General features: G+C 44.2%; 1 protein-coding gene across 2 annotated transcripts; it reads right to left on the reverse strand.

The window, feature by feature from the left end:
• Positions 1-52,902: 52,902 nt before the first annotated feature.
• On the reverse strand, positions 52,903-114,722 carry TRAPPC8 (trafficking protein particle complex subunit 8). 2 transcript variants are annotated; one of them, XM_073679205.1, is made up of 30 exons: positions 114,333-114,722; positions 112,362-112,556; positions 96,297-96,380; positions 90,841-90,930; positions 90,069-90,243; positions 87,807-87,960; positions 87,412-87,502; positions 84,310-84,554; positions 83,940-84,055; positions 82,631-82,781; positions 81,479-81,579; positions 80,535-80,640; positions 79,710-79,841; positions 77,288-77,512; positions 75,689-75,797; positions 74,788-74,982; positions 72,645-72,805; positions 71,439-71,513; positions 71,144-71,270; positions 70,240-70,397; positions 67,153-67,595; positions 66,832-66,979; positions 63,460-63,556; positions 61,633-61,704; positions 60,892-60,950; positions 60,536-60,709; positions 59,202-59,303; positions 56,959-57,104; positions 55,327-55,416; positions 52,903-53,751 (listed from the first exon to the last, which is right to left on the reverse strand). In XM_073679205.1, the coding sequence occupies exons 1-30, from the start codon at positions 114,487-114,489 to the stop codon at positions 53,517-53,519; spliced, it is 4,413 nt and encodes a 1,470-aa protein (XP_073535306.1). In that variant the 5' UTR covers positions 114,490-114,722; the 3' UTR covers positions 52,903-53,516. The 2 variants fall into 2 exon arrangements, with proteins under 2 accessions (XP_073535306.1, XP_073535307.1); XM_073679206.1 differs by lacking the exon at positions 96,297-96,380 and having other exon boundaries at positions 114,333-114,721.
• Positions 114,723-144,179: the final 29,457 nt, after the last annotated feature.

Raw genomic sequence — 144,179 nt, forward strand, 5'->3', positions numbered from 1 at the left:
TCCCTCTGCCCGGTTTCTCCCTGGTGCACTGGCGTCGTATGCCGTCGTGCCACCTTGGTCGGATCGGCCAGATACTTAGTCACGCCCCTCCAGGCACTCTCCAGTCCATGGTCCAGTGGAACCACAACACCCGCACACGCCAGTCAGTCCGGGCGTGTGCATAACAGCATGCTCAGGCCATGGTTCCCGTTGAGCCCCACGGCCTTCGCTCTCTGAGAAGTTTTCCAGCGAATACATGCATTAAAATAAATAAATAAATTTTTTTTTTTTTCCTTTAGCTGAGTTCCAGGCGAATTACGCACCCGTCCAGATGGATCTATCTGCTCTCGTTCCTGCGGATCCGCTACGTTATTATGGGGATCCAAGACAAAGTCGTGCATTTGTGGAGCAATGCATGCTACACTTCAAGTTCTACCCTCTATGTTTTCCCACCGATCGGGTTAAGGTGGCATTCATTATGTCTTACCTGGCGGGTGATGCCTTGGAATGGATCAACCCCCTATATGAAACACAGGATCCGATCCTCCTGGACCTAATGGCCTTCCTGGTGGCCTTTCTAATGGTCTTCGATGATCCTAACCCGGAGGCTCCTGCTGAAGCTTCACTTCCCAATATCCCGGAGCAGCCCCAATGGGTAATGTGTGTGGGTAGCGCAATAGTCCTCCAGCCCAATGAGACTACTGCCCACCCAGAATCCTCACAGGGTGACTACGCTTTCCGGAATACTACTCCCAACCTCAAGAGGCAGTCCAGACGTGCTAGACGTAGAGGCAAGCCGTCACGCCAGGGTCTGTCCTCCCTGAGACCTCCTGACCCCAACCTTGAAGTCCCTACTGAAGCTTCATCTCCCTGTATCCCGGAGAAGCCCCAACGGGTAATGTGCGTGGGTAGTGCACCAGTTCTCCTGCCCGAAGAGACTTCTGCCCATCCAGACTCCACACAGGAGAACTTCCTGCACCCGGCATCAGATGCTTCACCCACTTTAACCGGTGTGCATGTCCAAGGATGCTCCAAAGCTGTGGTTACCTCAGAGTCTGTGCACCTCTACTACCTGGCGGAGGACCCCCTGTTGCCTCCTGAATCCTCCGGGATACCACTCGATGACAAATGGAGAGAGACTTCTCTACACCCAGTACTCGATACTTTGTCCGCTTCGTCCTGTGAGCCTGACAATGGGTACCCCAAAGTGGTAGTTACCCCCGAGTCTCTACACCCCTCCGACCAGGCGGAGGACCTCCAGTTGTCTCCTGGACCCTTCGGGGTGCTACCTGGTAGCGAAAGGACAGAGACTCTCCTATACTCTGTACCTGATACCTCGCTCGCTTCGTCCAGTGAGTCCAACCTAGTGTACTCCGAAGCAGAGGTTACTCCTGAGTCTCTACACCCCTCCGACCAGGCGGAGGACCTCCAGTTGTCTACAGAACCCTTCGGGGTGCTACCTGGTAGCGAAAGGACAGAGACTCTCCTATACTCTGTACCTGATACCTCGCTCGCTTCGTCCACTGAGTCCAACTTAGTGTACTCCGAAGCAGTGGTTACTCCCGAGTCTCTACACCCCTCTGACCAGGCGGAGGACCTCCAGTTGTCTCCAGAACCCTTTGGGGTGCCACCTGGTGGTGAATGGACAGAGACTTTCCTATATCCTGGATCTGATACCTCGCTTGCTTCGTCCAGTGAGTCCGACCTAGTGTACTCTGAAGCAGAGGTTACCCGTGAGTCTCTACACCCCTCTGACCAGGCGGAGGACCACCAGTTGTCTCCAGAACCCTTCGGGGTGCCACCTGGTGGTGAATGGACAGAGACTTTCCTATACTCGGTACCCGATACCTCGCCTGCTTCATCCAGTGAGTCCGACCTAGTGTACTCTGAAGCAGATGTTTTCTCTGAGCCTCGGCACTCTTCTGACCCGGCGGAGGACCTCCAGTTGTTTCCTGAATCCTCCGGGGTACCACCAGATAACAAAGAGACAGTGACTTTTCCTCATTATGTACCTGATAACCCGTCTATTTATTCCTGTGAGCTTGACAAGATGTACCTCGAAGCAGAGATTACCCCCAAGTCTCTGTCCCCCTCCAACCCGGTGGAGGACTTCCAGTTGTCTCCTGTACCCTCTGGGGTGCCACCTGAAAATATGTGGAGAGAGACTTCCTTGTGTGCTGTTCCTGGTACTCCACCCGTTTCGTCTGTTGCTAAGGGTGGCTGGATGGGAGGTAGCATCCTAGCTACCTAGAGGAGACCAGTTTTTCCGGTGGACAGTGGAAGTGATCTCCTTGAAGTGAAGAATTGGCCCTCGAATTCCCTGCGGAAGATTCTGGCAGGCCTGAAGAAGAGGGGGCGTAAGGGGGGGGGTACTGTAACATACCTGGCGGCGTCCTTGCATAGTGGTCCATCTCCCACTGTGCAAGAGCGCGCACTTGATCTCCTGTCCAGAATGTCTCTCTGGCTTCCCTCCATGCTGTCTGTCTGTTTTGGCTGCATAGGGCGACGCCCGCTGAACTTCCTGTTTCTTGTACCTGCTGCGGACACGCCCCTGTTGCACCTTCAGCCTATTGCTGTCCATCTTTGGGTATTTATACCACCTTCTTCCTCAAGATGGCGCCTGAGCATAGTGTTTCATTCAGTGTGTGCTTGCACTCTGAAGGTGCCAGGTCCCGTTCTGTGTTCTCTTGTCTGCCTATCCTGGAGGCTGTATTTCCAGGCCTGTCTGAACACGCTCCTAGCCTGTTCCTCCTGCCTTCTAGGGGCCGATTACCTAGACCCGTTCCTGTATCTTGTCTGACCTGTCTGAACACGCTCCTAGCCTGTTCCTCCCGCCTTCTAGGGGCCGATTACCTAGACCCGCTCCTGTATCTTGTCTGTCCTGTCTGAACACGCTCCTTGCCTGTTCGTCCTGCCTCTCTGGGGGCCGTATTCCCAGACCCGCTCCTGTATTCCGCTGCAGTGTCGGTCTCCTCCGTACACTCAGTTCCAGTCTGAACTCTCTCCTATCCTTTACCTGAATTGCCTCTATGTCCGTTCCCTTCCTTTTTCTGCAGAGTCTGAACTCGTACCTAACTCCTGCTTGTTGTCTCTGTACTCCCGTTTGTGAGTTTGTGGTCCACTCGCTACTTCTCTGCAAGTACCCTGTGGGTGTCTGGCTCTGCCTTTCCCTTCCTGTCTGTTCCGTGTGAACAGAGCCCTGTCCCCCCTACTCAGCCTAGCCTGCTCTGACTCCTTTGCTCACCGCTCCGGTGGTTCTAGCCTGCTCTGACTCCTTTGCTCACCGCTCCGGCGGTTCTAGTCTGCTCTGACTCCTTTGCTTACCGCTTCGGCGGTTCTAGCCTGCTCTGACTCCTTGCTCACTGCTCCGCAGCCTTGCTCCGCTCTGTCCCTTTTGCTCACTGCTCCGGCAGTCCTGTCCTGCCCTGCTTCTGCCCGCTGCTCCGGCAGTCCTGTCCTGCCCTGCTTCTGCCCGCTGCTCCGGCAGTCCTGTCCTGCCCTGCTTCTGCCCGCTGCTCCGGCTGTCCTGTCCTGCCCTGCTTCTGCCCGCTGCTCCGGCAGTCCTGTCCTGCCCTGCTTCTGCCCGCTGCTCCGGCAGTCCTGTCCTGCCCTGCTTCTGCCCGCTGCTCCGGCAGTCCTGTCCTGCCCTGCTTCTGCCCGCTGCTCCGGCAGTCCTGTCCTGCCCTGCTTCTGCCCGCTGCTCCGGCAGTCCTGTCCTGTCCTGCTTCTGCCCGCTGCTCCGGCAGTCCTGTCCTGTCCTGCTTCTGCCCGCTGCTCCGGCAGTCCTGTCCTGCCCTGCTTCTGCCCGCTGCTCCGGCAGTCCTGTCCTGCCCTGCTTCTGCCCGCTGCTCCGGCAGTCCTGTCCTGCCCTGCTTCTGCCCGCTGCTCCGGCAGTCCTGTCCTGCCCTGCTTGTGCTCGCTGCTCCTGCAGCCCCGTCCTGCTCTGTTCTTGCCCACCGCTTCGGGCGTTCCCTCTCTGCTGTGGTTGTCTACCGCATCTGCGGTTCTGTGACCCAGTCTGTACTGGGTCTTAACCTTTCTGTGCTCCAGCCCGTCCTTTCGGCCAGTACCTCCCTGCCTGCATACTCGCCTGTATCCACCCATCTGCATACCTGCCGTGTTTGCTTATATCCACCAGTCTGTGCCAGCCTAACCTGCCTGTTCCAGTAATCCCAGTGTGGGTCAACCCCCGTGTCCGGAGTTTGACCTGGAGTAGCACCTGGTCCCTCTGCCCGGTTTCTCCCTGGTGCACTGGCGTCGTATGCCGTCGTGCCACCTTGGTCGGATCGGCCAGATACTTAGTCACGCCCCTCCAGGCACTCTCCAGTCCATGGTCCAGTGGAACCACAACACCCGCACACGCCAGTCAGTCCGGGCGTGTGCATAACAATTATTTTCTTCTTTACTGACAAGACACTCAGAATCACTCCTGCATTAAGTAGCTTCAGTATGCGGGTGTGGTGGTGACCTAACCAGTTTCAGCGTGTGGACCCAAGACACCTTCCTTCTGCCCTTGTTATTTTGCTCATTATGATTCCTATACATACGCATTGGATTGATACTTGTGAAGGAAGAAACTCCTTGTGAGTGACAGACTTGGATCCTCTGTGTCATCAGATTTTTGCATAGGCGGAAGGTCATGGTAACAAGTGTGGATTCAGTCATGGGAGTGAAGATATCTAACCATGACAAGAACAGAAGTGGGACATAATGGCTCCATCACTTAAAGGGAATCTGTCAGTAGGATCAGCCCTCCTAAGCCATCTATATGGATATGTACAGTGCTGCTCACCCTAATTGGCACCCCTTAATTTTTTCATAGACTGTACAATATCTTCAGAAATAAATGGAAATGTACCAAAGTTATATCCTAGGATTTTTTAATTAGTGGTCCAAAGTAATACAACAATAAAACATTGTTTTTCAACTTCCATGTTGCAATTTCAAAGAAGAAACAGAATAAACAGCATGTTTGGCAATAAAGGCACCCCTAATTAATACTTGGTTGCACACCCTTTGGCATTGATGAGAGCCTCCAAACATTTCTTGTAGCCATCTATAAGCTTCTTGCACTTCTCAGCTGCAATTTTCTCCCACTCTTCCTTTGCAGTTTGCTTAAACTCTTGAATGTCTGCAAAGTCCTTTTTCCCAATGGCAGATTTCAGCTCACCCCAAAGATTTTCCATGGGATTGAAGTCAGTACTCATTGCTGGCCATTTTAAAACAGTCCATCTTTTCTTTTTCAACCGTTCTTGTATACTTTTGGATGTGTGATTTGGGTCATTGTCTTGCTGGAGAACCCATGATCTTCGACTCAAACCAAGTTTTTTTACACCGGGTAGGACACTTCGCTCTAAAATCTCTTGATAATTCTCTGATTTCATGATTCCTATGATACGGTCAAGGCATCCAGTACCAGACGCAGAAAAGCAATTCCACAGCATTATGGATCCTCCACCATGCTTAACTGTTGGTAAGGTGTTCTTTTCCTTATAAGCTTCATTGCGCCATCTGTTGCTTTGCTTTGCATCACCAAAAAGCTCTATTTTTGTTTCATCTGTCCACACAACATTTTCCCAGGAGGATTGTGGTTTGTCAAGGTACTCTTTGGCAAAGATCAGTCATTCCTTTTTATGTCTTTTCTTCAGCAATGGTTTCTTCCTTGACCTTCGCCCATAAAACTCTGCTCGGTTTAGTGTGCAGTGTACGCTACTTCTTGAAACCATGACCCTAGACTGTTCCAGGTTGGCCTTCAGGTCTTTGGATGTTTGACGTGGTGTTTTTTTTCACCATTCACATCAACCTTTGAAGACATTATAATAATAATCTTTATTTATATAGCGCCAACATATTCCACAGCGCTTTACAATTCAGAGGTTCATGTACAACAGTCATAAGTAACATAGCTAAAGAATAATACAATCATTAAAGCAAAAACAATGACGACCCTGCTCGTAAGAGCTTACAATCTACAATGAGGCGGGGGTGACACAAAGTACAGGGGCTTATTTACAATGATGGTCCAGCCATCTTGAGGGGATGAGGGATAGATAAAGGCTGCATGAGCTCATCACCAGACAGTATTTGTAGCGCTTTTGGGTGCGGTGGAGTTTGGTGGAGACTTGTTTGGAGAAATAATGAATGGGCTATAAAAATATAAAAGGACTTCGATTAGGGAACGTGACAAGCCACCCTAAAAAGTGTGTTTTTAGGGAGCACCTTAAACTGTAAGTTATGGTTCGTCCTAATTTACTTTTGGTAGAGCATTCCAAAGAATAGGTGCAGCTTGAGAGAAGTCTTGATGCCGGGAGTGGGAGGTACTGATTAGTGCGGATGTTAGTCAAGTCGCTTGCGGAGCGTAGAGAACGGGTAAGCCGATAAACAGAAATGAGGGCGGAGATGTAGGGGGATGCCGCACTGTGGAGAGCTTTCTGGGTGAGCACAAGCAATTTAAATTGGATCCTATAATGTATGGGGAGCCAATGCAATGACTGGCACAGAGCGGAAGCGTCCAAGTAACGATTAGACAGATAGATGACCCAGGCTGCTGCATTAAGGATGGACTGGAGAGGGGAAAGGCGAGTGAGGGGGAGGCCAATTAATAGAGATTACAGTAGTCAAGGCGGAAGTGGATCAGGGCAACAGTGAGGGTTATTGTTGTTTCCAAGGTGAGAAAGGGGCGGATTCTAGAGATGTTCTTCAGGTGCAAGCCACAAGAGTGGGAAAGAGATTGTATATGGAAGGTGAAGGAAAAATTTGTGTCAAACACAACGCCCAGATAGCGCACCTGCTGGCTCGGCGTTATTGTGGTGCCACACACGGAGAGGTAGATGTCAGATTTAGGGAGGTGAGTAGATGGCGGGAGCTGAAGAAGTTCAGTTTTGGAAAGGTCGAGTTTCAGATAGAGAGCGAACATGATGTTGGAAACTGCGGCCAGACAGTCACTGGTGTTCTGTAGTACAGTGGGGGTAAGGTCAGGGGATGAGGTGTATAGTTGTGTGTCATTAGCATAAAGATGGTACTGAAAGCCAAATTTGCTGATGGTTTCCCCAATTGGGGCCATGTAGAGAGAGAAGAGAAGAAGGCCAAGGACTGAACCCTGAGGAACCCCAATAATGAGAGGAAGGGGGGAAGAAGTGGAGCCAGCGAACGATACACTGAAAGAGCGGTCAGATAGGTAGGAGGAGAACCAGGAGAGAGCAGTGTCCTTTATGCCAATTCAGTGGAGCATAGAGAGTAGGAGATAGTGTTCAACAGTGTCGAAAGCTGCAGAGAGGTCAAGAAGAATGAGCAGAGAGTAGTCACCATTACGTTTTGCTGTCAGAAGGTCATTGGTTACTTTGATGAGTGCAGTTTCTGTAGAATGTAGGGGGTGGAAGCTGGACTGTGATGAGTCCTGCGCCGTAAGTCCAGCAGTCATGCCACAAGATGCCGGACTGCGGGCCAGGAGTGCCAGGGCGACGGGCGCATGCGCACAACAAGATCACAGGAGGGTAAATATAACAAACCAGAGAGACCTAAGATAACGTTCTAAATCAATGAACCACCGTTAAAACCACCGACATATACATAACAGTAAAGCAGTTATTATAAAGCCAATCACATGTCCAACAGTGCACTGTAATAGGATTGTGGGTGATACAGTTAGAGTCTCCATACAGATACGTCATGAGGGTGCCACAATCTTCAATAAGGCCAAATCCCACACAGATGGAGTGACATATTCGAACGGGATTGATGATGCATCAAACGATATGGAAACAAATTTTCACATAGGTCTACTCTGAGGTGGTTCAAATCTAAGCACATAGGAAAACATAGAAAGAACAAGTATGATTAACCCCTTTACCCCCGAGGGTGGTTTGCACGTTAATGACCAGGCCAATTTTTACAACTCTGACCACTGTCACTTTATGAGGTAATTACTCTGAAACGCTTCAACGGATCGTGCTGATTCTGAGATTGTTTTTTCGTGACTTATTGTACTTCATGATAGTGGTAAAATTTCTTCGATATCACTTGCACTTATTTGTGAAAAAATTGGAAATTTGGTGAAAATTTTGAAAATTTCACAATTTTCAAAATTTGAATTTTTATTCCGTTAAATCAGAGAGATATGTTACACAAAATAGTTAATAAATAACATTTCCCACATGTCTACTTTACATCAGCACAATTTTGGAACCAAAATTTTTTTTTATTAGTGAGCTATAAGGGTTAAAAGTTGATCAGCGATTTCTCATTTTTCCAACAAAATTTACAAAACCATTTTTTTAGGGACCACATCATATTTGAAGTCACTTTGAGGGGTCTTTATGACAGAAAATACCCAAAAGTGACACCATTCTAAAAACTGCACCCCTCAAGGTGCTCAAAACCACATTCAAGAAGTTTATTAACCCTTCACGTGTTTCACAGGAATTTTTGGAATGGGGAAGAAAAAATGAACATTTAACTTTTTTCACAAAAATGTTACTTTAGACCCCAATTTTTTTATTTTTGCAGGGGTAACAGGAAAAAATGGACCCCAAAATTTGTTGTGCAGATACCCCATACGTGGGGAAAAAACACTGTTTGGGCGCACAGCAGAGCTCAGAAGGGAAGGAGCGCCATTTGACTTTTTGAATGTAAAATTTGCTTGAATAATTAGAGGATGTGCCCATGATGTGCCTAAACAGTGGAAAACCCCCACAAGTGACACCATTTTGGAAACTAGACCCCTGAGGGAACTTATCTAGATGTGTGGTGAGAACTCTTAACCCCCAGGTGCTTCACAGAAGTTTAGAACATGAAGCCGTGAAAATAAAAAAATCTAACTTTTTCCACAAAAATGATCTTTTTGCCCCAATTTTTTTAGTTTCACAAGGGTAAGAGGAGAAAATGGAACCTAAAAACTGTTGTGTAATTTCTCGTGAGTACGCAAATATCCCATATGTGGGGAAAATACACTGTTTGGGCGCACGTCAAGGTTCAGAAGGGAAGGAGCACTGTGTGACTTTTTGAACGTAAAATTGCCTGGAATTAAGAGCGGACGCCATGTCGCATTTCAGGAGCGCCTGATGTGCCAAAATAGTGGAAACCCCCCACAAGTGACCCCATTTTGGAAACTAGACCCCTCAAGAATTTTATCAAGGGGTATAGTGTACATTTTGAACCCAAAGGTAAGACAGAATTTGATAACATTAAGTCATCATATTGAATAAGTTGTTATTAGCCTTGAGCGCAAGTGCTCGCTACTTGAGTTTGCATCGGGAACTCGGGTATGCACCAAGTATCGCGGGTGCTCGAATGACATGCTCGAGTCCCCGCCCCGCATGTTTCACGGTTGTTAGACACCCCAAAAAAAACATGCGGGGATCGCTCGTGCATGGCAGGCGATCCCAGCAACGTTTTTTTTGGCTGCGAAGCATATGGGGCAGAGACTCAAGCATGTCACTCGAGCACCCGCGATACTCAGTGCATACCCGATGCAAACTCAAGTAGCGAGCACTTGCGCTCAACACTGGTCGCCATATTGTCATCATTTTTTTTTCTTTACTTTTGAAAAAAACCCAACCCTAGCCCCAACCCTAATACAACCCCAACCCTAACCCTAGCCCAACCCTAACCCTAGCACAACCGTAACCCCAGAGTTTATTTTTTTACACCATTCCTCGTGTGGTATAAGTGATTAGACTACTTTATTCTTCAGGTCTGTGTGATTACAACGATACCAGATTCATATCGGGTTTTTATGACTGACAGCTGTCACAAGCGAAAAGACGTTTTTTTTGCAAAGACTAGTGTTTGCATCACCATATTTTGAGAGCTATAATTTTTCCATATTTTGGCCGACAGTCATGTAACGGTACCATTTTCGGGCACGTGACATTTTTTGATCGCTTTCTATTCTGATTTTTGGGAGGCAGAATAAACAAAAACCAACAATTCAGGAATTGTTTTTTGCAGGTTTTTTTATGCCGTTCCGCGTGTGGTAAAATTGATAATGCAGCGTTATTCTTCGGGTCAGTGCATTTACAGTGGTACTGCATTTATATAGTTTTTTTTATGTTTTGCCGCTTTTACACAATAAAAACGATTTTCTAGAAAAAATAATTTTTTTGTATCCCTTTATTCTGAGAGCTATAACTTTTTTTTTTTTCGGACAATGGAGCTGTGTGGTGGCTTGTTTTTTGCGGGACAAGATGACGTTTTTAGCGGTACTATTTTTATTTACATTCGTCTTTTTGATCGCGTGTTATTCCATTTTTTGTTTGGCGTTATGATGATAAAGCATTGTTTTTTTCATAATAAATAAATATTATGGGTTCAATATATTTTTATTTTTGGGGATTATTTTTTTCTTTTTCTTAAATATTTTTACAATTTTTTTTTTTTTTTTTTTCACTTTTCTACTTTTTTTTTTTTACTTTTACTCATTGTCCCACTATGGGACTTTCACTTTTTGCAGCCTGATCGGCTGCATGGCATAGAGAGCAGCAGCTCCCTTTGTCATTCAGCCTGTCAGCACTGCACACAGGGGAGACATTACTTTGGTCGCGCACTGCGCATGACCAAACTAACGTCCTGCCTCCTGGTGACCCGGATGTTGTCATGGCAACATCCGGAAGCCGCCGCAGACATCGCTGGACGCCGGCAGGAGAGGTGAGTATACCGATCACCTTCCCTCCTTGCCACCGCAATGCTGCGATCGAATTTGATCGCAGCATTGCAGGGGTTAATGTGCCGGGAGCGGTGCTGGACCGCTCCCAGCACATTGTCACAGCTGACACCTGGTGCTATCAGCTGACACCCGGCGGCGATCGCCCCGCACCGCTTGTGTGCAGGCGCGATCGCGGCGCGCATAATAATACGTAGCTGATCCATAAGTCCCAGGGCACAGCTACGACTATTACTGACATGGTCGGAAAGGGGTTAATACAAACAACGCAAAGGAAAAATAAAACCACAAATATACTGCACCAGGAAAGAACTGGCCATAGCTCAAAATAACAAAATTAAAAAATTATAATATTTAAAAAAAAAAAAAGGGATTTTATTGGTTAGCAATAAAATAGGAGAAAGAGACGCATTGATAACAACCATAAAGATCAAAGAAAAGAGGCGAAACTTAGGGATTCATTTAGTCCCTTGGGAGCCATCATCCACCTGGCCTCCCTCTGAGCTAATCTCTGTCTAATATTACCGCCCCTGGCACAAAGATGAACAACCTCGATGCCCCTCACTGACCAAGATCTAGCATCGCATTTTTGAAACTGCCAAAAATGCCGGGGGAGCGTCTTAAGCTCAGAGGGATCTGTCGCTTGTCTAGCTGCGGCAATGTCCCTAACATGCTCCCGGACCTTGACTCTGAGTTCCCTTGAAGTGAGTCCAATGTAGATGAGGGAACACTCAAATGTAGCATAGTATATCACATTGGAAGTGCTGCAGGAGATCCACTGACAGATTTTAAATTGGCAGTCCCCTGTCACAGAGTCAAAGGTACGGGAGCGCAGGGCATTGGCGCAAGCCAGACAGCGACCACATGGAAAGCATCCTACAGTTGGTTGAGAGGAAGAGAGAAATGTGTTATTAGCCAGCACGTAATGGCTCTGAGCAATAAAATCTCTTAGGTTCCTAGCTCTCCTAGGTGTCATCGATGAATGTTCACCCAGGGATTGAGTGGCGCATAGAGAGTAGGAGGTAGTGTTCAACAGTGTCGAAAGCTGCAGAGAGGTCAAGAAGAATGAGCAGAGAGTAGTCACCATTACATTTTGCTGTCAGAAGGTCATTGGTTACTTTGAGTGCAGTTTCTGTAGAATGTAGAGGATGGAAGCTGGACTGTGATGAGTCTAGAAGAGAGTGAATGGAGAGGTAACAGGTAAGGCGGGAGTAGACCAGGCGCTCCAAGAGTTTAGAGATGAAGGGGAAATTGCAGACTGGTTTGTAGTTGTTTGTGCAGGAAGGGTCAAGAGAGGGCTTTTTTAATAATGGAGTAATGATGGAGTGTTTGAAGGAGGAGGGGAAGATACCAAAAGAGAGCGAGAGGTTGAAGATTTTAGTGAGGTGAGTAGTGACGACTGAAGAGAGAGACTGGAGTAGATGTGAGGGAATGGGGTCAGTGGTACATGTAGTGGGATGAGAAGAAGAGAGGAGCCTGGAGACTTCTTCTGTGACTTGGTCAAATGTGGAGAGTGATCCAGAGGAGATGTGGGGAGGGATGGTAGTCACGACACTTGGTGGCTGGGTGCTGATTTCCTGATGGTTGTTCTCTATTTTCTCTGTGAAGTAGGATGCCAAGTCCTCAGCACAAATGTCCATGATAGGGGTCTGCGCTTTAGGACTGAGGAGGGAGTGAAAGGTGTCGGAGTTTTTTGGGGGTTGTTGGATAGTGAGGAGATCAGGGTGGTGAAGTATGTCTGTTTGGCAAGGTGAAGGGCAGAGTTATAGGTTGTTAACATAAATTTATAGTGGATAAAATTTTCTAGTGTGCGAGTTTTCCTCCATAGGCGTTCGGCACTTCTAGAGCATCGCTGGAGAAATTAGGTTTGCGGTGTGAGCCAGGGCTGTTTTACAATGTGTTTAGAGGTTCTGAGAGTGAGGGGCACTACTTGGTCCAGGGTGCTTCTGAGAGTGTTATTGTAGAGATTTACAGCCAGAACAGGAAAAAGAGGAGATTGGGGACAGTGATGAGTGTAGGGAGTCTGTAAGTGTATGAGGGCTAATGGCTTGTAGATTTCTGAATGTGTGATAGGTAGGAGTGTGCTGGGATGGGCGAGGATTTGTGAGCATGAAGGAGAGAATGTTATGATCAGAGAGGGGAAGAGGGGAGTTATCTAGGTAGGGGATTGAACAAAGCCGGAAGAAGTCAAGATCAAGGATGTTTCCGTCTTTGTGTGTCTCAGAGGTTGAAAGCTGTGAGAGGCCAAGAGAAGTGGCTAAAGATAGAAGCTGGGATGCGGATGGGGAGGTGGGGCTGTTTATGGGGATGTTGAATTCTCCCAGGTTAAGGGTTGGTAAATCTGAGGACATGAAGTGCGGCAGCCAGGCAGAAAATGGTCAAGCAACTGGGTGGGTGAGCCTGGGGGATGGTATATGACCGCTACTTTGAGGGAGAGGGGATGTAAGAGCCTGATGGTGTGGACCTCAAAAGAAGGGAATGAGAGTGATGAAACTGGGGGGATGACCTGGAAGGTGTATTGTGGAGACAGGAGTAAGCCGACTCCACCACCAAGTCTGTTCGCAGGTCTCGGGGAATGGGAAAAATGCAAGCCGCCATGAGAAATAGCGGCAGGGGAGACCGTGTCAGAATCATGAATCCAGGTTTTAGCTAGGGCCAGCAGATTGAGAGAGTTGGTCAGAAAGTAGTTGTTCAGGAAAGGAAGCTTGACCGTGGATTCCACAGTGCACAATTGAAGGAGGGAGATGAAGGAGTATAACTGATGTTAGTAAGGTTAGCAGGGTTTCGATGTAAGTTGGTGGAGGGTGGACCGGGGTTACGAGAGATATCCACTGAAATGAGTAGTAGCAGTAAAAAGCCATGTATCTAATCACAGTGTGACACTGAGTCACAAATGTGACGCTGAGTCACTACTTATGGACAAGCCATGAGACAACGTAGTCAAGAGGTTCGGGGTCAGATACCAAGAGAGCACATCATAAACAGAGAGGTAAGACAAATGCATAGTCAGTTCATATTCTGAGGTCAGAATTCCAGGAAGGTTGTGGATCAAGACAAAGGGGCTAGGCAAATGAATGGTCAAAGGCAAGGTCCACGGTTGAGCACCAAAAGATCAGAAACAGAGCACTGGAAAACAAAGAACACACATACCACCGAGCTAAGGCTACAACTGGCAATGATCAGTTACTGACAGACAGCTAAAGAGCCAGGTAATCACCCAGAACGGGAGATACCTGGAAGAAACCCAGCACGCACCTGACCTGATTGGCGGTTGGACTGTCACACAATACTGATAGCTCAACATGCCCCTGCCTCACATTGGACGGCTGAGCTGTCACTCACAATACTGACAGCTCAGCACGACCCTGATCCTATAGGGTGGCTGAGCTGTCACTCACTGCATCCAAGACACAATGTGGCTTGGAATCATGACCTCCAGTTTGCATGGTACCCCAAAGAGCCATGCAACTTATTCCAGCTTGCATGATACCTCACAGAGCCATGTATCTAATCCCATCATATGTGATACACAACACTGATCCCTGTATCTTACCCCAGGGTATGATAAAGTCTACGTATCTAATCGTTGCATGTGATACACTCTACATATCTAACCCCAGCATATGATTTGGCAATCAGCACCAACTAAAAGAATCTGCACTGCCAGCCGTCCTCAGTGACCGTTTCCACATGTTAATATCACTTTGCAGTCCCCAACAAAATATGCTCCACAGTGTGATCCTAAGCTTCACCCTCCCTTATCTTTTTGCAAACACCCAGAAGGGGAGGAGGGGAGTGACATCACAGACATGTGTGCAGACCCCTACCCATTTTACTGCATTGTAGTAATGAAATGTAATGTGTAATGTGAGCAAGCAGTACACAAGGTTTTCATGACAAATTTCAGCAGCTGCTCCCCCTAGTGTTTAAAAGTAGAAACTATCAAAACTTTTTCAATTATTTTTCACATTTTCTACCATTAAAAAAATGTTATTTTTTTTAAAAAAAATTAAAGCATTAATGCGTTACATTTTTGCAATTTTTTTTAATTTTTTTTTTTATGGCATCTTCCCTTTAACATAAAAGTCTATCAGTACTCCCAAATGGCAAAGGCCATGCATCTCATCAGTGAATTAGTGGACTCCTAGAGAGTATGTAAGGGTCTCACGGGTCAATGTGTTTTGCTACGACCCTTAACACCAGTGAAAAAGGTCCCTGAGTTTGAGGAGGAGCTGGTTGTTGTGAGTGTTAAGAGACTATCTATATTCAGGCTACATCTTGGTCGATGGTAGGAGGAACATTTAAACATTCGCTACACTTAATACTTGGTGGCAAAACCCTTGTTGGCAAGCACAGCAGTCAGACGTTTTTTGGAGTTGATGATGAGGGTTGCGCACATGTCAGGAGGAATTTTGGTCCACTCCTCTTTGCAGATCATCTCTAAATCATTCAGATTTTGAGGCTGTCACTTGGCAACTCGGAGCTTCAACTCCCTCCATAAGTTCTGTATGGGATTAAGGTCTGGAGACTGGCTAGGCCACTCCATTACCTTAATGTGCTTCTTTTTCAGCCACTCCTTTGTTGCCTTGGCTGTATGTTTTGGGTCATTGTCTTGCTGAAAACCCAGCCACGACCCATTTTTAATGTCCTGGCGGAGGGAAGGAGGTTGCCACTCAGGATTTTACGGTACATGGCTCCATCCATTCTCCCATTGATGCAGTGAAGTAGTCGTGTGCCCTTAGCAGAGAAACACCCCCAAAACATAATGTTTCCACCTCCATGCTCGACAGTGGGGACGGTGTTCTTTGGATCATAGGCAGCATTTCTCTTCCTCCAAACACGGCGAGTTGAGTTAATGCCAAAGAGCTCAATTTTTGTCTCATCTGACCACAGCACCTTCTCCCAATAACTCACAGAATCATCCAGGTGTTCATTGGCAAACTTCAGACAGGCCTGAACATGTGCCTTCTTGAGCAGGGGGACCTTGCAGGCACTGCAGGATTTTAAATCTTTAAGGCATAATGTGTTGCCAATGGTTTTCTTGGTGACTGTGGTCCCAGCTGCCTTGAGATCATTAATAGTGTTGAGCGAGTATGTTCTGTTCCGAGTATGCTCGGGCCGAGCTCCGAGTATTTATAGCTGCTCGGTGATCTGGTTGAATCGCTCCCGTGTGCATGATTTGCGACTGTTTGACAGTTTTATTACATGTGAGGAATGTGTAAGAAATAGACATTCCTCACATGTATCAAAGCTGTCAAACAGTTGCAAATCATACACACGGGAGCGATTCAACCATATCACCGAGCAGCTATAAATACTCGGAGCTCGGCCCTAGCATACTCGCCAAAAGGGTTAATAGAACATACTCGCTCAACACTAATCATTAACAATTTCCCCCCGTGTCGTTTTAAGCTGATCTCTCACCTTCCTCATGATCAAGGATACCCCACGAGGTGAGATTTGGTGCACCAGATCGATGTCGATTGACAGTCATTTTGTATTTTTTCCATTTTCTTACTATTGCACCAACAGCTGTCTCCTTCTCACCCAGTGTCTTACTTATGGTTTTGTAGCCCATTCCAGCTTTGTGCAGGTCTATGATCTTGTCCCTGACATCCTTAGAAAGCTCTTTGGTCTTGCCCATGTTGTAGAGGTTAGAGTCTGACTGATTAATTGAGTCTGTGGACAGGAGTCTTTTATACAGGTGACGATGTAAGACAGCTCTCTTTAATGCAGGTAACGAGTTGATTAGGAGCGTCTAACTGGTCTGTAGGAGCCAGAACTCATAATGGTTTGTAGGGGATCAAATACTTATTTCTCACTGCAAAATGCAAATAAATTTATCCAATTCATACAATGTGATTTTCTTGATTTTTTTTTTTGGGATATTCTATCTCTGAATGTTAAAATTAACCTACCCTCATGTCTTTGTCAGTGGGCAAACTTACAAAAACAGCAAGGGATCAAATTATTATTTCCATCACTGTATGTAACAATTATTATTTCATACAAAAAAAAATTAAAACAAAAACAACACATAATAACAACACCTATCCATAAACAAACTCCCCTAACCACAATTTGCAGATCCTCATAATAATTAATCTGCAGTTTCACAAACTTCAAGCTTCAAATAGACCCGAACAGTACAGCAGGGTTAAACTGTCTCAATTATGTCAAAGTCTTCATCAGTCTTTCTACTCTAACTTTCACTTTCCACCACTGCAGTAGTCCATCGGTCCCTTCCAGGTCAGAAGAGTATTTCTTCACTAATCTTCCAGGTAGGGCTAACTCGGTGCCCTGGAGCCTACTCCTCACTAGCTGCGTTGGGTCCTCTCTTCCCACACTTCTATCTAGCTTCTGGCTGTACTTATTGCAAATGGCAGACACTTTCTTTAACCCCTTAACGACCGCCGATACACATTAAAACAGCGGTCATTAGGGGGCCTTATTCCCTCATCTACATTATAAAATGGCAAATGGGAATAAGGGACTATCGCCTCCCGGAGGCTGCAATTCCCACTAGTGTTAGCTGTACATGACAGCTGACACCCTGTGGTATCAGCCTCGGCCAGTTTTGAAGCCGATCGGGGCCTATTAACCCCTTAAATATCGCTGTCAATTGCGACAGCAGTATTTAATTTGTTGCAAGGGGGTCACAAGACCCCCTTTGTAATCATCGGACCCCTGCAATGAGAACTGAGGGTGCCAATGGTTACCATGGTACCCTGAGGTCATGTAATGACCTCATGGTACAGTGGCCTGTGAGCTCCAGCTATAAGCTGGGTCTCACAGGCTGTGTCTGTGAGACACTGACAGTCTCATGCACTGTAGTACACGAGTAATACAGTGTATGAGTCCAGTGATCAAGATAAAAATTATGCAATGCAAAAAAAAGAAGCATGGACCGCACCTCCAAAAATCATACATTTGATCTAATGCCTCTTGGCAAAAATATATATAACTGAACATGAGGTTCTTAGTTTAACATTCTGATCAGACTGTATGAAGCCCACTGCCACGTCACAGCAAACCTCGTAGTGGGTCCTAATATTTCCTACCTGAACTGGAGCGGAGCCATGCGCCAACCACCGCCACAGCGACAATGCACCAGCAGAGCGGGCGGCCTGGTGCCTCACAGCACCCATGCTGCAAGACCGATTCCCCATGACTCCAGGCCGCGCCGCCCCACAAGCACAAAACCACAGCAACAATGGCCGACACACTGCACCAACCCACATGAAAGGAGCATTGTGGCTCACCTTCCTCAAGCTCTCAAGTGAGAGCAAAAATAGGCTAGACCCTCTTTGCAGACTTCTGCTAATTAAAATCGCCTGTGCCAAATGGGAGGAGTGCTGGTCCAAGAAAGGGGAAAGAATATGTAATGCAAAAAAAAGAAGCATGGACCGCACCTCCACAAAATAGTAACTGCAGCCGTAAATTAATTCATTGAGAGGTGCAATTTCTACCCTTTTTGGGGTCTTTATGATGTTCTGGCACCTTCGGGGCTCTGCAAATGTTGCCTGTAAAATATTTTACCAAAATCTGTGCTCCAAAAGCCAAATAGCGCTCCTTCCTTCTCAGCCCTGACGTGTGGCCAAACAGTACTTTCTGACGACATATGGGGCATTACCCATGCTCAGGAGAAGTTGTGTAATAAATTATGGGGTCCAGTTTCACTTATTAACCCTTTTGTACATGACAAATTTGCACCAAATAAAAAAAAAATACATTTGTACCACTAAAATGTCATATTTCCATGTCTCAATGTTATAAAATTCTGTGAGGCACCTATGGGTTAAAATATTCACTACACACCAAGATAAATTCCTTAGGCAGTGAAGTTTTCAATATGGGGTCACTTGGGGGAATGTCTGCTGTTCTGGTACCTCGGGGGCCGAGCTAATGGAGTCCACAATCTATTCAAACGAATTCTGCGTTTTAAAAGCCAAGTAGCACTCCTTTCCATCCGATCCCTGCCATGTGCTCAAACAGTAGTGTACAACCACATATAGAGTACTGCTACATTCGGGAGAAATTGCATAACAAATTGCGGGATCAATCTCTCCCATTACTCCTAGTGTAAATCATAAATTTGGTGCTAAAACAGTGTTTTAGTGGAAAAAAGTTAATTTTTTGTTCTCAAAATGTTCTAAAGTTTCGTGAATCACCTGTAGGTTAAAAATGCTCAGTACATGCCTAGATGAATTCCTTCAGTAGTCTAGTTTCCAAAATGGGGTCACTTGTGGGGGGGTTCCTGCTGTTTTTGCATGTCAGGTGCTCTCCAAATGCAACATGGCATTCACAATCTATTCCAGACAAATAGCGCTCTTTCCTTTCCTTGCCCTGCCATGTGCACAAACAGAAGTTTTTGACCACATATTCGGTATCGTGTTCGGGAAAAAATTGCATAACAAATTATGCTGTCTGTTATCACCTATTTTCTATTGTGAAAATTACAAATTTGGGGTTAAAACAACATTTTCGTGATTTTTTTTTTTTTTAAATATGACGAAATAATGTTATCAAATTCTGTGTAGTACCTGTGGGTTCAAAATGCTCACTATACCCCTGGATAAAATCCTTGAGGGGTGTAGTTCCCAAAAAGGGGTCACTTGTGGGTGGGGGGTTCCACTGTTTAGTCACATCACGGGCTCTCCAAACGCAACATGATGCTCGCATATCATGATATCAAAGTCTGCGTTTCAAAACATTACTCCCTCCTTTCCTAGCCCTGCCATATGCCCAAACAGTAGTTTTTCCCCACTTATTTGGCATCGGTGTACTCAGAAGAAATTGCACAGCCAATTTTGAGGTCCATTTTCTCCTGGCACCCTTGTAAAAAAAAAAAAAATTGGAGCTAAAAGTACATTTCTGTGGGGAAAAATGTGATTTTTTTTTTTTATTTTCATGGCTCTATGTTATAAACTTCTGTGAAGCCCCTGGGGTTTCAATGTGCTCACTACACATCTAGATACAATCCTGAGGGGTATAGTTTCAAATATGGGGTCACTTGGGCGTTTCTACTGTTTAGGCACATCAAAGGCTCTCCAAATGTGAAATGGCATCCGCTCTTGATTCCAGACATTTTTGCATTTAAAAAGTCAAATGGTGCTTCTTTCTTTCTAAGCCCTGCTGTGCACCCAAACAATAGTTTTCCCCCACATATGGGGTATCGTTGTACTCAGGAGTAATTGCACAATAAATTTTGGGGTCCATTTTCTTCTGTTACCCTTGTGAAAATAAAAAATTTGGGGCTAAATTGAAATTTTTGTGAAAAAGAGTAAAATGTTAATTTTTTTCATTCCACATTGCTTTTGTTCCTGTGAAGCACTTGAAGGGTTAATTAACTCTTTGAATGTGTACTTGAGTACTTTGAGGGGAGCAATTTTTAGAATGGTGTCACTTTTGGGTATTTTCTGTCATATAAGCCCCCAAAGTCACTTGAAATGTGATGTAATCCCTAAAAAAATCGTTTTGTAAATTTTGTTGGAAAAATTAGAAATTGCTGATCAACTTTTAACCCTTCTAACTTCATAACAAAAAAAAGTTTAAAAAATGATGCAGATGTAAAGTATACATGTGATAATTGTTATTTATTAACTATTTTGTGTAACAGAACTCCCTGGTTTATGGGCATAAGAATTAAAAGTTTGAAAATAGGGAAATTTTCAAAATTGTCATCAAATTTCCAATATTTTCACAAACGCAAGTCATATCGAACAGATTTGACCACTAAGATGACGTACGATATGTCATGAAAAAACAATCACTGGGATCCGTTGAAGCGTTCCAGAGTTATTACCTCATAAAGTGACACTTGTCAGATTTAAAAAATTTGGCCTAGTCCTTAAGGTCAAAATTGTCTCGGTCACTGAGGGGTTAATGTGGTAGTTGATGGCAGTTATGTTGCTTTGGTCTAAAATGGGCAATCTTTATATCTTCCTGCAAGTTTACACTTTTCAACATGTGGCCTATAGTTTCACCAGCAATACTCCTTCTCCTCCTAGTAGCAGGAACTACCTTCCGTTTTTGTACCTTATTAACTCTTTCCATCCTCTAAGTGGGCAGCAATTTAACCTATTACTACCCAGCTCCCTACTGCTACACACCTAATGGGGAATAGTATGCAAATACATTAAATATGAAACAATTATTGGCACAAAAGTCTTCAGAGGGGATGTTGGACGACTTCTTCACCTTTTACATGTACAAAGTTGAAAAGTCGAAATCTAACCATACACTTCAGATGTTCGCCAAATGCATGCTTGGGTGTAAACTATTTCTTCTGACTCTTTCCATATACATTCACGCTCAGCATCAATTTTATATGACGTAAGAAACCACCAGACACCTCTGGTAGAAGCTTATCTCCAGTAAGACAAAATGATTGGACATGTTAAAATCTAACATCTGTCATTGGGAATCAGGGAATCCTTATAGACTTTAGATGGATGGCCGGTATCATTATAATTGGCAGAGTGATATGACATTCATCTTAAGTAAATAAAGAGCCACACTTGGGCTCTGATTACATTAGATTTAGATATATATTTCCATTAAAAAAATCTGAGCATAAAATCTGGATCTGTCATGAATATAATGCCAGTGTACATCAGATGCGCACAAGGATTAGCCCCATCGTCATTTAGTGGACTTTTAAATGCTGAATCTGCGGATTCATTTTTGGTCTATGTGTCTGTTTTTATCATCAGTCTTATCATCCGTCTTTCTCATACAAAATATATATTTATTGCTTGCTTCTCCTTCACATCATACATTAGAAAAAATGGATAGCACTTGTGTGCTGCTTGTTTTGTTCACGGACCTAATGACTTGAAAGGGTCTGCAAAAAAACAGACATGTGAACAGCACCATAGACCATAATAGGTATGTATCCTGTCTGCAAAAAAAACAGATAAAACACTTACAAAAAAATCGGACGTGTAAAACTGGCCCTAAACTCCTGCTTGATTTAATGTCATGTCAACCCCCTTTGCATAATGTAACATCGTCTACTTCTTAGACGATTTCTTCAATAGTTTATAACAAGGATTCAACATCTGCAGGTAAGGCGAGGCTGACAACTGTTATAATAGAGTGAAAAATAACAGAAAATACAATGTAAGCATGCAAAAGCTATGGACTCTGACCACCTGATGTGAGACTAAGGAGGAAGAATGGAGAAAAATATTTTAAAAAGGATCTGAACTTTCAACTTATTTTGCATACATCGATAGTACAGGCGATTATAATGTGTCATATCAGTGATATCAGCTTCCTTCTCTGCATATCAAACACTTTTTGTTCTCTCAATCTGCCTCTTGAACTTGTCATCCATTGTGAAAAAGCACCTCAAGTCAATCTTCTTCAGTGGAGAATGAATACAGGTGTCAAGTAACATTGCCCAGCTCTGCTTTGTAACGCTCTCCATGTCGTTGCAGCTTCTGCCTCCGTGAGACAGAAAGTGAATGATGAGCAGGTATTCCCCTCTCTGTGCTGTGCATGGGAGAAATCACTGCAGCTTGTCTCCTCTTGACAGTTCTTAATGGAGTGTAAATTGCAGATATAGGATGCAGAGGGGAGAACTGGTGAAAATTCAGTATACAGTGGGGAAATTAAGTATTTGATACATTGCCGCTTTTGCAAGTTTTCCCACCTACAAAGAATGGAGAGGTCTGTAATTTTTATCGTAGGTATGACTCCCCCCCCTGGGCCGTGGGGCACTCGGATCTGGGCAGTAGGGGAACGATGGGAGTAGTAGTGGCAACCCGGTTCCGTGGCTAAGGGTGGTCAGTCCAGTGGTAGTCCTTTTATGCGCTGATGATTATGTCCGACTACGCCACCCGTGGATTGCGGTTATTAGGAACCGCAGCTGCATGCAGACCGCTGGGGCTGATGAGGTGTGCAGCTAGGGTAGTGTGACTCCCCACGGGAAGAGTGCGGCCCCAGGGCAGTATAATGGATGGTGGGAGTGATGGTGGTGAGAGTCCCAGTACCGGTAGTGCTGGAGGCGCGAAGGAGCACACAGACAACAGGTTGCAGTCCAGGGCCTTTACTAAAACAGGTAAACTGACCCATAAACAGTCCCGGCTAGGAGGGGACCTGGATGTCTGAGAGCAATGGGGAAATTCGCCCTGGTCAGGGTGAGGGTGTAGGCCTACCGTGCTTTCTGTGCTCCTTCTGGCTATCTCCTCCTTATAGGGTAACAGCCCATGTTTCCAAGCTTTCCGTGTACTCTCGCCTGTATGGCCTGCGACGTGGGTTCCTTTCTGCTCCCGGCCTGGTACGGCTGTGCTGGTCCCTTCTGTTGTGGCAGAGCCTCCAGGCTTCTTAGGCCAAGGAATATATAGTCCCCTGCGGACTGGTTATCTGCTGTAGGATGTGGAATCCTCCCAGCCTCAGACACCAAAGTCTGGTAAATGAAGTCCTTTATCTGCCAAGACAGGCTCTCTTCGCCTCTTGTCTCTGGCTTGCGGCTCTCCTCCTGCCACACTTCCTCTTAGGTGCAATACAACTTTCTGTCCCTGCTCTGCTCCGGGACAAGTCTCAGTACTGAGACAGGTCATCCAGTTCTCTCTAACCCTGCCCCCAGCACCAGCTTTTATAGGGGCAGCCTGCTCCCCCTACTGGCCTGAGACAGGAGGTACTGCATGCTAATATTCCCCTGACTAGAGAACCTCCCCCCTGCTCTCAGACACAGCTTTATTACATTTTGTGCATCCAGGCCAGGGTGACACATTCCCCCCTAGTAAAATTTAGTACTCCAGGACTAAACAATAAACAAAGACAATATGCATAACCATAAAACATTAACAGACAGACGACGCACAGCTTGAGTTCTTAAGGTCACAGTGTGGTCTGTGACCGGGTGTCCATATCACCAATACAACGGGGAGCCTTAACCAGGTGGGGGTCTGTCCTACCCCAAGTCCTTCACAGTCTTAGTTCATTCCTTGGTTAGGCTCCGAACGCAGTCCATACAAGGTCCCGGTTACTAAAAGTCCATAACCTTCGAGTCTGTACGGCAACTGTAAGGAACAGAAACACACAATTACTAATCACGCAGGTATCTTGGCAAACAATTCAACATTTGGCAACAGGGTTATTTACAATTTTAGCGCGCTCTATATTTTCAAGCGAGCGGGTATCTGCCCCTTTGTGCTCCTGGTTGATCTCCTTAACCCACTGTCTGGTGGTGGACTGACCTGGCTTTCCCCACTAGCATTAGGGGTACAACTACCAGCTGGGTGTACAGGTAGGGCAGGCAGCTGTCTGCGGGTTCTTTGGCTTACCGCAGGCATGGCAGGCTCACTGTCAGCAGAGGGTTGACTCTCCTGGGCTGCTGATACAGGCTCTTCTGCCTCTGGAACCGCTTGCTCCTCTTCACCTTCCGGCTCTGGTGTTGGTTGTTGCTGTGCCGGTTGCAGGAAATGCAGGATGGGTACCACTATGGCATCATTTATGCGAGTCCAGGACTGACGGAACTCTCCGAGAACGGTGCTGATCATTTCTTCCTTGTCCTCTGCGGGTTCAAGGTCACTCTGATCCTCTTCTGCACTACGAAGTTGCTCGGGGCACCTTTTGAGGTGGTCTCTGGAGACGGTACTAGTGGTTTCTCCTCCGTCCTTGGTGATCACGCACACCTTCGGGTTGTCGTGGTCAGACTGCAGTACAGTGTAGGATTCCCTTTCCCACTGGTCGTCCAACTTATGTAGCCTTCTTTTTCGCTTTAGGACTTGCTCACCAGGTTCTAGGGGACCAGCAGGGGCGTGTTAGTTGAAGAGTCTTTCTTGCCTTTCTCTCACCTGGGCCAGGCTCCTCTCCACACTCTCCTGTACCTTCTTGTACTGCAGTTGCCTTTCCGTATCCCAGTCCGCATCCGGGGAGGTGTCCTCAGGTGTTAGGACTCCCATCTCCAGGTCTACGGGCAGCTTACCCGGTCTGGCTCGCATCAGGTAAGCCGGGGTGCAGTTGGTGGCATTCACCGGGATATGATTGTATAAGTCTATCAGGTCCGGCAGTTTTTCTGGCCACAGGCTGCGTTCCTCCAGAGGCAACGTCTTCAGGAGATCAATGACTATGTTGTTCATTTTCTCACACATCCCGTTGGTTTGTGGGTGGTAAGGCGTTGTCCGAATCTTCTTACAGCCATAGAGGTTGCAGAATTCTTGGTAGATTTCAGCTTCGAACGCTGGACCCTGGTCTGTCAGGACCTGTTCCGGATACCCGTGTGGACGGCAGAAGTATTGCTGGAAGGCTCTGGCAGCCGTTTGGGCTGTCAAGTCTTTCACCGGGACCACCACTAGAAAACGGGAATAGTGGTCCACGATTGTCAGGGCATAGATGTATCCTGACCGGCTTGGAGCCAATTTGACGTGGTCCAGAGCTACCAGCTCAAGAGGCTGCGTGGCGACGATGGGCCTCAAGGGTGTCTTCTGGCTGGCACGGTCCTTCCTCCTTAGGTGACAAGGGCCACAGTCTCTGCACCACTTCTCTACAGCCCCTCTCAGGTCGACCCAAAAGAACCGTCCTCTTAGCAGGAACTCCAGTTTCTTCCAACCGAAGTGCCCCGCTCTGTCATGGTAAGCCCCCAGGACCATAGCTGCATCCCGCCTTGGGACCACGACTTGCCAGGTCAGCTCGTGCGTCCGGTGGTTGACAATCCTTCTGCACAGCTTGCCTTCATAGAGGAACAGCTTGCTCTTCTCCTTCCACAGCTGCTTGGCTTCCTCTGGAGCATCCGGATCCATGCGGGCGTCCTCCTGGGTCAGCAGATCTTTCACCAGGCGGATGGCAGGGTCACTATCTTGGGTCTCGGCCCAGCTGTGGTGAGGTAGGGGATTGATCATCACGGTTGTTAGATCCTCCTCCTTCACGCGGTGGGAGTATTGAGCGGCTCCATACCGGTGAAACGCGGGGAGTTCTACCTCCTCCAGCTCTTCTGGGTCTTCGTCACCTGCAGGTAAGTGAGGTATCCTCGATAGGGCATCAGCGTTGGTATTGGTTTTGCCGGCCCGGTACTTGATCACGAAGTCATAGTTGGAGAGACGGGCCATCCACCGCTGTTCTAGGGCACCCAGTCTTGCATTGTTCAGGTGTGTCAACGGGTTGTTGTCCGTGTACACGGTGAACTTTGCGGAGGCCAGGTAATGCTTGAAGCGTTCTGTCACGGCCCACACCACCGCCAAGAATTCTAGCTTGAAGGAGCTGTAATTCTCCGGGTTCCTCTCGGTGGGCCTCAGCTTCCGGCTGGCGTACGCGATCACTCTTTCTCTGCCCTGCTGGTTTTGGGACAGTACTGCTCCCAGTCCCACATTACTGGCGTCTGTGTGGAGAATGAAAGGCTGGCCATAATCAGTGCAGGCCAGGATCTCGTCCCCTGTGAGGGCCATCTTTAGCTGGCGGAAGGACTCCTCTTCCGGTTTATCCCACTTGAAGGGCGGCTTTTGGCTCCTGGACTTAGACTGTCCGATTAGGAGGTCCTGCATAGGAGCTGCCATCCTAGTGAACCCGAGGATGAACCTTCGGTAGTAGCCTACCAATCCGAGAAACTGTCTCACCTCTTTGATGTTCGAGGGGCTTGGCCAGCTCTTGATTGCCGTGACCTTGTCAGGGTCGGGGGCCACTCCTTCCGCGCTTACCACGTGCCCTAGGTACTGGACCTTTGGTTTCAGCAGGTGACACTTCGATGGTTTCACCTTCAGGCCATAGCCTGCCAGGGCTTCGAACACCTCGGCCAGGTGCTTTAGATGGTCCTCGTAGGTTTTCGAATAGATGATCACGTCGTCCAGGTAAAGGAGGACCGTCTCGAAGTTTCGGTGTCCTAGACAGCATTCCATCAGCCGCTGGAAGGTCCCTGGTGCGTTGCAGAGCCCAAAAGGCATACAGTTGAACTCGCTCAGTCCCATCGGGGTGGTGAAGGCGGTCTTCTCCTTGTCAGCCTCTGCCACAGGAACCTGCCAGTACCCGCTAGTAAGGTCCAAAGTAGAAAAGAAGTTAGCTGATTTTAGTGCGGCTAAAGACTCCTCTATTCTAGGCAGCGAGTATGCGTCTTTATGGGTGATACGGTTGATTTGTCTATAGTCTACGCACATTCTCATGGTGCCGTCCTTCTTTTTCACCAGAACCAAGGGGGCTGCCCAGGGGCTACAGCTATCTCTAATGACCCCAGCTTCTTTCATTTCTTTTAGCATGCCCTTTGCGTTCTGATAATGTGCAGGGGGTACAGGTCTGTGTCTTTCTTTTATCGGTGGGTGGCTCCCTGTGGGGATGTGGTGTTCTATCCCCTTTACTCTGCCGAAGTCTAGCGGGTGCTTACTAAAGACTCTCTTGTACTCCTGTACCACCCAGTAGACTCCTTGTTTTTGGTGCAGGGGAGTGGAGTCAGCACCCACATGGAGTTTCTGGCACCAGTCCTCCTTTTGTTTCTGGGAGCCATTACCCTCCGCCTGTGGAGATGGAGGCAAGTGTAGCGTACCTGGGTAAGTGTACATCCCTCTCCCCAATGTTGAGGATTCGGACGGGCACCCTCCCATGACGGACATCAACCACCCCCCGGGGCTGTCAAAATGGTGGGCCTGCTGTCTGAGTACACGGGTTCTACCATGGCTTGGTAGTCTCTACCTCTCAACCCGATTGCAGTCCGACACCAGATCATCATTTCACTTTTGGGAGGCATGGAAATGGGGAATGGGTCACTCAGTCTTACGCTACCGATCTCACCACCAGACAGTTCTACCTGCTGCCTTCTCATCAGGGCTTTTATCTCTTTGTTGAGGACTCTCTGTTGGCTGGAACTAGCATTCACCGCCACCTGTTGTAGAATTACAATTACCTCTGAAAGACAATTTTCAATCACGTTACCCGTTTGTGGCGGGTTGGTTGCAATCCTGCCGACTACGCCAAAGCTGACTCGCCCCCTGGGCCGTGGGGCACTCGGATCCGGGCAGTAGGGGAACGATGGGAGTAGTAGTGGCAACCCGGTTCCGTGGCTCAGGGTGGTCAGGCCAGTGGTAGTCCGTTATGCGCTGATGATTATGTCCGACTACGCCACCCGTGGATTGCGGTTATTAGGAACCGCCGCTGCATGCAGACCGCTGGGGCTGATGAGGTGTGCAGCTAGGGTAGTGTGACTCCCCACGGGAAGAGTGCGGCCCCAGGGCAGTATAATGGATGGTGGGAGTGATGGTGGTGAGAGTCCCAGTACCGGTAGTGCTGGAGGCGCAAAGGAGCACACAGACAACAGGTTGCAGTCCAGGGCCTTTACTAAAACAGGTAAACTGATCCATAAACAGTCCCGGCTAGGAGGGGACCTGGATGTCTGAGAGCAATGGGGAAATTCGCCCTGGTAAGGGTGAGGGTGTAGGCCTACCGTGCTTTCTGTGCTCCTCCTGGCTATCTCCTCCTTATAGGGTAACAGCCCACGTTTCTGAGCTTTCCGTGTACTCTCGCCTGTATGGCCTGCGACGTGGGTTCCTTTCTGCTCCCGGCCTGGTACGGCTGTGCTGGTCCCTTCTGTTGTGGCAGAGCCTCCAGGCTTCTTGGGCCAAGGAATATACAGTCCCCTGCGGACTGGTTATCTGCTGTAGGATGTGGAATCCTCCCAGCCTCAGACACCAAAGTCTGGTAAATTAAGTCCTTTATCTGCCAAGACAGGCTCTCTTTGCCTCTTGTCTCTGGCTTGTGGCTCTCCTCCTGCCACACTTCCTCTTAGGTGCAATACAACTTTCTGTCCCTGCTCTGCTCCGGGACAAGTCTCAGTACTGAGACAGGTCATCCAGTTCTCTCTAACCCTGCCCCCAGCACCAGCTTTTATAGGGGCAGCCTGCTCCCCTACTGGCCTGAGACAGGAGGTACTGCATGCTAATATTCCCCTGACTAGAGAACCTCCCCCCTGCTCTCAGACACAGCTTTATTACATTTTGTGGCATCCAGGCCAGGGTGACAAAGGTACACTTCAACTGTGAGAGACAGAATCTAAAAAAAACCCAGAAAATCACATTGTATGATTTTTACATACTTATTTCTTGCAATAAATTCCAATTTAATTATTTGATCACCTACCAACCAGCAAGAATTCTGGCTCTCAGAGACCTGTTAGTTTTTTCTTTGAGACGCCCTCCTAATCTTCACTCATTACTTGTATTAATTGCACCTGCTTGAACTCATTACCTGTATAAAATACACCATCCCAACCTTGAAGCATGGTAAAACTACAGGAAACGTCTGACCTCTGTAAACAAAGGTTTCTGTTCCAAATATTAAGTTCTGTTTTTCTATTGTATCAAATACTTATTTTATGTAATAAAATGCTAATCAATTATGCAAAAATCATACAATGCGATTTGTCTCTCACAGTTGAAGTGTACCTATGATAACAAATACAGACTTTTCTATTCTTTGTAGGTAGGAAAACTTGCAAAATCGGCAGTGTATCAAATACTTATTTTCCAACACTGTATAAGTCTAAAAATAGTCAGAAATTCTGTTATTCCTCATGTACAAACATAGGACAGCTTATTCTGAATAGTTACTTGAAAGCTCAGTTACTCTTTAACTATCACAGTCTTATCTCAGACTTATGATTAATTTGATTAGTTTGATTAACATGGCAACATTCTCAGTTACTTTATCTCAATGGCTTTATAGAATGAAACAGCCTTTACTGACCTAAAGTAACATTCTATATTTCTTCAAAAGATTATCAGTTGCGTAATCGTTTACATAGAAAAAGTATATTTCTAAAGTAGAATAAAAAAATACCGACAGCACTTACCATTATGCTAACCTTGTGTCTGATCCCCTTCTTTCTAGACTATGTGTCCGTGTACTATCCTATGAAAAAAGAAAACTGACAGCACACATACAGGAAAAGCAGACTGTGGAATGGTACTAGGGCTTCAGCTTGATTTTCTGCTAACTACTTTGAATAATATAATATAGGCTGGGGTGACACATAGGGTCTAATTCATTTTTGCATTTGTGACTGTTTTTTGTCAACTTTTTGGTGTTTTGAGCTTTTTTTTTGTTTGCACCCAATTCATTATTCCATTTCTACCTTTTTTAAGTCTGTTTTATGTGTGCTTTCTTTTGTATTCCACTGTGTGTGAAGTTTAGGGTATCCACATGTTATCGCCTGATTCATCATTTGTGACTTTTCAAAAATTCGCTAAATTTCCCGCAAATGTACTGTAATCCAGTTATTCCCAGGAGTGATTTTATGCATGAGAGAACTTTTTTTAGCAATTTGTTAGGACAGCACCGGCGCCCCAGCACGAGTCCCCTCTAGGCAAGGGAGCCGGTGTGTTCACTTACCCTCCCGCGTTGCTCCAGACCCCGTAGCGTCCACTTCCTTCCAGGACCTGCACACGGCACGCAGGTCTCCTGTGAGTGTGCTTAGGACGCACGTGCGCTCCCTGCTTCTTAAAGAGACAGCATGCGCGTTTCTGAAAATGTCCCAAGCCAACGGCTGGAAGGCATCAGCTATTTAAGGCACCCTCCCCAATAGGGAGGGTGCCTTAGCAACTCTAGTCCATTAGTGTTTACACGTCCGTCTAAGTTGTAAGGTTCCTGTACCCGTGCTCTATGTTCCTGATCCTGTCCATCCTGTCTGTACCTGACCCTGCCCATTCTCCTGATCCCGATCCTGTCTGTCCCTGCTCATGATCCCGTCCTGCCTATACCAAGTCCTGATTCTGGGCAGCATGGTGGCTCAGTGGTTAGCACTGCAGCCCTGCAGCCCTGGGGTCTTGGGTTCAAATCCCACCAAGGACAACATCTGCAAGGAGTCTGTATGTTCTCCCCATGTATGCGTGGGTTTCCTTCGGGTTTTCCGGTTTCCTCCCACACTTCAAAGACCTAATGATAGGGAATGTAGATTGTGAGCCCCAATGGGGATAGTGCCAATAATGTCTGTAAATTGTCTGAATTGTAAAGCGCTGCGGAATATGTTGGCGCTATATAAATAAATAAAAAAAGATTATTATATTGTCCAGCCTGATCCGTCCCTGTTACCGCCTTCTTCATCCATCCAGTCTGAACCAGCTCCTGTGATCCTGCAGCTGTCTGTCCTGTGTTCCTGTAACCTGCCCCGTCTGTTCCTGTGTTTTGGCTCCCATCCGGTCTACCTTTCTATTTCTTTACTGTCCAGGTTTTGCATTTGTATGTTACCACAGAAAAGACCAAACTAGGTACGAGCCGTGTCTTAATTATATGTTCCTCAATTTGAAGACCTTATCCAGTGACTTCATAGTTGATTTGCCCATAGCTATTCTCCTACTGACTTCTGGAGTCGTCGCTGCATCTTGAGTGATCATCGATCTGAGGGGGTTGAAGCCCTTTACAACTTCCAGTTTGTTGCCATCAATCTCAAATATGTCCTGGTCGTACCTGGCAGTAGTCTATATCTTTGCCTTCTTTGTGTTGAGTAGCAGTCCTATGTTCGAGCTTTCCAGCTTGACACTCCATAATAAGTCCTTCATCCCATCTGCGATTGTTGCTATGATTGTTGTATCATCTGCATATTTTAGATTGTTGATGATTCGTCCAGCAATTTTGATTCTTTCTTTTCTTTCGGCAAGTCATGCTTTCCTGAAAATAGCTTCTATATATAAATTGAGGAGAAATGGTGACAGGATGCAGACTTGTCTGACACCCTGCTCTACTTTGAACCATGCCGTGTTGCCATGTTCTGTTCAAACTGTCAACGTAAAGATACCAATGAGGCTGATTAGATGGTTAGATGGTTCAGCACACCCATTTCTTTCATGGTAGTCCAAAGTTTCTTGTGATCAACATAGATGAAGGCTTTGCTGTAGTTGAATATATATCTTTTTGTTGTATTCTTTGGTCTTTTCCATTATCCATCTAATGTTAGCAATTATATATCTTATTCCTCTGCCTTTTCTGAATCCTGCTTGTTCCTCTGGCAGATCTTTGTCAAAGTAAGGCTGTAACTGTCTTTGTAGGATCTTCAGTAGCATTATACTGGCATGAGTATTAAGTGTAATAGTAAGATAGTTTCCACAGTCGGTAGCATCTCCCTTTTTCAGAATAAGAATAAACATGGATCTTATCCAGTCACTGAGCCATTTACCAGTTGTCATATCTGTTGTCACAGGCATGTGTGCCATCCACTGCTTCAGCAGACATTATTAGCTCTATTGGAATATTGTCACATCCAGGCGCATTGTTGTTACTTCAGAAGCATTATCGCAGCAACTTCGTCTCTCAGAATATTCGTCTCTTTATCATTTCCAGTCTTAGCCTCAAGGATTAGCCCCATCGTCATTTAGTGGACTTTTAAATGCTGAATCTGCGGATTCATTTTTGGTCTATGTTTTTATCATCAGTCTTATCATCCGTCTTTCTCATACAAAATATATATTTATTGCTTGCTTCTCCTTCACATCATACATTAGAAAAAATGGATAGCACTTGTGTGCTGCTTGTTTTGTTCACGGACCTAATGACTTGAAAAGGTCTGCAAAAAACAGACATGTGAACAGCACCATAGACCATAATAGGTATGTATCCTGTCTGTAAAAAAAACAGATAAAACACTTACAAGAAAATCGGACGTGTAAAATTGGCCCTAAACTCCTGCTTGATTTAATGTCATGTCAACCCCCTTTGCATAATGTAACATCGTCTACTTCTTAGACGATTTCTTCAATAGTTTATAACAAGGATTCAACATCTGCAGGTAAGGCGAGGCTGACAACTGTTATAATAGAGTGAAAAATAACAGAAAATACAATGTAAGCATGCAAAAGCTATGGACTCTGACCACCTGATGTGAGACTAAGGAGGAAGTACAGAGAAAAATATTTTAAAAAGGATCTGAACTTTCAACTTATTTTGCATACATCGATAGTACAGGCGATTATAATGTGTCATATCAGTGATATCAGCTTCCTTCTCTGCATATTAAACACTTTTTCTACTCTCAATCTGCCTCTTGAACTTGTCATCCATTGTGAAAAAGCACCTCAAGTCAATCTTCTTCAGTGGAGAATGAATACAGGTGTCAAGTAACATTGCCCAGCTCTGCTTTGTAACGCTCTCCATGTCGTTGCAGCTTCTGCCTCCGTGAGACAGAAAGTGAATGATGAGCAGGTATTCCCCTCTCTGTGCTGTGCATGGGAGAAATCACTGCAGCTTGTCTCCTCTTGACAGTTCTTAATGGAGTGTAAATTGCAGATATAGGATGCAGAGGGGAGAACTGGTGAAAATTCAGTATACAGTGGGGAAATTAAGTATTTGATACATTGCCGCTTTTGCAAGTTTTCCCACCTACAAAGAATGGAGAGGTCTGTAATTTTTATTTTAGGTACACTTCCACTGTGAGAGACAGATTCTAAAAAAAAACCAGAAAATCACATTGTATGATTTTTACATACTTATTTCATGCAATAAATTCCAATTTAATTATTTGATCACCTACCAACCAGCAAGAATTCTGGCTCTCAAGACCTGTTAGTTTTTTCTTTGAGACGCCCTCCTAATCTTCACTCATTACTTGTATTAATTGCACCTGCTTGAACTCATTACCTGTATAAAATACACCTGTCCACACACTCAATCAATCACACTCCAACCTCTCCATCATGGCCAAGACCAAAATGCTGTATAAGGACACCAGGGACAAAATTGTAGACCTGCACAAGGCTGGGATGAGTTACAGGACAATAGGCAAGCAGCTTGGTGAGAAGGCAACAACTCTTGGCACAATTATTAGAAAATGGAAGAAACACGAGATGACTGTCAATCTTCCTTAGTCTGGAACTCCATGCAGCATCTGGCCTTGTGGGGTAAGGATGATTCTGAGAAAGGTCAGGAATCAGCCCAGAACTACACAGGAGGACCTAGTCAATGACCGGAAGAGAGCGGGGACAACAGTCTCAAACATTACCATTCATAACTCATTATGCCATCATGGATTAAAATCCTGTAGTGCACGCAAGGTCCCCCTGCTCACACCAGCACATGTCCAGGCCCGTTTGAAGCTCGCCAATGACCATCTGGATGATCCAGAGGATACATGGGAGAAGGTCATGTGGTCAGATCAGACCAAAATAGAACTTTTTGGTATCAACTCCACTCACCGTGTTTGGAGGAAAAAGAAGGATGAGTACAAGGCCAAGAACACCATCCCAACCGTGAAGCATGGTAGAACTACAGGAAACGTATGACCTCTGTAAACAAAGGTTTCTGTTCCAAATATTAAGTTCTGTTTTTCTATTGTATCAAATACATATTTTATGTAATAAAATTCTAATTAATTATGTAAAAATCATACAATGCGATTTGTTTCTCACAGTTGAAGTGTACCTATGATAACAAATATAGACTTCTCTATTCTTTGTAGGTAGGAAAACTTGCAAAATCGTCAGTGTATCAAATACTTATTTTCCAACACTGTATAAGTCTCAAAATAGTCAGAAATTCTGTTATTCCTCATGTACAAACATAGGACAGCTTATTCTGAATAGTTACTTGAAAGCTCAGTTACTCTTTAACTATCACAGTCTTATCTCAGACTTATGATTAATTTGATTAGTTTGATTAACATGGCAACATTCTCAGTTACTTTATCTCAATGGCTTTATAGAATGAAACAGCCTTTACTGACCTAAAGTAACATTCTATATTCCTTCAAAAGATTATCAGTTGCGTAATCGTTTACATAGAAAAAGTATATTTCTAAAGTAGAATAAAAAAATACCGACAGCACTTACCATTATGCTAACCTTGTGTCTGATCCCCTTCTTTCTAGACTATGTGTCCGTGTACTATCCTATGAAAAAAAGAAAACTGACAGCACACATACAGGAAAAGCAGACTGTGGAATGGTACTAGGGCTTCAGCTTGATTTTCTGCTAACTACTTTGAATAATATAATATAGGCTGGGGTGACACATAGGGTCTAATTCATTTTTGCATTTGTGACTGTTTTTTGTCAACTTTTTGGTGTTTTGAGCTTTTTTTTTTTTTGTTTGCACCCAATTCATTATTCCATTTCTACCTTTTTTAAGTCTGTTTTATGTGTGCTTTCTTTTGTATTCCACTGTGTGTGAAGTTTAGGGTATCCACATGTTATCGCCTGATTCATCATTTGTGACTTTTCAAAAATTCGCTAAATTTCCCGCAAATGTACTGAAATCCAGTTATTCCCAGGAGTGATTTTATGCATGAGAGAACTTTTTTTTAGCAATTTGTTAGGACAGCGCCGGCGCCCCAGGACGAGTCCCCTCTAGGCAAGGGAGCCGGTGTGTCCACTTACCCTCCCGCGTTGCTCCGGACCCCGTAGAGTCCACTTCCTTCCAGGACCTGCACACAGCACGCAGGTCTCCTGTGAGTGTGCTTAGGACGCACGTGCGCTCCCTGCTTCTTAAAGAGACAGCATGCGCGTTTCTGAAAATGTCCCAAGCCAACGGCTGGAAGGCATCAGCTATTTAAGGCACCCTCCCCAATAGGGAGGTGCCTTAGCAACTCTAGTCCATTAGTGTTTACATGTCCGTCTAAGTTGTAAGGTTCCTGTACCCGTGCTCTATGTTCCTGATCCTGTCCATCCTGTCTGTACCTGACCCTGCCCATTCTCCTGATCCCGATCCTGTCTGTCCCTGCTCATGATCCCGTCCTGCCTATACAAAGTCCTGATTCTGGGCAGCATGGTGGCTCAGTGGTTAGCACTGCAGCCCTGAGGCGCTGGGGTCTTGGGTTCAAATCCCACCAAGGACAACATCAAAAGGAGTCTGTATGTTCTCCCCATGTATGCGTGGGTTTCCTTCGGGTTTTCCGGTTTCCTCCCACACTTCAAAGACCTACTGATAGGGAATGTAGATTGTGAGCCCCAATGGGGATAGTGCCAATAATGTCTGTAAATTGTCTGAATTGTAAAGCGCTGCGGAATATGTTGGCGCTATATAAATAAATAAAAAAAGATTATTATATTGTCCAGCCTGATCCGTCCCTGTTACCGCCTTCTTCATCCATCCAGTCTGAACCAGCTCCTGTGATCCTGCAGCTGTCTGTCCTGTGTTCCTGTAACCGGCCCCGTCTGTTCCTGTGTTTTGGCTCCCATCCGGTCTACCTTTCTATTTCTTTACTGTCCAGGTTTTGCATTTGTATGTTACCACAGAAAAGACCAAACTAGGTACGAGCCGTGTCTTAATTATATGTTCCTCAATTTGAAGACCTTATCCAGTGACTTCATAGTTGATTTGCCCATAGCTATTCTCCTATTGACTTCTGGAGTCGTCGCTGCATCTTGAGTGATCATCGATCTGAGGGGGTTGAAGCCCTTTACAACTTCCAGTTTGTTGCCATCAATTTCAAATATGTCCTGGTCGTACCTGGCAGTAGTCTATATCTTTGCCTTCTTTGTGTTGAGTAGCAGTCCTATGTTCGAGCTTTCCAGCTTGACACTCCATAATAAGTCCTTCATCCCATCTGCGATTGTTGCTATCATTGTTGTATCATCTGCATATTTTAGATTGTTGATGATTCGTCCAGCAATTTTGATTCTTTCTTTTCTTTCGGCAAGTCATGCTTTCCTGAAAATAGCTTCTATATATAAATTGAGGAGAAATGGTGACAGGATGCAGACTTGTCTGACACCCTGCTCTACTTTGAACCATGCCGTGTTGCCATGTTCTGTTCAAACTGTCAACGTAAAGATACCAATGAGGCTGATTAGATGGTTAGATGGTTCAGCACACCCATTTCTTTCATGGTAGTCCAAAGTTTCTTGTGATCAACATAGATGAAGGCTTTGCTGTAGTTGAATATATATCTTTTTGTTGTATTCTTTGGTCTTTTCCATTATCTATCTAATGTTAGCAATTATATATCTTATTCCTCTGCCTTTTCTGAATCCTGCTTGTTCCTCTGGCAGATCTTTGTCAAAGTAAGGCTGTAACTGTCTTGTCTTTGTAGGATCTTCAGTAGCATTATACTGGCATGAGTATTAAGTGTAATAGTAAGATAGTTTCCACAGTCGGTAGCATCTCCCTTTTTCAGAATAAGAATAAACATGGATCTTATCCAGTCACTGAGCCATTTACCAGTTGTCATATCTGTTGACACCGGCATGTGTGCCATCCACTGCTTCAGCAGACATTATTAGCTCCATTGGAATATTGTCACATCCAGGCGCATTGTTGTTACTTCAGAAGCATTATCACAGCAACTTCGTCTCTCAGAATATTTGTCTCTTTATCATTTCCAGTCTTAGCCTCTTCCTGTATCACGGAGTTGTTCTTGTAGAGGTGCTCCATGTACTCTCTCCATCTTTCCTTGATCTGTTCTGGCTTAGTTAGTTTGCTCCTATTGGCATCTTTCAACATTCTCACTCTTGGTGAAACTTTCGTCTTATCTCTTTGATCTTTAGGTATGCCTTCCTGGTCTTGCCCCTCTGTACATATCTTTTAGTTTGGTCATAAAGTTCTTTGTCTGCTCGAATGGCTCTCTTTAGTCTTTTACTGATGTTGTGTGTGTCCTGCTTTCTACCTTTTTGCTTCTGCCATTTGTCTTTCTTCAATGATCTTTAGAGTCTCTTCTGTTAACCATGGCTACAGGTGTCTCTTCTGCCTCCTGTTTATTGTCTAACTGGCTTTTTCAGTAATAATAGTATTTATATATGTCTCAGAATTTCTTTAATCCGGATGTAGTGACGTAAATTGTTTGTGCAGACCGTTCAAATAAACTTCAGGTATGTTGGTCAAATTGAAATTGGAAACGGCCTGTTTTCTAATCCATTTGTGCAGCTTGCTTGACTCTAATCTTTGATGTCAAAGGTTCATGATCAGTTCTACAACCAGCTCCTGGCCTTGTTTTCATGGTAATGATCAACAATCTCCATCTCTGGCAAACACATATGTAGTCAATCTGATTCTTATAGGCCCCAATCGGTAATGTCCATATGTAGAGTCTTCGTTTGTGATTTCGGAAATTTTGCAAGAATGTGTTCATGATGAGTCTTCCTTCAGACAAAGTTTCCAACAACAGTTCCATGTTCGCAGTGGCCCATTTTAGCATTCAAGTTTCCCATGATAATGAGTAAGTCTTGTTTTGTCATCTTGTCCATCTTGAATGTGATCGTAGAATAGTTTAACATTCTCCTCTTTGGCATCTGTTGTTTGTGAGTAGACTTGTATGACTGTGACATGGATTGACGCTCCTTGTAGTCATTTCAAGATCATTCTATCACTGACTGCATTGTACTTCAGGACAGTGCCGGCCAACGTTAGGTTGAGAAGAAATGCGACACAGTTTCGTCTTTAGTTGTCTTTCCCAGAATAGTAGACCCAATGTTTGTTTGACTGGAAAAGTCCAGATGGTGTCCATCTTAGTTTCCTTATTACAAGTAAATTGATTCCTGTTCTGTCCATTTAATCTTTGACAATGTCGAGATTTTGCTCTAATAGTTGTAAAAATGGATAAAGACAGAAAAATAGAGCATTTTTTATTTTGCACAAAATTTACCAACCGCATCCATCATTTTGATCAATTTTTGCGTAATAAACGTCAAAGAATATCACAAGAAAAAAAAAGTTACTTAAAACAAACAAACAAGTAAACCTATATGATTAATTGGACAATTGGACCCATAGCGCCATGTGTGCATGTAGCATGCTAGGTAGCCATTAGTAATAATTTATAATGATGCAGCAGAAAGCCTCTACCATATCTAGGAAGACACTGCTCAGCAAACACACCTCAACACCTGCTATATGAGCACTGAGAGCTTTGTGTGGCCCTAGCCATAATCTACTTTTCAGACAATTACTTCAATACACAAAACGTTTCTGCCACAAAGCTAATGTGTCAAAGGTAGGATTACCAAGATACAGCATCTGCAAGAAATGCAGAAATGATAATTTCTAATGGGTAAAAAAAATATATATAAATTAGTGGTAGATTAGGAGAAGGAAAATTCTGAAAATAAATCAGCCTGATTGAATATAAGAAACAGCACATTTATTGGAAACATGCCACCTACTGGTTGCTGCATGAAATACAACATACAGGATGGGCCATTTATATGGATACACCTAAATTAAATGGGAATGGTTGGTGATATCAACTTCCTGTTTGTGGCACATTAGTATATGGGAGGGGGAAAACGTTTCCAGATGTGTGGTGACCATGTCGGCCATTTTGAAGTTGGCCATTTTGGATCCAACTCTTTTTTTTCAAGAGGGTCATGTGACACATCAAACTTATTGAGAATTTCATAAGAAAAACAATGGTGTGCTTGGTTTTAACGTAACTTTATTCTTTAATGAGTTTTTCACAAGTTTATGACCACTTATAAAATGTGTTCAAAGTGCTGCCCATTGTGTTGGATTGTCAATGCAACCCTCTTCTCCCACTTTTGACACACTGATAGCAACAGAGTTGGATCCAAAATGGCCAACTTCAAAATGGCCGGCATGGTCACCACACATCTGGAAAAGTTTCCCCCCTCCCATATACTAATGTGCCACAAAAAGGAAGTTGGTATCACCAACCATTCCCATGTAACTTAGGTGTATCCATATAAATGGCCCACCCTGTACATTGTAAGCATGCAAAAGTTATGACTTGTCTGTAGACCCTATCCCATCTGATGTAATTCTAAGTAAAGAGAAACATACCTAGAGCATCACAGTCGTATCTTAGATTTATAACAGGAACAATAAATTCTTGTAATTTATTCTTTTTGGTAAAGTTTTTGCTTATGCAAATAAATAGATATAACATATGATCGATATAACATTCTATGTGGACAAAAGGATGAGGTCACAACTCTTAATGATTGAATTCAGGTTTTTCATTCTGTCCCATTGCCATAGATGTATAGTGTCCAGCCCCTCGCCATTCAGTCTGCCTTTACTAACATTTGTGAAAAAATGGGTCGTTCGGTGACCAGTAGAGATGAGTGAACCTGAACTGTAAAGTTCGGGATTCGTACCGTGTACTGAACTCCGAACAAGGACTTCTCCTGGAAGTCCATTTTAGTGTTCTGAGTTGTGGGAGAACAGAGAGAGAGAGAGAGACCATTTTACAGCACCATAGTTCGGGTCCCCATTAACTTCTATGGGGTTCGGGTTCTGGTTCAAGCTTGGGTAGAGTTCTGGTACCCGAATCAAACTTTGGACTAAAGTTCAATCGGACCAAATGAACCCAAACATCCACTGGTTCGCTCATCCCTAGTGACCAGCTCACTGAATTTGAGTGGGGTCATGCAATATAATACCACCACTGCAACAAGCCAGTTTGAGAATTTTCTTCTCTCCGCAATATTCCACGATAAGCTGTGAAAGGATTTAGGAATAGAGCGGCTTCGTTGAGCGTTGGGGTGCATAGTGCATAAGTCATCAACGCTCTGCTGACTCAATAACAGGAATCCCTCACGTCTCTGTGTACTTTGAATAGGAGACATTACAGCAGCTAGTCTTCGCCCACTAGCTCAGTGACAATTATAAGTTATAAAAACTGATATAAATGCAGGATACAATTTCAATATTTCTCATATACATGACCATTTATCTTAAGCTGCCAAAATACAACAGGTACATTTTAACAGGGTCTTTAGTTCATGTCTTAGGGACCTGATGTCATTTGTTTCCCAAAAATCTTGTTTTTCAGATCCTCCAAGCATAAATTGAGCAAGCACCACAGCACACCACTGGGATATTGCAAAGGGGAAAGTGAAAACCACCCCCGCTGACATTAGTAGTCTTTGGCTATGGCTGACGGCGCAGCGCACTGACACAATCATTGCTGGGTTCACTCCACACATAATAGTAATGATGATCAGTGCTCAAACCACTTTCGCTCTGCACCTGCTAGAAATTACTTAGATGAAAGGGATATAAGATTATTCACTCGATACATAGTCAAAGTTAATCATTTATGGAGCTTCTCTTTTAAGACTAAAACGCCATATGGCATGTGGATGAGATCTGGTTTCATGTGGAGATGTACCAGTATGTGCACACTCAATCCAGGTATGCCTAGGTTAGGCAAGAGTAGAGGAGGACATGGACACATCATGACTTGTGGCACTTTTGGGTGTAACAAATAAACATGACAATAGGCTAACTCAGCGTTCATGGCTCTGGTACAACATCTGGTGCTAATGAAAGCTCATGTTATTTGTAAAGCAATCAAGTGCAGCCTGGGTGTGGCCACTTAGGAGGGCTTCTTGGGATAACTATGTATTGACAATGTCACTGCAACATGTTTATTGCATTACACTCCTTTTGTAGTTTGCCCTTATATTCTGCACTAGATCAGGCAGCTGAGCAAAAGCCTATTGCCACTCAGTAATTAGAATATAATAATAATAATAATAATTTTTATTTTTATAGCGCCAACATATTCCGCAGCACTTTACAAATTTTAGGGGGGACTTATACAAACAATACAGAATAAACATCTCATATCGAAAGGAGTGAGGGCCCTGCTCGCAAGCTTACAGTCTATGAGGAAATGGGGGAGACACAAAAGGTAGAATGTACATATATTGTATAATGCAGCCTTGATATACTATATAGGATAAATAATACATGGACTGGTCGCCTGCCAGTATGTGTGCAGTCCTGACCGAGGCTATTGTGTGCATGGTTGGTATGAACCTGAAATTGAAGATTTTAATTTGAGGGAAAACTGGGACGGACAACTGGGATGGACAGATAGTGTGTGGAGGCGATACGCCAGTCTAAAGAGATGGGTTTTTAGGGTCCGCTTGAAACTGTGGGTATTGGGAATTAATCGAACTGTCCTGGGTAGTGCATTCCAAAGAATTGGCGCAGCACGCGAGAAATCTTGGAGACGGGAGTGGGAAGTTCGGATTATGGAGGATTTAAGTTTTAAGTCACTGGCAGAACGGAGGGCACGTGTAGGGTGGTAGACTGAGACAAGGGAGATGTAGGGGGGTACTGAAGCATGGAGCGCTTTGTGGATAAGCGTGATAAGTTTAAATTGAACTCTATATTGGATGGGTAACCAATGCAATGACTGGCACAGGGAAGAGGCATCGGTGTAGCGGTTGGCGAGGAATATGATCCTGGCTGCTGCGTTAAGGACGGATTGGAGAGGGGAGAGTTTAGTAAGAGGGAGCCCGATAAGTAGAGAGTTGCAGTAGTCCAGACGAGAATGAATAAGAGCGACAGTAAGAGTTTTTGCGGAGTCAAAGGTGAGAAAAGTCTTGATTCTTGAGATGTTTTTGAGGTGTAGATGACATGAACGAGCGAGTGATTTGATGTGGGGAGTGAAGAAAAGATCGGAGTCAAAAATTACCCCAAGACAGCGGGCTTGTTGCTGGGGAGTAATGGTTGAGCCACAAACGGAAATGGCAATATTGGGCACAGGTAGGTTAGTGGAGGGAGGAAATACGAGTAGTTCAGTTTTTGACAGATTCAGTTTTAGACAGAGGGAGGACATAATGTTAGACACAGCAGAAAGACAATCACTGGTCTTTTGTAGTAATGCAGGGGTGATGTCCGGAGCAGAGGTGTATAATTGGGTGTCATCAGCATAGAGATGGTACTGAAAACCGAATCTGCTGATTGTTTGTCCAATGGGAACGGTGTATAAGGAGAAAAGAGGGGGGCCTAGGACTGATCCTTGAGGAACCCCTACAGTAAGGGGAAGGAGAGAGGAGGAGGAGCTGGCAAAAGACACAGAGAAGGAGCGGTCAGAGAGATAGGAGGAGAACCAGGAGAGAACAGTGTCCTTGAGGCCAATAGTGCGGAGCATAGTGAGGAGGAGCTGGTGATCCACAGTGTCAAATGCTGCAGAGAGATCCAGGAGAATCAGCAGGGAATAGTGACCATTAGATTTAGCTGTTAGTAGATCAGTAGAGACTTTAGTAAGGGCAGTTTCAGTAGAATGTAAAGAGCGGAAACCAGATTGTAAAGGGTCAAGAAGAGTTGTCAGAGATAGCGGATTAGACGGGAATGGACCAGGCGTTCCAAGAGTTTAGAGATAAAGGGAAGATTGGAAACAGGTCTGTAGTTGGCCGTGCAGTTCTGGTCAAGGGATGGTTTTTTAAGTAATGGATGTATGCTAGCGTGTTTAAAAGAAGAGGGAAAGATACCAGATGAGAGGGAGAGGTTGAAAATTTTAGTTAGGTGAGTGGTGACAGCTGGAACAAGGGACTGAAGGAGATGTGAGGGAATAGGGTCACTGGTGCAGGTGGTAGGGCGAGAAGATGCAAGATACAATGTGGCGGGGGAGAGCATGCAAAACGTTTGGTGATTGGGAGAAAATTTCCTGTCGGATATGGTCAATTTTTTCTTTGAAATAATTGGCCAGATCGTCTGCGCTGAGGTCGGTGATCGGGGCCTGTGATGTTTGATTGAGGAGAGAATGAAACGTGTCAAAGAGTCATTTAGGATTATTGGAAAGTGAGATTATGAGGTTGTTAAAGTAGGTTTGTTTGGAGAGGTGAAGCGCAGAGTTATATGTTTTCAGCATAAATTTATAATGGAGGAAATCTTCGGGCAGATTAGATTTTCTCCACAGCCTTTCAGCGCACCTGGAACACCGCTGGAGAAGACGTGTTTGAGGTGTGTGCCAGGGTTGTCGCCGTCTATGCCGAATTGTTCTTTGTGTAGAAGGTGCGGCTTCATCCAGGGCGCATAGCATTATTTCATTATAATGCTTCAATGCAGAGTCGGGACATGAGAGGGAGGAGATTGGGGCCAATGATGATTGCAACTTTTTCATAAATTTCTGGGTGTTAATAGCGCGTATATTTCTATAAGTGTGGAAAGTGGGGGGGTCTTGAGTAGAGTCACAGTTCTTGACAGAGAATAAAAGAAGATTATGGTCAGACAGTGGAAGGGGAGAATTAGTAAAGTCATGTACTGAGCAAAGCCGGGAGAAGATCAGGTCCAATGTGTTCCCGTCCTCATGTGTAGGAGAGTTAGCAAGCTGTGAAAGGCCGAAGGAGGAAGTTAGTGTTAAAAGGTGAGCGGTGGATGGGGAAAGAGGACCGCCAATTGGGATGTTAAAATCTCCCATGATTATCGTGGGGATGTCGCAGGATAGAAAATTTGGAAGCCAGGCAGCAAAGTGATCCATGAACTAACGGGAGGGACCTGGAGGGCGATAGACAACCGCCACTCGCAGGGCGAAGGGCCGGTAGAGTCTGACTGTGTGGGCCTCAAAAGAAGGGAAGATAAGGGAGGGTACTGGGGAGAAAACCTGAAAAGTACATTTTGTTGAAAGAAGCAGACCAACACCTCCACCTGATCTGTTGTCAGGTCTCGGAGTATGAGAGAAGTGTAGGCCACCATCGGAGAGAGCTGCAGCGGTGGTGGTGTCCAACTGCTGGATCCAGGTTTCAGTGAGAGCCAGAAGGTTGAGGGAATTATAGAGGAAAAAGTCATGGATGTAAGAGAGTTTATTACATGCTGAGCGCGCATTCCAAAGGGCACAGTTGAATGAGACAGAAGATATGCAGGGAATATTAATGAGATTAGCAGGGTTTCTGAATGTAACAGGGAAAGAGTTAGTGTTATTATTACTGGAGGGTCCTGGATTAGGAGAAATATCACCTGCGACTAAGAGAAGGAAGATAAAGAGAATGAGCAGATGGTTGAGTGATTTGTGAGAGCATTTCCTGTGTTGTATGGTGGGAATGAATGGATCTGTGTGGTATAACATTGTGAAGAGAGCATGAGAGCTGTACATAGGAGAAGAGAGGAGTGAGGGGTTAATATGGATGAAGTGTACAGAATTTGTGGGAGAACGGTGAATGTGGATGATTGCAGCAGCCAGAATATAAATGGCACAGATACAAATGGTGAATATTGTTTGCAAAACAGATGACCTGGAAGCAAGTTTATTTAATTGTCTTGCATGTCTTACCTGTCTCCTGCCCTGTCCAACTGCCATATCTAACTGCCGTGGCACTTTGATAAAGTATGCATAAATGCCCCCGCATAAATGCTGCCCCTTGACTATGTCTCAATATATAGGGACGTATCTGCTTAGATCTACACAGATTTAACTCGTTAGGAATCAATCAACTAGCTTAAGACAACAGAAGACCATAAAACTGCAGAAAAAAAAAACAGACTGGCACCTCTACATGGATCATAAACTGTTAAAGTAAGTGTGATGACCTTAAAGTATCATGGATTAAACAACGTAGAGGAGTGAGAAATGTATACCAGTGATAAGCTGCAGAGCATTGCATGGAGGTACAAAGCAGTTTTCAGAATAGATCACACATAGGAGTGAGAAATATATATATGATCCAGAAATGTGTTTGTGTGAATCTTTCACTATTCCATCCCAATATTATATTCCTCATTATTCTCAGCATTGCCCACGGTATCCTATCCTACCCATGTTGTACAAAAGAACCGAGAAACATCACATAAATGGGTAACACACTGCCACCACCAAGTTATATTAACGACACCCCTCAAACACAAGTGATATCTTTTTTTATTCTGTCCTACCCAGGAAAGGTAGCCATTAGGGAATGTGCCCACAATCAGGAAATAACGACATTTTGAAAGCAGCGTATTTTTGCTGCGTCCGATCATGCAGGTAAATCCGCATGTGTTCATTGAACACATTTTATTATGGAAATTTCTGTTGCGGAGACGCTGATTGTGGGCACATACCCTAAGGCTGCGTGCCGTAATAGCAGCGTTTTGGACGCAGCTCACCTGCGCTGCGTCCAAACCACTGGGTTGTACAGTAGAAGCACAGTGGATGGGATTTATAGAAATCTCATGCCCACTGTGCTTCTATTTGACGCCGCGCAGGCTCACCGGGGGCGAGGCTTTACGAGCAGCATATCAATTTCTTTTGCGGAGACGCTGGTCTCCGCAACAGATATTTCCAAATAGAATATATAGGGTGAAAACATGCGGATTTACCTGTGTGATTGGACGCAGCACTTTGGACGCAGTGAAAATACTCTGCATCCAAAGCACTGCTATTTCCTGATCATGGGAACATAGCCCGAGAAGTGCATGGGAATGTAGCAGGTTTCCTTGCATACAATTAGCATTCCTGTCCCGATGTGTTAGGCTATGTTCACAAGTTGCGTTTTTGCAACATTTTTTTATGCAAATTTTCAGCTGCATTTTACAGTACCAGCAAAGTCTATGAGATTTCAGAAATCTCATGTACGCAGCCTTGTTTTTTTTCCGAAATGCAGCATGTCACGTCTTTCAGTGTTTTTCACCCATTGAAAGCAATGGGTAGTCCAAAAACGCCGCAAAAATGCAGAAAAAATGCAGGCATCAGGTTTCGTTGCATTTTTGGTGCCAAAACCTGGAGGAAGTTGAATCAGGTTATTTTTTTATGCACTAAACTTTAACAGCATGCACAAGAGACAAATGTACACTAATAGAACGCCTCAAAAACTCAGCGAAACCTGATTTTTTGACATTGCTTCTTTACTGCCAATAGAAAAGGTTTTGCCTGCGGAAAAAATGCATCAAAAACAAAACGTGTGAACATAGCCTTAGCAGCAAAGTATTTCTGGAGATAAGGAACTGGTGCTGGGTCTACATCTGCACCTGTGTCCCTTGCTTGGCATCTGAGCACCTATCTTTAACTATTGATAGGAATTTATTTTTCAAAACACACAATCATACTATATCTATTGAAGGGTTTCACTCACTCCTGGCAGCAGTTGAAGTTCACACAGGCATGAAGGGTCTTGTTCACACAGGAAGGTTTATTGCAAAGGAAGGTTTATTACAGAAAAAGTCTATAACACTTCCAGCAACAGAAGATAAACAGCCCTTTTCTGGCATAAACGGAAATCATATATAAGAAGACACTGTGACAGCAACACTGACAGAGTCCTTCTTAAACAATCCACACATCTTTTGTCACCAAAGCACCACAGGTCTACACTTGGTCAGCTTCTGGCAGTCTGACTAGCATACCAGAGGTGTTTCCACCTCTACTCCCAGGCAACTATGGAGCAGCTCAGCTGCCATTTTATACCAGCTGCCAGGCCTATATTAGAGGAATAGGAGCAGCCAGTCCCACCCAGCTCTCCCAGCTGCTCCTAAAACCCGGCCCCATTGAATAAACCTGTCACCATTATCAGTGCTGGAGCCTGCTCTCTGGCTTTTACATCACTGAAGTAAGGCACCTCAGTGATACAAATACTTCATTCAGGACTTGTCCGGCTGCTATCTTACACTCTATATACATATGAATCTCTGTTGTCTGTTCTTTATGTATGGCCAAACAACTGGACCAAAAAGCACCAAATTTGTCATGTAGGTAAATCTGGCAGTTCAGATGTTTTTACACCAGAGTTTCAGCTCTCTAGGGTGTACTGTTCTTGCCATATTCACAAAAATACGGAATACAAAAGCAAATATGAATTTACGGATCAAACAACTGGACCAATCTGACCCAAATTTGCAAAATAAGTAAATGAAGCACTGCTGAAGGTTTAATGTCGATGAGTTTTAGCTCTCTAGAACTTACCATTCTCAAAATATTCACAAGACAATCCCCAGAATACATAAGAAAAGATTAACGGGCAATCGACTGGACCAACCGGACTCAAATTTGCCACATAGATAAATCAGGCTCTTCAGAAGGTTTTAGCTCAGCCTTCCTTTTTTTTTTTTTTTGAAAATATGTTGAGAAAGAACTGAACAAAAAAAAGCAAAAGAAATGTAAACCCCTTTCGGACACCACTATAAAAATTTCTGTATATAACAACTCGGATAAGTTGGCATCATATCAGTAGCAAACTTCTTACTCACAAAGTTCTACCAAATAGACCCATATGAAGAAGTCAGGCAAGGGACAAGCCTCCCAGTTCCCAGATGTTCAACCTGCTACTCCTGGTGCAAAAATGGCTGCAGTCTGAGACTTGCTCTCTGGCACAGATGGTGGAAAAAGTGGTGGTGGACCGATTTATCCAGTCACTAATTCCTCGCAATGCTGGGTTGCCCAAAGAGATCCACAGAATGCAGCCTTGTGGAAAGATACTTAGCTGTGGAGAACTCTGAACAATCAAGGGAGCCTGGACTCAGGAGGCTTGGTTGCCCTATTGACTGCCATACATTCGCATATGAATGTAACAAGGAAGAGGGTGAGAGGGAGGTGTATTCATGGAGACGCCAAGAACTATCCCATTGCCTAGGTTGACATACGCATATGGTGTACAATTATCAGCATCAGTTTTTACACTTTTTTTTGTTGTTGGCAAATACATAAAGTGTATGATTGTAAAGACTCAATATTAAGTGTTGTCTATTATTTTTTTTTTAGACTTCAGCCCGTCTCACTAGCATGCTGAATATCAGCTTCTGAGCTCAATTCTGACTTATGGCACCCCATTCTTGCCTAATTAGTGCTTGGAGTTGATCACAATTTCCATGTTTTTATTTGTTCACTCGGTTTTTGAGCATTGACCACAGGTTCTCTGTAAGCTTGAGATCTGAGGAGTTTCCTGCCATGGACCCAAAATTTCAAGGTTTTGTTTCAACAAACCACTTAGTTATCACTTTTGCCTTTGCTGGACAAAGCATTGTTCCTCACCAAATTGCTCCTGGATCCTTAGGAGTAGTTACTCTTGGAGAAGGTTTAGATCCCATTCTTAATTCATGGCAGTGTTCTTAGGCAAAATTGTGAGTGAGGCTACTCCCTTGGATGAAAAGCAACCCCACACGAGTGGTCTCAGGCTGCTTTAATGTTGTCATGACACAAGATTTATAGGAATGCTCCCCATTTTTTCTCCAGATAATCACTCTTCCAGATATCCCAAACAATCTAAAAGGAGGCTGACTGCTATTCCAATTCTCAACTAGACCTCAACTTTCACTGTATGACCTCACAAATATTCTTTTGGCTGAAAAGGCACAAATTTCCAAAGAGACACTCCAAAATCCTGTGTCATCTCCTATTTGGGCAAGAGGCCTTCTTCTGGGTTGAATACAACCTAGATAGACTGCTATAGAGTGAAATGTATTCTAAGGCAATGGTAATGTATAAGGACTTTATTCTGAAATTATTTACATATAAAGTCTGAATCTACCTTCCTTTTTTGTATGTTTGCATTGCAGCGTTGTGTATGTAAGCCAAGAAGACGGATGTTGTAGCACAAGTCTTATCTCGCATAACTGAAGCCAGACATTATTCAATTATTCAGGTTCTAAATCTGAGGTCCACTTTATGTGGTGGGTACACCACCAGTGATCTAGCTGACTTTTCTTACAAGAGTATGAGCAGAGCTGAAAGCTCTACCAGGAAAGAAACCTGACAGAATAATTGATTGGATAAATGGAATTATAAGGCAGTACATCACCCAGGGTACTGCCAACTCATGCAACGAAGCTTCATTATACGCACTTGTTAGCAAATGGTCTCATTAAAGTAGGAAAACACACTAATGTAAAGGAAGCAAAGAGTTTTAGTCATGTTGTGCATGTTGCCAAACACAATATTTAATGAAATCTCAGTTAGGCATTTTATGATAATTGTCAAGGACCAAATCAGGAATATAAATTCCATTTCATATCTGCTGATAGAGATGAGAAAAAAGCTGCGTCATTTTTTGGGAGCACAAAGATATAATAGCGAGCTACAACTGCACAGAATCACTGCTGCATGCACATTTCATAACTTCATAACTAGCATCAAGGAAATGTTTGGAAAATGATCAGTGAAACATAGATTGACCCAGTATACGTTCATTAAAAACAATAACTGCTTCCACCCCTTCTCAGTGTGCTAGACGTTCTGTAATACTTCACTGTTCTGAAACATCTGGAATTCTTACACACCACTTGACCGATGAGAAAATAATCAGCACACCACTTGACCAGCACATACATTTCCACAATTTAACCCCTTCCTAAGCAGGCGATTTTCCATTTTCGTTTTTTCCACCCGATCTTCCAGCTGCGATAGACAGCTGTTGCTTTGTATAGTGCAAGTGCTTAAAGTATTGATGTATAAAGCAAAAATCACATTCTCCTATGAACGCCAGTAACAGGCTTGCTTTAATAGGAGTGCATCATGTCAGGCACAGAGGTCTTCAACAGAAAACCATGGGTCATGGTAACCCATTAGCGCCCCACTCTTGAGTTGTTGGGGCACCAATTGGTGTTTTGAACAGCATGCCCACCAGGAAAGAGATTGACAGTGACGTTTAATATGTTAACAGCCGCAGGCAGAGTTCCACCCACTAGCGGCTCTAGAGGCAAATGATGGCTAAATAACATGCAAACATGCATGCTCAGTTCATGAGGCTGCATCAAACAAAAGTGAGCAGATATTGGATGTACCAGTATGTCAAACATCAGAAGGGGGTCAGTCAGCAAAAAAAGACAGTTAAAACCAAACACACGCAGTTGAAACCTTTACATACACTATATAAAAAGACACATATGCATGTTTTTCCTCAATATCTGATATGAAATCAGAATAAATCTTTCCCGTTTTAGGTCAATTAGGATTACCATAATTATTAATATTTGCCAAATGCCAGAATAATGAGAGAGAGAGAATGTTTTAAGGCATTTTTATTACGTACTGCAAAGTCAAAAGTTTACATACATTTCATTAGTGTTTGGTACCATTGCCCTTAAACTGAATGACTTGGGTCAAACGTTTGGGATATCCTTCCACAAGCTTCTCACAATAATTGGTCAGAATTTGGGCACATTCCTCCTGACAAAACTGGTGTAACTGATCCAGGTTTGTAGGTCACCTTACTCACACCTGCCTTTTCAGCTTTGTCCATAAATTTTCAATAGGATTGAGATCAGGGCTTTGTGATGGTCACTCCAAAACATTGACTTTATTATCCTTAAGCCACTTTCTTACCATTTTGGCAGTATGCTTCGGGTCATTGTCCATTTGGATAACCCATTTCCGCCCAAGCTTTAACTTCCTGACTGATGGCATCATGAGAAAAGAACATCTCAAGACATCTATTTTTGTGAAGTGCACCAGTCCCTCCTGTAGCAAAACAACCCCACAACATGATGATGCCACCCCCGTGTTTCACAGTTGGGATGGTATTCTTAGGCTTCCAAGCTTATCCTTTTTTCCTCCAAATGTAACGATGGTCATTATGTCCAAAAAGTTAAATTTTAGTTTCATCAGACATGTCTCCAAAATTAAGGTCTTTGTTCCTGTGTGCATTTGCAAACATTAATCCTGCTTTTTTATGTTTCCTTTGGAGTAATGGCTTCTTCCTGGCAGTGTGGCCTTTCAGCCCATGTTGATACAGTACTCGTTTCACTGTGGATATTGACACAATCTTACCAGCTTCCGCCATCATCTTCATAAGGTCTTTTCCTTTTGTCCTTGGGTTGATATGCACATGTCGGACCAAAGCAGGTTCATCTCTGGGACACAGAACCAGTCTCCTTCCTAAGTGGTATGATGGCTGGACATTACCATCTTGTTTGTACTTGCATATAATTGTTTGTACAGATGAACGAGGCACCTTCAGGTGTCTTGAAATTGTACCCAAGGATGAGCCAGACATGTTCAAGTCTACAATTCTCTTCCTGATATCTTGGCTGATTTCTTTAGACTTTCCCACGATGCTGCACAAAGCAGCAGTGTGATTCAGGTGTGCATTAAAATACATTCACAGGCGTGTCTCTAATTAACTCAGATGTTGCAGAAGCTTCCAAACACATGACATCATATGGGCAGTCCAGAATTGTTTAAAGGCATATTAATCTTAGTGTATGTAAACTTTCGACTTTGCAGAAATAAAAATGCCTTAAAGCATTCGCTCTCATTCTGGCATTTGGCAAATATTAAAAATTATGGTAATCCTAATTGACCTAAAATGGGAAAGGTTTATTCTGATTTCATGTTAGAAATTGAGGAAAAACATGCATATGTGTCTTTTTATATAGTGTATGTAAACTTCTGGTTCCAACTGTATATACATATTTTTTTCCCGGCTTCCAAGCTCTCAATCTGCGCATGCTCGCCTCCGGCGTCCATTGTCCTGTAGTCCACCGCAGTGAAAACTATGGGAAGTGCGGGAAATCTGCTGACATCTTCTGAAAGCCCCGAGTCCGCCGCAGCCTCGCACCACCCTCCGGGGCCCGGGAACTGCAGCATCGCCCCACTCCTGCCGCCAGATTCCTGCAGTAGCGACCCTGCCTCCTGGAATCCTGCTTCACCGCAGTCACCCCCCTCCGGTAAGCTACCGTAAAAATGGACTAAAGAGGCAGCATCATTTTATAAAAAAATGTTTTCCCTATTTTCCTCCCCAAAATTTGTGGTGCGTCTACCGCAAAATAAGGTAGATGTTTTCCTCTTTTAATAACTCAACAGCTAGTGATCATTATCTCTGCAACTTACCCGTTGATAAATTAGGCATTACATAGTTCCTATTGGAGTCAGTAGATGTAATGTATGAACGTGCCAGGTCTTTTAGAGTGAGGCAGCTCTGGCTGGTGTGAGTGCTGAATAGGGGACTTTTGCCAGTCCAAATCCCCTCATAGAAATTCAAAAAAGAAAAATGTTTTCTAAAGAAGACGAGTTCTGTAAAAGGTAGACATTTGATCATCTTTGACAATAAACTGTAGCTGGGAACCATGTTTAAAAGGTCTCCAGTCTTAGATAAAAGCTGGATTTCAAATCGTCCAACTCTTTTTTTCCAAATGTGACATCTATAGACCACTTTACACTAAATCACAGAATTAATCAGTTGTAGAAAAAAGAAGGATTTTTGGTACTCACCGTAACATGTTTCTTGGAGCGTTCATTGGGGGACACTGGTAACCACTGACACGGATCGAGGCCCTAGCCAAGTCAGTCTTTGAGGTTGCTGGCGCTTCCCTCTGTCCCACCTTTGCTTCCATCTGGGTAGGCAAAAATATTTGCCTGAGTGAGCCATCTGATCCGCAAGATCAGCTAGTTCGTCTGGTGAGGCCACTGATAAAATGCCCTGCCGAAGAAGTTTTGCCCAGGTGGAAACCGACTAGGCTACCCAGGTGGAAGCAAAGGCGGGACAGAGAGAAGCGTCAGCAGCCTCAAAGGCGGACTTGGCTAGGGCCTCGATCTGCGTCAGTGGTTACCTGTGTCCCCCAATGAAGCAATAAATACACCATAAAAAGGCAAAAATGTGAAAATATAAATAATCAATTTGTGTACTCACGTACTTGTTAAAACTTTTAATGTAGTATGTACATTATTATATACTGTTAACAGAATTAAGCAACAAGTAGTATATATTATGGCCCTTTGAACAGCCTATTATATGCAAGGAAAGGCTTTAAAACAGCAAATATGGCATATGTTTTATTCTATGTACAATACAATGTTATAAATATAATACATCATCCTCTATTCAAAAGTGTACTTTTCATCATACGGAGGCGATTTTAATTGGTAAAGTTACACAATAGAGTAAATCGCTTGACTTTAAGGTTATGGTTGTGTAAAATAGTGCATTCTGTACTGAGATGAAACAAGTTGTTACAGACTTGAAGCAAAACTGTCATTAGCATTTTGCTTTCGTCTACATCGAATAGTAAAACACCTTCAAAACAAATCTAGCTACGTTTTGGGAAATTAACAGCCATGAAGACCAAAAGTGCAAAATTGACAGCAACACCTCACATAAATGGGCCTATAGACCATAGGTATTCTTCGGAAACACTTAAATGGACTAAGAGAAAATATTTTGCTTTCCCCCTGGTAAAATTAAATGAGTTTTATATACAGAGCAGGTAGGTGAATCGGTCAGTTCCAAATGTCTTGCATAAGGGAATATTAAAAGTCAATAACCTAAGTGTTTCCTACTGGAATCTCACAGCATTATATGAGGAGGAAGGTGTTTTACACTCCAGACATTTGGGAACGTGAGTCTTCATGGTCATTTCATCCGTTGGGAGAGAAGTCACACGTTATTGATGACGATCAATGCCGGCATGGAGTTCTGCTGATTGGTCTCGAATAGCGTGACTTGGTTGGCCAGCTTAGCAAACACTCTTGGAGTCCCGAGATTATAGATTCCAGTGTGCACAAAACAAGCGTTTAGTTTCAGGCTAAATACTTCGTGGCTTTTCAGCTGGAGTTTGTACTGAGTTTGTCCAAGCCAAGTAAAAGAACCATGGATTTCTAAAGCTTCAGGACTGCAAACATAAAGGAGAAAAAAAAATTGTGACTTCCCAGAGGTCTTGCCGTGCTACAGAGCAGGGGCTGTAAACTAGAGGATAAAGATAGAAGGGGTGTTCACTACCTGACAATACCTTCTTAAAATATGTCGGCACTGTGCCTCCTGGTGATTACATGACTTTGGAACACTAAAGCACTCACAGTTTCATCTGATGTGAAGACTGCAACTGATGGTCTCTCAGCGGTGACCACTGAAGCCACAGTGCTGAAATTGCCTGAATGGTGCTAGTCTGAGAGGCATTTGTTTTTGTTATTTTATCTGGGATTCTTTAGAATTTAGGAAGATATTGACCAGGTAGTGGACAACCCTTCTAAGAATCTGGAGTCTCAGAAAACCAAGTGAATATGATTGTGTGAGCTGTAATAATGGATATATTGATTGATTCTGTGCACAAATATAGCTAAATATGATTTTAGTACTTGCTCCATTTCTGTTGAAGTTGCTCTTTAAAAGGAGTTCTGTATTACTGAAAGTTACAAAGTATCAGCACATCATGTCCATATATATGAAGATACCCACATATGAAGCAAGCTTGTTCAAAACGGCTTGGAAAATAATGCATAAGTCCTTGTTCACACGTCTGAACAAAATGGTACTGGTGTCATCAGTGTTTTGGATCAGGGTATGTGCCCACGATCAGGAAATTCTGCGGGTTTGATGCTGCGTGTTCATGCGTCCAGATGTTACAGCATAGTGGATGGGATTTCTAGAAATCTCATGTCCACTATGCATCTATGTGCTGATCACCCACAGAAACTGAAATGTGGCACATCTTTCAGACCCGCAGAATATCAAATTCTCTTGCGGGTCCGCATGTGGACTTTCCCCATAGACTTATCAATGAGGAAAGTCCGCATGTGAAAAAAAAAAAATATATATATATATAGCGGCCTCATTATCATAATGAGGGCTGAAGCCGTGCGGCTGTGCTGCAGCAGCTCCTTATCATGGGCACATACCCTCAGTGTACGGTCCATGTGTCAGTTTTCACCAGCAGTGTGGTCATCAGTGTTTTTCACGGATGGATAACTAAATGACAAAGCTTCCCCTATACTTTGCAATGTTTAATACAGACAGCACACTGATGCCATCCATGTGCTGTACATGTTTTTGACGAACCCATAGACTTGTATTGGCCCTTTTCATATGTGCTGCTAAAAATAAAAAAAATAAAAATAAAATAAACACATCCCCGTGAGTTTTGCACACATACACGGTTCGTGAATTTAAAGGAGAAAAAAAACAAAAAACACAACAAACGACATGTGAACAGCCCCATAGATTATAATGGGTACGTGTTGTATCTGGGGAAAAACATGGATAGAACATGACATGTAAGTGCAACATGGACGTCTGAATGAGGCCCAATGTGGAGTCTGACTTACAAGCCATTGCTCCTATACTGCACTAGTATCAATACATCGCCATGCTCAGTCTATACTACTAAGTGTTAGCACTTGATATGGCCCTGTGCAAATTCTGAAAACCAGTACAAAACGGAGGGAAGATCAGCACATCTATACATACGTACCCTGTTGTCTTATGTCTTAAATCAATTATTACTTCAACATCAGCCTGAGAACTATTGGAGAGCACAAGAGTAACAGGAACTACACAGAGGCTGCAAGAGAAAACAAAGGAAAAGTATTCATACCGTGGACATGTGCGATATGGATGATGATACGACACACTGAAAGCATACTATAGCTAGGAAACATGGCTGCTGGTTACTTTAAAAAATAAGATTGTATAATCATATTTTCATTTGTGCAGATGTTTTAGACAGGTTTTGGAAATGAATGCTGCAAAGTAGGAATGCTTTCAAAAATAGAAGTGTTAATTGATGAAAATAAACCATTAACAAAATGAAAAGTGAATGAACAAAAGAGAAATCCAAATCAAGTCAATATTTGGTGTGACCGCCCTGTGCCTTCAAATCAGCATCAATTCTTCTAGGTGCACCTGCACAGAGTCCAGGACTTTGGTATCATTGGTTACTCATACATCTGAACAGAATCCTACAAACAGGTGAGAAATAGCACTATTTTCATATGTAGGTTAAAACACAGTCATTAACAAACAGCTGTGTTAGAGGCTTAATTCTGGGTGGTAAGAAGCCAAACTCTACTAGAAAGGTGAGGTTGTGGAAGAAAGTTTCAGGTCACAGGTCATTCACCATGACAAGACTGAGCACAACCATGAGTTATTCTGCATCAGCAAAGTCTCTGCCAGGCAAAGATTGCAAAGCACAAAATCAAGAAAAATAGATACTAGGCTAAAGTAAGTACAGAATAAACAATCTTCATTGTATATATGGAAAAATCAAAATGATAAAATGATTGAAATAGATACATGATGGGGAAAAGAGGACGTCACCACCAAAGGAAGATTAGTTATTAAATATGATGGAAATAACTGATTACTGGTGAAAATAAATGGCAGCATATGTAGTGCGATCAACAATTACAAGACAAACAACCAATGGTCAGAATGTAAATCTTCTGTGATAATTGATACAATTCAAATAGTGTATAAAGTATGCCATGCTAATCACATGAAGTAAATAGCAAAAATACAGTATAAATATACAATAATAAAGATAACGCCAGTCTGCGGTATCAAACACAGTGCCGATACATACAAGAGCGTAGTATCAATAAACGCCCACAAGAGGGCAGTAGACTTACATAGTGCTATGACAGGTTATAGTCAGGTCTTTGTCAGGGCTTCGCAAAGCAATCACTTAATGATCGGTAGGGGCCGTTTACCTGAATGGGACTGGCTGCAAATACCTGCATAGCTTAGTGGCAATGAATGGCATTGTGCTGTGAACAAGGGGCATAACTGCACCAACACTGTGTCACCTTCATTCTCAGGATTGGTGGTGGTCCAAAAAAATCTATCATGATGGTATATCTTGTATGATAAAAACAAGTGCTAAACTGAATTTTAATGTCGCCACAGGGTGACGCGAAATTGTGTGTGCCCATCTTTCAAACCTCAAATTTGTAACTATAGCCTATATCGCACTAATGCGATTCACACGTCACCGTCAATGTCTGCACATAGCTTCTAGCCTGTAGAGAGCGTCATATATGCCAATCCAGACCACCAGCATTCACCGGTGTGTGGCCGAAATCTGGAAATGTCTGTCTCAGATTACCTCTTCTGATGGAACGGATGATTGAACGATTCTGGGTAGTGAAGGCTTGTTTTTATCAGGTTGGAGAGCTGTTCTGCTGATGGTCTCACAGCTACAGTCGGATGTTCTGCTCTGCTGAATCTTAGGAGAGTCATATCTGGTGGCTCCTAATTACAGAAAATGAGAATAAATGTTTTTTAAATGAAAAATAATGAAATGTAACAATGTTTACGGACCTACTACTAAACATTATACAAGACGACTAATGTCTATTCCAGACCCCTAAATACCATTCACTGGCATCTTGGAAACCAGAATGACTACAGAGGAGTCTTTTCATGTACATCCTCCAATGTGGAGTACATGATACAATGTACAAGGCGCCCGGAAGGTGTCTATATTGGAGAAACGATGCAAAAACTGCAAACGAGAATTAATTTACACAGACACACAATTTAGAATGAACTGGACACGCATGTGGGAAAACATTTCTCTAGCCTGGGACACAGTATGACAGATCTAAAAGTCTTAATACTGAAAGGTCATTTCAGGGACGACAGGGAAAGAAAAATCTGGGAATTCAAATTGATAAGGATGTTCAATTCCTTAACAAGAGGACTCAATCTAACACCTGGGTTTATGACTCACTACATGGACACAATTCACACTTCCACATAATTAAACATTCTCAGGGCCTCTTCTCCATTTGCAACAAAAAATCCTAATTTGATCTCCCTGAGTAGGAGGCATCGCCCCTTACACCTCATGAACAAATGTTTGCTGTAACATTTCTCAAATATTGTGCCTTGTATCTTTTGAATTCATTTGTAATATTGCCTGACAAAGGAGCCTCTGTGCTCTGAAAGCTTGCATATATACACCTTTATTGGCTAACCAGAAAAAAAAAAATATCACTCCCAGAATACTCTTGTCATTTTTGGGCATAAGGCTGCGTGCCCACTATGCGTTTTTCAAACGTTTTTTGCCGCGGAATTTCCGCAGTGAAAACGCTTAAAAAAAACAAGCTTGGTCCCCAATGATAATCCGCATGTGCTGTGCACATGCTGCGGAAATTTCCGCTGCGGATCATCATTGCGGAAAAATACGCAGCACGTCCATTAATTTTGTGGACACGCAGCGTAATCGCCACCATTGACTTGCATTGGACCGCGTGACATCCGCATCACTGCATCTGCACATGCGGATATCACACGGTTCAATGTGCGGATGGTACCCAGGTCTGGAGGAGAGGAGACTCTCATCCAGACCTGGGTACCATAGAAACTGTAAAAAAAAAAAAAAGAATTTAAAATAAAAAAATAAAGATTATACTCACCTTCCGATGTCCTCCCGGCGTTTTCTCTGCTGCGTCCGGTGTCTTGGGCGGCTCGCGGTGGTGTTAAGGACCTGCCATGACGTCATTGAGTCATGCGACAGGTCACATGACTCAATGACGTCATGGCAGGTCCTTCACAACACCGCGACCCATACAGCAGACCAGACGGAGGGGAGAAAACACCGGGAGGACATCGGAAGGCGAGTATAATCTTTTTTTTATTTTTTACCATTCTTATTCTTTTTTTTTAACCAACTTGGTCACACTACTATAAATCAATGCCGGTTGCATGGATTTATATAGTGTGAACAAGTTGTCAAGCACTTTTCCAAGTGATGCTAAAATCGCTTGTAAAAGCGCTTGATAACCCGCATGCAGGAATGCATGCAAAAACGCCTGACAAACGCTTCTACCTGGCGGGAAAAACGCATGTAAAATCCGCATGCATTTTTCCTGCCAGGGAGAAGTGGAAAAAATATGCAGCATTTCTGCATCGTGGGCACATAGCCTAAAAGTATTTACATTGATTTTTCTGGCTAACACGGTACCACAATATAACTTTGTATTGTACATCCAGAGGATAGAAAGGTGTATAAAGTAATGACTTCTATTGGAAAAGTGTTCACAATAGAGAGAAGAATACAATGATGCACCTAGATAACATACAAAACATCAGACAGGCCAAACATGTCATTAGGGGGAGACAAAGATTGGGCATATGAGAGTTCAACATGCCCCATGTTTCCTTTCTGTAAGAGATAAACTGTGGCCACAGTAGGTCTGGCAGCAGATTATTTTTTGTCTATTATCATCTACTTGCTATTACACAGGGCAATAGGCAACAGCAATAATCAGGCAACAGGCTGAGCGATGGGCTGTATGTCTATATACCAGACAACATTACTGTAGTCAGCAGACAGTGGATCACCTGCTTCTGTGGAAAAGACAAGGCCTCTGCCCCCATCGTGTTCACCATCACATGATGCTGGCCTTCTAAGATTAGTTGCTTGTTATCTTCTATTACATACGCCTGAAATGAGAACCGTCGAGACATTAATCACTTGATAGCACTGAGGGCCATGGCTGCCATTACTTATGGTTCAAGAAGAGCTGGGGGTAAAATAGAAAATTCTGTTCCCTTATCAACAATCATTCAGCTCTTTAAAGATTAACTTGGCTTTAGTGAGGTATTAATAATACATTGGTTTTTCCTTCTGTAGCTTAAAGGGATATTCCCATATCAAAGATCTATTCCAATATGTAGTAGGTGTAATAATAATATTAGCAAATACCTCCAATTAGAAATGTAGTCTAGTTCTTCTGATTTGCTATGTCGCTTACCTATGTGCAGGGCATTGCAGTTGCTTAGGTATTCATGGTTACGACCACTCATAGTGACAGTTAGCTGTTAGTGGTCGTAACCATAGATATCGAAGCTAAAGCAATGCCCTGCACATGGGATAATCAGAAGAACAATACTACATTTTTAATTGGAGTCATTTTCTATTATTATTATACCTACTACATAGTGGGATAGGATCTTGGACATGGGAATAGTCCTTCAACCTTAAATGATAACATTCCTGACAAGGCATATCAATAACTTATATCATTGTTTTACGGTTGGTGGTGTGGACAGATCATACCGATTAGAATAGAGGGGTCACACCACTAATTTATTACAGCGTCTTCACAGACGTGGCCACTCAGAGCAGGGAATGGCAACAGAACCCCATCTGTGGGAATAGGGCAACCTGCAGTGTCCTGTACAGCCAGTTGACCAGGAGCGCTGCTCTGAAGAAAAACAACAGGATTGGTGGGGGTCCCTGAAGTCACACCCCCACCAATCAAAGTGAAGGCATAACCTAGAGATACACCAGTGTGATTCCAGCATCATGCCACACATCTAAAACAATGGAGTGCGGTAGCAGACTATAAATACTAGATCAAGTGATCCAACAGATGTGTTACCGCGCTCTGATCACATCATTTTCGTGACACCCGTGCTCTTATTCGTCTTTTTAATGAAAATGAGGCCCAGTTCGTGGCTCTCGGGAGAAGAGGAAACATTCCCTCCAGGTATATTAAGGAATGTGTCCCCCTCCTCCCTTGATCCGAGCTCCCATCCCTCTTTTCAACAGAAAAAAGAAAAAATTGATCTCATGAACTCAAGCTGGTGATTTCTGACTTTTCATGTAATGATCTAACCATATAATCCTAGATCACACCATTGTATGCAATGCAACTGTTCCCAGGACTCACCTTCCATAATAGAATTATATTAAGGTTTACTTCACTGCACTTCTGTATTAACCGAACCGCTTCATCAGGTGAGGATTTTGCTGCTCCGTTTGTATGAAGAAGCGTTTTTTTTTTCAATTTTAATAAGCAATTTCGGAAAAAAAAATCTGCACAGGGAGTGGTTGAGCTTATTATCTGCAAAATAAAAAACCCATTGTAATGAGCCGCTGAAAAGAATACAAATGCCACAGCGGGGCGTGCAAATATCAGGAAAAGGTCTATCTTCACTCCACCTCCAGAAGAGCTGTCCACTGTGGGCTCAGTAACTCCCAGCGACTAACCCCCTCCAGGCTATGTATACAGATAACATGGCATACCTGTTCTCCTCCAAAAACAATGTCGCCAAAGGTGTATCTGTCTGAAGGCTGGTCAGCACCTAAATGCATAAACAGTGATGTTCAGAACATATACAGCATTAGTCTACCAATTATAACATCGCTTATCCAGGAGTGGAAGAGTCTACAGATATGGTGGAAATAGAAAAACAATTAAGGTGTCCATTGGTCTCCGGTCAGTGACCATTACAAAATTTCACCTGTACACAATGTGTGAGATGTCAGCAGGTCTTTATGACCCACAAGGTTGTATGATCTTAGAAATTAAAGGGGTTGTCCAGGACTATGGGGACCTATCCTTGAGATAGGTAATTAATATCAAAGTCAGATCAGTGGGTCCTGGCCCTCGACACCCCCAACAATCAGATGATGGCAGGTTTTACTGCAGCCAGAAATAGACCAATCCCATACACTCCAATTAGAGCGGTGCTGCAGCACCAGAACACCTCCATTACCAGTGTACGGGCTGTACTGCTCCGGCTCCACACACAGCCTACTGCCGATGCGGTGGGACCAGGACAACCCCACTGCGTGATGCTGTGTTAGCATAGGGCCTTGGCTTGGACAGGGATGCATAGCATAGCTAGGACAGAAGTCTGCCAATGGCTATGTTTTTATCATGTACGTTGCCGTCCCACATTTAATGCTCATCAGTAACATTAAAAACATAAAATGCAGATGCATAATGTAAACTGAGAATCTCTCATACTGAGGGTCACCTACCTAATGAGGATTGTTTGCACCGGACCACTTTGAAGCACATTTTAGCCCTCTCTCTGCCGGTCAGTTTAGTATCTGTTATGGGACAAAAGAAAAATTGGTTTTCAACGTCTGCAACGTCTTTGCTGAGCTCTCAGGGTCACTACACAAATGTATGAATCGGGTACTGCAAATCTGACCGCTTTTTTACTTCGAGCTGAGCAGAAGAAACCTGAGGCTTAGGCTGAATTTGCTGAGGATGCACAACAGATTCACACAAGGATTAGCCTCCTTCAATGAGGCGACGGGTCATCACTTCCATGTGAAAAAAGGAACATGCTCGACCATATATTATAGGATGTGGATTGTCAGTGTTAATGCAGATTCTGCTGCCACTTTGCATGTCAAATTTCATTGTGTGAACAAGTCCTTAAAACAGTTACATCAGATTACTTTACAGTGTCTGGTGTGATTACTACACTCCTCAAAACTAAAATCACCAGAACTTGCGGTGTGTCGACAACCTCTTTAAAGTGGGAGCTGGTCATTAAAAAAAAAAAATAGCATTCACCTGCAGCCATAGTGGTAATCTCCAGGTAATTACTAATTTAAAAACATGTGGCTGACTGTAACTTCATGAGAAAATAGAGCTGTATTCTCTGTACAGAGATACAATCCTCTGCTCTGCTCCCACGCTGCGGAGCAGGCTGTCCGTCATGGGGCAGGATTACACACTCACTGTGTGCTGAGCGCTGACTGCCCGCTGTGCCCCAGTACTGCACAGATGACAGAGCGGCTGCAGGGAGAATAAAGCTTTGTTTTCTTACTGCAGCAGAACCTCCACTTAGAGGGCATATATTTAAAACCGTATTTGCCTGAAGAATACCACTATAGCTGCAGGTAAAAAATGTATTAACGGACAGGTTCCCTGCACACTGCCATACAGCTCCATTTTGTAAATGACAATAAGGCTCCCATTCACGGGTATGTGAATGTTTTGGGGCCTTTGCAAGCATCAATTCTCAAAGAAGTTGTTCTGGCCAGCCTTATTGCATGCTATGGGTAGCTTTTGTCATACTAGAAGCACTACTACCAACACAGCCAGTCATACAGTACAGCGACGCTTTGTGGCTCAGCATTTAGGGGCAGTACACTGTTGTGAACACAGGGACCTCCATTTTTGAAAATTAAAATAAAAGTGATTCAGCTTGGGTCTCGCTATGCTGCTTTGGCAGGACCATATCTAATCACTGCCTAGGGGCAATCAGTGGGGAAATGATCACTGCATATCGCCTTGGGCACATGCTTAATGTGACTGCAAGTATGTGATTTGCATACTTCTGGCCACATTCTGACTAGCAGCATCCGGCTTCGCTCAATACACTTGCATTGAAGAGGCCACGCATGTCTAGTTAGCATGTGACCGCATGTATCTAAATCACATGCTTGCTGCCACTCACAGCATCAGACAATTCTCACAACTCGCAGTGCAAGTAGAGCGACTACAGACTTGTACCCCAAGGCCAGACAATCCCTTTAAACGCTGGAATCATACAGTCAGGTTTTGATGCACTTTTTAAAATCAAAACCAGAAGTGGATACAAAAAGGAATGGAAAATATAAAAGGAAGTTATTTCTGCTCGATCTCCTCCCGTCTCTAGCTCAAAAAAACTGCATCTTTGAAGCCCAACAAGAGTTTTCCACTACTGCCTGACAATTACACCCTTTTTTACAGCTATCTCGGCTCCGACTCACTAGACTTATTTGCAGTTTTGGAGGCTGTATGTAACAATGATTTCTTTATAAAGAGTTGGGAAACCAAACTATAAATGTTATGGTCACATAATATACCTTTATCGGCTGGGGGGTTGACTGACTTCTGCAGCTTCCAGTTTCTACTACTGCTGGACACTTGTACTATATGAAATTCTCTAATACCGGCTTCACTCTAGAATCCAAAAACAAAATTGTGTTACAATAATTACTAACTAACAGCAATGCTATACTATGCATTTATACTAACCATGATCATAAATCTAACACAGGACTGCATGTGATGGCTGGCCAAACACTTGAGATAGCTTTTTGTCGGACGCTTGACTCTGGGGAATATTCCGAATGGCGAGAGGGGAACAGGTAGTTAAGGCCCACATACACATTAAAAAAGTTGTCTAAAACCACACATTTCGGCTGACAATGTAAGGTGTATAGGAGATTCCCAACTCTCAATTTGACATTTTTCTCAATTTAGATTTTTTGTCCATTTACCTGCCTGCAGCTCGTGGGGGGTCTCAGTTCTGAGACACCCACCAATACCTCTAAAGACCCCTGAGAGGTGCTGAGAAGTGCACAGAGCGGAGTACAGTGGCAATAGAAAGCCTAGGCTGTGAGCTTCCTGTCTGAGCGAGCACTACAGGGGTCTTGGGCAATCACTGGGGGTTTCAGGACTTGGGCCCAACCAATCTGCAGGCAAATAAAAAAAAGAAAAAACACAAACATTTTTTGTGAATGATTAGTTACTTTTTAAGAACAAGTTATTCACAATTTGGACATAGAGAAAATTCGTCACAATCAAGTGATTTTTTTTTTTGGCAGAAAACTAAAAAAAAATTTTCCATAGCCAAATCAGAGGGATAACGCCCAACTATCCAGCATTTTTAGGTTTGCAGCACAATAGTATAAATCAAAGGACCAAGGAGAAATTTGAATTCATCAAAGGTTTCGCCATTGCTTCCGACAGAAAGGTTACTCAAGTCCCTGACTGGGATAGCATTTCTGGTGAAGCGCAAGGAGGCGCACACCACTGAAGATGCGGCTGAATTCATTAAGTGGCGTGTGCCTCTTAATGAATAGGGCACATACTACTGCACAATCATTAAGACTGGCGTGTAAGTCTCTATTCTTAATGAATCCGGCCCTATAAGGCTGCAATTACTGAACATATTCAGGCATACATAGCAATTGTAATGGGCAGTCCAGCAGGCCAATAAGATTAAGGAGTGCACTAATATAAGGGTTTTCTAATATTTAAGTTCAGTGAGGGTATGTGTCCATGACGTTCTTTAGGGGCCGCTGTGCTTTTCAAGGTGAAGCCTCAGCATGAAAACGCCTGCAGTCTTTTTCCTGAAGCAACTTTGCTGTCACTTTTTCCGCTCTTTATTTTGCACTATAGTGGTAAGTGGCTGCCTAGAAGGCAGGCCGAAGAATGAACACCTTACGTCTGTAAACTGCATCACAGTTCCTGAACTCTGAAGCGGTTAAAAGTGACATAAGCTTGTGCACAACAACATGGTTTTTACGCTGCTGTGCATTTTGTTCATCTATTGCAGAGGTTCTGCAACACTTAAGGCGCATTCCAGGTGAAGTCTGCAGAAAAAGACCTTGTGTGCATATAACCTAGAGGGGGCTTTTCAAAAGGATTCCGACTTCTAGGAAAAGCTGGAGCAATGGTGGGTTATTTCTCGCACAGCTACATGTCGGTCTCACAATATACAGTGCCTACAAGTAGTATTCAACCCCCTGCAGATTTAGCTGGTTGACACATGCGGAATTAACTTGGCATTGTGACATTTGTACTGTAGATCAGCCTGGAAGTGGGAAATGCACTGCAGCAAATTTTGTTTTTGTTTTTTTTGTTTTTTAAAACGTTAAAAGTTAATTCAGAGTGTCATTTATTATTCAACCCCTCAAACCACAAGAATTCTGTTTGGTCCCCCAAAAGTATTAAGAAGTAGTTCAGGCACCAAGAATAATGAGCTTCACATGTGTGGATTAAAGATCTCTTTTGCCAGCCTTTTATGACTATTTAAGACCCTCCCCAAACTTGTGAACAGCACTCAGACATGGTCAACATGGGAAAGACAAAGGAGCATTCCAAGGCCATCAGAGACAAGATCGTGGAGGGTCACAAGGCTGGCAAGGGGTACAAAACCCTTTCCAAGGAGTTGGGCCTACTTGTCTCCACTGTTGGGAGCATCATCCGTAAGTGGAAGGCTTATGGAACTACTGTTAGCCTTCCACGGCCAGGACAGCCTTTGAAAGTGTCCTCCCGTGCCGAGGCCAGGCTTGTCCGAAGAGTCAAGGCTAACCCAAGGATAACAAGGAAGGAGCTCCGGGAAGATCTCATGGCAGTGGGGACATTGGTTTCAGTCAATACCATAAGTAACGTACTCCACCGCAATGGTCTCCGTTCCAGACGAGCCCGTAAGGTACCTTTACTTTCAAAGCGTCATGTCAAGGCTCGTCTACAGTCTGCTCATGATCACTTGGAGGACTCTGAGACAGACTGGTTCAAGGTTCTATGGTCTGATGAGACCAAGATCGAGATCTTTGGTGCCAACCACACACGTGACGTTTGGAGACTGGATGGCACTGCATACGACCCCAAGAATACCATCCCTACAGTCAAGCATGGTGGTGGCAGCATCATGCTGTGGGGCTGTTTCTCTGCCAAGGGGCCTGGCCATCTGGTCCGCATCCATGGGAAGATGGATAGCACGGCCTACCTGGAGATTTTGGCCAAGAACCTCCGCTCCTCCATCAAGGATCTTAAGATGGGTCGTAATTTCATCTTCCAACAAGACAACGACCCAAAGCACACAGCCAAGAAACCCAAGGCCTGGTTCAAGAGGGAAAAAGTCAAGGTGTTGGAGTGGCCTAGGTCTCCTGACCTTAACTCAATTGAAAACTTGTGGAAGGAGCTCAAGAATAAAGTCCACATGAGACACCCAAAGAACCTAGCTAACTTGGAGAAGATCTGCATGGAGGAGTGGGCCAAGATAACTCCACAGACCTGTGCCGGCCTGATCAGGTCTTATAAAAGACGATTATTAGCTGTAATTGCAAACAAAGGTTATTCCACAAAATATTAAACATAGGGGTTGTATAATAATTGACCCACACTTTTATGTTTAAAATTTAATAAAATTCAACTGAGCAACATAACTTTTTGGTTTGTAAGATTTATGCTTCTGTTCATAAAACCTACTCTCGTTTGCAGTTTGAAGGCTCTAACTTATTTGCATCTTATCAAACCAGCTAAATCTGCAGGGGGTTGAATACTACTTGTAGGCACTGTATCTAGGGCCAGCAATCTGTCTGTTCACAGCATAGATACAGCCAGCTACACAGTAAAATAAAGAGCAAGTCTATACACATAGTACACTGTAACAGAGAGTCCCTTTGCTCTTCAGTGGGCATGCAGCTACAGCCTTAGTAACTTACAGTGTTCATGTTTTCCACATCCACAAAGACGAGAATGTTCTCTCCTTTGCTCTCCCCATCTTCTAATGCATTGCTTCTACAGACTGTAGCCCGAACATTCAACGACTTGCTGGTGCATATGACTGCACTGTGTCTTAACACTCTGTGGCTAAGGAGTAAAAATACTTGTGAAGCCTCCTGCACATCACACAAAAATAATTTACTCTTAGTAAGGAGCTAGTGATTTATCATCCATCCATCATGCAATAGTGGTATATGAATATTATATCCACTATACAGCATTAACAGACACCTTGGATGAACCCCAGAAGAGAAACTTACCGCATCCGTGACTGCTTTTCTGTGCTTTCATAGTAAAATAAAAAGTTTATCTCGTGAACTCCTTCTTCATCAGGTCCTCGAAGCCAAAGTGGAAGCTGCACAGATGCACCAGGAGCTAGCACAGAGTCCGTAAGTGGAATATCTACAACTTCTGGTTGTTTTCCACCACCAAAACCAAAGTCTACTGGGGTAACAGATGAGGTCAGCACCGAGCACCCAGAGGTAGAATCCGTAATAACCGTTTTATAGGCACTGCAGTTCTCCGACGCTGCAGGACTCAGCGGCGTCAGTGCTGCCGTATTGCTGCCAAATGTAAAGAACTCCGGCCTCTTGGACACGACTTTGAGCCCCGTCAGCGGACTTTTGCTTACATTCACAAACTCAACATGAGCTTTTCTGATTTCACCACATAACAGTCCGGTGGGAAAATTTATGAAGAACACCTGTCAGTGTAAGAAATCCATTAAATGATTAAGAAAGCATTAAAATGGGCAGCAGCACACACATCAGACCATCAATCCAGCAGTTTAATCTACTCGCCCACAATATTTAAAGGGGTTGCAGCAAGTCCTGGTTTTACGCTATAGGACAGAAATGGAAAGCAAATCCCTGGTCCCTGAACTTTACCATAAAACCACGGCTTCTCAATCTTTCTGGGACAGGCAGAATAGATAATCCCTGGGTCCCACCATTTATCACAGTCAATGCCAACATCTTTAGAAAATACCTCAATATCTTACCATTTGTCTATAAAACCAAGCAGAGCACTGAAATAGCCAGAAAAATGAGTCTGTCGTGCCGCTACGCCATAGATTGGTGTAAATATACAAAACAATATTTTTATGAAAACAAACCCCCCACCCCCCCTACCCAAAAACAAATGAAAAAAATAAAATAAAATAAAAGGTCAGGGCCGAAATCTCGATCTGCGCATGCGTCGCCTCCAGCATAATTTTATTGAAGTCCTGCAAATAGGACGTCGGCTCCCACTGCGCACGCGCCGCCAACATGATGATGGCAGCACTGAATTTTAAAGGGGATAATCAGTCTCCTGCAGAAGAAACAGAGGAGACTGGTGGGAGGGTGGAGAAGGAGAAGAGGACCCTGCCCCGCGTTCCACCCCAAAGCACACAAGACGTAATTTTATGAAAACTTCATAAGGTGAGTATTAAACAACCACTCAGCGGATCCCTTCACATCAGGAATCATTTTAACCCTTTCGCGACCTTGGGATTTTCCGTTTCTTTGCATTTTTGTTTTTTGCTCCCCTTGTTCCCAGAGCCATAGTGTTTTTATTTTTTGGTCAATATGGCCGTGTGAGGGTTTATTTTTTGCAGGATGAGTTGTACTTTTAAACGTCATTACTAGTTTTACCATATCGTGTACTGGAAAAAGGGAAAAAAAATTCCAAGTGCGCTGAAATAGCAAAAAAAATGCAATGCCACAGTTTTTTTTTTTTTCTTTCCACGTTCACTGGATGCTAAAACTGACCTGCCATTATTATTCTCCAGGTCATTTCGAGTTTGTAGACACCAAACATGTATAGGTTCTTTTTTATTTAAGTGGTGAAAAAAAATCCAAAGTTTGCTAAAGAAGAAGAAAAAAAAAAAAAAAAAAATGGTGGCATTTTCCGAAACTGGGTGAGGGCTTATTTTTTGCGTGCCGGGCTGGCGTTTTTATTGATACCATTTTGGGATAGATACGATGTTTTGATTGGCTGTTATTGCATTTTATTGCATTGTTGCGGCGACCAAAAAAAACGTAATTCTGGCGTTTGGAATTTTTTTCTTGTTACGCCGTTTACCGATCGGATTCTTTTTTCATATTGATAGATCAGGCGATTCTGAACGCGGCGATACCAAATATGTGTATGTGGGGTTTATTTTTTATTATTTTATTTTGAATGGGGCAAAAGGGGGGTGATTTAAACTTATATTTTGTAAAAAACATTTTTTGTAACTAGGAGACTAGAAGCAGCAACTGTCTGATTACCTCAGCTACATAGAGGTGATGAGCAGATCCACCTCTATGTAGCAGAAATGCTCCTGTGCTATGAGCACGGACCACTAAGTGGTGCTCATAGCGATCTTTACATGACAACCACTGGGGTCTGCTGCAGACCCAGGGTTGTCATGCCCACCCATCGGTGACCCACGATCACGTGACGGGGTCACTGATGGGCGGGGTAAGTGACGCTCTTCTGGCGCGGCGATGTTAAATGACAGAGATTGACAGTGGCATTTAACATGTTAACAGCTGTGGGTGGATCGCGATTCCACCCGCGACTGTTGCAGGCACATGTCAGCTGTAATAATCAGCGCCGGAGCCCTCACTGAACCGGGGGTGGGTTATAGGAAGTTTCGCCCCCAGAAAGATTCGCCCCCGGACGGGGGCGAACTGGGGGTGATATGTGCGGGGGTGAGATGTGCGAGGGCAAAACATCCTGGGGGCCAAATGCTGGGGACGAAACAGCCAATTCCCATAATAAATTGGGTACAGTAATTCAATGCAGTTTGCGGGGAATATTTTTCCATAAGAATTTATGAATGTTATGAAATGTCCTATAAATGTCTGTCCTGTTCCTGATCTAAGGGTCTAGACTTTTAGCGGAGATGAATCTGTGCTACAGTAAATTTATCACTTAAACATGAGCCATGTATGAGGGAGTCGGAGTATGGAAATTGAGGAGTCAGAGGATTGGCTTACCTACTACACAGCCCTGATTTAAACAGGGCTGTGAGCTCTCCTGGCATACCTGACAGCAGCATGTAAGCGGTAGGATATGAGGACGGTGGAGAAGCTTTTGTCTTTTCTGTGACCCAGCTCGGTCATGATTACTGATGGTATTGTCAACGCAGCCAGAATATGCCATACTACTACTCCAATTGAGGGTGGGCCTCACAGGAGACTGGCAATTTTACAATACTCAATTGTACAAGCCCAATAAAGTGGATTAATATATACACACACGGCTGGGAGGCGGAAGGAAAAACTTAAAAATGGCTGTCTGTACAAGGAGCTTAACAACAGACCATAAAAATGGTTTCCTCCTAATGATTATTTTTAAGAATAGGGAACAAAATTTACCTCCAATAAAGGCATCTGTGGGGTGATAATTGGGTCTAGCCGGCGGTCAGGTCCATACTGAATGGATGTTTTTTCTTCCTTAGTACTATTAAGTCGAGGACCCTGTATTTCTAAGTCCTGCCGTCCTCGGACTGACATCCCATTAGATATGAACTTTCCTAAGGTAAATAAAATAGACATTATAGTAACAAGAAACAGTAAAACAATGTAACAGTACACTATTATAGGGGTTGTCGACTACTATGACAGCCCCTTCTTGATCTGAATGTTTGGCGCGATAAAATATAAACACTTATACTCCCCTCCGAAGCCTTTCCAGCACTTGTGTTCCTGGGGCTCACATGCGGTTATGACAACACGTGAGCCCTACGCTTGCCTTCGAACGTATTGAACATCAACATGCAGCCCGGGCTGCAACTGATCTCTGATTTCATCGATGTTTAATACGTCCGAAGGAGGGACAGTGGCACCGGTGCTGATGGGACGCCAGGCTAACGTGTCATAGCAACCGCATGAGAGTCCCAGGAATGCAAGTGCTGATACTGCTGGAAAGACACGGGAGGTCGGTATAAGTTTCTAGATTATCGGTGCCAAACATTCAGATCAAGAAGGGGTTACCCTAGTAGTGGACAACCCCTTTAAAAATCTTGTTGGCAGAATTACTAATGAGCTCTAAAAGGTGTTTTTTTTCTTTATGTCCAGGAAACTTTACAGATAAAACCTTTAAAAACTACTGTTTTGTTTACAGGAATAGAGAGGAACAAAAAGTTGTGCGAGAAAAAGATTGAAAATTTTGTTCCTGTGACATTAGTACAACCCTGCACGCAGTACTAACACTATGTCACAATTTGCGGTAATCTGTGTGCAAATCAGAAGACAGAACTGAAACTTGCGACGGTCTTACCTGTCGGTACATTGTTGGGTGGTGTGACTCCATCGAGGCTGTTCGCAGCCTGAATTGTGCTGAGATTATAGACTATACCGAGGATGTGCAGCTCTCCAGTTTCCTTTGGAAATAACTTTAATCTCGCCTGGAAGATTAAGAAAGTAGGAGAGAAATGTTACATTACTAATCAATTCACTTGTTCCTTTAACGTCACAATTATCAGAGGTCCGACTTTATTTCAAAATAATAATATATTCATCCCATTAGTAGACCTCCTTTTCAGACCACATTCTGCTTTTCATGATGAACTTACAATTTTGGTTTCCTCATTGTTGATTACAAACTCCGCAATCTCTTCTGTGCCAATTACATCGCTAAAACTTCTCCCCTGAGGATAAAGACCGTAGTGTCAGACTTATTCTTATTGTATTACTTGAACGTATTTTAAATCTTGTGCTGGGTATCACAAATAATGATGGCAGAGGTCACACGGCCAACCCTCCACCCACAACAAAATCGTGCGGCAATTGGCCATTGTGTGTCTTCACCCCATAGCTGACTTCTTGCTTTAAAATCAGTATTAAGAAAACCCACTTTTCTTTATCAATGCTGTCCTGACAATTAGCTGATGGATGCGGATCTACCTCCTTAACCAGGTAAAGCAACCACATCATCAGTCGCTGCACAGACTATGTTGCAGTATTACATGCTGGCCTGGATGGGCTCAGTCCACCAGAATCACTCCAGTCTGGCTAACAGACAGGGTATCAACCTGCAGACCCTTTCATTATAGCTAAACGACCCAATAAAGCATGCGGAAAAAGGTTCCAGTTCCAAATATCAGTCAATTTTGCATCAAAGATTTCAGGTTTCTGCTAAACATCTGAGGATGAATTTCACCTTTCAGCATGACCACGACCCCAAGCATACCTCCAAATCAAAAAAGAATGACTTCACCAGAAGAAGATCAACGTACTGGAATAGCCCAGCCAAAGCAGAGGCCAGAATCCAATTGAAAATCTGTGGGTTGACCTGGAGAGGGCACCGTACACAGGAGATGCCCTCACAATCTGACAGATCTGGAGCACTACTGTAAGGAAGAGTGGGCAAAGACTGCCAATTCTAGATCTGCCATACTGATCGACTTCTTCCCAAAAACAGTGAATGCGGTCATAAATTCAATGGGTTCTTCAGCAAAGTATTAAAGGGTGTGTGTATTCATGCAACATTATTTTAGTTCTTTTTTTATTGTTTTTGACACAAAAAGAATTAAAGTTTATGTTTCAATTAAATTGTGCAGATTATGGGGAACACTAAAAAAAAAGAAAAAGTTCTGAAATTCTTCTTCTTGGTATAATTTTTTTAACTACATGTCAAAACCTGGCATTTTAACAGGGGTGTGTAGTCTTTATATCCTCTGTAGTATATAGGTCAAGTAACTGTAAAAGCATGGCTAGAAGAAAAAGGGAGAAGGCTCTTTCCACTGTATAACAAGACAGGTAACACAATCTCACGCCACCTTTGAGAGCAGATCCTTTTCATTGCTGATCGGTTCCTGTAATTCTTCATTTTCCTTTTGAGTAAAATCTTTCGGTTGAAATTTCCACAGGAGGGATAAATCAGTCATTAAAAGTGGGACCTTCAATGGGTTTTTGAAGGACACCTCTACTGTTATTGGCTCTGTTAAAACAGAAAAAAACATGATTATACTTCATGCATTATATAAGAAGGCACAGCTAAGCGGTTATGCTACAAATTAATATTAATTCAGCTTGTTAGATCACACATCAGGTAACATTTGTAAATAAAAATAATAAAAAAAAAAGAGCTCCTATATTTATATATTGCAGTTACATACTTGTTATGGCGCCCCCTGGTGTTCTTTTGATTGCCACTCACAATGTCCACCTATGTGTATTGTGCTGATGGTCACACATGCTCAGTAGCGCAGTCCACAGACTGACTAGATGGTGGGCCTATGCCAGAGGCAGCCAAAATGGACCCATGTAGTACAGTCAGCTTCTTATCCCCAGCACTGAAATCATTACATAAATGTTCAGAAGATCAGCAGGGGGCGCCCCTGCAAGTGCGAGTCACTGGTAGGCTAATGCATGATCCAGGAAATCCCCTTTAATAATAATAATAATAATAATAATAATAATAATAAGTTTTCTAAAGCCCCCATACACATAAAACAAGTCATCAGAGCCCGCTAATATCAGACGACAGTAATGTGCACGGGGCCAGTTAAAAGGCCGATTTACAAGGGCCTACCTCTGCACATAAGTGAGCACTGATCGACTATGTACAAGTCAATTGTTGTTGGGTTATGGCCAGCTCACACAGGGCCCAAGCAAGCTGTATGGGGACAGAACAATCCTCAATATATTCAGATCTCACACAGAACACATTGCCATAAGGACATCCCCAGGTTTCAGGCAGCGCTGCGCTGACAGTGATGATGACAGCAACGCCCATAAGAACGATCCAATCAGCAGAACATGCATTCTGCTCGTATGGCAACTTCTTTACACAGGCCAGTGATCAGGAATAACCTTTTCTCATGAACGCTTGTTTGCAAGTGATTAGCCAGTGTAAAAGTGCCTCAGAGGAATCTATATACCATGGCACTTCAGGAGAGCACTGCTCCATAGCCAGCCACACTCCTGGGGGGAAGGTTTAGGGACAGGTCAGGCCAGCAGCAGTGTTATACTGCGGAGCTAAACCATAGCACTGGCAGGGAAGGAGGTGAGCCGGAGGACTGATCCTGGACTACTGTGCATGCCCAGAAAAGATCTATACCAATCAGTGCAAATGTGACCGAGTGGCCAGGAGTAGGCGCAAAAACATGCTCCTGCGATCAGGGGCAGCCTCTGTATACAGAAGCTGATGGGAATTATACATATTGTCTAGAAAACCAGACAACGCTGGAACAGTGCCTAGTCCTCAAAGCCCACCAACAGATAAGGATTATAGGATTTCCTTAGTAATACACAAGTGATTGAATTATACTAAGGAAATCCATAAAACATAATGTATTGGTGTGCCTTGAGGACTGGAATTGATGAACACTGCCTTAGTAAGCAAGCGGTAAACAATAAGGAAAGACATATTGCGAAAATTAGGGGAACTTTGAATTTGCAATTTTTTTTCCAAAGTCTTTCTAAAAATACCCATTTAATATGGGTAGGGTTGTTGACTATTCGGACAACCCCTTCTTAATCACCATTACCCTCCATAAAACACCACCACCTCAGGTGCGGGCGCCGTTCCAAAGGTGTCGGCACTGTCTCTCCTGCGGCTTGTGTGACATTATTATGTCATGCAAGCCCTGCAGCCAATCAGCGGCTGCTTCACCCTCATCTCCTTCAGAAGTAACAGACATCCCGATGAAGGGAGAGCTGCAGCTGCTCTCTCACCTCCTCCAGAGGTTTGATTTGCTCGAAGGAGGTGTGAGGGAAGTGGCCGCTGATTGTTAGGTCACATGAGCCTCAGGAGAGCTGGCACCAAAGAAACAGTTTACAAGTGGGGAACATGGTGATTGAGAAGGGATTGTCCAAGTAGTAGGCAAACCCTTTAACAGTTTTCCATGTTTACAAGGAATCATGAAATATATTCTCTATAGTTTGCATTTCATCCTGTATTTGTAGTTTCTACATTACCTTGTACAACAGCAAGAGGAAATTTGGAGTTGTCTGAATTGCCGCTTAAACAATACTGTGTTGGCTGAAAGTTGTTGGGAAGGAAACCTCTATTCACTACTGCGACAACTTGTTCTTCCAGCTCCTTCCACTGCTGAGAAGATTCGCCATCATACTCCTGGTCAAGACTGACATGGGTCGCCGCTTGCTTCTCACCTTTATCCACAAAGAAAAATGGTCTTATAAGGGTTATATTCAAGTAAATTCTATCATTATTAATTGATTAGGATGATAATCATAAAAAAAAAAAACTTCCTTCTTTCTAACAACTAAAACATTTCAAAAAGAAAAACAAATGCTGCAAGAAAATACTGTTAAGCTATCTATATCGTTTTTATTGGCACTTCAGCATACAAAGCATTTTCATGAACCAGGTGCTATAAAAATCTAAGGGTATGTGCCCACGATGCAGAACTGAAGCAGAAAATTTCTGCAGCGTTTCTGCATGTTCTTGGCAGTAAAAAACGCTTACGGATTTTACACGCGTTTTTTGCAGTGTTTTTACATGCGGATTTTACTTGCGTTTTTCAAATGCATTGGGACCTCAAATCCGCATGTAAAAACGCACAAATAATGGACATGCTGCGGATTTTTCCACAAGGAAAATCCGCTGCAGAAAATTCCGCAGCATGGGCACAAAACATGCAGATTTTCATTGGGGATCATGGGGCATGGATTACCAAGCGTTTTACAAGCGTTTACGCTGCGGAAATTCCACCGCAAAAACGCTTGAAAAACGCATAGTGGGCACACAGCCTAACAACGTGCAGACAAACTACAGAGTGGCCACCGCAGGAAACATGTTACATTTTAGGAGTCAACCAACATAACAAGCAGAGATGTCAATACTACTGATACTGACCTTCAGCTGGCCGTCTATCATGGCCGAAGAAGACGCGAGTCTCAGGACTATTGATATATGGTAATGGGAGCTGAGGTAAGGGGCTATCCGGAGCCTGGTGACACACGTTCTAGAGCAAAGAGTCCATAATTATAGTCAGGAATCAGACATAAATCAACAACTTAAATGGTTATTCATATTAAAAAAAGGAATTGCTAAAATATATTATGACATCCAGAATAATGGAGGCCCGGCTGCTGAAAAACTATAGGGGCCACATCACTAAAGCAGCTGTGACCCATTAATCTCATTATGCCTGAGGTTCCCAGCATTGCAGCCCCACCAATAGTGATGGCAAAACCTAGTTATGTGTCATCACTCTCGGGTACTGGAATAACCAAACTGCTACATTACAGACATCCCACTAAGCATTTTACACTGTTTTAGACAATGTAGCAACATGGTCTAAAACAGCAAAGGACTAAACAGGTGTCAGGTCATATATTGATGACCTATCCTCATCAGATCGGTGGAGGTCCGACATCCAAACTGACCCACTGTCATTAGCTCCGGCAGCAGCCAGATGTGAGCACTGAATGGAGCTGAACAGTCCTCTTGCCGCTGTCCACATGCGGCCAGTGCAGGAGCTATTAACAGCTGATCAGTGGTGAGCTGGCCGTCAGACATCTGAAATTGATGACGCATCCGAAGCATAGGCCATAAATATATGACCAGACATTCTTTTTAAACCCAAGAATAATGAATGGCATGCCAATGACAGGTCCCTTGCACATCACTAGTCTACAGCACTTCTCACTGATGTTAGCCTCCATCTAGAGCTGATGGAATGAAATGGTCAAAGGTGGACAGTTGTCCAAGAGCCATGGCCTATCCTTGGGAGAGGTCCACAATATCAGATTGGGGTGGGTGGACGTCTCGGCACCCACATAAAATCAGCTGATTGAAGGGGCCATGTCGCTCTGCAGAACACCATGCTGCCTTCATAAAGTATGGCAGGATAGCCTTTAGTACGTGCAGCAGACGCTGTGCCTGATACTGCAGCACAGTCCTATTACCTGCCATGAGCAGTCTTCCCATCAATCTGATATGGCCACCTTAGCCTATTTTAGTTATTAGAGATGGATTTTTCCAGACAAATTCTTTCTATGGTATGTTCACCTTTATATCCCACTTTACAGCTTATACAAATTTATCTCCTGCTGTTTGTATAGCACCAACATATTCCACAGCGCTGTACACAGTCGCTATCTAATGACACGCACAAGCCAATTTCATAGGAATCATGAAATTACCATTGATCCATTCATATATTTTTTTCTCTAGTTTGGGAGGAACCTAATGCAAACATGAGGACCCATGTAATTGGGTTCAGCAAAAAATGTGACTTTCTTGGTAGATTGTCAAGTTGATTTCTTTCACAGAAATTGATAGTTTCATGTAGTTTTATTTCCTATTCCTCCTGTCTCAATACTTTGAATACGTGTAAAACAGGCTGGGATTAATAGTCTGTTGGACCACAACAACAGCAAAAAGATACAAGGGACATGATATGCATCATTACTAACAGGACCATGAGTGCTTTGGAAAATGAAGACTTACCTTATATACATAGAGATACTCCCGGAGAAAAGTTCCTTGCTGTAATGCTGGCTGTTTGCTGTCATTAATTAAAATATGCCTGAATGCAGACACAGCATTGTCCAGCTGACGTAATGTCACCGACTGCCGGCCGATAGTAAAGTTTATGTGGTCCTCCGCTAATGACCAGCCTTTTCCTTTGTACACTTGCATTGCCTGGCAATAACACCTAAGGGCATGCTTTTTCTGGGCACAAGAAGAAAAAAAAAAAAAAAGTGGAAATTTTAGAAAACTGGGAATCAATAAAACAATTCAATCTGTAATGTTTTTCCTAATTGCTTTTAGAAATTTGGAAAAAAACTTTGGCCATGTCTAATGTTTATGCAATGTATAGAAAAGGGCAATAAGGGCTCAATAAGATATGGTTTCCTATAAATGTCACTCAGAGCACCCACTTGATATTAGCACAATTTACTGATGATTGGTGGGCAGTAGACTGACCACTGGCAGGCATTTCCCTTCAGCTTCTATATCACCTTACGCCACTCTGAGCAGGAACGACACACACGATCATCCACCACAAAATACAGAAGAATACAATATTGTGAGGCGAGCGATGGAGCAGGGCACAGCAAGGACGAAAGGACCAGGAAGGCTACGAGGCTAACAAGTGTAGGCTGTTGTGGATGTATAGGATGCATTTAAAGCAGGTTAAAGGGGTCATACAGCAAAAAGAAGTTAAGACCTATTCACAAGTGATAAATTGTTGCTCGTGGGGGTACAATTGCTGGGTCCCACGCCGATCTGCAAAACGCAGGATTTTTATCACTGACTGAGAACTTTAATTTCAGTTAGAGTGGAGCAGCCCAGTGTATGCCTGGCTGCCCCTCCATTCATTCTCTATGGAGCTGCCGGGAAAGTCGAGTGCGGACTAATGAATATAGCAGCGGTCGAGGTCGAGCAGGCACCCTGCTGCTCCATTCCTACCAATCTGTGAAGGTCTGAGCAGGGGAACCTCCACCGATCAATAAGTTATCATCTATTCTGTGCATAGGCGGTAACCTGCTTTCACTGCACAATCTCTTTAGGGATGAGGAATTCGCCAGGAATGGATTATAATAATAATGTAAACTGTAGTATCTCAGTATAGACTAAGCCATCCAAATATGACATCTCAAAGTCTGATATTTCTATCCAATCTAAGCATGAGTGTCAACTGGAAAGTGCAAGTCACTGGTAATGTGAGTTTCTAATAGTAAAAAACACTTCAAAAAGATATATGGTATATTTGTTATGCTGTGAGTAGTCCTATAACAGGGGCAGCAGAACAGATCTCCACGTACAGTCTGGGCGTCTGGAAGTGAGCGGGGCAGTCAGCCTAGACATCTGGTGAGACTGGCCCTAGTATGAAGGGAAGGTCAGCTAGCTAATTATTAGTGAGAAATGTTAGCACAAATTACTTCTACAATATCTTCAGTTTTCATATATAAACCCCACAGCAGCAGTATGTTCTGAATGGAGCTTCGTGCCCCTCCACATCATGTTAGGGTATGTTCACATATGGAAAAAAAAATTTTGCACTAAAAAACAGAGTGGTAGCAGGAAAAACGCCGCACACAATAAGTACAACCAGTTACTCAATGCAAAGAAAAAAAAATTAAAGATGAGGAGAAAAAACAAAAAACACTATCCCAACAGGTAAGAAGGCATGATTGACACTAAAAAGGTCCCACACTTTTAGGAACCTCTTAGAGCATTTTTTGTGCATGAAAGAAAAATCTCTCATAAAATATGACAGCATGTACAAGTCTCTTCCGGGTGGTAATCCTAAGAGATCTTCTATCCACTGTAAAGCCAGGAACGTTTCCTTGAAAAAAATGCGGCGATGACCAGGGTACTTCACTTCATCAAGGAAGCAAAATAGACAAGTCATTGTGTCTTTAGGAACCGCCCAGTTGATACAGGTGTAAAGAAGCACTCCTCCCATCAATATGTTTATCCTCTTAATATATTGCAGCTGTCATATTATACAGCACTGTCTACTTACAATTGCTCATTTTGTCTTTCTACCCAGATTATTTTTAATCATGTTATGGAAAAGAGAAAAAGTGACTAGGTGAAACCTTCTAAGCTCTATGTAGAAACAGGAGGTCAATTTTCCCTGCATGAGTCATTACTGCAAAAATCCCTGGCAGTGGGGGTGGGAGGGAAGAGCAGCTGGGTCAGGAGTTGAAGAGGGGAATGATAAGTGCAGGGACAAGAGACTTCCTGTTTCTACACAGAGCAGAGAAAAGAGAAGAATTATCTTGGTAGAAAGACAAAATGAGCAATTGTAAGTACACAGTGCTGTATAATATGATGACTGCAATATATTAAGATAGAAACTATGATGGGAGTGCTTCTTTAACACAAGTTTTGTTTTTTGTGCTTTTCATGTACCCACCTGGCCTGCTTTACTAAAACGATGGCCGGCCAGAATCATATGGAAAGCAAACTTCCGCACCATAGGGCTCTTCATGTTAATAAAGCAATGAGCTGCCTGCTCAAGAAGAAGTGCACTCCGGAGGTCCGAGTCCTGCGGTCAGGAAAATGACAGTCAAATGGATTAATTATTTACCAGAATTGAACGCCACAGGGCTTTCGGTCTGAAGACGCCATATTTTGCAAGTAAAAATAGCATTCAACAATGTTACAACTAGAAAGGAAACGTCATAAATGTGAGAAAAACCCGTCACAGTAAGCAGAGCTGGACAACTCTTACCAAGAACTTAGTAATATGAAGAGTTTTTCCTTAACAGATGAGGCCAGCCCATACGTCTCAGCATTTGCTACGGCCAGTTATTAGATCACATAACACACTGACGGCTTACACGGCAGAGGTTGGTGGTGTTCTGCTGAGTGCCGTGTCACCTCAGCTTCATTACCAAGAGTTCAAGGAGTACAATTAAAGCCGTTTTCCAAGCTCAATATGATGAGGAGCTTCTCATCTGTTTCCGTCAATAGAACCATTGACTTGTGGTCACATGACCGGCTGTCCAAACTAGAAATATAGGTGAATCCTGACAGTGTGTGCATTGCACACTGACAACTCAGCAATCTGCAGTCACAGTGACTGTAGAAAGTTTGGAAAGCCCCGCTAATGTTTTTACGCCACCTTTACTTCTGGAATGAAGCTAATGTGTGTGGGAAAAAAAAAAGGACATGGCGATCAGCAGTCCATCAAGTTAGCCTATATTAACATGCACGTGTTAAATGTTTATGTACTCACCTCACTTGTAAGACGAATCAGAAGGCCGGCAGATTCGGAATATTTCCCCTGACTTTTCAATATTTCAGCACTCAGCAAGACACACCTTTCTGCCAGAATCATATTTCTAGATTAAAATTAAATATGAAATTAAAGAAAACGTTGCTGGAGAAATAAGCGCATTCAGCGGGATTTGTTTCACAACTGCACTACATAAATAAAATGGGCTTTCTTGGCTCGAAACAAATATCTGCAGTCACACACATTACAAACAGTCATGATTCTCCTTTCACTGTTTTATTGAGAAAGCAAATGAGAATCTATTCAGCAAGTGGCGGCAATGCTAATGGCCAAGTTGTGTTCTCGTGACCGCCCACTGGCACAGAAAATCCAGGGGAATTGTGATAGTGTGCGCTCTGCACCCCGTCATAATGCAACAATCTGTACTCAAATAGACGGACAGCAGAAACTTTTCTAGAGTTCATAAAACCCCTTTACCACCATAGCACTGAAGACAGTAATCACTGAAAAACACGAGGCATTCAAGAGCATATTAAAGGAGTTTTTCAAGATTTTGGCAAAATAGTCACGTGCTACAACAACTTATACTGCCCCAGTGGATTCTCCAACGCTGCGGGAGTCTTTGTGAGCTGTCCAGCAATTATGTAATGCCGAATTCAATCAACATCCTGAAACGTCATGCGTTCCCTGCTACCATCACTGCAGAGGCCAGCGACTGGCTGAAGGAAAGTACACAAGAGGCCAGCACCGGAGCTACTGCAGACTGACAAGGAACGATTCACAAACTTAATGTTGAGTTCCATGCCTTGTGGCCACTTAAAAGAAAATCTAAATAAATCTTTGACTAATTATTCAATTTGTTTGCCATAACAATTCAGTGACTCAACAGTGACTTGGACAATTCAGCATCCAAACAAAATGTGGCCAGCAGGTCAGTTTCTTACTTGCATATGTCCCTGTACGTCTGTATCGCAGTGTCCATGTAATGAGCTGGGTACGGCCTGGGAGCACCCGGTTGCAGAAAAGCAGCTACTGCAGCCATTTCCTTGAAAGGAAAGTAGTATATAATTAAAGGAGGAATCCAATGTTGAGGCACTTCATACAAGAGCTTAACGATTGTAAGAATGCCCCATCTATGTCCAATACCAGGGCACATCAGAAAAATCTGTAAAACAATTGTTTGGCCCTGTTCACATGAGGTTTTTACCCTATATTTAGAGTGTACCTGACATCCATAAAATACATGTCGCTAAGGCCCTACTGATGGAAGAGATGCCACATCTGTCTGTGGGTGACCAATGCTTTTACCACATGCCTAACAGTGGCATCTCTCATCCATAGGCTATAATAGCATCTGTTAAAGGACACTTTATAAAATAGAGCATGACGTGTGCATTAATCCACAAGTCTATGAGTGACTGTGGCAGACAGGCATCCATATAGCCTCCGTTTAAAGCAATTGCCAGAGGCCAAAAATTCAGTGCGAGGCCAGTCAATAAGGCCACAGGATACGTCCTTAGTGCTTGTATAGTAGGGGTCTGACCCCGGAGACCACTGCTCATCATAAGAACGAAGGAACGGTAACACTTAAGAAAATGGGGCTGAGCCACTGTGGCAGTGAGTAACCCAGCACCTTCCTTATGGTAAACCATTGGTTACGAATTTATAGCTTATGCCAAGGATGTGTCAAGGTTTTGTCCTGAAAAACCCTCTTAATGAGAAATTCTGCACATTTTACTTTTTTTGCATTTACGCGCAGAATATGCCCATGTGGCAAAAACATCTGTGGCTGAAAATCAGTTCCATTCATGTGAATTGGGATGTTCTGGTGGCAAATACATGTATTTCTGCAGGGATACGTCAGATAAATGGGACCGTAGCAAAAATGTATGCACTAAATCACATCTGAATGAACCCTAAAAGAGTACCATCGAGATCTTGTACGGGAAAACGAGCATGACAGACTTAATAGAGTACGGGCAATGTGCAGGACATCCCTACTAAAGAGGGAAAAAATAGGGAGTAATGTGATTATAATGTTATAAAAGTCATACAACTACAGAACCATTAGATAGAAGATGTTATCCGATGCCTACCAGCGACCCTGCAGCATACAGCATTGCTTGGTCATTCAGGAAGTCCTTTTTTGCAGTATGATAGCAGCTGTAAGCCAGGTCATAATGCTGCACCAAAAAACACAAGTCAGCCATTTTCCTAATCTGAAGCTCAGGAGCCTCTGGTGGATACCTAAAACAGAAAGAACACGAAGCTCAAGAAGATCATTACATCAATATTAAGGTCAGCAAACCTAAGGTGCATTTAGATGGGCCTATTTTGTCCTAATGAAAAAAATACATTATAAATAAAGGTCTTATCTAGGGAACAATTTATAACGTTTTTCAAAATATCTGCCGTCACATTAAGCACACAGCAGGGCGGGCTGTGTGAACAGAATGTGTGTCCAGTAGAGGGAGCTCTACAGTCTTCTCTGGCCATGAGGGCAGAAAGGAGGAGGTGTGTGTATATCAAAACAGATATTATCTCAGCAGTAGCACAGGTAGGAGTGACAGGATGAGACGAAGGATGTGGGAGGTGTCGTTTTCTAATATTCACTCCTGTTGCTCATATAGACTTTCGGTAAATGACATCTCCAGCAGTTTCCATTTCATCCCGTGCGCTCTCCTCGCTTCTTCTGACTCAGGTCCCTGTGCTTCAGCAGAGATGTTGTCCAGCTTTGATCTACACACACATTCCCTTCGGTCTCTCCCCATACCTAATGGCCGAGAAGGCGGAAGAGCCTTCTCTAGTCACACAGCCCATTCTGCTGTGTGCTCAGGACACGTTTTGTGTTCAGTACTGTGATGGCAGCCATTATGAAAACTTTAAAACCTACAAGAAGCAAAATGAACATATACCCTGCTGTAATATAAATAAAAAACAAGTGCATTTAAATAAAATAGGGTTCTTAGTAACACTGTTTTTGATCAAAAATAGTATGAAAGCCATCCCACCATCAACAAGGTGAACCCATTCGGGATAGTCCTACCCCTCTGCCTAATTTTAAAAACCTTACCATGTGTCAAAGTTGACTTCTGTGTGAATAAGGGCAGACAAAGGACTGGGTCCTGAACTTGACTGGTGTCCACAGTGCGGCGGCTTTACATGATGTAAATTGATGTAATTTTGCAGAAACCACTTCCCAACCATGACATAAACTTATATCAAATGTTGGGAAGAGGTTAAAGACAAGAAGAGCCCAGTTGAACAGTAAGAAAATTAGTGCCAGAAAGTTTGGCATCCTGTACCTCCAAAAATGAGTGGAGAAAAAAAAAAATTTTCATCTCCATTCCTGCTACTTTGTGCACAAATGTACAGTTTTTATTACCAAATTGCAATTAAACTTACAATAATCCTGAGGTATTCTTCAGCTCATTAACGCTCTTCTCTGGCACTTTACCACCAGTGAACCACTTCTTTGTGGCAGAAAGCAATGATCGACTCAGTCCTTTCCTGGATATTAACTGAAACGAGAAGTAGTGAGAATAAAGTCACATTTATGCTATAAAAACAAAACAAAAACAAAACCGAAAAGTATGCCGAACTATGCAGATATTAACATATCACAATATAGTCTTGTTATAAGCTGTTGATTAATACATTTATATCCATTTTCATTAAAGAATCAATAAAAAAACTCACAGCTTAAAAAAGCTACAACTGCGCAGCCACAAAGTGGCAAACACCAAGGAATGAGGTGAGGATAGAGCGCCCTCACCTGATCATTCAGCTGTCTTACAGTCTTTTCTACGTGGGGTATGAGTCCTCGGAAGGTGAATTCTTGTATGAACTGCCGAATGCGGTCATGGTCAGTGAGGGTCAAGCAGCTGCCATGGGGTGTTCCACTCACTGCCTTCTTTGCCTCAGTACCTGGTGGCCTTCCATTATCAAGACCATCACAACTACCACCAACATCACTGAGCTGGTCAAGTGGGTGAGTCTTGAAACTATTTGATAAAGCCTCTAAAAGGAAAAAGAAAGAGAAGAAAAGTCCAGTGTTATATTACAGAACAACATTCGTAAAATAAAAAAAAAAAAATAAAAAAAATCATTGCAACACCAAACGAAACAAGTTTGTCAAGTTAGTAACCTCTTCTGTGGCTTTATTCAGCAGCCAGTCCATTGCTTGCTAGTAAGGCTCTGTGCCCACGATGCAGAAATGCTCCGGATTTTTTCCTGAGCGTTTCTGCATCTCCCTGGCAGAAAAAACACATGCGGATTGTACATGCGTTTTTCCTGCCAGGGACATGCGGATGTGAAGCGTTCTTCACATGCATTTCCGCATTCGGGTTGACAAGCGCTTTCCAAGCGATTTTACTTGGAAAGTGCTTGTCAACTTGGTCACACTATATAAATCCATGCAAACGGCATGGATTTATATAGTGTGACCTTAAAGAATGTTTAAAAATAAAAAAATAAATATATACTTACCTTCTGATGGCCCCCGCAGTCTTGCTTCCCTCCGTCTTGGCAGCTCGTGGTACACTACACTGATGGACCTGCCGTCACATGACCATGACGTCAGCGCAGGTCCTTCAGGCCACCGCAATCTGCTGGCAAGGGAGGACAAGCACACCGGGGGCAATCAGAAGGTAAATATATTTATTTTTTATTTTATTCTTTTTTTTTTTACAGGTTCTATGGTACCCGGGTCCGGAGGAGAGTCTCGTGTACCATCCGCACATTGAAACACTTGGATTCCGCATGTACAGATGCAGTGATGCGGAATCCAAGCGATTCAATGCAAGTCAATGGCGGTGAAAACGCAGCGCTTCCGCAAAATAATTGGTAGTGCTGCGTTTTTTTTTCCGCAATGATAACCCGCAGCGGAAATTTCCGCAGCATGTGCACAACACATGCGGATTATCATTGGGGAACCATGAGTTTTTTAAGCGTTTCTGCAGCGTCTTTGCCGCTGCGGAAACGCTTAAAAAACGCATCGTGGGCACACAGCCTAAGGAACAATGAATATTGGTTATATATTAAAAGCAGCACCGCTATGCTATTGCTTCCATTGATCTCAGCGATCATTTGGTCGGCAGGAAAGTTGTAACTATACAGCTGGCGGATCTCAAAGTATACAGCACAGCCGATTGTAGAAACAGTAACATCAGGGTGGTTTTCCCTCTGATAGTCTAATAATAATATATTCCCCCAAAAGTAATTAAAGACCAGCTAAAAACACACAGAAAATTAAAAATAAAGCAAAACAAAGGTTTAGGTGATGAGTTGCAAAATGGAATTTGCGCTAAAATTGTGCAAAGAAGCTGAAGCAAAATCCACATATGTGAGGTGCGGAATCTGCACCTCACATCAGCGAATTACGGAACAATACATGTGCACAGGGTTATGAAGATATCTTCTAGATAAAAATCAGAAAAATGGAGCATGCTGAAAATATACAGCCTATCATTTATGTTGCAGATTCTTCTGTTGAATTGTTGCAGATTTGCATTAAGATCTGCTTCCCAAAAATTAAAATTCCAACACGTTAAGGCTGGGTTCCGAGGAACGTATGCAAAATCGTCTGTTTTGCATCAAGAAAGCTAGAAGATTTTTCATCCATATTGTTATCTGTATGCATTTATATGTCTTTCTATAACAAGCAGTCAAAATAAAGTTTCCCATGTTAATAATTGTAATCTTTAAAAAAAATGTATGTCATACAGATGGGAACCCGTATGTGATCAGTGTTTTGCAAAGCCACTGACTTATAATGACGACTCAGATCCAAAATATATGGATCAAAAAAGTGCAAGCTGTGGTTTTTTTGAACAACATCCATCACTCCGTGTGTAACAGAGATCAAAAGAGCTACCACATCGACTTTCATTCATCAGTGTGCTGTCAGTATGATACCAGGTTTGCATACGGGCGGTAAGCAGATGTTTAATATGCTCGTCTGACCGAGTCCTCACTCAGCCTAATTATGCCACACCAACATGTCAGTCTGGGGAGGCCCCAATAGAAAGTTTCAGAAGCCCTGATGGACAAGGGGATGCCTGTACCTCTGCAGAAAGAGAAAGGCAATACATGGGTCTCACCAAGAGTGATCAAAGCCCTCGTCAAAATATAAAATACTACTCAATTCACCTTTCATGTGTGACATCTAAACCCTGCATACAATTAAAATGTATAAAAATTGTCACATGTTGCTACACCAAAAATGACTGCAGCCGGGGAAAAAAACAGTGCAGTATATAGTTATGTATGTGGAAACCAGCTCCAGAGATGGGCCTCACCCACTTCACAGTATGAGAAACATTAAGTTAGAAGCCAGAGGACAGTTTATTTTAGGGTTTCTCAATGTGATGCGATTTAAAGACAAAAAAAAGGTTTTCAATGTTTTCAATCAGAAAAAAACAAAAAACAAATATGGTTTGTAAAAAGCATAAAAAATAACAGTGACTTGGTCACTAAAAGCATTTTCTGGCATTGATTACTTCGGCATAAGGATGAGCGCACAATCGCCGTGGGATGCAGGTATCAGGCACTCATCCTAATGAATAGGACCGATGCTTGATACCAGACAACTGTGCATGCGTCCGAGTAGGTATGGGGCGACAGCATGTAAGGTCATGGGCACCTAATGCCCAAGCCTAAAATATGTCCAGTACTAAGGAGGTGTCAGAAGAGAACATCAGGGAAATCCCCACCACTGTATGGGGGAAAAGGACTAAAGCCTGGAACAGAGGGCCTCCTTTGTACCTTTTTCACGCTGAGATTATTATGGTACACAAGTAAAACAATTAACCAATGCAACGATAAAAAGCTAAAGAATTATTATTCATCAAAACAAAGATTGCAGACATATTCCAACCTCTCTCATAGTTTTCCAGCCCATCAACAGGAACACCATGATCCGTAATTTTATTTAGTACAGCAGCATTAGAACTATCTTCATAGGAATCCTGGGAGGAAAAAACCCACATACATTAAGGTACATTACAGACAATGACTGATATAATCTTGGCTACTTTAGCAATGTAAATATAGCTGAGCAATATTATATGCACTAGCAACTTCAACACAAAGGAAGAGGGCAAACAGTAGCTCAGGACCACAAGTGGGGGTTTTGGGTTTCATTTAGGGCCACAGTGCAGTACATGAAGCACAAGCAGCGTGCTGCACAGCATGAACTACTAGATCTGAACAATATTGGTGGATAGAGGCCGATGGGGCACTTTTTCCCCCTTACATTCTTTCTATACACACCTGACTGTGAATGCTGTTTTTCTGGATGTACTGACTCCAGGGGTCCGGTATCTGTTCATCTGCTCCTTTACTGGATGCTCTAGAATTAATTTTGAGTAAGTAGCATCCCTGAGTCCCGTAGCGTTGTATCATTTCTTCATAGATTGAATCAGCCCTTTACATAAACAAGAGATGCCATATCCAAAATCAATGATTAAATACTTGTAGCCCATCAAAAAAAAAAAAAAAAAAAAAAAAGGCCGAGGCAGCACAGGTGCAATATACTGATGACCACTCATACACCCATCATCCATGAAGGCATGAATAGTTATTTTTATAAAGGCACAGATAATGCTCGTACAAATAGGTTGTCTCTAAATTAGAATTTCCTTGAAGGTGCCAGCTAGTGACGAGGTGATACGCAGAATCTTGCATGGTCCTGCCCGTTACATACATTTTCATGTGCTGGGGGTCTTACAGCTATGACCATTAGGATTCCAGAGATCTCACCTGGCAGACTTGGCTTTACTAAGGCAAACGCAAAAAGGGATTCGGAAGTATGCGCTGATGGGGCCACAGACTATAATGGTGCCAAATAGGGCGAACGTGCATCATTTTTAGATGTATACGCCTACTGGAGACGGACACCCAGATGCAAACTGCTCCCACATAATTGGAAGCATACACACGTCTTGGGAAAACCCCTTTAAAGTAAAGGCAAAACCTAAGAACAAAATTTCATTGTAATCAACAGATCTTTGAAAAATAATTTCCACAATTGGATGTGTTTAAATAAAATGTTCCTGTGCTGAGATAATCTTATAAATGTGCCCCTGCTGTGTACTGTGTAATGGCTGTGTCTGACCGTACAGGAACATGATCTGATCATACCACAGCTCCTGGGCAGAGGAGGGAGCAAAAGAGTATACAGACAGGAGAGTATGGGATCACAGCTGATTCATTCTTTGAAATAAAACATTGTTTAAAAATAGGCAGTGAGTGTTTTACCTCACAGAAATATTCCTCTGTGATCCACTGCTGTAATGTCTGTATAATCTTTTGCTCCCTCCCTTGCCCAGGAGCTGTGGTATGATCAGACCATGTCCCTGCACGGTCAGACACAGCCATTACACAGTACACAGCAGGGGCACATTTATAAGATTATCTCAGCACAGGAACATTTTATTTAAACACATCCAATTGTGGAACTTATTATTCCAAGATCTATTGATTAAAATGAACAAACGTTTGTGGGAAAACCCTTTAACTAAAGGACCAAGGACAACTCCTGATAAACAACTCATAGCATTATGCCTCTTCCACCAATTTTTACAGTGGGCAAAACGCAGTCAGGTAATGTTCTCCTGGCATTCATTTTACCCACTCACCCATCAGACTGCCAGATAGAGAAGCGTCATTTGGTAGCGGCTTTACACCACTCCATCTGATGCTTGGCATTGTGCTTACACATGTAAGACATACATGCAGGTTTTCGGCCATGGAAAACTATACCATGAAGCGCTCAGTGAACAATTTTTGCACTATGTGCCTCCGTACTCAGCGACTGTAAGTGGTCTCTACTTTGTGGCTGAGTAGTGGTGGGTTCCTAAAAGCTTTTATTTTACAATAATTCCACTCATAGTTGATCATGGAATATGTAGAAAGGAAGAAATGACAAGAGCCGTCTTGTTACAGCAGTGTCATCCTATTACACGACCTGTGAGTGCTTTAGAACGACCCATTCCTTCACAGATGTTCGTAAAAGCAGACTATGTCTAAGGGGCCGATTTTATATATCTGGGCAATGGGACTGAATAAAACACCCAAATTTAATGGATTAAGCGGTGTCCTAAAACACTAAGTGGACAATAATACGGTATAACCTGCCGACTATACGGAGCTTACAGCAGGAAACCAAAGTGCACAAACTGAATTTTGGAAAAGGGGAAGAAGCAATCGGAGTCATGAAATGGTTAACCTCTTAAAATAAAGAGATATGGTTGCCGTCATTTCATCCTGATATCAAAAAGCAGGAGCTGCTTTGCTGGGGTCAGGGGTAGCTATGACTGCCCGCCAGCACCCTCCCCGTATATTCCCGTGAGATGGCCGATGGTGGAATTCATGTGAATGAAGCAATGAGGAACCGCTCCTTGTGGTACACCCACAGCACTCCGTACACACGGCTGTGGACGGAGCAGTATTAGGCCACATTTTGCACTGACCACACTTATTTTGTACACATTTCAAAACAAAAACACATTTTTGTACAGTTTCAGAGCTCACCTTTTCTCATCCTCACCGCTGACATCATGCAGCAGCACATAATACTTCAATGTGTTGGGTGTAAACCACTTGGGATAGGAATAGTCATTATTGTGCTGTATCCGATGCTGCTCCTGCGATAACTTTAAGAACTGGTCCACAGGTTCGGGCTCATGTGAAGAAACAACCAGCATGCCTGAAGAACTTGTTAAGTCAATGACTTAAGTACAAAGGGGACTTGAAGGACACAATACCACCAGATGTGGTCATGAAAACTGCACTTTACACCTATAATCAGCAGCCACCCAAATTACATTTGCAATCCATCACAGTGACAGAAGTGGCACTTTTCCATTTCCCACCTCTATACACAATCGGGGGGAGACCTCACATCTGGATGCAGCAGCGCATAGAGAAGATGGAGAGAAGCTGCCCAGCGGACACTTCTGGTTTTCTCGGAAATGTTATTACAGTGTAAAACCTAGATCTCTATACTGAAGGATCTTGATGGGATAAATTATTTACCCATTTGCTGATACCTGGCAACTCTTAAAGCCAACTCACACATGCAGTTGTCAATAGGTAAAAAAGAAAATGAGCCACTGCCCGACACCTGTCAGAGACTTATCTACCACGAGAACAAAAGATTGGGTATGTTGAAATCCAACATGCCCAATTCTTCTTTCCCCAGCATCCTCTGACAGACGGTCAGCCTCTCCCTCCCTCCCCCCAATGTTCACCTGATACCGCAGTAGAGTTATTCAGAGCAATAAAGATGCATTAAATAGGATACATGCCAAGTAGTGGTTTAAAAATTCATGATCTGAGGCTGGCATGGACTGAAAAAAGCTCTCCCGGTAGGACTCAAACCAAGGTGTAGTTGCTGTAAAATAAACAGAAGGCATCAATAAGTCAGTGTACACATATATAGCGATCTCCAAGCTGTAGACCAGTGAATACACAGACTAAGGGGAGACAGGGATATATAAGGGGGAGGGGGGTGGGAAGTAGATTAAAATACCTTTTTTACCCACTTTATATTAAGAAATTGTAAGGCTAAGTTCACATCTGCGCTCTTGCCTAGGTTACATTTTCTAGCCTTTTGCTAAAAAAAAAATAGAGCAGCCTGTAGGCAGTAGTCTACCTGGTGGCACCTATTGGTGGTAGGCATCCTATAAAGCAAATGCCGACCCTTTAACGAGCCTTGAAACATGAGCAGTTTCTTACTCAAAGGGAATAGAAGTGTTTTCCTTATGGAGAAAATTCTGTTTTGGCTAAACACCCCAAGTCAAGTGGCAAGGCTCGCAAAAAGGGTTGACATTGACTTATATAGTATGGCTACCTCAAGTAGGTGGCACAAGAGAACCAGCGTTCTTCATGGATGAGAGCCAATTTGTAGGCATCATGCTGGAGTAGTTATACACAATGATCTCCCCCCACATTATCTTCACATCAGGTTGATGAGGGTTTGGAGGCTGTCTGACAGGTCCAGGCACCTTGGGACTGAGCGTGTCCTCTGTGATGGGGAAGATACAAGGCACTCAGAAGTCAATGTCCTCAGCACTCCTAGACTAACAAAATAACAGCTTGGCAGAGTCCAATCATTCATTTTCATTTCATTCCCCTGCTGATTAGATGACTGGTTACTGATTCATCAGCGACCCCCCCCCCCCCCCCCCATCTACATGGTGCAAACAGTTTCTTGGGCATATAAAGTAGCTTTTAAATGTATGGGCCCTTGTGAAGAGAACTACAGACTGCGAAAGTGACCGAGCTATATAGTAAACATTGCACATGTGGCCTGAATGTCCGGAATAGATATGTTATACATACAGAGCAGACTTAGATGTACAAAGCAGAAAAATATCCAGTGCGTAACCACTTAGAGAGGCTTAGGCCATAATGTTATTAGCGCAATCAAAAAGAATGACGCATTTAATAAAAAAAATTAAAAAAAAGCTTCAAATATTTTCACACATAATGGTCTTCTAGTATAGAAACTAAAATTAATAAGAAATAAAACTGTGACTCATAATAACAGACCACGATCCATCCTTCATTTTTTAAATAGTAATGGGAATAACACAAATGGTTGTTATAGAAGACGTCATCAGTCGTTCCTAATACAAAGGCTCAGAACTGGTTACTACAATTGCAGTGTTTCTGGTTTTCGGATCGGCTTATACCTCTTGATGCTCATCAGTACTGGTCGCATTCAATGCTAGACCCAGTAAACACAGTTATGGAGGTGAATATGGAGACACAGACTAAAGGGGTTTTACCAATATTACCAGTTATGTCGTATCTATCAGATAGGGGATAACTTAACTGATTGCTGAGAGGGAAAAAGGGTAAGACCCCCAGCGATCCAGAGAACAGGGCTTCACCCCAGCATGAATGGAGGTGCAGATGATCAGCTTCTGTTCATGGTCAATGGGACTGTGGGAAATAGCCAAGTTCTGTGCCCAGCTCTCCTTGGAAGTGCCATATACTAGAAATGGGCACCTCCGCTTTAATCGAGATGGGGCGCTATAGAGTGCTATTCTTTGGATCGCTGGGGATCTTAACCTTTGTCCCCACCCAGTAATCATTACCGTATATTCCGGCGTATAAGACGACCTGGTGTATAAGACGACCCCCCTACTTTCCTGTTAAAATATAGAGTTTAGGATATATTCACCGTATAAGACTACCCCTTTTCCAACGCATACCAAACACCGGTAAAAATAAAAAAAAAACAGATTTGAATTTAACATGGTCCTTTTTTAATTTAAATTCTTATGACATGCAGGTATATAGCAGGAAAACTGTCACTCAAACATATTAAAATAGGGGGGACCCCACGTCATTTTTTGGGGGGGTCCCCCATTCTAATAGCTAGTAAAGGCTAGGTATTCAGCTGGGGGCTGATATTAGTAGCCTGGGAAGCTCCGTGGGTATTACCCTCTTCCCAGACTTCAAACATCTGCCCCAGCCGTCTGCTTAACCTCCGCTAGAGACTATAATGATGGTGGATCCCACGCCAATTTTCTTTTTAAAAAATCCTTTATTTTAACACTAAATGACAATTGAGGTGTTAATAAAGATGCAGTCCCTAAATGATTAATTTTGTAATTAATTTTTCCCAAAAATGTTGACGTGGGCTGCGCCATATTTTTGTGTCCAGCCAGGTACAGCAGGCAGGAACGGGCTGCCCCCAACCACCAGCTGCCTATTTGTACCTGGCCGGACACAACAATATAGGGAAGCCCTTTTTTTTTTTTAAATTATTTCATGAAATAATTAAAAAAAAAAGACGTGGGGCTTCGCCCTATTTTTGTGTCCAGCCAGGTACAACTAGGCAGCTGGGGGCTGGAATCCGCAGCGCAGGGAGGCCCAAGCTTTCTGCCCCCCCACCCCCCCCGCTGCAAATTGCAGTCCGCAGCCACCCCGGAAAATGGCGCGTTCATAGAAGCGCCATCTTCTGGCGCTGTACCCAACTCATCCAGGGCCCTGGTGCGGTGGCTCACTGGGTAATAAAGGGGTTAGGGCCAGCTTGGCATTATCAGCTGGCCCTGAGCCCGAAATTCATGGGGTCACGCCAATATTAGACATGACCACCATGAATTTCTAGTAAAGTATTTAAAAAAAACACAAACACCCAGAAAAAAGTCCTTTAATTGAAATAAAGACAATTTTTTAATGTTCTAAATTAAACCATACTTACCATCACGCCCATTCCAGCTGAAGCCAACGATCTCCTGCAATAAAAGTAAAATAATAAAGCAACCTCATCCTTACCTCTCCATGGTTCCCAGGACCGGTCCAGCTCTGCTACATTCACATGACAGGCTGCACCGCAGCAGAACGCTGCCGTTCAGCTTGCCATGCGGCAGACACTGAGAAGCGCAGGCATGCTTGTGCTCCTCAGTGTCTGACTGTGACGGCATCCAGATGAGCCGAGATCATGTCCAATGAACTCGGCTCACCTCATGCACGTCACTGACAGCGTGGGAAAATTCTCCTGCTCCCCGCATGCGCAGTAGAAGTTTCCCACGCTGTCAGTGACGGACGTGCATGAGGTGAGCTGAGTTCATTGTCGGCTCATCTGGATGCCGTCACAGCGAGACACTGAGGAGCGCAAGCATGCCTGCGCTTCTCAGTGTCTGCGGGATGACAGGCTGGATGGCAGCGTTCTGCTGCGGTCCCGCTTGTCATCTCGATGTAGCAGAGCTGAAGCTGTCCTGGGAACCAGGGAGAGGTAAGGATGAGGTTGCTTTATTATTTTACTTTTATTGCAGGAGATCGTTGGCTTCAGCTGGAATGGGCGTGACGGTAAGTATGGTTTAATTTAGAACAATAAAGAATTGTGTGTTTATTTCAATTAAAGGACTTTATTCTGGGTGTTTGTGGTTTTTTTAACTTTTACTATGGGGTTAGTAATGGGGGTGTCTTATAGATTCCTCTCCATTACTAACCTGGGCTTGATGTCAGCTGGCATTATAAGCTGACATCAACCCCAACCCTATTACCCCACTGCCACCGCTACAGGGCAGTGGGAAGAGCGAGGCCAAGTGCCAGAATTGGCGCATCCTACGGATGCGCCATTTCTGGGGCGGCTGACGGCTGGTGTTTCTAGCCTGGGAGGGGGCCAATATTCATGGCACCCTTCCTGGGCTATTAATATCAGCCTCCAGCTGTCTGCCTAGCCTTTGCTAGCTATTAAAATAGGGGGGACCCCACGTCATTTTTTTGGGATCCCCCATTTTAATTGCTAGTAAAGGCTAGGTATTCAGCTGGGGGCTGATATTAGTAGCCTGGGAAACTCCGTGGGTATTACCCCCTTCCCAGGCTTCAAACATCTGCCCCAGCCGTCTGCTTAACCTCCGCTAGAGACTAAAATTAAGGGGAACCCCACGCCAATTTTTTTTTTAAATAAATCCGTTATTTTAACACTAGATGACAAGTACAGTAACCAGCACTGTCACTGTACTTCATATATATGTGACTGACATGTTTCTATCTATCTAATCTATGTGTGATGCTCTATTCTTTCTGTTATAAATTGTCGGGTACCGCTGCTGAATTGCCGGCCGGCTTTTTTAAAGAGACGGTGCATGAAAACACTAATATTTGTTTTAATAAATCCTTTACACTAAATGACAAGTACAGTAAGCAATACTGTCACTGTACTTCATATATATGTGACTGACATGTTTCTATCTATCTAATCTATGTGTGATTCTCTATTCTTACTATTCTAAATTGTCGGGTGCCGGCTTATGCCGCTGCTGAATTGCCGGCTTTTCATATATTGTCACAGAAGCGATGCGAACTTCCCTGCTCCGGACACAGCGCAGCGCTTCTGTGACAAGTGAAAGCTGTCGGCACAGAAGCCCTGCGCTGTGTCCGGAGCTGGGAATACGCAGCGATGTGTCAGTTTCAGCACAGAAGCGCTGACTGTCTGAACCTACCGCCGCCGTATTTTAACTCCCTCCACCTTATATTAACTCCAACATGGCAGGGATACGGCCACGGCAGCTTATTAACACCCCCAGAGTATCCCCGCATGTCAATTTCTGAAAGTTCAAAAGCATTACCGGCGTATAAGACGACCCCAGACTAGACAGAAGACTAGACAGAAGATTTTTCAGTCTTCAAAAGTCGTCTTATACGCCGGAATATACGGTAAGTTATCCTCTATACCACCAATGGGAAATAACCTGCAATTTTTTGGAAAATCCCTTTAAAAACTTAGAATGTTATGATGTTAAAGAACAGACATTTTTATACACTAAAAGCAGAACATTCAGATATAACTTCATTCAACAAGTCTTTTTCCTTTATTTCTTCGCAGGTTTTGTTAGTAAATTAAGATAAGAAGTCAGATTACAGTTAACCATCACCAATCCCTATATTTTACATTGGGTAAATTTTGGATTAAAAGTATGTTCACACATGGCAGACAGGCTGCAGATCTGCCAGATTTGTGAGAATAAAATCTGTAGCATGTTACAGTAGCAGAAAAGATGACAAAATTTAATCTCTCCCATTAACTGCAGAAAAAAATCTGCGACAATTCACATATAACACGTGGATATGCGGTGGATTTATGACAAAATCCACAGTGGAAAATCTGCACATGTGAACGTACCCTTAGAGGTTGCTAGATAGTCCCAGCACAACGACAAAGGGAAGAGTGACTGAAAAAAATTTGACATGGATTAAGTGGAGGGCAATTTTTTTTCTCAGTCCCCGTCACAATACTACCTGAATAGAACTTGGACTTGTTGAGATCCGTCAATGTTTCTTTCCAATTATTGTACCAAGGGACACTAGCTTTAATAGAGCGATCTGATAGAAAGAACATGGTGTTATTCAGCTCCACTGTATACATCAGGATCTGTTCTACAATGGAGAGACCAGTGCTTATGGGTAGGGATGAGCACACAGGGAAAAAATAATCATTTAAAAAATGTGTAATTACAAAATGTCCCATTTTCTAAATCAGGTGCTAAAATGATAAACAATACATTTATTTCCATATCACCATGTATAATCAAAAAAATAAAATCTTGTAATTTTTACACCGTTCACTAGGCCCAATATTCCTGTTGGGCACATGAACATTAGCAGCAGTAGGCTAACTCAGACCCTAATTGTACTGAAGTATGTGCTCACCAGGCCAAAGGCCACTGTACAGAAAGGTGGAGGAGGTGAGCTGTGACCATCCATAGTGGATCCGGTGTTATCTTCCGTATATAGAAATGCTACCTTCCATAGTAATTCTGTCTGATGTTAATGAAAATTCTGAAAAGTTTTCTGCACAGGACTACAAGTGTGAATCTAGTGTAGACCTAATGGCCAGTGTGAAAATTAGATTTTTTAACAAATATTATGGAAAACTGAAATTAAATATTAACAAAAAAAACATTTAATGTAAAAACCTGATTTAAACAAAATTGGTCATTTCCTGATAACACATTTCCTTTAAATAAATACAGGGAAAAGCAAACAAAAGCAAACTATACACATGTGAAAACAGCGAGAAGTGAAGTGGTAACACACTAACACTTATTGGAACCTTCTACATCAATAGTGGAGGGGGGTATCCAAAATAAAAAAAATACTCACCAGATAAATCCCCCCAACATTTCTGCACTAACGCCCTAGCGGTCCCTGCCAACCTTTATTTTCCTGCATCTGTGACATACCGTACAGCCAAAAGACCAATGCAGCCTGGACTCGGGGGTATTGCACAAGATCAATGAGGCTAAAGATTGGGTGCAGTGGTCAAGAGGATGCATGGCATGTCACCTCTGTAGCAAAGAACAGCAGAAATTAGATCCAACAGGGGATTTTTTTTTGTTTTGCATTTCCTACTGTTAGCCTGGATAACCCGTTTAAGATTAACAAATCTACATAAAAAGCTGCATCTAGGGACAAAAAAAATGTCCACGATCATCCACCTGATGAAAAATACGACTTCCCTTTGTTTGTTATTCATTAAAAAAAATACAAAGTTTCACATGGTAGAAAGAAAAGCTGAAGAGTTGCTGGCGTGCTCATGCCCTTAGCTATAAAGAAACAAAACGTTCATGGGAGTAAATCAAAACCAATCAAGTGAGGATACCCATAATTGTGTAATCCAATATAACATATTGCACATGTTAAATACACAAAAGGAACTACATAGAAAGTACATGAAAAATTACTCATTTTCATGAAATAACTGATCATTTTTGAATTTCATGCCATTATGGTATTTCGTATCCAAAATTAAAATCCAAAAAGCATCCCTATGCAAAAGGTTCCTCTGCTTCCTAATAGGAACACTGAAAAAAAAAAAGCTACAAGAGGAAGAATATTCATACTCAATTTACATAAAATTATCTAAAGCCCATTTTAAAATTAATAAAATCAGCAAAAAAAGATATATATTTGATGTCAAGGGGTTTCTCATATCTCCTGAGGAACCAGAGGGGAGGCCGCTGTGCACAGCTAACCAAGAGAGGGAAAGTGTGTGGAGGGATCCAGGGATCCAGGGTGAGGAAACTTAAAGCACGTGCAAGACATGGAAATAAGGAGAATAATAAATGAAGCAAGAATAATCTCCCTCCAACCTAACTGAGGATAAAGGAAAGGTGCTAGGAAGGCAGATAAATACATGGCAGAAATACAAAAGGTGTTTGCTTAACAGGGAAAATCCTTTCGCTGAAGAGCTGGAACGTTTTAGCACTAATCTACTAAAAAAGTATAGCCAGCAAGGAAGTGTAGTGAAGGGAGAATATATACAGTGTAGCCCATCCCAGAAGTGATAGGACAACCAAAACGGGACAATAGTAAACACCTGAAGAGCAGCACACCCAAAAAAGAAAAATAAAGGCAATAGGAGCCATCAGAAGGACAGGAAAGAAAATGGCAATAGCTCAGCAAACAGGAGAACTGACCACAGTGCCAGAGGTCACCAGATCAAATTCCCAAACCTAGGCATGATATCTATATTCTTGCATTCCTTGTGATATGGCTGCAGTTGCAATACCGTGAAGAGGAGCTCACCCAGTATCAACACACATGATATGGCTGCCGCTGCCATACAATAAAGAGGAGCACATCTAGTATCAAACAGTATAATCTTAAGCAATACAGTTCATATTCTAAAGATTTGAAACAATGTATTCTCATGGCTGTTCATTATCCATTACAGTATAGTTACTTTAAGCAGAGCTTTTCCATCTACAGACAGAAGATGCTCCTCATGTTTTCTGGCGATGTTGCCACAGTACAAGACTTCAGACTGTATCTGAATAATATATGCAATTTATATTTTACAGCTGCTTGCCCTGATGTTACAGCCCAATTCCTAGATATTGAGTTATAAGGAGACAACTGCTCAGGTATTGTTCACACTAGGCTATATAGAAAGAAAATCTCTGGCAATTCTATTCTCCAGGTGTTATGATCCGCAACATGTACTAAGGAAAGATAGGGGAAAACTGTCCATACAGTAAGACTAAGCTGAATCCCTACGATGTAGCGGGCTGCCTGTTCCTAGTGAACAGACCAGCCTTAGTCCTCGGCTAGTCTGAACAAAGACCTATAGAATTAAGGGAGGGGACCCCCACCGATGAAGCATCGACCTCGACCAAAAAAGGCTTGGTCTCATCAGGCTGTATAAGGATAGGGGCAGAGCTGAACCTCTCTTTGAGATACTGAAACGCTTCAATGGCCTCAGTAGTCCACTGGGCCGTATTCGCACCTTTCCTGGTGAGATCGGTTAGAGGTTTAACAATTACAGAAAAATTCTTAATGAATTTCCTGTAATAATTGGCAAAACCCAAAAATCTCTGTATAGATTTCAAATCAATAGGCCTAGGCCATTCCTGCAGAGCCTGAACCTTCACAGGGTCCATCTCAAAGCCCTCGCTGAAGACTAATTTTCTGCACAGCGAACTCACATTTCTCCAGGTAAGCAAAGAGTGAATTATCACTCAATAACTGCAAAACTTCACGTACACTTCCTAGTGAACAGACCCGCCTTAGTCCTCGGCTAGTCTGAACGAAGACCTATAGAATTAAGGGAGGGGTCCCTAAAAGAACTAAGGACTGGGACAAAAATGGGACACCTCCTAAACAGAAAAGTTGTTGCAGAACACAAAAAGACAAACTGACAAAAATGTACTAGAGTTCCCAGAGGACCAAGTGAACTTGACAGAGAAAGGCACAGAAGCACCAGGCTAGAGAAACAGTCAAACACTGAAGTCCAGCACAGCCAGGAGGGCGGAGCTGGAATATAAAGGCAGATGGTCACATGACCGCAAAACACAAGATGGAAAAAACAAACAGGAGGGTTCTAACACCAGGCTTCTGGTTGTCATCCCAATCACACCTCTAAAGCAATACACTTAACCCTCAGTAGTTCACCAAAGGGTATCTGCTCTGATGGTGGCGTTTTCGCTACTGAGAGTGTGAGTTTATCAGACACAAATTTATAAGTAGGCGATAAAACAGAGGGTCATTTAATAAAGCGATTAATACTTTCATGTACTGGGATACCCACCATGTGGTACATTGCATTGAATGCAAAAATTGTAATATCGATATGCTGGCTGCACCATCAGAAGGTTGAAGAAAAATGAACAGAACATTTATCTAATATAAATAATAAATCTTGTTCTGTTGCAGTCAAGCATTTTGAGCAATTACATGGAAAACGACAAGTAATTTATTTTTTTACGGCATTGAAGAGGTTACATTCCCAATTAGAGGCGGCAGAGGAACCTTTTGTGAAGGGAGACTTATTGGATTTTAACTTTGATACAAAATACCCTAAGGGCATGAATTTCAAAAATGAAATCATTTATAGAAAAGAAGTAGTTTCTTCGACACATCAATTATTTCATGTATTTTTCCCATTGTGTATTTAGCAACCGATGCATTATGTGAAATAGGATTACACAGTTGTGTCCTCACAGGATTGGTTTTAAATGTTTTTTAAATCTACCCCCGTGAACCTTTGTGATTTACTATGGCATTAACACGCCAGGTTTTTCTTTTTAGGATGTGGGACTTTGTCTTTTAATGAATAACAAGTAAATTGAAGTCTTATTTTTAATCAAGTGGACACTTCTTTTTTTCCTAAATTTTGCTGCTAATAGTCAGTGGGATCTGACACCCACCAATACCTGGGTGAAGAATTCAAAACCTTAACCAAATGCGTTACGCTCACTAAAATGTTTTCTTTTTCAAAAAAAGCCAATCTGTATATTGCAGTTATCCTGAATTACAAACGGAATTTATTCCGGAGCTGCATTCTAAATTCTGTAGTCTAAAGAGCAGAAAAATCTCAGAATTCTGTGAGGATAAGTCTACGCATAGGTAATGGATATTAGCGTGTAGCAAATGTTAATCTGAGGATATTTTTCCACTTAATCGTAGCTCAGATAAAGGGTCAACTATGAACAAAAGCGCAGGCGGTTTGCAGAAGAGACAACTTGGTGACTACCCATAATTGTTGCTTAATTTTTTCTAAAAATATAAAAGGCAAGAAACTGATTTAAACAATTGGACAGAAGGGGATGCATTATTAGAGGGAAATGTCATGTAAAGACCTTGGTGGATCCTGGGTTATCTGCTACATATAGAGATATCAGCCTACATGTACAGGAGAACAGCAGTCCTGACCACAGCCATACCAGAGGACACGTTATCAATGAACACGGAAAGCAAATTAAAGAGATTATTCACTTCTGCAGAACTTTCCTTGTCACAAAATTGACTTAAGAAAACTACAAGAAGGGATGGAGAAAACAATAGATTTTACTATCTTGTCCGTCTGAGCGCCCCACAAGTGGTCTCTTCCAGCCCTTATAATGGCATACTCCGTTACTTCTAGTAATAAGCCTGTATCCCATCTATAGTGGGGAAAGTGCATAGACAAACCACAGCTAATGTACATTACATACACAATATACACGAGTTTTGTGATAAAGGTGTATTCCCAACTGACAGGTACAGGTCCATGCTCCGGGAACCTTATTTAGGTAATTAGGGGCTGGCTATCCGCTGTGTATCCTCACATTCTCCATATACTTTGGAAACACATGCAGCTCTTTATATTGAAGGCTATGGAAGAGTGGAGAATGCTGAGGAGTCTTACGTCCCTTACATGGGAACACTCTTATGGACATACTCCGGGCAATATTCCACGCTCTCATACCCTGCACTACAGTATATTATTTGTGACTACTCTTTCCTTGTTCCTTACAACAGTAAGAGGAGTTGGGATGCTATAAAACTTGTTCCAAGCACCCCTTTCATACGACTTCCAGGGCACCAATTCATAAATGTCTTAAAAGGGATTTTCAAGGAGCTTTTCAAAACTTGCTAGATTGAAGGGATCTTTAGAAACTGAAGATATAAGTGTTAGTTACCACTCCGAGCCAATCCATCAGTTATTTGACCATGAGATCACTTCTAGTCCCAGCAGAGACCACAAGATGTGAAGCTCCAGGTGGCAAGTAACAATGCTTTCTTCATTTTATAAAGATTGTCTCTCATCCTTTCACATTACACTATGCCCTACACGCAGTATATGCACAGAAGATACTTCTGGATACACAGAGGTTTGCATATACCATGTAGGTACAGGCAGTTTTTATAGTAGGGATTATATTCTGCACAGTCCTTTCTTTGGCTGTGGCAGTCTCTAGTTTTACATAATTAACTTATTATGCACTTAATGTTAATCTTATATTGGGATCAGGAGACAAAAAAAAAAAACATTTTTACATTTGGGCGTTGACTTCCACTACAGATGGTGAGGCCAAGACATCAGCTTGGTTCATCTAATCAGACTCCAGTAGAAAAAGTTTGAGAAGCCCTGACGAAGCAAACTCGGACCACTTTTCTTCAGAAAACTTAGTTTGCATTGATGCAGCTTTAAAACGAGGTAAACGGACTCACGCTGCTCCGTGTTATGTGAAAGCGTCTACAGTGAACAATCCTTTAATATGGTTCAGCCTTAACTTCTGAAGAAGACGCCCTACTGTAAACCTAAAGACTTACCAAGTCCAAATGGTGCGAAAAAAAAATTACAAAAGTGTTAAGCATAGCATGGGTACAAGTGGTAACAAATGATACATGCAAAACAAACAAAAGAATATTAGCAGGGTGCAGCAAAAGTAGGAATTCTGTCCACAGGGGAAAAAAAAAAAAAGGAAATTGGCAGAACACAGCTGTGTGAATGCGACCTAAGCCCTCAATAATGTTTTGCAAGAAACATTTACATAACACACTTTGCAAACCCCTCACTGTTCCAGAACCACCCCGATGGTCTCCACCCAACCTGACGCAATGCGGTCATGCACACAGATCATGTGAAGGCTGAGGACAGTGCCGGGCTGTAGTGTGAACTATGTGCATCACCTCAGAAGCGGCAGAGGATTTAAGAAGCAAGTTACGGTTATTTTATTAAAGGGTGTCACCATCAAAATGTCTGTCAGTATTTTTCGGCTCATTTTGGAGAGCTATGTATGTGTATAGACTTTATAAGGATTTAGCTACTTTACAATGACCCTCTAAATATGCGGGTATAGTGAGCAGCTGTAAGTAATTTGTTCAGTTCTCTCTCCCATCATGTACAGTGACTTGCAAAAGTATTCATCCCTCTTAGCTTTTTACCTATTGTGTTACATTACAACCTGTGTTTAAATATTTTTGTTATCCGATTTGTGTGTGATGCATCAGCTCTAAATAGTCTAAGTTGGTGAAGTGAGAAAAATATAGGCAAAAATGCAAATTTATGGGATCAAATAAATAGTGGCATGTGCATATGTATTCATCCCTTTTGCCATGAAGCCCCAAAAAAAATTTCTGGTGCAAGCAATTAACTTCAGAAGTCACATGCTCAGTGAAAGGAAGTCCACAGAGGCTACAACACCATTAAGCAAGAGGCACCATTAACCAAACAACACCATGAAGACCAAGGAGATCTCCAAACTGTCAGGGACAAAGTTGTTGAGAAGTACAAGTCAGGGTTGGGTTATAAAAAAAAATGTCCCAATCTCTGATGATACCCCGGAGAATAATCAAATCCATTATCATCAAATGGAAAGAACATGGTACCACAACAAACCTGCCAAGAGAGGGCCGCCCACCAAAACTCTCAGCCCAGGCAAGGAGGTCATTAATCAGAGAAGCAGCCCAGAGACCAAAGGTAACCCTGAAGGAGCTGCAGAGTTCCCAAGCAGAGACATGGAGTATCTATCCATACGACCACAATAAGCTGTATATTCCATAGAGGTAGTGTCACGGGAATACCGCGACAGAGAGGGGGCAGATATTCACGGCATCTGGTTTAATGAACTCCTGCACTGGTTAGAAGTACTTCATCATTTTATTAAATAGTACAGGTTTTTTCCTTGCTAGCAGTGCAAGGGTTAATCTATTCAGTTGAGGCTCCTGGAGCTTTCCTACCTGGATTGTCTCAGCTGCCACCCCCCTCTGCTATATATGCTAATCTCTGGCACTTCGGGATTGCCAGTGGCAGTTCTTACTGCCTGGTGTGGAGTTGGAGGTGTAGTTTGTGGTTGGAGATATGTACAGTACAGGAGATTGTTGTTTGGAGTTTTGTTTGTGTGTGCATCCCCCATCCTCTGCTATTTGGTTTCTCCTTCCTCTAACTCCTTTGTGTTCCACTCTGCTTGGTGAGTCTATTTTGTATGATTGCTGTTTTCATTTATCCCTGTATGTCTTCCATTGTCTGGTTAGTGAATTCCTATACACTTCGGCTTCCCACCTCACAGTAGAGGGGTAGGTGGAGGGGACAGATCAGGGTTGATTTAGGAGCATAGTAAGGCACATGAACCCAGCATCCCCACCTTCAGGAGTAATCCGGAGGACAGAAATAGACTGGGGTCCCCCTAGTTCTAGGGACCTGGTTAGCGCCAATACTGCTTGACAGGTGGCAGTTATGGAAGAGTGGGCAGAAAATTGCCTTTACTTAAGTACAAAAATTGTAAGGCTCGTTTTGAGTTTTTCAAAAAGACTTGTGGGACACTCCCCAAACGTATTGACGAAGGTGCTGTGGTCAGATGAGACTAAAATTGAACTTTTTGGCCACCAAGGTAAACGCGATGTCTGGCGCCAAATCAACACAGCTCAAAACCCCAGGAACGCCATCCCCACAGTGAAATATGATGGTGGCAGCATCATGCTGTGGGGATGTTTTTTGGCAGCAGGAACAGGGAAAATGGTCTGGGTCGAGGGAAAGATGGATGGTGCAAAATACAGGGATATTCTTGAGCAAAATTCTCAGTCAGTCAATGATTTGAGACTTGAACGGAAGGTTCACCTTCCAACAAGACAATGGTCCAAAGCATACTGCTAAAGCAACACTTGAGTGGTTTCAGGGGAAACGTGTAAATGTTTTGGAGTGGCCCAGTCAAAGCCCAGACCTTAATCCAACTGAGAATCTGTGGTCAGACAGTGACTTGAAGATTGCTGGTCATCAGAGGAAACCATCTAACTTGATGGAGCTGAAACAGTTTTGCCTTGAGGAATGGGCAAAATCCCAATGGCAAGATGTGGAAAGTTCAGAGAGACTTATCCAAAGCGACTTGCAGCTGTAACTGCCGCAAAAGAAGGCTCTACAAAGTACTGACTTTGGGGGGGGGGGGGGGAGAAGGGGGGTTAATAGTTATGCAAATGGAAGTTTTGTCCTATTTGCTGTTTGCTTCAAAAGAAAACCAAACATTCATAGTTATAGGTATGTTTTTTTACATGAACTGATGAACAAACCCTCAAAAAAAAAAAGTGAAATTCCAGGTTGTGAGGCAGCAAAACATGAAAAATGCCAAAGAAGGTGAATACTTTCACAAGCCACTGTATGTGCAGCAGGAAGCAGGAGCCGTCATGAAGGTTTCTACTTATATAGATCTGTCAGTAAAACATACAAGCCGAATGGGTCCCCATTGCACCCAGTGTAGGACAAAAAGAGTGCAAGGCCAGTGTTGGTCTGTATTGTACATATTACAAGAAGCAAATGTAGCAAGTTTGCAGGAGTATCCACTGCATTTTACAGTACCCCTGTTGTGGAAGACATTTTTAGTGATCTCATGCTGTGGAGAAAACCCTGTGTGTATAGCGACCAGCATAGTAGATTTAAATCAATTCATACTGCAGATTTCACGTTTTGTAATGCACAATTTTGAAAACAATATATGATAAATGCGGCTGTGGGTTTCACTGCACAAGATCTGCAGTGAAAAGCTCATTGGGGGATGTCCTCTTAGGCTATGTGCCCACGATGCAGAAATGAAGTAGAAAATTTCTGCAGCATTTCTGCATCCCCCTGGCAGAAAAAATGCATGCAGATTCTGCAGGAAAAACACATGCACAATACATGCGGATCCACATGCGTTTCCGCATGCAGATTGACAAGCGCTTTCCAGGCGATAGCATCACTTGGAAAGTGCTTGAAAACTAGGTCACACTATATAAATCCATGCAAATGGCATGCATTTATACAGTGTGACCGTAAAAATTAAAACAAATAAAGCTATACTCACCTCCGAGGTCCCGGCGTGGCTGCAGCGCTCGTTCCTGTCTGGTTCCCTTCTGCCGGCATATCGCGAGACAGAGCGGTGAAGGGCCTGCGGTCACATGACTGTGACGTCACCGCAGGTCCTCAAGCGATGCCGGCATTCAGAGAAAAGCCTTCGGAAAGGTGAGTATAAACTTTGTTATTTTATTCTTTTTTTACAGGTACAATGGTACCCAGGTCTGGATGAGAGTCTCCTCTCCTCCAGAACTGGGAACCATCCGCACATAGAGACGCATAGAAGCCGCTTGTACAAATGTACAGTCGCGGTTTCTATGCGTCTCAATGCAAGTCAATGGCGGGAGTTCCGCTGCGCTTCCGCAAAATTGAGGCTGGGTGCCCACGTAGCGTTTTTCAAGCGTTTATGCTGCGGAATTTCCGCAACGGAAACGCTTGTGAAACGCTAGGTAATCCGCACCCCATGGTCCCCAAGGGGATTCCGCATGTTCTATGCACATGCTGCGGATTTTTCCGCAGCGTTTATGCTGCGTACAAAAATCCGCAGCATGTCATTTAATTTTGCGGAAGCGCAGCGGAACTTGACTTGCATTGAGACGTATAGAAACCGCGACTGTACATTTGTACAAGCGGCTTCTATGAGTCTCTATGTGCGGATGGTACCCAGTTCTGGAGGAGAGGAGACTCTCATCCAGACCTGGGTACCATTGTACCTGTAAAAAAAAGAATAAAATAACAAATAAAGTTTATACTCACCTTTCCGAAGGCTTCTCTCTGAATGCCGGCATCGCTTGAGGACCTGCGGTGACGTCACAGTCATGTGACCGCAGACCCTTCACCGCTCTGACTCACGATATGCCGGCAGCCAGGAACCAGCCAGGAAGCAGCGCTGCAGCCACGCCGGGGCCTCGGGGGTGAGTATAGCTTTATTTGTTTTAATTTTTACGGTTCACACTGTATAAATCCATGCTGTTTGCATGGATTTATACAGTGTGACCTAGTTGTCAAGCACTTTCCAAGTGATGCTATCGCCTGGAAAGCGCTTGTCAATCTGCATGCGGAAACGCATGTGAATCCGCATGTGGATCCGCATGTATTCTGCAGGAAAAACGCATGCACAATCTGCATGCGTTTTTTCTGCCAGGGAGATGCAGAAATGCTGCAGAAATTTTCTGCTTCATTTCTGCATCGTGGGCACATAGCCTAAATGACATGCTGCAGATTTTTGTACGCAGCATAAACGCTGCGGAAAAATCCGCAGCATGTGCATAGAACATGCGGAATCCCCTTGGGGACCATGGGGTGCGGATTACCTAGCGTTTCACAAGCGTTTCCGCTGCGGAAATTCCGCAGCATAAACGCTTGAAAAACGCTACGTGGGCACGCAGCCTTAGAGCCACAGAGGGTCAGAATGAAAAACTTTGACAAAGTCACGGGCCAACCAGTATACAGTATAGCGGGCCCCACATAGCCCTCCACACAGAATAAAGGGCCCCCACATAGAATAAAGGGCCCCCACATAGCCCTCCACACAGAATAAAGGGCCCCCACATAGCCCTCCACACAGAATAAAGGGCCCCCACATAGCCCTCCATACAGTATAATGGGCCTCACAGTCCCCAATACAGAATAACGGCCCCACATAGGGGTGGCTGTTCTGGTGTCGCGGGCCAAATATAACCACCCTGCGGGCCAGATTTGGCCCACGGGCTAGAGCTTGACACGTATGCTGTAGAGGAATAAGCTGTGCTTGGCTTCTACAGGTGGATAGGTGGCTACAGAAGTAAAAAAAAAAACACAAAAAAACCCCCACATAACCGAAAACACTAATTTTGCAAACTACACTTTTTTGGTATGGGGGTGTGAATCATATGTGGCATAAGTCACGGAACTCCATAGGAAAGAACTGGCACCGGCAAAGGAAAAGGGGAAAAAAAAAAAAAAAAAGCTGTCAATATACAGTAGGTGTAAAAACTCCTACTGTGAATACTGATTAAGCCTTGGTCTCACAATCATTAAACAATTACAAAAGGAAATAGAAAACAAAAAACCCTACAAAATACTACAACTGTCAACTATGACAGAACATAAAAAGTCACCAATATTGAACTGGAAATCAGCCGGTAAGTAATACGAAGCATCACAAATATCAGGAAGCCAAGAACATTGATGAAACAGTAACAAATTCATGGAGGTGTCCGTTATGTCTAGTAACCAAAAGCAGCGGAAAATGACCCAAGTGTACATATCTGGATACCAGATAGCTCCGGTACAATAGTGATTCACACAAACCAAGTGTCACAGGTGTAGGGCACAGATCAGGAAAAACATAGAAATGAAAGGTCTTTTCTCGCTGCAGATTTGCAGCGTTATAACATTTGTGCTACATGTGGAATAAGCAAATTGGAGATATAAAGGGAACTTGTCACATGATTCAAGCTGACCAATCCATGGGCATAATTGCAGACAAGTATTTCTCTCTGAAAGACTGCGGCACTTTAGAGAGAACATAGTTTGGATTCTAGCGAGAGACACGACTAGTCCTGTGCAGTCGGCTGGCCTCTCCCTACACCGCTTTAGTTCATCAACAGGTCTTTCCCATGAGAGTACATAGGAGGAGACATTTCAATCACCTGGAGTGATGCAGGAAAAAGCTGTCCGGCAGTGCTGGACTAGTCCGTTCTCTTCATATAGTCCCAGACTGGCTCTGTAAACCATGTTTTCTCTGAAATGCCGCATTGTTGCAGAGAAATATATGGCTGCAATCGTGCTGCCGGTGAATGATTTGTGCTGTCCGTGGTTTGTGCAGCATGAAAAAAGTGACCGGTTCCCCTTAAACATCTGCAGCACACTTGTTTCCCTGGGTGTATTTTTTATGTTACATGTGGACAGTTCTCATAACCACATCTGCATGTTGTGTAATTTGCTGTGGATTTCCAGAGAGGTGTCAGAGTCCAGCATCATACATTTTTGCTTTGCATGCAATTCTACTTTTGGGTAAAAAAACAAACCAAAACAAAACTTGAAACACATGAAAATGCTTATCAAGCCATACAAACCAATAACACCTCTAGCTCTAGTGCACCTGACACACAGCCTATGCAGTAAACCAGAAGTAGCATCTGTTAAATTAATGGTAAAGAAATGGTTGCACTTTTTTTTTTTTTTAAGAAACATTTTGATTGCATTGTTTGTGTTGGGCTATGTTCCCATGATGAGATTTTGGAGAGTTTGAGGTTGCAGAATTTCTGCATATATTATTTAAATTAGGTTACTTGCAGTTTTTAATAGCTTTTATGTGTGCTTTTTTTTACATTTATTGCTGAGTTTTTTGTCTCTTCTTGGTGTGACATGCTTTGAAAAAAAGCTGCTTTGCTTTTGATACTTTGTTTTTTTGATTTGAAAAAAAACTTGATATACTTTGGTTCTGATTACATGCGTTTCCGCTGTTGAAAAGTAACAGGTGCAAAAAATCCGCAGGTAAAAGACTCTCATGCATCTAAAGAGTCTATGGGGAAAATCCAAAGAGAAAATCCACCATACCCGCAAGAGCAATTGATATGTTATGGATTTGAAACGTGCACAGCAGGGCAGTTTACACTGAGTAAAATAAAAGCACAATTGGCATTCGATCTCTATAAATCCCATCCACTTTGCTGGAGCTGTGTGTGTGTGTGTGTGTGTGTGTGTGTGTGTGTGTGTGTGTGTGTGTGTGTGTGTGTGTGTGTGCCACAGTACAGACCAAAAGTTTGGACACACCTTATCATTTGAAGAAATTTCTGTATTTTCATGACTATGAAAATTGTACATTCACACTGAAGGCATCAAAACTATGAATTAACACATGTGGAATTATATACTTAACACAAAAGTGTGAAACAACTGAAAATATGTCTTATATTCTAGGTTCTTCAAAGTAGCCACCTTTTGCTTTGATGACTGCTTTGCACACTCTTGGCATTCTCTTGATGAACTTCAAGAGGTAGTCACCGGAAATGGTTTTCACTTCACAGGTGTGCCCTGTCAGGTTTATTAAGTGGGATTTCTTGTCTTTTAAATGGGGTTGGGACCATCAGTTGTGTTGTGCAGAAGTCAGGTGGATACACAGCTGATAGTCCTACTGAATAGACTGTTAGAATTTGTATTATGGCAAGAAAAAAGCAGCTAAGTAAAGAAAAACGAGTGGCCATCATTACTTTAAGAAATGAAGGTCAGTCAGTCCGAAAAATTGGGCAAACTTTGAATGTGTCCCCAAGTGCAGTTGCAAAAACCATCAAACGCTACAAAGAAACTGGCTCACATGAGGACCACCCCAGGAAAGGAAGACCAAGAGTCACCTCTGCTTCTGAGGATAAGTTTATCCGAGTCACCAGCCTCAGAAATCGCAGGTTAACAGCAGCTCAGATTAGAGGTCAATGCCACACAGAGTTCTAGCAGCAGACACATCTCTACAACAACTGTTAAGAGGAAACTTTGTGCAGCAGGCCTTCATGGTAAAATAGCTGCTAGGAAACCACTGCTAAGGACAGGCAACAAGCAGAAGAGACTTGTTTGGGCTAAAGAACACAAGGAATGGACATTAGACCAGTGGAAATCTGTGCTTTGGTCTGATGAGACCAAATTTGAAATCTTTGGTTCCAACCACCGTGTCTTTGTGCGACGCAGAAAAGGTGAACGGATGGACTCTACATGCCTGGTTCCCACTGTGTAGCATGGAGGAGGAGTTGTGATGGTGTGGGGGTGCTTTGCTGGTGACACTGTTGGAGATTTATTCAAAATTGAAGGCATACTGAACCAGCATGGCTACCACAGCATCTTGCAGCGGCATGCTAGTCCATCTGGTTTGCATTTAGTTGGACCATCATTTATTTTTCAACAGGACAATGACCCCAAACACACCTCCAGGCTGTGTAAGGGCTATTTGACCAAGGAGAGTGATAGGTTGCTACGCCAGATGACCTGGCCTCCACAGTCAGCAGATCTGAACCCAATCTAGATGCTTTGGGGTGAGCTGGACTATAGAGTGAAGGCAAAAGGGCCAACAAGTGCTAAGCATCTCTGGGAACTCCTTCAAGATTGTTGGAGGACCATTTCCGGTGACTACCTCTTGAAGCTCATCAAGAGAATGCCAAGAGTGTGCAAAGCAGTCATCTAAGCAAAAGGTACCTACTTTGAAGAACCTAGAATATAAGACATATTTTCAGTTGTTTCACACTTTTTTGTTAAGTATATAATTCTACATGTGTTAATTCATAGTTTTGATGCTTTCAGTGTGAATGTACAATTAGCATAGTCATGAAAATACAGAAAAATCTTTAAATGAGAAGGTGTGTCCAAACTTTTGGCCTGTAATAAAATATAAATTATTCCCCCCAGGAGTGGGAGCCGAAACCAGATGAGGAACAATCAGAGAAAAGGTATAATGGAAACAAGTCACCAATTCTGCATTTATCACCCACTCCTGGTTTTGTCTCCCACTCCTGAGAAAAAAAACTGACCAAATACTGATAGTGGGGCTGTGGCCTTAGGCTGGTCTTGATATGAGCACCATTATGGCAGGCACAGAGGCCTTCAGCAGACCTAAGGCAACCCATCATCAGCGTGCGATTAAGTCAGTGATCGACAGTGGCATTTAAGGGGTTGACGGAAAGCAGGCGAAGTTCAACGCCATTTGCTATTGTAAGGAGTCAAATGTGTAATACAGTCATCATATGTCAGGAACAAGGCAGGCGCAGCTCCTGAGCCTGCACCAAACAAATACTGATTTTACTGTTTGGAAACAGATAATCTACTACACTATCCCATAATATTATTTGCGGTACACTGACCTGTACTGGACCTATGGAGGTCCCCTGTTGGCCTCCTTTAGCTGGTGGATAGGCCTAGTGTGAGAGGCAGATTTTTAACAGTTGCATATCACAAGATTGGAGGAAGAATCGACTCCACGCCTATATGTACAGATTTACCATTGGACACTACAAATCTCCTACTTGCGTATGTGGAGTTTAGGCCTCCGCAGGTTCGTGTTGCAAATCTCTCTATGTTCTTGGATACGAGTCCTAGATGTGTCTGCAGGAAAGTCTTCAAGAGCTTTGATCACATGTTCACATCACTGGTTAATGGAAAGCTACCTCTGACATCACTGTTTTATTTCATTACAAACAATATCCGTCATTAAAATAGAAAAGCAAAAAGAAATACATGACGATTATACAGCCACTAGATTCCAGAGGAGATTATGCTCCTGGAAAAGAAGAAAACAGTTGTGTTCTTACCACTGATATTCAGGTCATAATCTCCGGCAGTGATCACATTTGGGACTAATCCTTCTGCAGGTTGATTGGTGGCGACCACTTCATTCAGGAGTTTACGAACTGCTGCTTGCAGTGGAGGCTGCGGCACAATGCTGTTAACTACGATCTTCAGGTTCTTTATCACGTGGAGCTGATTATTGGGGTCCCGCATGTGAACTTGGGAAGAAGGAATTCATAACAAGTATAATAAATATTACTGGTTTTATGGCGAGAGAAAGAAAGGTTGTAGAAAGTAAAAAAAAATAATCTATAGCCTAGATTAAAAAAACAACAAAAAAAAAAACAACTACATTTCATGTTTAACAAGGATTTCCAGTTGCAAAAATTCAGTCACAAATTTATACTATTTTCTCAAACTATCTGCATCAATTTTTCCCAGTTCCAAAGATCTCTGCTTGCAGTTATTGAATGGAAACCTGTGTTTACAGTCAGAGGCAGCCTGTTAGTTACGGCTGCATGCACACTGTGCGGACAGGTAGTCTTCCCGTCCATTCTTAACCAATTCAAGACCGGGCCATTTTCATCTGTTCATGACCAGGTACATTTTCAGATGTTTTTTTTTTTTGCTACGTGAGAAGTTAAAGCTTCATTCAGACATCAGTCATTTTTCTGGGAAGTAAAAACGGTCGGAGATTCATCAATGTTTGGGTCAGTCTTTACTACCAGCGATTTTCTTGTATGCAAAAATAAATACAGTGAAACTCAATCCATTGCAATGTTAAAAGTTGATTGTACACTGATGGCGACGTCCACAAAACACAGTCATGTGATCAGCTCAATTGCCTTTAATACAGGCTCTATGCATGGATAACACATGTGAAAGACACACATCTGAATGAGGCCTGATAGTGCGATTTTTTTCTTATTCAATTAATTTTTGAGGGTTAGATGGGCCTAATTTATGGAGTACTGCGTTTTTGCATTGGTCCAAGGTCATAAATAATGTTTAGGAGATAACCCCTTGTATGCCGCTGTGAGACCGCAAATGCTTATCTGTTAACAAGTTGCCAGTGATGCAACACAACAATCTACAAGTAAGTCTGCAGATAACACTGAGGCCACTGACTGCACAGCGTGACATCACTAGCAGGGGGCAAACAGAGGGGGGAGCACAGCGCCCAGGAGTACCGCCATGCCAAGGGGGGGCAGCACAGGGCACCGCCACAACGAGGAGGGGGGGGGGGGGCACAGTGCCCAGGAGCACCGCCATGCCAAGGGGGGCAGCACAGGGCACCGCCACAACGAGGAGGGGGGGGGGGGCACAGTGCCCAGGAGCACCGCCATGCCAAGGGGGGCAGCACAGGGCACCGCCACAACGAGGAGGGGGGGGGGGGGGCACAGTGCCCAGGAGCACCGCCATGCCAAGGGGGGCAGCACAGGGCACCGCCACAACGAGGAGGGGGGGGCACAGTGCCCAGGAGCACCGCCATGCCAAGGGGGGCAGCACAGGGCACCGCCACAACGAGGAGGGGGGGGGGCACAGTGCCCAGGAGCACCGCCATGCCAAGATGGGCAGCACAGGGCACCGCCACAACAAGAAGGGGGGGGGGGCACAGTGCCCAGGAGCACCGCCATGCCAAGGGGGGCAGCACAGGGCACCGCCACACCGAGGAGGGGGGCACAGTGCCCAGGAGCACCGCCATGCCAAGGGGGGGGGGGCACAGTGCCCAGGAGCACCACCATGCCAAGGGGGGCAGCACAGGGCACTGCCACACCGAGGGGGGGGGGCACAGTGCCCCACCATGCTGGGGGAAGGTGGGTGAGTGCGGCGCCTCGCCACTCCGAGGGGGGAGAGCACGGCGCTAGGCGCCCCCATCCCAGCAGTACACCTAGGCACAGCTGCAGGCTGGAGCACTGGTCGCCTCTCCCGTCGGACTATGACCCCACACAGGGGCTGTCAGTGATGGACGATGCCGGACACCCCGCACTCACCCTCAGTGCTGAGGCGGCAGAAGGGCCGGACGAGTTCGCAGAAGGACAACTGGTTCTTCCGGGCGAGTCTCTCGGCCTCCTCGCTGCAGAGGGCCGCCACCTGCGGGATGAACGAGTCCTGGAGGAACTCCTGCACGGAGAGCAGGCACTGCGCCATCCCGGCCTCCGCACACTCGCACTGGGACCGCGGCGCCGGCTGCTCCGTGCACTGGGACGCGCTGTCGTTCACCTCCGGTACAGCGCAGCCGTCTCCGCCCTCTCTCGTCAGCCGGTCCCTGCTAGTCACGTGACTTCCGTGCCTGTCACCAAGGCAGTTGCGAGCGCGCTCCCGGGATATCCAGCGGCGCAGTCTCGCCACCGCGATGGGCGGAGCCGGCCTGAACGTGACGTCAGTTTAAAGCGGCACACAGTGATGACGTCATCGTGACTCCAACGGCAGATCGGGTGCTGTCTGGGCTGAAGAGCCGACACTGCAGGAGTCGGTGCGGACCTGTCTGCCAGCACCAAGGTCATCACTATCGGCTGCAGGGCGCAGGAAGTGTCACATTTTGGGCACAGGTTGTTGTATCTCCTCTGTTATCGCTGTGTTTTGCCACAGTAATAGCGACGCTCCATGGATGGTCAGTGTCAGATCGGTGGGTCCAGCACCGGCATTCCCACCGATCAGCTGTTAATGCAGCAGTGGCCGGATGACAGCAGCGCCGCTCTCTACAGCGCCTGGCGACCGCTACTGGATAGTGCACAGCCGCTGCTTATGTTGGGGTCGGACCGTGTAGAGGACACCGTTATAGATCACCCCTCACAGTGCAGAGGAAAGGCACATGTGTGGCTGGTGGACATTAGTTTGTTTATATTAAGCAATTGTTTATTTTCTGCTCTTTTCTGAAAAAATAAAACATGAATTAAGTATCCCCATGCTTCTGTTCTGATTGTACTGTGTAAATGAAGGAAGGATAAAGCTGCATTCACACTGGAAGGTTATCCTGAACACTTGCTCCTAGGAACGCTCAGTTCACAATAATATTGCAGTGTAAAAAAAACTGCCAATAAACAAGCAAGGTGCTCTCACTGGAGGGGGAGATCTTAGCGCTCTGACTGGAGGGGGAGATCTTAGCGCTCTGACTGGAGGGGGAGATCTTAGCGCTCTCACTGGAGGGGGAGATCTTAGCGCTCTCACTGGAGGGGGAGATCTTAGCGCTCTCACTGGAAGGGGAGATCTTAGCGCTCTCACTGGAGGGGGAGATCTTAGCGCTCTCACTGGAGGGGGAGATCTTAGCGCTCTCACTGGAGGGGGAGATCTTAGCGCTCTCACTGGAGGGGGAGATCTTAGCGCTCTCACTGGAGGGGGAGATCTTAGCGCTCTCACTGGAGGGGGAGATCTTAGCGCTCTCACTGGAGGGGGAGATCTTAGCGCTCTCACTGGAGGGGGAGATCTTAACGCTCTCACTGGAGGGGGAGATCTTAGCGCTCTCACTGGAGGGGGAGATCTTAGCGCTCTCACTGGAGGGGGAGATCTTAGCGCTGTCACTGGAAGGGAGGCGATCTTAGCGCTCTCACTGGAGGGGGAGATCTTAGCGCTCTCACTGGAGGGGGAGATCTTAGCGCTGTCACTGGAAGGGAGGCGATCTTAGCGCTGTCACTGGAGGGGGAGATCTTAGCGCTCTCACTGGAGGGGGAGATCTTAGCGCTCTCACTGGAAGGGGGAGATCTTAGCGCTCTCACTGGAAGGGGGAGATCTTAGCGCTCTCACTGGAAGGGGGAGATCTTAGCGCTCTCACTGGAAGGGGGAGATCTTAGCGCTCTCACTGGAAGGGGGAGATCTTAGCGCTTTCACTGGAGGGGGAGATCTTAGCTCTGTCACTGGAAGGGAGGCGATCTTAGCGCTCTCACTGGAGGGGGAGATCTTAGCGCTCTCACTGGAAGGGGGAGATCTTAGCGCTCTCACTGGAAGGGGGAGATCTTAGCGCTCTCACTGGAGGGGGGAGATCTTAGCGCTCTCACTGGAGGGGGGAGATCTTAGCTCTGTCACTGGAGGGGGAGATCTTAGCTCTGTCACTGGAAGGGAGGCGATCTTAGCGTTCTCACTGGAGGGGGAGATCTTAGCGCTCTCACTGGAGGGGGAGATCTTAGCGCTCTCACTGGAGGGGGAGATCTTAGCGCTCTCACTGGAAGGGAGGCGATCTTAGCGCTGTCACTGGAAGGGAGGCGATCTTAGCGCTGTCACTGGAAGGGAGGCGATCTTAGCGCTCTCACTGGAGGGGGAGATCTTAGCGCTCTCACTGGAGGGGGAGATCTTACCTCTGTCACTGGAGGGGGAGATCTTAGCTCTGTCACTGGAAGGGAGGCGATCTTAGCGCTCTCACTGGAGGGGGAGATCTTAGCTCTGTCACTGGAGGGGGAGATCTTAGCGCTCTCACAGGAGGGGGGAGATCTTAGCGCTCTCACTGGAGGGGGAGATCTTAGCGCTCTCACTGGAGGGGGAGATCTTAGCGCTCTCACTGGAGGGGGAGATCTTAGCGCTCTCACTGGAGGGGGAGATCTTAGCGCTCTCACTGGAGGGGGAGATCTTAGCGCTCTCACTGGAGGGGGAGATCTTAGCGCTCTCACTGGAGGGGGAGATCTTAGCGCTCTCACTGGAGGGGGAGATCTTAGCGCTCTCACTGGAGGGGGAGATCTTAGCGCTCTCACTGGAGGGGGAGATCTTAGCGCTCTCACTGGAGGGGGAGATCTTAGCCCTCTCACTGGAGGGGGAGATCTTAGCCCTCTCACTGGAGGGGGAGATCTTAGCCCTCTCACTGGAGGGGGAGATCTTAGCCCTCTCACTGGAGGGGGAGATCTTAGCCCTCTCACTGGAGGGGGAGATCTTAGCCCTCTCACTGGAGGGGGAGATCTTAGCGCTCTCACTGGAGGGGGAGATCTTAGCGCTCTCACTGGAGGGGGAGATCTTAGCTCTCTCACTGGAGGGGGAGATCTTAGCGCTCTCACTGGAGGGGGAGATCTTAGCGCTCTCACTGGAGGGGGAGATCTTAGCGCTCTCACTGGAGGGGGAGATCTTAGCGCTCTCACTGGAGGGGGAGATCTTAGCGCTCTCACTGGAGGGGGAGATCTTAGCGCTGTCACTGGAGGGGGAGATCTTAGCGCTCTCACTGGAGGGGGAGATCTTAGCGCTCTCACTGGAGGGGGAGATCTTAGCGCTGTCACTGGAGGGGGAGATCTTAGCGCTGTCACTGGAGGGGGAGATCTTAGCGCTGTCACTGGAGGGGGAGATCTTAGCGCTCTCACTGGAGGGGGAGATCTTAGCGCTGTCACTGGAAGGGAGGCGATCTTAGCGCTCTCACTGGAGGGGGAGATCTTAGCGCTCTCACTGGAGGGGGAGATCTTAGCGCTGTCACTGGAAGGGAGGCGATCTTAGCGCTCTCACTGGAGGGGGAGATCTTAGCGCTCTCACTGGAAGGGGGAGATCTTAGCGCTCTCACTGGAAGGGGGAGATCTTAGCGCTCTCACTGGAAGGGGGAGATCTTAGCGCTCTCACTGGAAGGGGGAGATCTTAGCGCTCTCACTGGAAGGGGGAGATCTTAGCGCTCTCACTGGAAGGGGGAGATCTTAGCGCTTTCACTGGAGGGGGGAGATCTTAGCTCTGTCACTGGAGGGGGAGATCTTAGCTCTGTCACTGGAAGGGAGGCGATCTTAGCGCTCTCACTGGAGGGGGAGATCTTAGCGCTCTCACTGGAAGGGGGAGATCTTAGCGCTCTCACTGGAAGGGGGAGATCTTAGCGCTCTCACTGGAAGGGGGAGATCTTAGCGCTCTCACTGGAGGGGGGAGATCTTAGCTCTGTCACTGGAGGGGGAGATCTTAGCTCTGTCACTGGAAGGGAGGCGATCTTAGCGCTCTCACTGGAGGGGGAGATCTTAGCGCTCTCACTGGAGGGGGAGATCTTAGCGCTCTCACTGGAAGGGAGGCGATCTTAGCGCTGTCACTGGAAGGGAGGCGATCTTAGCGCTGTCACTGGAAGGGAGGCGATCTTAGCGCTCTCACTGGAGGGGGAGATCTTAGCGCTCTCACTGGAGGGGGAGATCTTACCTCTGTCACTGGAGGGGGAGATCTTAGCTCTGTCACTGGAAGGGAGGCGATCTTAGCGCTCTCACTGGAGGGGGAGATCTTAGCGCTCTCACTGGAGGGGGAGATCTTAGCGCTCTCACTGGAGGGGGAGATCTTAGCGCTCTCACTGGAGGGGGAGATCTTAGCGCTGTCACTGGAAGGGAGGCGATCTTAGCGCTGTCACTGGAAGGGAGGCGATCTTAGCGCTGTCACTGGAAGGGAGGCGATCTTAGCGCTCTCACTGGAGGGGGAGATCTTAGCGCTGTCACTGGAAGGGAGGAGATCTTAGCGCTCTCACTGGAGGGGGAGATCTTAGCTCTGTCACTGGAGGGGGAGATCTTAGCTCTGTCACTGGAAGGGAGGCGATCTTAGCGCTCTCACTGGAGGGGGAGATCTTAGCACTCTCACTGGAGGGGGAGATCTTAGCGCTCTCACTGGAGGGGGAGATCTTAGTGCTGTCACTGGAAGGGAGGCGATCTTAGCGCTGTCACTGGAAGGGAGGCGATCTTAGCGCTGTCACGGGAGGGGGGAGATCAGCGCTCTCATGGGAGGAGGGAGATCTTAGCGCTGTCACTGGAAGGGAGGCGATCTTAGCGCTCTCACTGGAGGGGGAGATCTTAGCGCTCTCACTGGAGGGGGAGATCTTAGCGCTCTCACTGGAAGGGAGGCGATCTTAGCGCTGTCACTGGAAGGGAGGCGATCTTAGCGCTGTCACTGGAAGGGAGGCGATCTTAGCACTCTCACTGGAGGGGGAGATCTTAGCGCTCTCACTGGAGGGGGAGATCTTAGCGCTCTCACTGGAGGGGGAGATCTTAGCTCTGTCACTGGAGGGGGAGATCTTAGCTCTGTCACTGGAGGGGGAGATCTTAGCTCTGTCACTGGAAGGGAGGCGATCTTAGCGCTCTCACTGGAAGGGGAGATCTTAGCGCTCTCACTGGAGGGGGAGATCTTAGCGCTCTCACTGGAGGGGAGATCTTAGCGCTGTCACTGGAAGGGAGGCGATCTTAGCGCTGTCACTGGAAGGGAGGCGATCTTAGCGCTGTCACTGGAAGGGAGGCGATCTTAGCGCTGTCACTGGAAGGGGAGATCTTAGCGCTGTCACTGGAAGGGAGGAGATCTTAGCGCTCTCACAGGAGGGGGGAGATCTTAGCGCTCTCACTGGAGGGGGAGATCTTAGCTCTGTCACTGGAGGGGGAGATCTTAGCTCTGTCACTGGAAGGGAGGCGATCTTAGCGCTCTCACTGGAGGGGGAGATCTTAGCGCTCTCACTGGAGGGGGAGATCTTAGCGCTCTCACTGGAGGGGGAGATCTTAGCGCTCTCACTGGAAGGGAGGCGATCTTAGCGCTGTCACTGGAAGGGAGGCGATCTTAGCGCTGTCACTGGAAGGGAGGCGATCTTAGCGCTGTCACGGGAGGGGGGAGATCAGCGCTCTCATGGGAGGAGGGAGATCTTAGCGCTCTCACTGGAAGGGGCAGATCTTAGCGCTGTCATTGGAAGGGAGGCTATCTTAGCGCTGTCACGGGAGAGGGGGAGATCTTAGCGCTGTCACGGGAGGGGGAGAGATCTTAGCTCTCTCACGGTAGGGGGGAGATCAGCGCTCTCATGGGAGGAGGGAGATCTTAGCGCTCTCACGGGAGGAGGGGAGATCTTAGAGCTCTCACTGGAGGGGGGAGATCTTAGCGCTTTCACAGGAGGGGGGAGATCTTAGCGCTCTCACGGGAGGGGGAGATTTTAGCTCTCTCACTGGAGGGGGAGATCTTAGCGCTCTCACTGGAGGGGGAGATCTTAGCGCTCTCACTGGAGGGGGAGATCTTAGTGCTGTCACGGGAGGGGGAGAGATCTTAGCTCTCTCACGGTAGGGGGGGAGATCAGCGCTCTCATGGGAGGAGGGAGATCTTAGCGCTCTCACGGGAGGAGGGGAGATCTTAGAGCTCTCACTGGAGGGGGGAGATCTTAGCGCTTTCACAGGAGGGGGGAGATCTTAGCGCTCTCACGGGAGGGGGAGATCTTAGCTCTCTCACTGGAGGGGGAGATCTTAGCGCTCTCACTGGAGGGGGAGATCTTAGCGCTCTCACTGGAGGGGGAGATCTTAGTGCTGTCACTGGAAGGGAGGCGATCTTAGCGCTGTCACTGGAAGGGAGGCGATCTTAGCGCTGTCACGGGAGGGGGGAGATCAGCGCTCTCATGGGAGGAGGGAGATCTTAGCGCTCTCACTGGAAGGGGCAGATCTTAGCGCTCTCACTGGAGGGGGAGATCTTAGCGCTGTCATTGGAAGGGAGGCTATCTTAGCGCTGTCACGGGAGAGGGGGAGATCTTAGCGCTGTCACGGGAGGGGGAGAGATCTTAGCGCTCTCACGGTAGGGGGCAGATCAGCGCTCTCATGGGAGGAGGGAGATCTTAGCGCTCTCACGGGAGGAGGGGAGATCTTAGAGCTCTCACTGGAGGGGGGAGATCTTAGCGCTTTCACAGGACGGGGGAGATCTTAGCGCTCTCACGGGAGGGGGCAGATCTTAGCGCTCTCACTGGAAGGGGCAGATCTTAGCGCTCTCACTGGAAGGGGCAGATCTTAGCGCTCTCACTGGAAGGGGCAGATCTTAGCGCTCTCACTGGAAGGGGGAGATCTTAGCGCTCTCACTGGAAGGGGGAGATCTTAGCGCTCTCACTGGAGGGGGAGATCTTAGCACTCTCACAGGAGGGGGGAGATCTTAGCGCTCTTACTGGAGGGAGGAGATCTTAGCGCTCTCGCGGGAGGGGGGCGATCTTAGCGCTCTCACTGGAAGGGGCAGATCTTAGCGCTCTCACTGGAGGGGGAGATCTTAGTGCTCTCACGGGAGGGGGGGGATCTTAGCACTTTCACAGGAAGGGGCAGATCTTAGCGCTCTCACTGGAAGGGGCAGATCTTTTAGCGCTCTCACTGGAAGGGGGAGATCTTAGCGCTCTCACTGGAAGGGGGAGATCTTAGTGCTCTCACTGGAATCGGGAGATCTTAGCGCTCTCACTGGAAGGGGGTGAGATCTTAGCGCTCTCACTGGAAGGAGGGAGATCTTAGCGCTCTCACTGGAAGGGGGGAGATCTTAGCGCTCTCACTGGAAGGGGGGAGATCTTAGCGCTCTCACTTGAAGGGGGCAGATCTTGGTGCTCTCACTGGAGGGAGGAGATCTTAGTGCTCTCACTGGAAGGGGGGAGATATTAGCGCTCTCACTAGAAGGGGGGAGATCTTAGTGCTGTCACTGGAAGGGGGGAGATCTTAGTCCTCTCACTGGAAGGGGGGAGATCTTAGCGCTCTCACTGGAAGGGGGGAGATCTTAGTGCTATCACTGGAAGGGGGAGATCTTAGCGCTCTCACTGGAAGGGGGGAGATCTTAGCGCTCTCACTAGAACGGGGGAGATCTTAGTGCTCTCACTGGAAGGGGGGAGATCTTAGCGCTCTCACTAGAAGGGAGCTCTTAGCGTTGTCACTGGAAGGGGGAGATCTTAGCGTTCTCACTACACCGCGTGCAGAATTATTAGGCAAATGCGTATTTTGATCACTTTGATGCTTTTTATACATGTTGTCCTACTCCAAGCTGCATAGGCTTGAGAGCCAACTACCAATTAAGTAAATCTGGTGATGTGCATCTCTGTAATGATGAGGGTGTTGTCTAATGACATCAACACCCTATATTAGGTGTGCTTAATTATTAGGCAACTTCCTTTTCTTTGGCAAAATGGGTCAGAAGAGATTTGACGGGCTCTGAAAAGTCCAAAATTGTGAGATGTCTTGCAGAGGGATGCAGCAGTCTTGAAATTTCCAAACTTTTGAAGCATGATCACCGAACAATCAAGCATTTCATGGCAAATAGCCAACAGGGTCGCTAGAAGCGTGTTGGCCAAAAAAGGCGCAAAATAACTGCCCATGAATTGAGGAAAATCAAGCGTGAAGATGCCAAGATGCCATTTGCCACCAGTTTTGCCATATTTCAGAGCTGCAACGTTACTGGAGTATCAAAAAGCACAAGGTGTGCGATACTCAGGGACATGGCCAAGGTAAGGAAGGCTGAAAAACGACCACCTTTGAACAAGAAACAAAACATAAAACGTCAAGAATGGGTCAAGAAATGTCTTAAAAAGAAAGGAAGGAATAAAGGGAGAAGAAAAAGGGAAGAAAGGAAAGGGGGGGAGGGAATTTATGTATATATATATATATATATATATATATATATATATATGTATTTTTTTTTTCGAAAAATTAAAAAAATATATATGTATTTTTTTTGTTTCTTAAATATTATTTTTTTCTTTTTCGTTATTATATTTTCCTAATTGTAAAGTTAGAAACAGTAAGGGAGCTCTTGGTTCCTCTCCTACCCCTTTTCCCCTACCTATATCTGGTGATTGTAAAAAAAAATCTTTTATATTCACATATTGTTCTATGTTGTATGTAATTTTTTTAGATAACAATATATCCTATTAAGTATTATGATTATAGGATTCGCAAGTTCTTATACTGCAAATCCTATTTATGAGAACCCTATATATTTCATTAGGTACTAATTTATAAAAATCCTGTTTACTCTATTGGGCATAAATGAACTCAAGGGGTTAATATAGAGATATCTCTCTGTATTTAGCCCCGCCCCTCTGAAGTAATTGTATACCTGGTTAAATGTATATAAGGATCATTTGTTTGCTGCTTGTCACACCTGATGAAGGTGGCCTTGTCCACCGAAACGCGTTGTGTATAATAATAAATCAGTCATTTTTAATTAATTTTTGCCCTGTTATTGGTGCTCTGATACCGCTATTCACATTCACTGATTGTCTTTCTCCCCCTGCTGGGGGGCGGTAGAGCTGCCTTTATTTACTTGTAAACCACCTGTGGGATGAAGTTAACTAAGAGTTACTACCCTGCTTTCCAAGCTGCACTGCCCTAACCCCTCAGAACGCTGCCGGGAGTGTTGGTGTAGCTGGGCGTCCATCTTGGCGGTATGCGCAACTAACCTGATCACGTGACCCACCACCGTGAGATCGGGATCTGTGAACGCCGCTGAAAGCAGAGGACAGCCACCAACAGAGCGGAGCTTGTGGAGCTTTACACTGGGGTTGTGCAGAGGTGCACAACTCCATAAGGTTAGTAGCCATTCCCACACCCCTCTACAAATTGCATTACTGAGTCACCCATTGCGCCCTGTTCTCTCCTTTTTTTTACATAAGAAATATCTTAAGACTGATTTTTCAAAGGTTTTATGGACTGATGAAATGAGCGTGACTCTTGATGGGCCAGATGGATGGGCTAGAGGCTGGATCAATAAAGGCCAGAGAGCTCCACTCCGACTCAGACGCCAGCCAGGTGGAGGTGGGGTACTGGTATGGGCTGGTATCATCAAAGATGAACTTGTGGGACCTTTTCGGGTTGAGGATGGAGTGAAGCTCAACTCCCAGACCTACTGCCAGTTTCTGGAAGACAGCTTCTTCAAGCAGTGGTACAGGAAGAAGTCGGTATCGTTCAAGAAAAACATGATTTTCATGCAGGACAATGCTCCATCACATGCATCCAACTACTCCACCCCGTGGCTGGCCAGTAAAGGTCTAAAAGAAGAAAAAATAATGACATGGCCCCCTTGTTCACCTGATCTGAACCCCATATAGAACCTGTGGTCCATCATAAAATGTGAGATCTACAGGGAGGGAAAACAGTACACCTCTCGGAACAGTGTCTGGGAGGCTGTGGTGGCTGCTGTACGCAATGTTGATCGAAAACAGATCAAGCAACTGACAGAATCTATGGATGGAAGGCTGTTTAGTGTCATCATAAAGAAAGGTGGCTATATTGATCACTAATTTTTTGGGTTTTTGTTTTTGCACGTCAGAAATGTTTATTTCTAAATTTTGTGCACTGATATTGGTTTACCTGATGAAAATAAACAAGCGAGATGGGATTATATTTGGTTTTTTATTAAGTTGCCTAATAATTCTGCACAGTAATAGTTACCTGCACAAACAGATATCCTCCTAAGATAGCCAAATAAAAAAAAAAACACTCCAACTTCCAAAAATATTAAGCTCGGATATTTATGAGTCTTTTCGGTTGATTGAGAACATAGTTGTTGATCAATAATAAAAATAATCCTCTAAAATACAACTTGCCTAATAATTCTGCACACAGTGTAGAGGGGAGATCTTTAACGCTCTCACTGAAGGGGGAGATCTTAGCGCTCTCACTGGAGGGGGAGATCTTAGCGCCTTCACGGGGGGGAGGGGGAGATCTTAGCGCCCTCACGGGGGGGAGATCTTAGCGCTCTCACGGGGGGGGGGGGATCTTAGCGCTCTCATGGGGGGGAGATCTTAGCGCTCTCATGGGGGGGAGATATTAGCGCTCTCACGGGGGGGAGATCTTAGCGCTCTCACGGGGGGGATCTTAGCGCTCTCACGGGGGGGATCTTAGCGCTCTCACGGGGGGAGATCTTAGCGCTCTCACGGGGGGAGATCTTAGCGCTCTCACGGGGGGGAGATATTAGCGCTCTCACTGGAGGGGGGGAGATCTTAGCGCTCTCACTGGAGGGGGGGAGATATTAGCGCTCTCACTGGAGGGGGGGAGATCTCAGCGCTCTCACTGGAGGGGGGAGATCTCAGCGCTCTCACTGGAGGGGGGAGATCTTAGCGCTCTCACTGGAAAGGGGAGATCTTAGCGCTCTCACTGGAGGGGGGGATCTTGGCGCTCTCACTGGAGGGGGGAGATCTTGGCGCTCTCACTGGAGGGGGGAGATCTTGGCGCTCTCATGGGAGGGGGGAGATCTTGGTGCTCTCATGGGAGGGGGGAGATCTTAGCGCTCTCATGGGAGGGGGGAGATCTTAGCCCTTTCACAGGAGGGGGGATATCTTAGCGCTCTCACAGGTGGAAGATCTGTTGTGCATCAAAAGATCGTCGTTCTCAGCAGCACATTGTTCTGTGCAAGCAATGGCAGCCTACATGCACTGAGCAATCTATTACCCATCGTTCAGTGTGCATCAACTAACACATAGACATTGGCACAATTCATTGGTTGCCAGTGTGGACACACCATTCGTTCAACCTGTGCAGAGGCTCAAGACGTAAGGGGTCATTATCACCTCCAGGGCAGGTGGAATTGTACATTATGAGGAGCTATTGGACCACAAAGGGCCCGTATAAAAGTCGTGCACAGGGCTCTCTTCTGTCTATGGCTGCTCCTGAGTGGGTATGATGTCATTAATTATACAGGATCCAAAACATAAGTCATGGAATAGGTTCTTATGGAGTATGAGGAAAGTATCACTTCTCAATAACTCACCTAAAATGGTGTGAAAAACTGTTTGCCCCCTTCCTGGTTTCTTATTTTGCATGTTTGTCACACTTAAATGTTTCAGATCACAAAACAAATTTAAATATTAAACAAAGATAACCAAGAAAACACAAAATGCAGTTTTTAAATAAAGATCTTTATTATTAAGGGAAAAAGAAATCCAAACCTACAGGGCCTTGTGTGAAAAAGTGATTGCCCCCCTTTAAAACATAAATTTACTGTGGTTTATCAAATCTTTGGGAAGCTGAGTTCAATTTCCCTAGCCACACACAGGCCTGATTACTGCCACACCTGTTCTCAACAAACACCATAAATGGCAAAAACATGGAACAGTGGTGAACCTTCCCAGTAGTGGCCGGCCGACCAAAATTACCCAAAAAGTGCAGCGATGACTCATCCAAGAGGTAAAAAAAGACCCACAACAACATCCAAAGAACTACAGGCCTCACTTACCTTAGTTAAGGTCAGTGTTCATGACTCCACCATAAAATAGAGTCTGGGCAAAAATGGCAAGCATGGCAGAGTTCCAAGACAAAACCATTGCTGAGCAAAATGAAAATAAAGGCTCAAGACCGCCCACCGGAAGCTGAGGGAGCAAGACGTGTCTTGGAAGAGCTCCTGCTGAGCCTTATCTTAAAGGGAATTTCAGGCTCCTTTTAGCTTTTCCCCCGGTCTGCTGACCTTTCGGAGCCTGCAGGAGAGTCTCCCGGGTCCCACCAGCACTATCCGGCGTGTGATACCGGAGCCTCAGGCAGAAGACAGAATCCTGGCCTGTGCGCGCCCACCATCTTGGACACGAGGAGACGCATCACCGGAGCCGGTCTCCGCTCCTGCTGCACTCCCCTGATAGGATTCTCTGCTAGCCAGGGGTAAGTGCTTCGGAGCGGCACCCCCAGGTCACCTGCGAAAGAAACACTTACCTAGCCCTCGTCCTCCTTGGGGGTCCAGAGACGTTGGGGCAGCCTGCGTGGAGTGTGCCGCGTCCTCTGAAGTCCTGCAGAGCGGGGCGTCGGGACTTTACCTCAGACGGTGTGTGGTGCGGTGTGTGGAGGCTGCTGGTCCCGGGATCTGTGTCTGCCGGGCGGTGGTAGAGGTGAAGTGGAGAGAGGCTGAGGCTGGGACTGAGAGGCAATCTGGGGCCCCCCCACCTTCCATCTTTGTGGAGGTCAGCAGCATCAGGGTGACAGTGCAACGAGACTTTTGAGGCTACTCTGGCATTTTGAATTTGGCCCAAACAGAGCACCAATACTCTTACTACAGGGTCATTTTTTACATAAGTGAAGTAATATGGGAGCTGGTTAAACCCCAAATGTCCGTCCTCCATTGCGAATTACATCAAAACTCCATCCAGTGGACATTTGTATTAAAACAACCATTTTCTTTATCATTTACTTCAAACGCCATCTTGAGGCCCACAGGAATTTTGCAGTCTCAGTTCACTCACTATTCCTATGATACCGCCCAACTCTCCATGGTCATCTAATAACCTGACTTGACCTCACATATTCAGTTTATTACTAGACATTAGACAACCGGCTCTGGTGTTCCCTCCATTCCTTATCATGAAGTGACCACTATCTACAAACCATGATTCTGTGAGTCTTCCGGTTCAGGCGCCGACCATGTGATCTCTGTTTACCTGCTCATGTTCTCCCACCCTGTACATCACCTCCAAGCTCCTGATTTTTGACCCCGAAGCTCAGAAATTTTTTGTAATTTTCACACAGCTGAAGGTCGTCTTCGAAAAATATTTTTGGCCTATATGGGCCGCTACCTTCTCCGTAGCGGGCTAAAACAATCTTCCTTTTCCAATCATTCTGACTTCTCCAATCTTCATAATATGGCTCCTAGTCTAGACCAAGAGGAACAGCACGTCCATCTTGAAGACGGAAGGGATCTACGTCAACCCACTAAAACACCCCGCAATTCTACTTTAAGAAAAGGGGAATCACAAATGGACCCTTCGAAACTAGCGGCTGAGGTCACTGCTAGGCTAGTTCCTGAAATCAAAATCATAATTCAATCCACACTAAATACTGCCCTGATGGATCTTGAGGCCAGACAGGAAGAACAAGCCGAACAGCTCACTGAGCTAGAATCACGAGTATCCAACATTGAAGATGATTCAAATGAGGACCACTCCAAAATAATGGCTATGGTTCGTGAAAACTCAATTCTGAGAGACCGTATAGATGACCTTGAGAACCGCTCTCACAGAAGCAACCTGCGTTTGGTGGGTCTACCTGAATTGTATCCTCAGAACACTCTGAAGCCCCTATGTGAGAACGAAGTCCCAAAAGCCCTAAAATTATCTGAAGGTAAAAAGGTAGAAAGGGTCCACTGAATTGGTCCTCCACCCTCTGTCTCTGGAGCCCACAATACAACCAGGCCAAGACAGGTCATTATGAAATTTTTGGATTTCAATGATAAAGTTGACATTATCCAAGCTTACAAACAATTAAACCACCCATTGATCATTCAAGGTCATAAAATCCTGTTTTTCGAAGACTACTCAATTGAAGTAACCAGGAAAAGGAAGTCTTTAATCTCTTTATGCACCAGACTGCACAAAGAAAAAATCCGCTTTCAACTCCGCCACCCAGCTACTCTACGCCTGAAAGACACTGATGGCTCTTTCCGGGAATTTATCTCACCTGATAAGGCAGATTCTTTTGTCAACAGTCTCCTAGGCCCAGGGGCCAGTCCTGAACAGGCCCTCCAGGCGAAAACTCCCTCTAGTTCACGGTCCCCTAGGAGACCCACAAAACGAGGAGACAAAGGAGACCAGAGCTATAACAATCGCTGATTTAATGAGTTTCTCCTTTTATACACCTGGTGGCCCTGGAGTAAAAGTCTTTTATGGAGGCAATTGCTTGAGAAAATTCTGATCAATTACCTTAATTAAGGGGGGGTTAGGTTTGAATTTGAATTTAAATGTAATCTGTTATATTGCACACATGGTCGTGCAGAAGTGAAGCCCAGGAGATAGTTTTTTCCCTAGCGAGCAGTTAAAAATGTTTACGCTCTTGCTAGGTCAGTTCTTTAAAACTTTGGTTTATTGTTTTTTGAGTCTGCTTCACATGTTCAAGCTTTGCTCGTTAGTGCGTAATCTAACTACATGTCATCATTATTTTGTAAGTTGCTCACCAAACATGTCTATCTTTACAGTCTTTGAATATGTATATCGTTTCTTGGAATGTTAAGGGTTTGCGCTCCCCCCAAAAACGGATGAAAGTCCTTAGACATTTAAAACGTTTAAAGCCTGACATAGCCCTGCTACAAGAAACGCATTTACCTGAAGCAGATTTCCCCCGGATGAAAAAATTATGGGTTGGGGGTATCTATGGTTCACCGTCCGTAGATAGAAAGGCTGGAGTCTTAATCCTTATTAATAAGCAGTTTATACACCAGGTCATAAGTCAGCAACAGGATGAAGAGGGGAGGTTGATCCAATTAACATTATCTACATCTTGTGGAACCTTCTCTATCTACAATGTTTATGCGCCTAACATAAGCAACAAATCTTTTTTTAAACAATTGGAGACTAGACTCTTACTTGACTCCAACTCTAACAAAATAATAGGTGGAGACTTTAACTTGGTGGTTTCAGTTCATGAGGATAGGAAAAACACTACTGGTACTCCACAATCGGTTACCTCGCATGACAAAGCACTAGCACCTCTTTTGTCTAGTTGCCAATTAATTGATTCATGGAGGTTTTTGAACCCCAGTAATAGAGAATATACGCACTTCTCACACGCCAACGACTCTTGGTCTCGTATTGACTATTTTTTTGTATCTTCTTCTCTGTTGGCTAAATTGGTAACGTTGCAAATTGATGATATTGTTATTTCTGACCATGCTCCAGTGAGGTTGGAACTATCAAAGGATTTCCCTCGGGGCCCAGACTTCTTGTGGAGATTTCCAGATTACTTTTGCAAAGACGACTCATTTATTTCCTCTCTCAAGATATGGTGGAGCGAATTCTTATCTGACAATTCGGCACACCAAGATAACCCCACATTATTATGGGAATCGGCCATGGCGGTACTTAGAGGGAAAATTTTGGCATATACTTTTTCTCACAAAAAAAAGGGTTATGAAAAAATATAGTGAACTGTCCTCTGAACTGAAACAAGCCTACACGACATTTCTTCTTGATCCTTCCCCTCTTAATAAAACTCATTGGTCTCAAAAACAATCTGAATTCAACCAATATGCAGATATGAGAGAAAAATTCCATTTATCTCAAACAGAAGCATACTTTTATAGGTTTGGCAACAAATCAGGGAGGATGATGGCCAATTTAGCTAAAGGAATGAGAAAGCCACAGGGAATTTTCCAATTAAGAAATAATAATGGGGTTATTCACACGGATCCTAAATCAATTAATGAGGTTTTAGGCTCATTCTATAAGGACCTATACAAAAAAACAAAACAAACCTTGCCCCTCTCTGATACACTCTTGGATAAGGTCAAATTACCTTTATTTTTGGAGGAACATGAATCTATATTAAATAAACCTATTTCATTGGAGGAGATTACTATTATAATTAAAAATTTGAAATCATACAAAGCCCCTGGACCTGATGGATACACTTCTGACTTCTTTAAATCCTTAACGGAAGAGGTGTCCCCGTTGTTAGTACCGATCTTCAACAAAATAATTTGTGGCAATCCCATTTTCCCTTCCGCAAATATGGCTTATGTCAAACTGTTACTAAAGCCAGACAAAGATCCATTATCCCCTAATTCATACAGACCGATTTCACTTATAAATATCGACATTAAGCTTTTATCTAAAATAATGGTTGACAGACTGGTCTCCATTTTACCCCACCTTATATCCCATGTACAAGCAGGCTTTGTTAAAGGTCGCTCAGCCACGCTAAATATTTGGAAAGTATTACTGGCGCTCGATAAAACCCACTCTACTCCTGATTTAAAGGGATCCACGGCAATTATTTCCCTTGACGCCGAAAAAGCCTTTGATAATATAAGTTGGGATTGGTTATACATGGTTTTATCTAAAATGTCATTGTCAGGCCCTTTTTTAATCATATTCGTAATTTATACACGTCTCCAAAAGCCCAGGTGTATACCCCGGGTTTTTTATCCTCTCCTTTCACTCTTGAAAAGGGAACGAGACAAGGATGTCCTTTATCCCCCTTACTTTTTAACCTGGCACTAGAACCCTTAGTCCGTATTTTATCAGACCCTAAAACTTTTTCAGGCATCCAATTTAACAAAAAATCAATTCAGGCGGCTTTTTTTGCAGACGACATCATTTTGTTCATGTCGGATCCCATCCTACATTTACCTTTGGTGTTGGATCTACTTAAAAATTTTGGCACCTATTCTGGGTTCAAAATTAATGCTAAAAAATGTGAATTGCTACCATTAACTGAAAAAGGTATGAAACTATACCCAAAAAAATCTTTCTATGATATTAATATAGCTACATCTCATATCACCTATTTGGGCATAAAAATAGGCCGGTTTCCATCCTCTTTATATACATTAATTTATCCCCCCCCTCATCAAAAAAATTACTGATCAATTGAAATCGTGGCAGGTTTTGCCCTTGTCTTTTTTAGGTAGGGCGGCATCTCGTTAAGATGATAAGTACCTCTAAAATTATGTATCAACTCCAAACTCTACCATTACTACTGAAACACTTTGATGTAATCACACTTAATAGGGCCTTTAGTCATTTTATATGGAGAGGAAAGCGTCCTAGGATTAGCCTTGACAAACTTATGTCGTCCAAGGATGATGGAGGCATCAATTTTCCAAGTATCAGGAATTACAACCTTGCTTGCCTTTCTCGCTACATAATTGACTGGCTCAACAAAAGACATACATGCTCTGATTATTCTTTGGAATCAGACTACGCTTACCCCTTTAATTTAACTGCACTTCTACACTCTCGCTACTCTTCTCTACCCCCAGCAATCAAAAAATCAGTAACTTTTAAAGACACCATTTCCGCTTGGAAAGCAGTTAGAAAAAAAATATGGCCTTTCTTTCAGAATTTCTAAGCACTTGCCGCTATGGCGGAATCCGGAATTTCCACAGGGCTGTGAAAATAAATTATTTTTTTAAATGGCAGCAAGCAGGTATACATAACATATCTCACCTACTTCACCCAAGCGATCGGAGATGTTTGACGATCCCAGAATGTATAGATAAATATGATCTACCTCTGCAGCATGGCCTCCAATTTGAACAAATTAGATTATCCATTATGTCCAACTTAAAGGATGTCACCTTCGAGACCTTTCAAAACGAACTAGATATAATTTTACTATCTCCAACTGGTATTCCCTCAATTTCTAGTCTTTACTCGGCTATGAAATCTAATTTATTAAAGATACACCCTGACATTTTCTTCAAATATTGGAAGCAGCAACTTGAAGACGTTGAAATCCCTACTAAAATCAGATTAGGCTGGAAAATATTTAGAAAATACATTATAAACGAATCATTGAGAGAAACTCAGTATAAAATAATACACGGGGCCATTTACGCTTTTAATATACCGAAAAAAGATCCCTTGTCAAATAGGATGATTGCATGCCCTAAATGGCATCACCCATACTCTGACCTTATGCCCGGCTTATGGTCCTGCCCTGATTCAACAGTATACTGGAATCAAGTCTCAGATGTGATAAATACTATATGGGGCCCAGGATACACTCTCTCTCCTTATTTAGCCATACTACATCATTGGAATAACCCAGGGAATCCTGACAAAAAATCAAAAGGCCCCCCAAAACTGCTTCATACTCTACTCTTCCTGGCAAAAAAACAGTTACTTAAACATTGGCTGGATCCTATCATTCCCCCTATAGCAGAACTAATAATCCAAATGAAACATTTTATGGGAGTGGAGCAATTAGATGCCCTTAGTAACAAAGAACAACAAGTTGGCAAATTTCTATCAAAATGGAAGCAGTTTATTATAACATGCTGATCTCTGACTGAAAAGAATAAAATTGTCCAACCATTTACTTCTACAGAATGGTATATTCTGGAGGATCTAAATAACAACCTAGGACTCTTACGTGTTAACTAAAGCAGGGGAGATAATCAACACAATTTATAGATATTTACTTAATTCCATCGACTGTAGATGACTGTAACTTGCTAATACTTAATTTTTATATTTTTGTTTAGATGTCTATTTGTTAAGCCAGCTAACCGGAACTTATTGATTATTCATTGTGCATGATTTGTGTACAGGCTCCTTATTATGTGCATCCTGGCTATGTCTTATATGTTTTATATGTCTTATTATGATTTGTTCTTCTGAAAAAAACAAATAAAAATGATGTTTGAAAAAATAAGAAAAAGAAAATAAAGGCTCGTCTCCGTTTTGCCAGAAAACATCTTGATGATCACCAAGACTTTTGGGAGAATACTCCGTGGACTGACGAGACAAAAGTTGAAATTTTTGGAAGGTGTATGTCCCATTACATCTGGCATGAGAAAGGAACTTCATACCAACAGTAAAATGTGGTGGTAGAGTGATGGTCTGGGGCTGTTTTGCTGCTTCAGGACCTGGAAGACTTGCTGTTGTAAATGGAACCATGAATCCTGTTGTCTACCAAAAATCCTGGAGGAGAATATCCGGCCATCTGTTCGTGAGCTCAAGCTGAAGCGCACTTCGGTTATGCAGCAGGACAATGATCCAAAACACACCAGCAAGTCCACCTCTGAATGGCTTGAGAAAAACAAATTAAGACTTTGGAGTGGCCTAGTCAAAGTCCTGACCTTAATCCAATAGAGATGCTGTGGCATGACCTTAAAAAGGCAGTTCATGCTCGGAAACCCCCCAATGTGGCTTAATTACAACTATTTTGCAAAGATGAGTACCAGTATAGAGGGAAAAGTACCTATATAATAAATGGCAGTACTAGTATAAAAGGCACAGCACATATATAATATATGTCAGTACCAGAATAGATGGCAAATTACCTATATATTAGTTAACAGTAAGAATATAGAGAACATGGTACCCAGATAGTAGATGACAGTGCCAGTATAGAAGGCACAGTACCTATATAAGAGATAGCAGTACCAGTATAGAGGGCAAAGTACCTATATAACAGATGACAGTACCAGTATAGAGTGCACAATATCTATATAACAGATGACAGTGCCAGTATAGAGGGCAAAGTACCTATATAACAGATGACAGTACCAGTATAGAGGGCACAGTACTTATATAACAGGTGACAGTGCCAGTATAGAGGGCAAAGTACCTATATAACAGATGACAGTACCAGTATAGAGTGCACAGTACCTATATAACAGATGACAGTGCCAGTATAGAGGGCAAAGTACCTATATAACAGATGACAGTGCCAGTATAGAGGGCAAAGTACCTATATAACAGATGACAGTACCAGTATAGAGGGCACAGTACTTATATAACAGGTGACAGTGCCAGTATAGAGGGCAAAGTACCTATATAACAGATGACAGTACCAGTATAGAGTGCACAGTACCTATATAACAGATGACAGTGCCAGTATAGAGGGCAAAGTACCTTTATAACAGATGACAGTGCCAGTATAGAGGGCAAAGTACCTATATAACAGATGACAGTACCAGTATAGAGGGCACAGTACTTATATAACAGGTGACAGTGCCAGTATATAAGGCACAATATCTATATAAGAGATAGCAGTACCATTATTATTAATATAAAATAATAATTGCAAAAAAAAGGAGCATGGACCGCACCTCCAAAAATCATACATTTGATCTAATGCCTCTCGGCAAAAATATATATAACTGAACATGAGGTTCTTAGTTTAACATTCTGATCAGACTGTATGAAGCCCACTGTCACGTCACGGCAAACCTCGTAGTGGGTCCTAATATTTCCTACCTGAACGGGAGCGGAGCCGTGTGCCAACCACCGCCACAGCGACAATGCACCAGCAGGGCAAACTTTTGGTCTGTACTATATATATATATATATATATATATATATATATATATATATATATATATATATACAGTACAGACCAAAAGTCCAGACTACCTCTTGAAGCTCATCAAGAGAATGCCAAGAGTGTGCAAAGCAGTCATCAAAGCAAAAGGTGGCTACTTTGAAGAACCTAGAATATAAGACATATTTTCAGTGGTTTCACACTTTTTTGTTAAGTATATAATGCCACATGTGTTAATTCATAGTTTTGATGCCTTCAGTGTGAATGTACAATTTTCATAGTCATGAACATACAGAAAAATCTTTAAATGAGAAGGTGTGTCCAAACTTTTGGTCTGTACTGTGTATATATATATATATATATATATATATATATATATATATATATATATATATTATAGAGGTTTATGAATTGTACTCTTCCCTTTTTTGGCAACATTTATTCTTAAGAGAGGGCTTATATATTGTATATCTTCACAAACAATTTTTGGACATACCCCTCCTGAGCTGTTCTGTTTTTAGTATGTTTTTTAATTTGTCGGTTGTCTGGTGTATTGTTTTTTATTAATTTTTTGACTAATAAAATATATGAATTGTACCTTATATTGTTGTGGTCCCGTATTATACCTTTTTTTGTTGTTTTCGTTCTAAGATAGAGGTATTCTGTGCATACTATAATTTATATTTGTGGTATTTCCTCCTTTTTATAGGATTTATGGAGCTGGGGGGAAGTCTGGGCGGAGTGTCCAGGGGACCCGAAAATTTTGACAGTATGGGACACTGAAATTCCTGATTAGGACACTTGGTGAGCTGGAGGCCAGGAGCTATTTGCCTGTTCGGCTACGTTTCCACGATGAGCTTTTAGTGAGTTTTAGCATCTGAACATATTAGGTTACTTGCATTTTTACATGCGGTTCTATCATGTTTTTGACGCTGCAGTTTTTTGTCACTTCTTGGTATGTCAGATTTTAACCCCTTTAACCCCTTAAACCCCGCGGGTGGTTTGCACGCTAATGACCGGGCCAATTTTTACAATTCTGACCACTGTCACTTTATGAGGTAATTACTCTGGAACGCTTCAATGGATCCCCCTGATTCTGAGATTGTTTTTTCGTGACATATTGTACTTCATGATTGTGGAAAAATTTCTTCGATATCACTTGCGTTTATTTGTGAAAAAAACGGAAATTTGGCGAAAATTTTGCAATTTTCAAAATTTGAATTTTTAAGCCCTGAAATCAGAGCGATATGTAACACAAAAGAGTTAATAAATAACATTTCCCACATGACTACTTTACATCAGCACAATTTTGGAACCAAAATTTTTTTTTGTTAGGGAGCTATAAGGGTTAAAAGTTGACCAGCGATTTCTCATTTTTCCAACAAAATTTACAAAAACATTTTTTTAGGGACCACATCACATTTGAAGTCACTTTGAGAGGTCTTTATGACAGAAAATACCCAAAAGTGACACCATTCTAAAAACTGCACCCCTCAAGGTGCTCAAAACCACATTCAAGAACTTTATTAACCCTTCAGGTGCTTCACAGGAATTTTTTGAATGTGGAAGAAAAAAATGAACATTTAACTTTTTTCACAAAAATGTTACTTTAGACCCAATTTTTTTTATTTTCACAGGGGTAACAAGAAAAAATGGACCCCAAAATTTGTTGTGCAATTTCCCCTGGGCACGCAGATACCCAATATTTGGGGAAAAAACACTGGTTGGGTGCACGGCAGGGCTCGGAAGGGAAGGAGCGCCATTTGAATTTTTGATTGTAAAATTTGCTTGAATAATTAGCGGACGCCATGTTGTGTTTGGAGAGCCCATGTGTGCCCAAACTTTGGAGCTCCCCCACAAGTGACCCCATTTTGGAAACTAGACCCCCCAAGGCACCTTTCTAGATGCATAGTGAGCACTTGGAACCCCCAGGTGCTTCACAAATTGATTCGTAACAATGAAAAAGTGAAAAAAAAACACTTTTTCATTTTTATGGATCAATTTGTGAAGCACCTGGGGGTTCCAAGTGCTCACTATGCATCTAGATAGGTGCCTTGGGTGGTCTCGTTTCCAAAATGGGGTCACTTGTGGGGGAGCTCCAATGTTTAGACACACAGGATCTCTCCAAACGCGACATGGTTCCAATTTGTTAGCGGACACCATGTTGCGTTTCGAGAGCCCCTGTGTGTCTAAACATTGGAGCTCCCTCACAAGTGACCCCATTTTGGAAACTAGACCCCCAGGGAACTTATATAGATGTGTGGTGAGCCCATTGAACCCCCAGGTGCCTCTCAGAAAATCATAATGTTGACTTGTGAAAATAAAAAAAAAACATTTTTTCCACAAAAATGTAAAAAAAAATATTTTCACAAGGGTACTAGGAGAAATTTCACCCCATAACTTGTTGTGCAATTTCTCCTGAGTACTCATATACCCCATGTGTTGGAAAAAAACTACTGTTTGGGCACATGTAAGGGCTCGGAAGGGAAGGAGTGACGCTTTTGAACGCAGACTTTGATGGAATGGTCTGCGGGCGTCATGTCATGTTCTCAGAGCCCTTGATGTGCCTAAACAGTGAAATGCCTAACAAGTGCCCCCTTTTTGGTAGTGTTATTTGATTTTTGAATTTTGTAATGTAGTGTTATACATCAGTTGTGTAGGACAATCTGACGAACACTACACAACTGATGTATGACAACCTGACGAACACTACGTCAGCTGTGCAGTATTCGTCAGGTTGTCATACTTCAGAAATTAATTCAATAGTCCATCGAAGTATGGTACCTTTTGAAGCAGTCTTTCATACACAGGCCAGGTTTGTCAGGGCAGGTGTCACATTGATAAATGGTGTCCTTGCGTATTCCACTTTTATAACACACTCGGCACCGCTTTTGTGACTTTCCTTTTTTTCCGCTGTGAGGGATCTGCCCTGGGAAATGCTGACCTGGTACAATTCTTGGTCCTTCAATTCCAGAAGTACTGGGGCCCTCTCTGTCACCGCTGCCAAATATCAGGGCCTTGATAACTGTTTCCTGAAACTGAAGGTACGACGCAGAAGTCTGGCCTGCACATTGTGACAGAAGGAAAGCATTGTGCATTGCCATCTGTACAATGTGCACGGCCAGATTCTTGTACCACACTCTGGACTTTCTCAAAGCACTGTATGGCTGGAGGACTTGATCAGAGAGATCAACTCCCCCCATGTACTTGTTGTACCCCACTACACAGTCTGGTTTGACGACCTGTGTAGTGGAACCTCGTACAGTGCTGAGTGTGCTGCCATCACCATGTATGGTGGTCAAGAAAAGGACATCCCTTTTGTCCTTGTACTTGACCATCAACAGGTGGTCGCTACATTGGGCTCTGCTCTCACCCCTTTTGAGCAGCTGCCCAATTAGCGTCTTTGGGAGGCCTTTCTGAATTTTGCGGACAGTACCGCAGGCTGCGGAACGTCGCGCAGAGAGGGACTGGAAGAGCGGGATACTTGTATAAAAGTTATCCACGTAGAGGTGATAACCTTTATCAAGCAGTGGGTGCACCAAGTCCCACACAATTTTCCCACTCACTCCCAGAACAGGGGGGCATTCAGGGGGTTCAATCCGGGAGTCCTTCCCTTCATAAACTCTAAACTTGTGAGTGTATCCTGAGGTACTCTCACAAAGTTTATACAGCTTGATCCCATACCTTGCCCTCTTACTGGGCAGGTACTGCCGGAATCCAAGCCGCCCCTTAAAAGAAATTAAGGACTCATCCACACAAATGTCCCTTTGGGGCACGTACACTTCACCAAACTTGTTGTTGAAGTGTTCGATGACCGGCCGAACTTTGAAAAGACGATCAAAGTTCGGGTCATCGCGTGCAGGACACCTTGCATTATCTTGGTAATGCAAGAACTTGTAGATGGCCTGAAAACGTGTCCGGGGCATGACCATTCGGAACACTGGAGTGTTATACAAAACGTCAACACTCCAGTATTGCCGAAGCTCGGGCTTCTTCAAGATCCCCATAAGAAGGACCAGGCCCCAAAACTTCATCATTTCTACTGCATCTACAGGAGACCAGTTAGAAAATGATGAAGAGGGGTTTTGTTCTAAAAATTGATGAGCGTATAAATTAGTTTGGCCCACCATGAGGTTTATAAAATCCTCAGAGAAAAAGACTTTGAAAAAGTCTATTTCTGTGAGGCCGGTGGTGTCAAACTTGATTCCTGATTCCGCTACGAAATCAGGAATCAGCGGCTCATAATTTTCGGGGGGCGAAGTCCATATAGTCTTAGTAGTGGGGGGCGCTGGAACATCTCTCCTGCGACGACGGCGGGGCGGGCCAGCAGAACCTGAGGAAGAGGAGGAAGAAGAGAAGGAGGAAGACGACGAGGAGTCGGAAAAACAAAGAAATGTGGGATCCTCACCCTCACTGTCAGTGTCGGAGGCAAGAATAGCGCAAGCCTCCTCCGCTGAATAATGAGTTTGGGATGAGCAGGACATTGTTTGTTATGTATGTGGTGTGTGTGTGTCAGTACTTTATTTAGAGTGTGTGGAAAAAGGAAATACTGTATGTGGTGCAAACAGCGAGCACGAGTGAACTATGCCACCGATCAATACTCGGCGGCTGCTGGATGTGCGCACAAATGTGTGGGGAGTGGGAAGAGGGGAATTGGGTTGGATGAGGGGAGATCAGATTACTTACCAAAGTCCTCTCTGTTCTTTCAGGACCGGGAGCCCGTAGAAGGAGCCCGGCGCTGGTGACCGGGGGCCCGGAGCAGGAGACCGGGGGCCCGGAGCAGGAAGACGGGAGCCCGGAGCAGGAAGACGGGAGCCCGGAGCAGGAGACCGGGAGCCCGGAGCAGGAGACCGGGTGCCCGGAGCAGGAAGACGGGAGCCCGGAGCAGGAAGACGGGAGCCCGGAGCAGGAAGACGGGAGCCCGGAGCAGGAAGACGGGAGCCCGGAGCAGGAGACCGGGAGCCCGGAGCAGGAGACCGGGAGCCCGGAGCAGGAAGACGGGAGCCCGGAGCAGGAAGACGGGAGCCCGGAGCAGGAGACTGGTACTGGAGCTGGAGATCAGAAGCAAAAGAATTAACAGGGACACTGGGGTGAGGCGGATTGTGATGGGAAGGGGGGTAAAAAGACAGGGGAGTGGGAAGAGGGGTAAAAAGACAGGAGAGTGGGAAGAGGGGGATTGGGGTGGATGAGGGGAGATCAGAGATGGACTTACCAAAGGGTCAGCAGGACTGGAACAGAAGACCCAGAGCAGGAGCCCGGGAGCCCGGAGCAGGAGACCAGGAACCCGGAGCAGGAGACCAGGAGCCCGGTGCAGGAGACCAGGAGCCCGGTGCAGGAGACCAGGAGCCCGGCGCTGTTGACCAGGAGCCCGAAGCTGGTGACCGGGAGCCCGGCGCAGGAGCCCGGGAGCAGTAGACCAGGAGCCCGGAGCAGGAGACCGGTACTGGAGCTGGAGATCAGAAGCAAAAGAATTAACAGGGACACTGGGGTGAGGCGGATTGGGGTGGGAAGGGGGGTAAAAAGACAGGGGAGTGGGAAGAGGGGGATTGGGGTGGATGAGGGGAGATCAGAGATGGACTTACCAAAGGGTCAGCAGGACTGGAACAGAAGACCCAGAGCAGGAGACCAGGAGCCCGGTGCAGGAGACCAGGAGCCCGGTGCAGGAGACCAGGAGCCTGGTGCAGGAGACCGGTACTGGAGCTGGAGATCAGAAGCAAAAGAATTAACAGGGACACTGGGGTGGGAAGGGGGGTTAAAAGACAGGGGAGTGGGAAGAGGGGTAAAAAGACAGGGGAGTGGGAAGAGGGGGAAGAGGGGGATTGGGGTGGATGAGGGGAGATCAGAGATGGACTTACCAAAGGGTCAGCAGGACTGGAACAGAAGACCCAGAGCAGGAGACCAGGAGCCCGGAGCAGGAGACCAGGAGCCCGGAGCAGGAGACCAGGAGCCCGGAGCAGGAGACCAGGAGCCCGGAGCAGGAGACCAGGAGCCCGGTGCAGGAGACCAGGAGCCCGGTGCAGGAGACCAGGAGCCCGGTGCAGGAGACCAGGAGCCCGGAGCAGGAGACCGGTACTGGAGCTGGAGATCAGAAGCAAAAGAATTAACAGGGACACTGGGGTGGGAAGGGGGGTTAAAAGACAGGGGAGTGGGAAGAGGGGTAAAAAGACAGGGGAGTGGGAAGAGGGGGATTGGGGTGAATGAGGGGAGATCAGAGATGGACTTACCAAAGGGTCAGCAGGACTGGAACAGAAGACCCAGAGCAGGAGACCGGGAGCCCGGCGCTGGTGACCGGGAGTGGAGCTGGAGACTCGGACCAGAGCTGGAGACCGCTGCAGGACGCAGAAAAAAAAGGTAAGGGGGGGTAAAAAGAGGGGGGAGGGGGGATTGGTGTGGATGAGGGGAGAACAGACTTACCAAAGTCTTCTCTGCAGGATCAGCAGCAGGCTCTGGAGCAGGAACCACAGCAGGTCAGGAGCAGAAGATCCAGGAGCTGGAGCAGAAGATCCAGGACGCTAGAACAGAAGATCCAGGAGCAGCGGCAGCAGCAGCGACTGGAACAGTGAGAAGATGGTCTTGTGGTGTCACAGAATATTCTGTGGCACTACAAGGCCCAGCACAGACACATCAGATGTGATCGCTCTGTAGAAATCCTCACCAAATGTGAGGGTCTGCAGGGCGGTCACAGGGTGATGATGGGGTGGTGACAGGTGGAGGTAATCTGATTGGAGCAATCATTGATGACATCGATCGCTCCAATCAGAGTACCTGAATACAGGTGACCAGGCGGTCACAGGGAGGTGTCACCCCTCTGTGACCCCCTGTGGTGCATGTTGTGCCCCAGCCATCTGATTGGTGACACTGATTGCACCAATCAGACATGGCTGGAGCAGAGCACGCACCACAGGGGGTCACAGAGGGGTGACACCTCCCTGTGACCGCCTGGTCACCTGTATTCAGGTACTCTGATTGGAGCGATCGATGTCATCATCGATCGCTCCAATCACAGCAGTCTGGGGGCTTGAATCACATTACAGGGGGTCATGGGGCGGTGACAGGCAGGTCACAAGCCGGTCAACGCCCCATGACCGCCCTGTCACCGCGCTACGATCGGTGCGATCGATGTGATCGGCGATCGCACCGATCATAGCAGTCCGGGGCCAGGGCTGGGTGTCCTAGCAACAGTCTAGGATCGGTGCTCATAGGAGCACCGATCCTAGGCTGCAGATCACTGTTTCCGGCAATCACATTGCCGGAAACAGTGAGAAATGCTGTGATTGGCTGTCCAGATTTGAACAGCCAATCACAGCGATTGCTGGTGCGGGGGGCCGGCGACAGCCCCCGGGATGATGACGCCATCTACCAGGAGCAAAAAACCAGACAATGTGAACTGAGGTCTAAGATGGCAGACATACAAGAAACAGAGGCATGTTCACACTAGCAAAAAAGAAGCAAGACAAAAATATATCTCATACCCTACCATAATTATATATAAATGTAAAGCAAAGTTGCATAATAAATATAGGGTACTTAGTGAACTATTTTTGATCAAAAAAAGTATACAAGCCGTCCCACCAGCGGCAAGGTGACCCTAAATTGGGACGGTACCTATACTGCCTATATAAAAAACCTTACTGTATATCAAAGTTGAAGTAATGCATATAAAAGGGTAGACAAATAGGACCGGGTCCCAACTCCAGACCACCTAGGCCCGTGGTAAGCTACATATATACCAATCAGCTCAACAAAGGGCATGCCACACCCTTAAATTGCACAGAATGCAAACAAGTGAAAAAACCAGACAATGTGAACTGAGGTCTAAGATGGCAGACATACAAGAAACAGAGGCATGTTCACACTAGCAAAAAAGAAGCAAGACAAAAATATATCTCATACCCTACCATAATTATATATAAATGTAAAGCAAAGTTGCATAATAAATATAGGGTACTTAGTGAACTATTTTTGATCAAAAAAAGTATACAAGCCGTCCCACCAGCGGCAAGGTGACCCAAAATTGGGACGGTACCTATACTGCCTATATAAAAAAACCTTACTGTATATCAAAGTTGAAGTAATGCATATAAAAGGGTAGACAAATAGGACCGGGTCCCAACTCCAGACCACCTAGGCCCGTGGTAAGCTACATATATACCAATCAGCTCAACAAAGGGCATGCCACACCCTTAAATTGCACAGAATGCAAACAAGTCAAAAAAACAGACAATGTGAACTGAGGTCTAAGATGGCAGACATACAAGAAACAGAGGCATGTTCACACTAGCAAAAAAGAAGCAAGACAAAAATATCTCTCATACCCTACCATAATTATATATAAATGTAAAGCAAAGTTGCATAATAAATATAGGGTACTTAGTGAACTATTTTTGATCAAAAAAAGTATACAAGCCGTCCCACCAGCGGCAAGGTGACCCTAAATTGGGACGGTACCTATACTGCCTATATTAAAAACCTTACTGTATATCAAAGTTGAAGTAATGCATATAAAAGGGTAGACAAATAGGACCGGGTCCCAACTCCAGACCACCTAGGCCCGTGGTAAGCTACATATATACCAATCAGCTCAACAAAGGGCATGCCACACCCTTAAATTGCACAGAATGCAAACAAGTCAAAAAAACAGACAATGTGAACTGAGGTCTAAGATGGCAGACATACAAGAAACAGAGGCATGTTCACACTAGCAAAAAAGAAGCAAGACAAAAATATATCTCATACCCTACCATAATTATATATAAATGTAAAGCAAAGTTGCATAATAAATATAGGGTACTTAGTGAACTATTTTTGATCAAAAAAAGTATACAAGCCGTCCCACCAGCGGCAAGGTGACCCTAAATTGGGACGGTACCTATACTGCCTATATTAAAAACCTTACTGTATATCAAAGTTGAAGTAATGCATATAAAAGGGTAGACAAATAGGACCGGGTCCCAACTCCAGACCACCTAGGCCCGTGGTAAGCTACATATATACCAATCAGCTCAACAAAGGGCATGCCACACCCTTAAATTGCACAGAATGCAAACAAGTCAAAAAACCAGACAATGTGAACTGAGGTCTAAGATGGCAGACATACAAGAAACAGAGGCATGTTCACACTAGCAAAAAAGAAGCAAGACAAAAATATATCTCATACCCTACCATAATTATATATAAATGTAAAGCAAAGTTGCATAATAAATATAGGGTACTTAGTGAACTATTTTTGATCAAAAAAAGTATACAAGCCGTCCCACCAGCGGCAAGGTGACCCTAAATTGGGACGGTACCTATACTGCCTATATTAAAAACCTTACTGTATATCAAAGTTGAAGTAATGCATATAAAAGGGTAGACAAATAGGACCGGGTCCCAACTCCAGACCACCTAGGTCCGTGGTAAGCTACATATATACCAATCAGCTCAACAAAGGGCATGCCACACCCTTAAATTGCACAGAATGCAAACAAGTCAAAAAACCAG

Source organism: Phyllobates terribilis, unplaced genomic scaffold (assembly GCF_046119375.1).
Source record: "Phyllobates terribilis strain yellow unplaced genomic scaffold, ASM4611937v1 Scaffold_4__5_contigs__length_816908805, whole genome shotgun sequence".
NCBI lineage: Eukaryota > Metazoa > Chordata > Amphibia > Anura > Dendrobatidae > Phyllobates > Phyllobates terribilis.

Bases quoted from the DNA above. Each gene is read 5' to 3' on its own strand.
- TRAPPC8 (XM_073679205.1), bottom strand. From the start codon at position 114,489: ATGGCGCAGTGCCTGCTCTCCGTGCAGGAGTTCCTCCAGGACTCGTTC. The intron at 79,842-80,534 runs GTGAGTACATAA...TCCTGACCGCAG, and splicing joins TGATTCGTCTTACAAGTGAG to GACTCGGACCTCCGGAGTGC. The intron at 59,304-60,535 runs GTGAGTCCTGGG...TTCTCATTTCAG, and splicing joins ATATAATTCTATTATGGAAG to GCGTATGTAATAGAAGATAA.